This window comes from Coregonus clupeaformis, chromosome 17 (assembly GCF_020615455.1).
Source record: "Coregonus clupeaformis isolate EN_2021a chromosome 17, ASM2061545v1, whole genome shotgun sequence".
Classification (NCBI taxonomy): Eukaryota; Metazoa; Chordata; class Actinopteri; order Salmoniformes; family Salmonidae; genus Coregonus; species Coregonus clupeaformis.
In genome coordinates this window covers 19,816,386-19,931,053 of record NC_059208.1, presented here as the reverse complement: position 1 = coordinate 19,931,053, position 114,668 = coordinate 19,816,386, and the positions used below count along the sequence as shown (strand labels likewise).

General features: G+C 44.7%; 3 protein-coding genes across 10 annotated transcripts; 2 read left to right on the top strand and 1 right to left on the bottom strand.

The window, feature by feature from the left end:
- Nucleotides 1-9,739: 9,739 nt before the first annotated feature.
- LOC121575670 (tyrosine-protein phosphatase non-receptor type 2) lies at nucleotides 9,740-23,405 on the bottom strand. 5 transcript variants are annotated; one of them, XM_045226142.1, is made up of 10 exons: nucleotides 23,317-23,405; nucleotides 23,103-23,180; nucleotides 18,449-18,539; nucleotides 18,219-18,319; nucleotides 17,962-18,060; nucleotides 17,538-17,675; nucleotides 17,245-17,454; nucleotides 15,409-15,570; nucleotides 11,349-11,629; nucleotides 9,740-10,925 (listed from the first exon to the last, which is right to left on the bottom strand). In XM_045226142.1, exons 2-10 carry the CDS (start codon nucleotides 23,157-23,159, stop codon nucleotides 10,736-10,738), a joined length of 1,329 nt encoding a protein of 442 aa, XP_045082077.1. In that variant the 5' UTR covers nucleotides 23,160-23,180; nucleotides 23,317-23,405; the 3' UTR covers nucleotides 9,740-10,735. The 5 variants fall into 5 exon arrangements, with proteins under 5 accessions (XP_045082077.1, XP_045082078.1, XP_045082079.1 ...); XM_045226143.1 differs by having other exon boundaries at nucleotides 23,321-23,405; XM_045226144.1 differs by lacking the exon at nucleotides 23,103-23,180 and having other exon boundaries at nucleotides 23,321-23,405.
- Nucleotides 23,406-23,524: 119 nt separating this feature from the next.
- Nucleotides 23,525-30,201, top strand: LOC121575671 (nucleoporin SEH1). Of its 2 annotated transcripts, none has more exons than XM_041888924.2 (9): nucleotides 23,525-23,917; nucleotides 24,239-24,289; nucleotides 24,466-24,612; nucleotides 24,814-25,025; nucleotides 25,538-25,636; nucleotides 26,391-26,531; nucleotides 26,766-26,920; nucleotides 27,236-27,389; nucleotides 29,443-30,201. In XM_041888924.2, the coding sequence occupies exons 1-9, from the start codon at nucleotides 23,807-23,809 to the stop codon at nucleotides 29,690-29,692; spliced, it is 1,320 nt and encodes a 439-aa protein (XP_041744858.1). In that variant the 5' UTR covers nucleotides 23,525-23,806; the 3' UTR covers nucleotides 29,693-30,201. The 2 variants fall into 2 exon arrangements, with proteins under 2 accessions (XP_041744858.1, XP_041744859.1); XM_041888925.2 differs by lacking the exon at nucleotides 29,443-30,201 and adding an exon at nucleotides 28,523-29,407 and having other exon boundaries at nucleotides 23,529-23,917.
- Nucleotides 30,202-32,265: 2,064 nt separating this feature from the next.
- On the top strand, nucleotides 32,266-93,168 carry cep192 (centrosomal protein 192). Of its 3 annotated transcripts, none has more exons than XM_045226140.1 (46): nucleotides 32,266-32,314; nucleotides 33,009-33,228; nucleotides 33,443-33,550; nucleotides 37,515-37,669; nucleotides 38,005-38,066; nucleotides 38,513-38,654; nucleotides 39,224-39,339; nucleotides 39,461-39,550; nucleotides 46,003-46,158; nucleotides 47,816-47,963; nucleotides 49,466-49,767; nucleotides 50,627-50,782; nucleotides 50,881-51,148; nucleotides 55,238-55,387; nucleotides 56,983-57,272; nucleotides 57,833-57,974; nucleotides 58,110-58,451; nucleotides 58,575-59,507; nucleotides 59,800-59,926; nucleotides 60,058-60,232; nucleotides 61,603-62,479; nucleotides 64,270-64,418; nucleotides 64,627-64,857; nucleotides 65,200-65,325; nucleotides 67,815-67,955; nucleotides 68,054-68,117; nucleotides 69,375-69,514; nucleotides 69,689-69,781; nucleotides 70,006-70,124; nucleotides 70,325-70,525; nucleotides 70,689-70,779; nucleotides 75,662-75,841; nucleotides 76,236-76,496; nucleotides 77,697-77,818; nucleotides 78,043-78,152; nucleotides 80,985-81,156; nucleotides 84,498-84,679; nucleotides 84,895-85,021; nucleotides 85,818-85,923; nucleotides 86,253-86,478; nucleotides 86,931-87,103; nucleotides 87,551-87,670; nucleotides 87,858-87,982; nucleotides 88,205-88,331; nucleotides 88,467-88,525; nucleotides 90,631-93,168. In XM_045226140.1, exons 2-46 carry the CDS (start codon nucleotides 33,062-33,064, stop codon nucleotides 90,761-90,763), a joined length of 8,484 nt encoding a protein of 2,827 aa, XP_045082075.1. In that variant the 5' UTR covers nucleotides 32,266-32,314; nucleotides 33,009-33,061; the 3' UTR covers nucleotides 90,764-93,168. The 3 variants fall into 3 exon arrangements, with proteins under 3 accessions (XP_045082075.1, XP_045082076.1, XP_045082074.1); XM_045226141.1 differs by having other exon boundaries at nucleotides 32,285-32,601; nucleotides 46,012-46,158; XM_045226139.1 differs by having other exon boundaries at nucleotides 32,285-32,601.
- Nucleotides 93,169-114,668: the final 21,500 nt, after the last annotated feature.

Sequence of the window (114,668 nt, the reverse complement as noted above, 5' to 3'; positions counted from 1 at the left end):
ATGCTGGAGGATGTTGCAGGCAGCAGAACGTTCTCCACGGCGTCTCCAGACTTTGTCACGTCTGTCACGTGCTCAGTGTGAACCTGCGTTCATCTGTGAAGAGCACAGGGCGCCAGTGGCGAATTTGCCAATCTTGGTGTTCTCTGGCAAATGCCAAACGTCCTGCACGGTGTTGGGCTGTAAGCACAACCCCCACCTGTGGACGTCGGGCCCTCATACCACCCTCATGGAGTCTGTTTCTGACCGTTTGAGCAGACACATGCACATGTGGCCTGCTGGAGGTCATTTTGCAGGGCTCTGGCAGTGCTCCTCCTGCTCCTCCTTGCACAAAGGCGGAGGTAGCAGTCCTGCTGCTGGGTTGTTGCCCTCCTCTGTAGCTCAGCTGGTAGAGCATGGCGCTTGTAACGCCAAGGTAGTGGGTTCGATCCCCGGGACCACCCATACACAAAAATGTATGCACGCATGACTGTAAGTCGCTTTGGATAAAAGCGTCTGCTAAATGACATATTATTATTATTATTATTACGGCCTCCTCCACGTCTCCTGAAGTACTGGCCTGTCTCCTGGTAGCGCCTCCATGCTCTGGACACTACGCTGACAGACACAGCAAACCTTCTTGCCACAGCTCGCATTGATGTGCCATCCTGGATGAGCTGCACTACCTGAGCCACTTGTGTGGGTTGTAGACTCCGTCTCATGCTACCACTAGAGCGAAAGCACCGCCAGCATTCAAAAGTGACCAAAACATCAGCCAGGAAGCATAGGAACTGAGAAGTGGTCTGTGGTCACCACCTGCAAAACCAGTCCTTTATTGGGGGTGTCTTGCTAATTGCCTATAATTTCCACCTGTTGTCTATTCCATTTGCACAACAGCATGTGAAATTTATTGTCAATCAGTGTTGCTTCCTAAGTGGACAGTTTGATTTCACAGAAGTGTGATTGACTTGGAGTTACATTGTGTTGTTTAAGTGTTCCCTTAATTTTTTTGAGCAGTGTACTTAAGTAAAAATACTTTAAAGTACTACTTAAGTAGTTTTTTGGGGTATCTGTACTTTACTTAACTCTTTATATTTTTGACAACTTTACTTCATTATATTTCTAAAGAAAATAATGTACTTTTTACTCCATACATTTTCCCTGACACCCAAAAGTACTTGTTAGGAAAATGGTCCAATTCATGTACTTATCAAGAGAACACATGGTCATCCCTACTGCCTCTGATCTGGCAGACTCACTAAACACAAATGCATCATTTGTAAATTATGTTGGGGTGTGCTCCTGGCTATCCGCAAATGTTAAAAACAAGAAAATGTTGCCGTCTGCTTTGCTTAATATAAGGAATCTGAAATTATTAGATTTTTTATACTTAAGTATATCTAAAACCAAATACTTTTAGACTTTTACTCAAGTAGAATTTTACTGGGTGACTTTCACTTTTACTTGAGTCCTTTTCTATTAAGGTATCTTTACTTTAATCAAGTATGACAATTAGGGACTTTTTCCACAACTGATCAATATAATGCCAACCAACCTCTTTTGACCTTGAGGGGTTTATTCATTTAATGCATTATACTGCCATTGTACTACAGTAACACACAATTAATAAAGATGGTACCATATGATAATTTTTAGTACCATTTATCATAATTGTGCATTACTATGGTATAATGTATAATGCGGTATAAAACCATGGTATTTCCATGATTCAGATCTATACCATGGTATAAATTATGCAATACCATGGTAATATTTAGGTACAATGGCAGCACCATGGCAGTACCATCATACGTCAAGGCTAAAACCATGGTACATTTCCACGATTCAGACTATACCATGGTATCAGTAAAAGTACCATAGTAGTACCATGGTACATTTTTGTAAGGGGTTCCTGTTTCAGTAATGTCTTTGGTCACATTCACATGGGTCATACAAAAACACCCTAATGATTGGTTGATAACAGATCCTCCTACAATGCAGGCGATGGCTGCAGGATGAAGTTCGTGAAGAGGAACTGTAGAAACCTGCAGTCGACTGCAGTCAAAACTTCATGACCTTTGATCACATGATTTTTGTCAAGTTCATGCAGTTGACATGTAGATGTAAGTCACAAAAGTGATCTGCTTGAACGCACCCAGTGAGAGTCAATTGGGCACGAGCTCAAAAGCCCAACATTAGCATGAATTTCATGAAAAGAAGTACAACATTACAAATCTTTTCCGAGATGTGAGATAATTAACTTATTCTCTATAATATCGTATAGCTTTGGAATAGTGACATTATGTAGGCTACTTTCTATGAAAATAGGCAGGTTTCTATTGCTGCCAGGCCTCAAATTTCCCAGCGGCATTATAATGCCCCCTAATAAATCCATGCCTTTTGCAGCCAAAGTGGCCGTTGTGCCCTTGTGCTGAATATAATAATTATAATTCCCTTCTCCCAGCTGCCAACTGCGTGCTCCGAAGCACTTCTCACTCACATGGCTCTCTCAGATATCTCAATTCTTATTAGTCAATGCCCGTCACGTGATTGGGTCCTTCTAACAGGCGTCTCAGCACCGAAGTAGGCTACAAGTGAAGACCGACACATCGGGGATGCAAACGGCGCGCGTCATTCTTATCGAATTCCGAGGCGCATATTGAAGATGTTAAAATAATTGTCCATATTAACTTTGCGTCAGCCAACAAGATGAGTAGGCCTAACGAACAGCAAAAGCACTAGCCTGTGTGAACCTACCATCCCCCATAGGACAAAAGTTGACCTATTCTATTGGTCTGCTTGTCCTTCTCTGTAATAAATAAATATTCCAAAACATACTCTGGGACAGTTTTGGGAGCAACAGATCACAAATTAATACAACCACTTCAATCAAAAAACCTTTTAAAAGCAATGAGGCTGGTAATAATAATAATAATAATAATAATAATATGCCATTTAGCAGACGCTTTTATCCAAAGCGACTTACAGTCATGTGCGCATACATTTTTACGTATGGGTGGTCCCGGGGATTGAACCCACTACCCTGGCGTTACAAGCGCCATGCTCTACCAATTGAGCTACAGAGGACCAACAGATCAGAATGTTTAGCTTAAAATGTTGACCAACTATTAGGCTATTTCTTCACATTATACAGTGGGGGAAAAAAGTATTTAGTCAGCCACCAATTGTGCAAGTTCTCCCACTTAAAAAGATGAGAGGCCTGTAATTTTCATCATAGGTACACGTCAACTATGACAGACAAAATGAGAAAAAAAAAAATCCAGAAAATCACATTGTAGGATTTTTAATGAATTTATTTGCAAATTATGGTGGAAAATAAGTATTTGGTCAATAAGAAAAGTTTCTCAATACTTTGTTATATACCCTTTGTTGGCAATGACACAGGTCAAACGTTTTCTGTAAGTCTTCACAAGGTTTTCACACACTGTTGCTGGTATTTTGGCCCATTCCTCCATGCAGATCTCCTCTAGAGCAGTGATGTTTTGGGGCTGTCGCTGGGCAACACGGACTTTCAACTCCCTCCAAAGATTTTCTATGGGGTTGAGATCTGGAGACTGGCTAGGCCACTCCAGGACCTTGAAATGCTTTTTATGAAGCCACTCCTTCGTTGCCCGGGCGGTGTGTTTGGGATCATTGTCATGCTGAAAGACCCAGCCACGTTTCATCTTCAATGCCCTTGCTGATGGAAGGAGGTTTTCACTCAAAATCTCACGATATATGGCCCCATTCATTATTTCCTTTACACGGATCAGTCGTCCTGGTCCCTTTGCAGAAAAACAGCCCCAAAGCATGATGTTTCCACCCCCATGCTTCACAGTAGGTATGATGTTCTTTGGATGCAACTCAGCATTCTTTGTCCTCCAAACACGACGAGTTGAGTTTTTACCAAAAAGTTCTATTTTGGTTTCATCTGACCATATGACATTCTCCCAATCCTCTTCTGGATCATCCAAATGCACTCTAGCAAACTTCAGACGGGCCTTGACATGTACTGGCTTAAGCAGGGGGACACGTCTGGCACTGCAGGATTTGAGTCCCTGGCGGCGTAGTGTGTTACTGATGGTAGGCTTTGTTACTTTGGTCCCAGCTCTCTGCAGGTCATTCACTAGGTCCCCCGTGTGGTTCTGGGATTTTTGCTCACCGTTCTTGTGATCATTTTGACCCCACGGGTTGAGATCTTGCGTGGAGCCCCCAGATCAAGGGAGATTATCAGTGGTCTTGCATGTCTTCCATTTCCTAATAATTGCTCCCACAGTTGATTTCTTCAAACCAAGCTGCTTACCTATTGCAGATTCAGTCTTCCCAGCCTGGTGCAGGTCTACAATTTTGTTTCTGGTGTCCTTTGACAGCTCTTTGGTCTTGGCCATAGTGGAGTTTGGAGTGTGACTGTTTGAGGTTGTGGACAGGTGTCTTTTATACTGATAACAAGTTCAAACAGGTGCCATTAATACAGGTAACGAGTGGAGGACAGAGGAGCCTCTTAAAGAATAAGTTACAGGTCAGTGAGAGCCAGAATTCTTGCTTGTTTGTAGGTGACCAAATACTTATTTTCCACCATAATTTGCAAATAAATTCATTAAAAATCCTACAATGTGATTTTCTGGAGAAAAAAAATCTCAATTTGTCTGTCATAGTTGACGTGTACCTATGATGAAAATTACAGGCCTCTCATCTTTTTAAGTGGGAGAACTTGCACAATTGGTGGCTGACTAAATACTTTTTTTCCCCCACTGTAAGCGTAGCAATGCGCACATTGTAGTAGGCAATAAGCACAAGTGTTCCAAAATGCAGTTCGTGGGAAAACACTGTTCTCAAAAGTGCACCGGAAATGCGAGCGGTTTCATATGACAAATTAATATATCCTTCAGAAATTTAGAGAGATCTAAAGAAGCAACAACTAGCATGGTTGTTAATATGACTAGGATTGTCTTTGGATGCTGGACAACAAAATACATTTGAGAACATGAGAGAAATACTGGTTTCACTGGCATATAAGAAAGTGTTAATAAAATAATCCCCTTCACATTCCTATGGTCAGAACATGGTAAGACATGCCTCATAAAATGACAAAAAACCTCCAGGTTTTAAACAATTTTGTTTATGGTTAAATAGTTTCAAAATGTTGACTACCTCTGCTCAGATTGTAAGGTGGGTGATGTTGCAGTGCGGAACAGGCACTGGCCTTTCTCTCCTGTCAGAACGAACAGTATGTCAACAGAATCAAGCCTTTAGATATTAATAATGATCCTACATTATATTTGTCAAACATTACTGGCTTTTAGCCTATATTTATGTAATTAAACGTCTCATTAAAGCTTGGCTACATTTTCAGGCGCCTCCCTCATATCAGCATCGGTCTGAACATGACTGGCTTTAGCGAATACGCATAGGCTATCACGTACACTTTGACATGTAGGCTAATTATTTATGTACATTTACATACACGTTTTTCTGAACAGAATAGCTAGTGTTTTTCGGTTTTCAAATCAATTTAAAATGGGCTGTTTTGGTTAACGGCCTTGGTGCCCTGGCAGATTGGGCACATCTTGAAGGCCAAATGGCCTTGCTACTAAAATCACGAAATTCCAGGCCTGGTTACTGCGGAAATCAGGAAATGTTCGACTTGCTAACTGGTTGAACGCGGCACGTACATAACTACAACCAGTTATCAAGTCGGACATTTTAGAATGTGGCATCATACCCTGACTTTGAAAAGGGACGATATTTTAGCAACCGTGTGACGCAGCTATGCGTTCCGACATTTATTGCCCATTGGGATTCCCATCTTCTTTCTCTAATATCCCTGGTTTTCATCAAGTATTCACACCCTTTTACTTTTTCCACATTTTGTAGTGTTAAAACGTGGGATTCGAAATTGATTTAATTGTCGTTGTTCGTCAACTATCTACACAAAATACTCTAATGTCAAAGAGGAAGAAAAATACTAACATTTGTAAAAATAAAAAAATCACTAATATATCTTGATTGACAAAAAAAACTAAATGTAATCAACAAAACAAAATATGGAAAAAGTCAAGGGGTGTGAAATACTTTCTGAAGTATTATCTACATATCATTGCTTTAAATGTTTCATACTGACATTTAAAACAGTTTCACACTCTCCCAGTCAGGACTCTTATAATAAATCAAATACCACAACTGTTTTTAAAAGATCTATGAACCTCCCCACTGAATCAGTTAATGTTTTCATGCTAATGTTTTAATAAATCATAGTATAAAAAGACAAGCACATTATTGTACCCACAAACCATTTTACAAGAGAAATATGCTGTCCTTTTTAGATGAGAGAACTTTATTTCCCAGAGCCTTATTGCAAATCAAATGACAGCACTTCCCAGATATAATAACCCAGCAGTCCTGCATGGGGCAAATGGATGCTGCTGGCCACGTGGCTGGAGAAAATGAAATTACTGGATGTATGACCAAAGGCCTCTTCTAGAAACACTGAATAAATTCCTGGAATGTGGCGTCAGTGGTCTCTAATTGTACCTGCATTGATTGAGCCCAGTCATTCACATCATAAAGCACAATGAAATCCTGATGACCACCAGAGACCAGACATCAGGGAGAGGCTGAGAGAGGAGCAGCAGACTGGGTGGATGGAATTGTGGCGGCACTTCAACCTTTTGTCAAGCACAGATTAAACAAAACTAGGTCTACTTCCTACATGTAGTCATTCAGGACACAGTCTACAGCAGGGATCATCAACTAGATTCAGCTGCTGGCCCATTTCTTCTGGAGCGGATGGTCGGGGGGCTGGAACATAATTACAAATCATTTGTAGACTGCAAATTGACCTCTTCTCCCTCCTCCACCCTCCCCCCTCCTCTTCTAAATAATGTAAACATAAGATTTCAGTTCCTTCTTCTAAGACCAGCGTATAACCATCACTGATTGAAAACTTAACTCAGTCAAAAGCATGTACTGTTATAAAAAAGACATTTTATTTAACAAGTTCAGGTTGGTTTTTCAAAACATTATCAGTCATGTTGTAACTGCAGCGCCACAGTGTACAAAACTCACCTGAATCTCATGGGAAACAACAAACAAATGGAATGTTATGGTCCAAGCTGTTCTGAGGCCAGTATTACTGAGCCAGTATTACCTGCCTAAACCCTCAACCACATCCAATGGTGGAGGATCGTCCAGTGTCATCACAATGAGGCAGTCCCAAATGGCACCCTTTTCACTATATAGTGCACTACTTTTGACTAGAGCCCTATGCAAAAGTAGTGCACTATAAAGGGAATAGGGCGCCATTTTGAACGAGGCCAATTAATCATTCTATCACAAGGAGTCAGTACCTAGGATGACATAAAGAAGACATCTCATCCTAGGTTAGTCCATGCTAACAACACATTTGGTATGCAACTGTGGGCCATACAACCAACATTCAGACTTTAGTTAGCCACACTGTTTTGATCAACAGTATACAGGACAATGACCATTCAGGGTGTATGAACTCAACTCTGCCACACTGTCCTACTAGCAAACAACATGTTCAATTCCCTATCATGTTACTATGGAAGCTAACCATGGGATTATCTTAAAGGCACATTCAAGTATGGGTTTTAAAGCAACAAACTAAAAGATACATCCACATCATATTGTCACCTAGTTTGCTTTCTTTCTTTCAACAACATATTAATTCATTTACTTAGCACCGACTGGCAGGTGCTTTGACTAAACCTGTGAATTGCACTACTAACATAACACTTTTTTTAAATTGGTCCCTCTGATATATAAGCTGATATGACAGGCTCATTTCTGACATTAACTCACACAGAGGAGTTTCTCTATCCATGCTGCAACAGAGACCAAGACTACTGTTATACATCACTTCTCCTTATTGTCTGCTGGGCATCAGCCAGCCAGCAAGTCAGCCAGCAAGTTAGCCAGCCAGCAAGTCAGCCAGCAAGTCAGCCAGCCAGCAAGTCAGCCAGTCAGTCAGCCAGCCAATCAGTCAGCCAGCAAGTCAGTCAGCCAGCAAGTCAGACAGCCAGTCAGCCAGCAAGTCAGCCAGACAGTCAGTCAGCCAGCCAGCCAGCAAGTCAGTCAGCCAGCAAGTCAGTCAGCAAGTCAGTCAGTCAGCCAGCAAGTCAGTCAGCCAGCCAGTCAGCAAGTCAGTCAGCCAGTCAGCAAGTCAGCCAGCTGCTCTAGACTCAACAGAAAATACATTCTGAATCAGATGAATAAGAACAACTAAATAAAACAACCCCAGGTTACCAAAGCTTGTCATATCAAATATAACCTCATAAGCAGACTTTTCACAAGCTAGCTAAGTGAAAAGTCAAATCAGGAGAGACATCCTTACTATGGATCAGCTGCCAGTAGAACCTAACCCAGCCAGTGGGTTGGTAGATACAGTGCCTTCGGAAAGTATTCAGACCCCTTGACTTTTTCCACTTGGTTACGTTACAGCCTTATTCTAAAATGGATAAAATAAATAAAACATCCTCAGCAGTCTACATACAATACCCCATAATGACAAAGCACAAACAGGTTGTTAGACATTTTTGCAAATTTATTAAAAATAAAAAACAGAAATACCTTATTTAGATAAGTAGTCAGATCCTTTGATATGAGACTTCTAAATTGAGCTCAGGTGCTTCCTGTTTCCATTGATCATCCTTGAGATGTTTCTACAACTTGGAGTCCACCTGTGGTAAATTCAATTGATTGGACATGATTTGAAAAAGGCACACACCTGTCTATATAAAGGTCCCACAGTTGACTGTGCATGTCAGAACAAAGACCAAGCCATGAGGTCGAAGGAATTGTCCGTAGAGCTCCGAGACAGGATTGTGTCAAGGCTCAGATCTGGGGAAGGGTATCAAAAAAATGTCTGCAGCATTGAAGATCCCAAGAACACAGTGGCCTCTATCATTCTTAAATGGAAGAAGTTTGGAACCACCAAGACTCTTCCTAGAGCTGGCCGCCCGGCCAAACTGAGCAATCGGGGGAGAAGGGCCCTGGTCAAGGAAGTGACCAAGAACCCGATGGTCACTCTGACAGAGCTCTATAGTTCCTTTGTGGAGATGGGTGAACCTTCCAGAAGGACAACCATCTCTGCAGCGCTCCACCAATCAGGCCTTTATGGTAGAGTGGCCAGACAGAAGCCACTCCTCAGTAAAAGGCCCATGACAGCCCGCTTGGAGTTTGCCAAAAGGCACCTAAAGACTCTGACCACGAGAAACAAGATTCTCTGGTCTAATGAAACAAGATTGAACTCTTTGGCCTGAATGCCAAGCGTCACGTCTGGAGGAAACCTGGCACCATCCCTACAGTGAAGCATGGTGGTGGCAGCATCATGCTGTGGGGATGTTTTTCAGTGGCAGGGACTGGGAGACTAGTCAGGATCGAGGGAAAGATGAACGGAGCAAAGTAGAGAGAGATCCTTGATGAAAACCTTCTCCAGAGTGCTCAGGACCTCAGACTGGGGCGAAGGTTCACCTTCCAACAGGATAACGACCCTAAGCACACAGCCAAGACAACGCAGGAGTGGCTTCGGGACAAGTCTCCGAATTTCCTTGAGTGGCCCAGCTAGAGCCCGGACTTGAACACAATCGAACATCTCTGGAGACATGAATATAGCTGTGCAGCAACGCTCCCCATCCAATCTGACAGAGCTTGAGGGCATCTGCAGAGAAGAATGGGAGAAACTCCCCAAATACAGGTGTGCCAAGCTTGTAGCTTCATACCCAAGAAGACTCTATGCTGTAATCGCTGCCAAAGGTGCTTGAACAAAAGTACTGAGTAAAGGGTCTGAATACTTATGTAAATGTGATATCCGTTTGTTCTGTACATATTTTAAAGAAAATGTATTAATTGATTCGTGTTTGAACGATCAATAGAGCACTTGACCGAAAGCGTTCAGATCAAACTCTGTCTGGTCCTTGCCCTGCTGACACAGTGGAAGAACCATGTCTGGTCTGGAAAACATCTCAAAGCATGCACCATGAGCATTATGAGGAGCAAAGTATGTTGTTGGTTAGAGAACAGCTCTACTGTTATACCTCTGACCTCTATGTTCCTGTTGCACTGTGAGCTCTATGGGAGGATCAAAAGGTCAAAACACAGCCTTTGAAATGCTTCATGTCAAAATATGTACATCAAATCAATCAATCTGACCTTTAAAATGAAATAAAGAATGGAAGAAAAGTAAATGTGAAGTACTGAGCCTTTAGTATGTCATTTATGCTGCTGCTCCATATGGTTTCCTACAGTACATTCATCAGGTGCTGCTAACTGAAGCACCAAGATCCTGAGAGAACGTCTTACCAGGAAGATCTTTAACATCAATCTAAATATACACTGGGAGGATTCATCTAGCGCTCTGACGTTTTCACCAGGGTTGGGCTCAATTCCATTTAAAATTCCCAGTCAATTCAGAAAGTAAACCAAACTCAAAATGTTCATCATTGAAAAGGTTTGAAGAGAACTGAAATTGGAATTTCAGTGTACTTCCTGAATTGACAGGAATCTAAATGGAATTAACCCCAACCCTGGTTGACCTGTAGAAATAAATATCCCTGTTATGCACAGACAGAACATGAGAATGTCCCTAAAAGAGAGAGAGGGTTCCGTGTCCCAGGTACTGGTGCAACAAAGAAGAGTGAGTCAGTGTGTCAGACAGAGAGAGGGGGAGGGGGTATCACTGGGAGAAGAACCACCATTAGACCCAAGGCCACGGCAGCTCAGACAGAGAGAGGGGGTATCACTGGGAGAAGAACCAAACCACCATTAGACCCAAGGCCACGGCAGCTCCAGCCCCCACGTTGAGCAGGATAGGCCTCCAGTACAGCCAGCGCTCTCTCTGCCTCTCTGTGTCCGTCAGTCTCTGTTTCATTAGGTGCAGCTTCTGGGCCGTGCTGGCGATCCGCTCCTCCCGGTGTCTCCTCCTCAGACTGGAATAACATGAGGGTTTCATTACATGGTTACAGAAGTCTGGAGGGGTCCTAATTGAATGCCATCTAAACATGCCAGTCTGGAGGGGTCCTAATTGAATGCCATCTAAACATGCCAGTCTGGAGGGGTCCTAATTGAATGCCATCTAAACATGCCAGTCTGGAGGGGTCCTAATTGAATGCCATCTAAACATGCCAGTCTGGAGGGGTCCTAATTGAATGCCATCTAAACATACAAGTCTGGATGAGTCTGGATGTGTCCTAATTGAATGCGAGTCTGGAGGGGTCCTAATTGAATGCCATCTAAACAGTCTGCCCAGTACTAAAGGCCTACAGCCAACTTCAGTAGGAGTTAAGCAGACAGAAAGCAGCAACACAATAGAAAGAACCAGTAGAGAGGAATACACCCTGAGGGGAACTGACCTCGTCACCTCCGCCCGGTCCTTCTCTGAGCTGTAGCTGTCTGGATCTGGCCCGTCTCCTGATGTCCCGTCCTCTCTGGACAACGCCACAGCCTCAGGCTCCACACAGGGCAGCGGCTGGCCGTTGGGCTTGTCTGAGGGCCGACTGGGGGACGGGGGGGCAGGGGTGTCTAAAGGCCGTGGTGGGGGTGGAGGGGGGGCGGGGAGACACCTGGGAGGGGGGGCAGGGGGCGACTCACACACTGTCTCTCGGTCCTCTCTGGACAGATCTCTCCACTGGCTCTGTGGAGACAGACAGACAGACCAGTACTTAATGATCAACATGGCTCTGTAGAGACAGACAGACCAGTACATAATTATCAACATGGCTCTGTAGAGACAGACAGACAGACCAGTACATAATGATCAACATGGCTCTGTAGAGACAGACAGACAAACCAGTACATAATGATCAACATGGTTCTGTAGAGACAGACAGACAGACAGACAGACAGACAGACCAGTACATAATGATCAACATGGCTCTGTAGAGACAGACAGACCAGTACTTAATGACCAACAGCTCCTCATACAGACGGACAGACAGACAGACGGACTGAAAGAGGCTGGAATACAGAGGTCTTCATTGATTCTCTTCATGTTACTATAAGGCAGTACAAACCCTCATGTTTGGATACAGTTAGGGAAAAAAGTATTTGATCCCCTGCTGATTTTGTACGTTTGCCCACTGACAAAGACATGATCAGTCTATAATTTTAATGGTAGGTTTATTTGAACAGTGAGAGACAGAATAACAACAAAAAAATCCAGAAAAACGCATGTCAAAAATGTTATAAATTGATTTGCATTTTAAATGAGGGAAATAAGTACAGTGGGGGAAACAAGTATTTAGTTAGCCACCAATTGTGCAAGTTCTCCCACTTAAAAAGATGAGAGAGGCCTGTAATTTTCATCATAGGTACACGTCAACTATGACAGACAAATTGAGAAGAAAAAAAAATCCAGAAAATCACATTGTAGGATTTTTAATGAATTTATTTGCAAATTATGGTGGAAAATAAGTATTTGGTCACCTACAAACAAGCAAGATTTCTGGTTCTCACAGACCTGTAACTTCTTCTTTAAGAGGCTCCTCTGTCCTCCACTCGTTACCTGTATTAATGGCACCTGTTTGAACTTGTTATCAGTATAAAAGACACCTGTCCACAACCTCAAACAGTCACACTCCAAACTCCACTATGGCCAAGACCAAAGAGCTGTCAAAGGACACCAGAAACAAAATTGTAGACCTGCACCAGGCTGGGAAGACTGAATCTGCAATAGGTAAGCAGCTTGGTTTGAAGAAATCAACTGTGGGAGCAATTATTAGGAAATGGAAGACATACAAGACCACTGATAATCTCCCTCGATCTGGGGCTCCACGCAAGATCTCACCATGTGGGGTCAAAATGATCACAAGAACGGTGAGCAAAAATCCCAGAACCACACGGGGGGACCTAGTGAATGACCTGCAGAGAGCTGGGACCAAAGTAACAAAGCCTACCATCAGTAACACACTACGCCGCCAGGGACTCAAATCCTGCAGTGCCAGACGTGTCCCCCCTGCTTAAGCCAGTACATATCCAGGCCCGTCTGAAGTTTGCTAGAGTGCATTTGGATGATCCAGAAGAGGATTGGGAGAATGTCATATGGTCAGATGAAACCAGAATATAACTTTTTGGTAAAAACTCAACTCGTCGTGTTTGGAGGACAAAGAATGCTGAGTTGCATCCAAAGAATACCATACCTACTGTGAAGCATGGGGGTGGAAACATCGTGCTTTGGGGCTGTTTTTCTGCAAAGGGACCAGGACGACTGATCCGTGTAAAGGAAAGAATGAATGGGGCCATGTATCGTGAGATTTTGAGTGAAAACCTCCTTCCATCAGCAAGGGCATTGAAGATGAAACGTGGCTGGGTCTTTCAGCATGACAATGATCCCAAACACACCGCCCGGGCAACGAAGGAGTGGCTTCGTAAGAAGCATTTCAAGGTCCTGGAGTGGCCTAGCCAGTCTCCAGATCTCAACCCCATAGAAAATCTTTGGAGGGAGTTGAAAGTCCGTGTTGCCCAACGACAGCCCCAAAACATCACTGCTCTAGAGGAGATCTGCATGGAGGAATGGGCCAAAATACCAGCAACAGTGTGTGAAAACCTTGTGAAGACTTACAGAAAACGTTTGACCTGTGTCATTGCCAACAAAGGGTATATAACAAAGTATTGAGAAACTTTTCTTATTGACCAAATACTTATTTTCCACCATAATTTGCAAATAAATTCATTAAAAATCCTACAAATGTGATTTTCTGGATTTTTCTTCTCATTTTGTCTGTCATAGTTGACGTGTACCTATGATGAAAATTACAGGCCTCTCATCTTTTTAAGTGGGAGAACTTGCACAATTGGTGGCTGACTAAATACTTTTTTTCCCCACTGTATTTGACCCCTCTGCAAAACATGACTTAGTACTTGGTGGTAAAACCCTTGTTGGCAATCAGAGGTCAGACGTTTCTTGTAGTTGGCCACCAGGTTTGCACACATCTCAGGAGGGATTTTATCCCACTCCTCTTTACAGATCTTCTCCAAGTCATTAAGGTTTCGAGGCTGACGTTTGGCAACTCGAACCTTCAGCTCCCTCCACAGATTTTCTATGGGATTAAGGTCTGGAGACTGGCTAGGCCACTCCAGGACCATAATGTCCTTCTTCTTGAGCCACTCCTTTGTTGCCTTGGCCGTGTGTTTTGGGTCATTGTCATGCTGGAATACCCATCCACGACCCATTTTCAATGCCCTGGCTGAGGGAAGGAGGTTCTCACCCAAGATTTGACGGTACATGGCCCCGTCCATCGTCCCTTTGATGCGGTGAAGTTGTCCTGTCCCCTTAGCAGAAAAACACCCCCAAAGCATAATGTTTCCACCTCCATGTTTGATGGTGGGGATGGTGTTCTTGGGGTCATAGGCAGCATTCCTCCTCCTCCAAACACGGCGAGTTGAGTTGATGCCAAAGAGCTCAATTTTGGTCTCATCTGACCACAACTCTTTCACCCAGTTCTCCTCTGAATCATTCAGATGTTCATTGGCAAACTTCAGACGGCCCTGTATATGTGCTTCCTTGAGCAGGGGGACCTTGCGGGTGCTGCAGGATTTCAGTCCTTCACGGCGTAGTGTGTTACCAATTGTTTTCTTGGTGACTATGGTCCCAGCTGCCTTGAGATCATTGACAAGATCCTCCCGTGTAGTTTTGGGCTGATTCCTCACCGTTCTCATGATCATTGCAACTCCACGAGGTGAGATCTTGCATGGAGCCCCAGGCCGAGGGAGGTTGACAGTTGTTTTGTGTTTCTTCCATTTGCGAATAATCGCACCAACTGTTGTCACCTTCTCACCAAGCTGCTTGGCGATGGTCTTGTAGCCCATTCCAGCCTTGTGTAGGTCTACAATCTTGTCCCTGACATCCTTGGAGAGCTCTTTGGTCTTGGCCATGGTGAAGAGTTTGGAATCTGATTGATTGATTGCTTCTGTGTACAGGTGTCTTTTATACAGGTAACAAGCTGAGATTAGGAGCACTCCCTTTAAGAGTGTGCTCCTAATCTCAGCTCGTTACCTGTACAAAAGACACCTGGGAGCCAGAAACCTTTCTGATTGAGAGGGGGTCAAATACTTATTTCCCTCATTAAAATGCAAATCAATTTATAACATTTTTTACATGCGTTTTTCTGTCTCTCACTGTTCAAATAAACCTACCATTAAAATTTAAGACTGATCATTTCTTTGTCAGTGGCCAAACGTACAAAATCAGCAGGGGATCAAATACTTTTTTCCCCTCACTGTATAGGCGTAGCACATTGTGTGGCAAGGAGTGAGCACATATTGTCCCTCAATGAAGAAAGTCACAGTTCTGCTAATGTCTAATTTCACACTGACAGTACTCTTCCCTCCCATACAGCATGACCCTGTACAGAGGAGTCACAACAGTACTCATCCCTTACACTAGTTACAGTGTGTGCAGAGAAGTCTCCCTACCTGTGCAGAGCAGTCTCCCACGATGCACTTGGCTCCCTCCAGGACTGCCCTGTAGGAGAAGCGTAACTGGTCAGGAGTCTGGATCAGACCCATCCTGTACTCCCTCATGTCCAGCAGAACCCTCTGGATGTCCACCGACGACGGGTCCTTCCTCTTATCCATCTAGACAGGAGAGAGAGAGTTACTGTGAGTGTCCATCTAGCCGAGAGAGAGAGAGAGAGTTACAGTGAGGGTCCATCTAGACGGGAGAGGGAGAAAGAGAGAGTTAAAGTGAATGTCCATCTAGATGGGAGAGAGAGAGAGTTAGTGAGTGTCCATCTAGCCGAGAGAAAGAGAGAGAGAGTTACAGTGAGTGTCCATCTAGATGGGAGAGAGAGAGTTACAGTGAGTGTCCAACTAGACGGGAGAGAGAGAGAGAGAGAGTTACAGTGAGTGTCCATCTAGACAGGAGAGAGAGAGAGAGTTACAGTGAGTGTACATCTCCGTGTACAACAAAAAACACCAAATAATGCATGCAGAGCAGAATTAGGCCGATTACCGCTAATTATCAAAATCCAGAAAAGAGCCGTTAAATTCTATAACCATTTAAAAGGAAGCGATTCCCAAACCTTCCATAACAAAGCCATCACCTACAGAGAGATGAACCTGGAGAAGAGTCCCCTAAGTAAGCTGGTCCTGGGGCTCTGTTCACAAACACAAACAGACCCCACAGAGCCCCAGGACAGCAACACAATTAGACCCAACCAAATCATGAGAAAACAAAAAGATAATTACTTGACACATTGGAAAGAATTAACAAAAAAACAGCGCAAACTAGAATGCTATTTGGCCCTAAACAGAGAGTACACAGTGGCAGAATACCTGACCACTGTGACTGACCCAAACTTAAGGAAAGCTTTGACTATGTAGACTCAGTGAGCATAGCCTTGCTATTGAGAAAGGCCACCGTAGGCAGACCTGGCTCTCAAGAGAAGACCGGCTATGTGCACACTGCCCACAAAATGAGGTGGAAACTGAGCTGCACTTCCTAACCTCCTGCCAAATGTATGACCATATTAGAGACACATATTTCCCTCAGATTACACAGATCCACAAAGAATTTGAAGACAAACCCAATTTTGATAAACTCCCATATCTATTGGGTGAAATACCACAGTGTGCCATCACAGCAGCAAGATTTGTGACCTGTTGCCATGAGAAAATAGCAACCAGTGAAGAAAAAACACCATTGTAAATACAACCTATATTTATGTTTATTTATTTTCCCTTTTTGTACTTTAACTATTTGCACATCATTACAACACTGTATATAGACATAATGACATTTGAAATGTCTTTATTCTTTTGGAACGTCTGAGTGTAATGTTTACTGTTAATTTTTATTGTTTATTTCACTTTTGTTTATTATCTACTTCACTTGCTTTGGCAATGTTAACATACATTTCAAATGCCAATAAAGCCCTTAAATTGAACTGAATTGAGAGAGAGTTACAGTGAGTGTCCATCTAGACAGGAGAAAAAGAGAGTTACAGTGAGTGTCCATCTAGACAGGAGAGAGAGTATGACTTCACCTTCAACATCAGTGACAAGTGAAGACTGCCTGGTCTACATAATGCTGAACAGTGAATTTAGACTGGAGACACAGGTGAGAAATACAGTTTGACCAGGAGCTGATCTTAAATACCAAGTAGCAAGCCTTGTCTGAGACAGAATCTACTGTGTCTGTAGCGTGAGCAAGCTTCATGTCCAAGTACACCCCCTGAACAGGACGCTAGTCTGGTTTCATACCAAGTAGGGCGTTCAATTAGAACGTAAAACAGGAAGTATTGATATTACCAGGATGAGACATGTGTCAACCAATGAGAAGGTCCCCGAGCGTCCAATCCCAGCGCTGCAGTGGACCACGGCGGGCCCATGCTCCGCCCCCAATGAGCCAGACTCCCGCACCTTGACCAGGAAGTTGAGGAAGGACGCCGGGGATTCTGGGACGCCAAAGTCAGGCCAGGTGGTGTAGTGAAAGTGGTATATCTCTCTGGTTCGTCCTGTCTGGAGAAGGAATGTCATTTTAATACAGAGACTGTGCTAACAACAACTTCATCACACAGAGTCAATGGAGAAGCAGTGCTCACCTCTGTATTCCTCAGCTCCAGCACTCGTATGATGTAGTAGGACTTGTCCTCTTCTTTCACCAGCGTCACAACAAACCCTGTGTCAGTGTAACACAACTGGTGTTCCTCAGCTGTGGGCCAGTACTGAGCACACTTCTCCTGTTGGGGGACAATACATTAGTGATTAGCCCAACCTGAACGCCTGATGGGATGGCTAACTAGCTACTGTAGCTACATGGTCTATTTGTGCATGATGATCACAGTACCCTGGACAGAGATACAATGAACAGCGGTGTGTTGGTCCACACTTGGTTGTGTGGCCTAGAGTGTGGTGTAAACCTAATGCATAGGCTTGTCTGTCAGAGAGGGATGCCAATGTACTGTAGTTACAGATGCCTTTTCTAGGATTCTGTTCAGCATTATAACATTTATGTAGGCTACTTACAGATCCCTTCTCTATGATTCTGTTCAGCATTATAACGGCTTTGGAGTTCTGCTCCCAAATCATCAACCAGAAGTGACCACAGGTGTTCCTCAGGGGTCCCTTTGGGAGAAAACACAACACACTGCTTATTCACCAACTTAAAACACAGACCAATCCTCAAATGTAGATCCATAATCATTAGTACATTTTTTGTGAAAGTCTAATTTACATGATCAGTACATAATGAATGAAAGTCTGAGCTACTTGTCTGCACTTACCTGGGATAGAATATAGGTTCTTTGGGCTTCCTCCACCACGACTAAACTAGCATTGATGTAGTCATTTTCAGAATGTTCAAGTTTAACACGACTGTGATCATCTGTAACCAGAGACAAATATATTTAAATGTGTAAATTAAAACTATTGATAATCGTCGAGGTGCAAGTATTCATCACAATGATGACTAGTGTAGGGTACTTCATAAATTATAGTTAGACAAAATACTTACAGGGGCTGACATCTCTATATCGGTTTAGATTCCGATTCTCTGGAAGTTTTGCCATTTTGTATGAATATTCACTGGCTTGGTTTCGGATTTCCTGAGAAAGCATGAGAACAAATACCAGTCAGTGACTGTGAATATGATTATCATTAAACTGTGTACAGATCAACAGCAACTAGCAGCAGACATCTGCAGTTGCAGCACTAACAAACAAGCTATCAACTTCTGAGAAAGGCTTACTCCTGGCTACTGGCTATACACTACCTAACTAATTAGCTAGGTCAGCTTACTACTGGGTATACACTACCTAACTAATTAGCTAGGTCAGCTTACTACTGGCTACTGGGTATACACTACCTAACTAATTAGCTAGGTCAGCTCACTACTGGGTATACACTACCTAACTAATTAGCTAGGTCAGCTTGCTACTGGGTATACACTACCTAACTAATTAGCTAGGTCAGCTTACTACTGGCTATACACTACCTAACTAATTAGCTAGGTCAGCTTACAACTGGCTATACACTACCTAACTAATTAGCTAGGTCAGCTTACTACTGGCTACTGGCTATACACTACCTAACTAATTAGCTAGGTCAGCTTACAACTGGCTATACACTACCTAACTAATTAGCAAGGTCAGCTTACTACTGGCTATACACTACCTAACTAATTAGCTAGGTCAGCTTACTACTGGCTATACACTACTGTTCAAAAGTTTGGGGTCACTTAGAAATGTCCTTATTTTCCATGAAAACATACATGAAATGAGTTTGAATAGGAAATATAGCAAAATGAATAGGAAATGTAGTCATTGACAAGTTTAGAAATAATGACTTTTAATTGAAATAATAATTGTGTCTTTCAAACTTTGCTTTCATCAAAGAATCCTCCATTTGCAGCAATTACAGCCTTGCAGACCTTTGGCATTCTAGTTGTCAATTTGTTGAAGTAATCTGAAGTGATTTCACCCCATGCTTCCTGAAGCACCTCCCACAAGTTGGATTGGCTTGATGGGCACTTATAATAATAATAATAATATAATATGCCATTTAGCAGACGCTTTTATCCAAAGCGACTTACAGTCATGCGTGCATACATTTTTGTGTATGGGTGGTCCCGGGGATCGAACCCACTACCTTGGCGTTACAAGCGCCGTGCTCTACCAGCTGAGCTACAGAGGACCACTTCTTACGTACCATATGGTCAAGCTGCTCCCGCAACAGCTCAATAGGGTTGAGATCCGGTGACTGTGCTGGCCATTCCATTATAGACAGAATACCAGCTGACTGCTTCTTCCCTAAATAGTTATTGCATAGTTTGGAGCTGTGCTTTGGGTCATTGTCCTGTTGTAGGAGGAAATTGGCTCCAATCAAGCGCCGTCCACAGGGTGTGGCATGGCATTGCAAAATGGAGTGATAGCCTTCCTTCTTCAAGATCCCTTTTACCTTGTACAAATCTCCCACTTTACCACCACCAAAGCACCCCCAGACCATCACATTTGAGATGATTGTGGACTACAGGGAAAAAAAGGACTGAGCACGCCCCCATTCTCATCGATGGGGCTGTAGTGGAACAGGTTGAGAGCTTCAAGTTCCTTGGTGTCCACATCACCAACAAACTATCATGGTCCAAACACATCAAGACAGTCGTGAAGAGGGCACGACAAAGCCTATTCCCCCTCAGGAGACTGAAAAGATTTGGCATGGGTCCTCAGATCCTCAAAAAGTTATACAGCTGCACCATCGAGAGCATCCTGACTGGTTGCATCACCGCCTGGTATGGCAACTGCTCGGCCTCCGACCGCAAGGCACTACAGAGGGTAGTGCGTACGGCCCAGTACATCACTGGGGCCAAGCTTCCTGCCATCCAGGACCTCTATACCAGGCGGTGTCAGAGGAAGGCCCTAAAAATTGTTCAAGACTCCAGCCACCCTAGTCATAGACTGTTCTCTCTGCTACCGCACGGCAAGCAGTACCAGAGCGCCAAGTCTAGGTCCAAAAAGCTTCTCAACAGCTTCTACCCCCAAGCCATAAGACTCCTGAACAGCTAATCATGGCTACCCAGACTATTTGCACTGCCCCCCCACCCCACCCCCCTCTTTTACACTGCTGCTACTCTGTTTATTATTTATGCATAGTCACTTGAACTCTACCCACATGTACATATTACCTCAACTAGCCGGTGCCCCCGCAAACTGACTCTGTACCGGTACCCCCCTGTATATAGGCTCCCTACTGTTATTTTACTTCGCTGCTGCTCTTTAGTTATTTGCTTTCATTTTTTTTACTTAACACTTTTATTTTACTATTTATTTTCTAATTTTTAACTGCATTGTTGGTTAAGGGCTTGTAAGTAAGCATTTAACTGTAATGTCTACACCTGTTGTATTCAGTGCATGTGGCAAATTCAAATCAAATCAAATTGTTTGACTCCACCATGCTTGACAGGTGGCATCAAGCACTCCTCCAGCATCTTTTCATTTGGTCTGCATCTCACAAATGTTCTTCTTTGTGATCCGAACACCTCAAACTTCGATTCGTCTGTCCATAACACTTTTTTCCAATCTTCCTCTGTCCAGTGTGTGTTCTTTTGCCCATCTTAATATTTTCTTTTTATTGGCCAGTCTGAGATATGGCTTTTTCTTTGCAACTCTGCCTAGAAGGTCAGCATCCTGGAGTCACCTCTTCACTGTTGACGTTGAGATTGGTGTTTTGCGGGTACTATTTAATGAAGCTGCCAGTTGAGGACCTGTGAGGCGTCTGTTTCTCAAACTAGACACTAATGTATTTGTCCTCTTGCTCAGTTGTGCACCGGGTCCTCCCACTCCTCTTTCTATTCTGGTTAGAGCCAGTTTGCGCTGTTCTGTGAAGAAAGTAGTACACAGCGTTGTACGAGATCTTCAGTTTCTGGCTACACACTACCTAACTAATTAGCTAGGTCAGCTCACCTCTATATCCCTGTCCCTAGCCTAGAACCTCTACTATAACCCTGCATGTAATCTATATCCCTAGCCTAGAACCTCTACTATAACCCTGCATATAATCTATATGCCTGTCCCTAGCCTAGAACCTCTACTATATCCCTGTCCCTAGCCTAGAACCTCTACTATAACCCTGAATATAATCTATATCCCTGTCCCTAGCCTAGAACTACTATAACTGTCTATCCTATGTAGAATACACAACCACATGAGCCAGGTGTGCCAGATATATAATCATGTTCAATTATTCACATAATTGTGGTAAAAATGTGCCCAAAAAGCAGTCTGAATCGCTGATTTCTGAAGATAATGGCAACATTTCATCTTCAAACGTGTAAAATGGATATGTGAATAGTCATGGATGTGAGCGGATTACAATGATATATTATGTTATCCTATTAACTGTTTTCATAAAACAGAAGACTAGAAACTTGCCATATACATTACAATGTAAAATTCCATAGGAATGCCAACACATTTTCACCTGATGATGAGAGCAACAAACCATTACACGTAGTTAGTCTAAATGAAGCTGTATTCCTTTTCTAGCATGATGGAGCACCTTGCCATAAGGCAAAAGTGATAACTAAGTGGCTCGGGGAACAAAACATTGAAATGTCCATGGCCAGGAAACTCCCCAGACCTTAATCCCATTGAGAACTTGTGGTCGATCCTCAAGAGGCAGGTGGACAAACAAAAACCCACAAATTCTGACAAACTCCAAGCATTGATTATGCAAAAATAGGCTGCCATCAGTCAGGATGAGGCCCAGAAGTTAATTGACAGCATGCCAGGGCGGATTGCAGAGGTCTTGAAAAAGAAGGGTCTACACTGCAAATATTGACTCTTTGCATAAACGTAATGTAATTGTCAATAAAAGCCTTTGACACTTATGGAATGCTTGTAATTATACTTCAGTATACCATAGTAACATCTGACAAAAATCTCATTACACTGAAGCAGCGAACTTTGAGGAGACCAATACTTTTGACCACGACTGTAGGTAGAGTTATTAAAGTGACTATGCATAGATAATGGCATGAAACAAACTGTGACTACATACAACTACCATTGCTGCACTGCTAGCACACATTTTTCAACTCTAGGGATATAAACCTTGAAACAAATCACAGACATCGTCGCCCCTAGTGAGCCCGACTGGCTCCCTGGCTCATGGACTACTAGAGTGCATGTAAATGTATGAAAAATAAATAAATCAAACATTAGCTATAACACTCAAAAACCAGAATTAGAAAACAGGACTATGTGTTCCTTGTGGCCGAGTAGGTATATATAGGTTATTAACTAACGTTAGTGTTCTGGACATCCACTTCATTGTAATCCGCCCAGTTTCCTAGATATGGCATTAGCAACACATGCGCACATATTATTTCAGGAAGTCTTTGCGACTTCTCAGAAACAGGCTAGCCAGCTAATGTTGATGCACGTTTTCCGGAAGTCTGAGTCTTTTCCTGTAAAGCGTATCAGTTTATTTTTCAGGATGAACACCAGTTTGACCAACATTATCCATTCAATATACGGTTAAAAGGACATTGTTTGGGCTAGTATGATGGATAATGTGCATAATTGCTAGCTAGTAACCGGCAGATAGCTAGTTAGTCAATTTAGCTACCTAACGTTAGCAACCAAAAAGAACACAATGAATGCCCAACTTACATTGTAAAGGTTTTGCCACTGCCCCGACGAATCTATGTCCTCAAACTGTTGATCCATTTTGGTATTGTGGATGTCTTGCTAAAAAATAGTATTTGAACGTTACCGTTGTCAATGGTAAGTTAGCTGGCTAGCAACCGACTGACAGCCATCTACAGCGGAGAGTCAGCCAACTGTGTGTGTGTGTGTGTGTGTGTGTGGGGGGGGGGGTAGATACCTACGTCATCTAAGCCAGGGGTTACCAAACTTGGTCCTGGGGGGCAGGTTTAGTTTTTTTTGGAGCTAGCGCTACACAGCTTATTCAAGTAATCAAAGATTGGTTATTTGAATCAGCTGTGTGTTGCTAGGGGCAACAACCAAAACGTTCCCCAGGAACGAGTTTGGGGAAAACCTGATCTACGCATGCGCTCTCGCTCAGCCCTTACACAAGAGAAAACTAAATATTTGTACTGATGGAAAGGTCTTTATGGTTTTAAATTAGTACTAAAGACTGGCACCCAGACCCAGTGAAGTTTCTTTCGAACGATACGTTAGTTTCGCGTAGCTACCCTTCTCGTGATTGACTCTAGCAAAAAAAAAATGTTTTTACGGCCCTTTGTGGTCGCCATGTGAAGTGTGTGAACTCTTGTTAGTTACTGGCGCCAAGACCGGGAGCCGCATGACAGCAGCGTCCATTCTGAGGAAGAAAACGGAGCTACTAAATAAACATGTTTGTGGCTCGTAGCATTGCAGCAGATCACAAAGATCTAATCCACGATGTTTCCTATGATTTTCACGGCCGGAGAATGGCAACTTGTTCAAGTGACCAAAGTGTCAAGGTAAAAAACAAGTGAGCTAAGCTAGCTAGCTAGTAGCTTGCTTGCTAACTCTTTACCTTATCGATATTGAAATAAGTAGCTAATTCAGCAACCAAATTAACTGCAGCAAACTAGTTTAATTGATGACTATTACCCACTTTAGAGAAAAGTAATTAACTGACTATTTGCAGTTTAAAACAGCTTGCTAACGTTAACTAAGCCAGCCAACCAGATTGCAAGCCATGTAACTAGCTTGCTATGTTAGCTGGATGTAAACAAAATGCACAGACTGTAACCAGCGCTTGCTTTAGTAAAACATTGTCAATGTTCTTCCTCCTTCAGGTTTGGGACAAGAGTGAAAGTGGGGAGTGGCACTGCACTGCCAGCTGGAAGGCAAGTCTATTTTATTTCTTACATGCCAATATTTAAAAGTATGTTTTAAGTGTCTGCTTTGAATTGTAGCTAGCTACTAGGCCTAACTATCTTCTCTCCCTTTGAAAGGTCTTTGCCTATTAAATTTGGAAATACACTATGTAGAATGAAGGTTTTGTAAGATCTCGTCTTTGCAGACACACAGCGGGTCAGTATGGAGGGTGACATGGGCCCACCCTGAGTTTGGACAGGTGCTGGCCTCCTGCTCCTTTGACCGAACAGCTGCTGTGTGGGAGGAGATAGTTGGGGAGTCAAACGACAAACAGAGGGGGCAGAGCCACTGGGTAAGACTCCTGGACATTCAGCTATGAGCCTGTTCCCACATCTATTTGTACTGTCTCACCAATTCCAATTGTCATGCCAGTTTGGCACATGCCAGTCTTGTACCAGGCTATTAATCAGAAGGTGATTCTCTACCCAAGTGATAGTCAAGGAGACATGCGCCCGGATGTACAGTATCGGTAACAAACTCTCATTCTGTTTAGATAAAGAGGACGACTCTGGTGGACAGCAGGACGTCGGTGACGGATGTGAAGTTTGCTCCTAAACACATGGGTCTGATGCTGACGACGTGCTCAGCAGACGGGGTGGTGAGGATCTACGAGGCTCCAGACGTGATGAACCTCAGCCAGTGGTCCCTGCAGCACGAGATCTCCTGCAAACTCAGCTGCTCCTGTATCTCCTGGAACCCCTCCAGGTCTGCTTCACTGAGTCGGTAGATGTAGGCCTAATTTCAGTCTACGGTCATTTGACTATCGGTTGCGTGAAACCAGTCAGTGATTTAAGATTAATATCACTTTATTCGTCAATTGTACACAATGTCCAATGAACTGAAATTTGACTTCTGCTTTGATGAATCAATGGCAGTGTTGCTGATTGTCCACTGCACACGCTAACAGCCCTGTGTCACGTTCTCTATAGCTGGGGTATTCAACTCTTACCTGACGAGGTCCAGAACCTGCTGGTTTACTGCTCTACCTGATAATTAATTGCACACACCTGGTGTCCCCGGTCTAAACCAGTCCCTGATTAGAGGGGAACAATGAAAAAATGCAGTGGCACTGGCTTCAAGGTCCAGAGTGTTCCACTGCTGTGAAAATGCATTTGGAGCGCTCCGGCAGCTGTAGATACTAATGAGCTATTGTATTGATGACTATTAACAACATGTTACCTAGTTTAATAACTGTCTATTTATAATTTTCTTCTTAGCTCTCGTGCCCACCCGCCCATGATAGCAGTGGGAAGTGATGACAGCAACGTGATGTACGGTGGGAAGGTTCAGATCTACGAGTACAACGAAAACACTAGGTCAGTCCTATTACATGATTAGCACAACAAACACTAGGTCAGTCCTATTACATGATTAGCACAACAAACACTAGGTCAGTCCTATTACATGATTAGCACAACAAACACTAGGTCAGTCCTATTACATGATTAGCACAACAAACACTAGGTCAGTCCTATTACATGATTAGCACAACCAATACTAGGTCAGTCCTATTACATGATTAGCACAACAAACACTAGGTCAGTCCTATTACATGATTAGCACAACAAACACTAGGTCAGTCCTATTACATGATTAGCACAACAAACACTAGGTCAGTCCTATTACATGATTAGCACAACAAACACTAGGTCAGTCCTATTACATGATTAGCACAACAAACACTAGGTCAGTCCTATTACATGATTAGCACAACAAACACTAGGTCAGTCTTACAGATAGATTACATTATTGGGCCCCGTGTAGCTCAGTTGGTAGAGCATGGCACTTGCAACGCCAGCATTGTGGGTTCGATTCCCACGGGGGGCCAGTATGAAAGAAACACACAAAAAAACATGTATGCACTCACTAACTGTAAGTCGCTCTGGATAAGAGCGTCTGCTAAATGACTAAAAATGTATTTAAAAAAATTATGACATTATACAGGTGGAGCTGATGGTTACATGAACCCCACAGTTCCCTTGGGAGAAATAAAGCTATTCTATTTTATTCTACTGTATCATGTTGTTAGACAATTTCGCTCTTAAAATAGAGGAATCTATCTTTGATCAGGAAATATGCCAAAGCTGAGACATTGATGACGGTGACTGACGCGGTGCATGACATAGCCTTCGCCCCTAACCTGGGGCGGTCCTTCCACGTGCTCGCCATAGCAACCAAAGACGTTCGGATCTTTAAGTTGGTACCTTTGCGGTGAGTGTATAAATGTAGATGTTACGCTTTTTTTTTACTAATGTTTTCTGACTATAGGAGAGGCAAAATAGGACTAATGTGTGAAGTACGTATTGAGAGTTTTCTAATAGATATTAGCTGTATCTTTTGGACTTGCTGTATTGTCTAAGTAGTATGTAGATCACAGCAGTTCACAGGCTGTACAGTGTCAATATATTATACTGACCTGTGCTGCATATCTCTCCCATCTGTCAGTAAGGAGAGCAGCTCAACAGGCCCTACTAAGTTTGAGGTTCAGATCGTGGCCCAGTTTGACAACCACAACTCCCAGGTGTGGAGAGTCTCCTGGAACATCACCAGCACCCTGCTGGCCTCCTCAGGAGACGACGGCTGTGTCCGACTCTGGAAAGGTAGAGTATATGTTTAGTGTAGACTGAAAAGGCTGTGTCCCACTCTGGAAAGGTTGTAAAATGAGGCAGAGCTGACGACTGACTGCCTCATATGTAATTCTATGCTGGAACTTGACAATGACCACTAGATTTGGCAAGGCCGCACCAACAGGTTTGGGACCAGGCTAAAAGTCTGTACAATAATTAAAGCCAATGGTTTAGCTGAAATAAAATAAAGTGCCATCTACTAGTGAACTGTGTAAGGTTCCTATTTCATATGTACACCACACATTTACACTATTTCATTAGTTCTCATACCAATCTTCTGGTCCCCAGCCAACTATATGGACAACTGGAAGTGTACAGGCATCCTGAAGGGAGACGGTAGTCCTGTCAACGGGTCGTCAGGACAACCCAGTGCCATGAATACCGTGGTGGGGTCGACTGTCCAGACCTCCCAGAGTGCACTGAACGGCTCTGCTGCAGGAAGGTAGGAGGCTACGCCCACTGTCGGAGCTGACGACTGACTGCCTCACTGCTTTACTCTCTCTGGGCCTGACTGACCCTGCAGCACTGACCCCTCCCTGGGTCAACTGGCACCGTGTGCTGCACTCATGCAAAGAGCTTGGCTTCTGGCAAGGCCTAGCAGGTCAGACCCAGCACATAGGCCTGCTCCCTGTGCTAGGCCTGTCTGCTAGTCATAAAAGGAGTGTTTGGGAGGGGGGTTTGCTACAGTTTAATGTTAGCACAACAGCAGGTTGGTGTTTTATTGTACACTTTTTTTTGGGGGGTGATTGATTGTTTACACAATTTTAGGTTGAGGGAACAAGAATGTTATTTTGAAGAATATAATTTTTACATTTTAGATTAGTTACAATTACAGATGTCTGTCATCATCACATAATGCCCCAGAAATTGAGTTTAAGCTTTTCTCATTTCATGGTCTTTATACCAGGGCCAAACATACAAGCTTGCTAAATGGAATACTTTACTCTTTTGATTTAATCTTCTTATGATAGAATGTAAATAATGTTTGGTGGGCATATTGATAAAAAATAAAAGTTCATATTTTCAATACTTTTTTTTTTTTTTTTTTTTTTTACCAAAAAGTTGCCAAAATCTTTGCATGGTGGAGGAACATCTGGACTATAATCTGGTAATAATCCCTATTAACCTGCTGGTAATCTGTAATTAATCTGAAAGAAATAGTGACTACAGGCCGGTAACCATGCTAGTGCTTAACACACAAAGTTAATATTGCTGCGTTTATATTCAATATTCCACCTTGTACTATACATCAACATTCCGTTTCCAGACATTATACTCTCACCTAGTACTGTACGTTGGTTCATAATAAAAGTCTAATACTCCCTCACTTGTGGTGACTATTCTGCCTTAAAATCCACTCCATTCTGAAAGGCCTCTGCTAACCTGTTACATTGTGACTGCATTGTACAGCGTATTGTTTCTGTTTTAATAATGACAACTTTTTCTGTACTGTCAATCTTGATAAATGCATCTTATTGTGATTTGTTCATGACTGTGTGTATGTCTGAATGAAGTTGTTCAGTCTAATTGGAAATGAAGTAGTTTGCTTGCGTGTTATTATCCCGTTTCAATAAGGACTCGTCCCTGTGTGGTCTATTGGACGTGATGGATGCTGCTTGATGCATGCACACAGGAACGGCAAGAGAACCCCCTTTAGCCCTCGCCTGCGAAGCCTGACTGCCCCCAACACACTCCACCAGCCTGCATACTATTAATCTAAAGCCCATTGACCAGCAAGCACCTCAATTCTCTACAGTGTTTCCATACGTGGACAAGGATGCCACTGCTTCAGGAATACTTGGTTCTAATTGGTGGAGTGGGTGTTTTGATTTATTTGAGATAACAGCACAGATCGGTGAAACATCTAAATGAATACCCTACCACAGTCTTCTGTTTTGTTCATGTGTCTGTTAGTTCTGCTGAATACAGTGTCTTCTGTTTTGTGTTCATCATGCTTCTGCACGTCTTACCCTCCCCTTTTACTGTTCTGTATAGCTGCCATAGCCTGTTCATGATTCCCCTTTTACTGTTCTTTATAGCTGCCATAGCCTGTTCTCGATTCCCCTTTTACTGTTCTGTATAGCTGCCATAGCCTGTTCATGATTCCCCTTTTACTGTTCTGTATAGCTGCCATAGCCTGTTCACGATTCCCCTTTTACTGTTCTGTATAGCTGCCATAGCCTGTTCACGATTCCCCTTTTACTGTTCTGTATAGCTGCCATAGCCTGTTCACGATTCCCCTTTTACTGTTCTGTGTAGCTGCCATAGCCTGTTCTCGATTCCCCTTTTACTGTTCTGTATAGCTGCCATAGCCTGTTCATGATTCCCCTTTTTCCTATTTTAATTCACTTCTCATTTCTCTGTTTTTGTTTATTTATTTGTATCCCATTGTTGTCTGTTCCCTGTCTGTTCCCTGTTCCTGTCTTTCTGGTCCATGTCTGTTTCCTGTTCCTGTCTGGTCCATGTCGGTTCTCTGTCTCTCTGTGTTGTTTCAGGTATTTCTTCCCCACTCTGGACGCCCCCAGGGCAGGGTCCAGGTACGGCCACCTGCTGCCCCCCCCCTCCCTGATAGAGCACTGTGATGCCCAGTCCAGCCCCCCCCTGTCCCCCCACAGCCTGGCTGTACACAGCCAGCTCCCCCAGTCCCCTCTCTCCATCTATGGCCAGCCCCCACACTCCCCTCTGTCTCTGCACAGACTCTACTCACCCTCCAGAGCCCTCAACCCCCTGCCTGAACACGACTGACCCTCCAGAGCCCTCAACCCCCTGCCTGAACACGACTGACCGTCTAGAGCCCTCAACCCCCCTGCCTGAACACGACTGACCCTCTAGAGCCCTCAACCCCCTGCCTGAACATGACTGACCGTTCTAGAGCCCTCAACCCCCTGCCTGAACACGACTGACCCTCCAGAGCCCTCAACCCCCTGCCTGAACACGACTGACCCTCCAGAGCCCTCAACCCCCTGCCTGAACATGACTGACCGTCTAGAGCCCTCAACCCCCTGCCTGAACACGACTGACCCTCCAGAGCCCTCAACCCCCTGCCTGAACACGACTGACCCTCCAGAGCCCTCAACCCCCTGCCTGAACACGACTGACCCTCCAGAGCCCTCAACCCCCTGCCTGAACACGACTGACCGCTCTAGAGCCCCTCAACCCCCTGCCTGAACACGACTGACCCTCCAGAGCCCTCAACCCCCTGCCTGAACACGACTGACCCTCCAGAGCCCTCAACCCCCTGCCTGAACATGACTGACCGTCTAGAGCCCTCAACCCCCTGCCTGAACACGACTGACCCTCCAGAGCCCTCAACCCCCTGCCTGAACACGACTGACCCCCCAGAGCCCTCAACCCCCCTGCCTGAACACGACTGACCGTCTAGAGCCCTCAACCCCCTGCCTGAACACGACTGACCGTCTAGAGCCCTCAACCCCCTGCCTGAACACGACTGACCCTCCAGAGCCCTCAACCCCCTGCCTGAACATGACTGACTGGGATGGTACTCTTATTCTTAGTGACTAATCAAAAGAAGACCATCCCTCTTCCAGAACAGTTTGGTTGGTGCATAAAACTAGTGATTCTTGATAAGCAAAAATGTAATGTTTTCTTAGTAAGACATTTTGTTTATGATAGTCCCTCCCTAATATGAACAGCCCTAGTGCTGACTGACAATTCTCCTCCCTTGCAGTCTTCCTAGATGTAGTTGCCCAGAGTTGTGAGTGACGATTCCCTAAATGTATTTGATCTTTAATAGTTGGAGATCAACGGATGTATTTCTTTCATTAAAAACCAACATGCTGGTTTACTATGGTGCCTGCGGTTCAAACTCACAGCACTGTGTTGGAATGTGTCTTACTTTATAAGACAGTGGCTCTATATGTGTTATTCCTGTGTGTTTATTTAATTTCAAGCCTAATGTAGCATTAAACAAATGGGGGCTAGTCGATGCATATGAGAAATGTATTTCAAATAATAAATGTTCATTCACAATGTCTAGACTGTGTGTGTTGTAGACTGTAGCATCACCACAGTAACATTAAAACCCCAACACTGTTATACAATGTAGCTGTGTATCCAACACACAGTGTCATCCATGAATGACTACCATGTGAATCAGCCGTTACTATAATAGGTAGTGATCCAGAGGTATCACATGGTTTAAGCCTGGATTTGGTCTGAGGGCCCTGAGCTCTTCATATTCTAGCAGTGGGTTTCTCTCAGGAAACTGTATCAGACTGAGGGCCCTGAACACTTTACATTCTAGCAGTGGGTTTCTCTCATGAAACTGTATCAGACTGAGGGCCCTGAACACTTCACATTCTAGCACTGGGTTTCTCTCAGGAAACTGTATCAGACTGAGGGCCCTGAACACTTTACATTCTAGCAGTGGGTTTCTCTCAGGAAACTGTATCAGACTGAGGGCCCTGAACACTTTACATTCTAGCAGTGGGTTTCTCTCAGGAAACTGTATCAGACTGAGGGCCCTGAACACTTCACATTCTAGCACTGGGTTTCTCTCAGGAAACTGTATCAGACTGAGGGCCCTGAACACTTCACATTCTAGCACTGGGTTTCTCTCATGAAACCGTATCAGACTGAGGGCCCTGAACACTTTACATTCTAGCAGTGGGTTTCTCTCATGAAACTGTACCAGACTGAGGGCCCTGAACACTTTACATTCTAGCAGTGGGTTTCTCTCATGAAACTGTACCAGACTGAGGGCCCTGAACACTTTACATTCTAGCAGTGGGTTTCTCTCATGAAACCGTCTATCATTCTCATACTGTACACAAATCACAGCAAGTATCTGAAGTCAACAGAAAGATAGGGGTCAGTAAGAATTGGAATGGTGTGTTTATTTACTGTGCAGCTGTCAGCTAGCCATATGATGGTTGCAGCTGCTGTGGGGAATATATGATACGCCTGCAAGTTCCTGACCACTCCTTAGACTTAGGATTTATGATACAGTATGGATGCTATTGAATCTGCAACAAGTGCTACACATTTTGAATATATATTACATACATTTCAAGAGCAAAATAATATTTCATTTAACTATATGTCACAACAATTAGTTGATGAGAAGCACTTCAATCCAATGCTATAATTTCAGAATGTAAGGACCATAGCGGGAAGGACATTGATCTGAGTAATATATATACTTTTTTTGGCCTCTACAATTGAACTAATATAGTAAAATGACAGGAGCACAATCCAATGGTGATTCAGCCTTTCATAGCGTCAAAGAGGTTAGTCCAATCAAAACGTCTCTTTCTATCTACGTCCCGCCCACAGGGAGTGACGCTAGCGCGGGCTTCCTGTGAATGAACCAACTGGATTCCTTTTTTCTTCGAGAGAAACGCGACGGTTTGTTACTTATCACTATGCAAAACTTATAACTGGGTATGAAAAGCCGTTATCATTTGAACGTTTCGTGGCTTGTGTTATAATTAATCAATTCAACTAAGAAGTGTTGCTACTTTATAAACTATAACGTTACAGTGTGGACTTCATGGTTTCGCGGCCCGGTCTCAAACGTATGCGAGTCGGTTTTCACTCGGGAGAGAAGGCAGAGAGCTTTTTCATTTGTTGGGAAAATTTGAGCGCTGTTTACTTTTGGTATTTTGTGGAAAGTACTGGCCTTAAACTATTCAGTAAGTTAGAAAACGGTTTATTCGTGTGCACAAACCCACTTTGGCTAAAGTGTTTGTAGCTAACTAGCCTTGACAAACTTTCGTCTGTGTCAACACAAGTTTGTTTTGCCAGGCCACAGCGACAGCTGACTGGCTACATTGAGGTAGCTAGGTATCTGTCCATCTAATATTAATATAGTTTTAACAATGTGGCAGTCTTCTTTGTTTAGTAATTTTTTTTGGTTACCTTGTTGCTTGAGTTTGGACTGGAGTCAATTGATTGGATACTAAAGCGTCTTTGGCATTGCCATCATGTGAACATCACAAGAAGAAATCTGCATGGCAGTTTTGTTTTGACTACAATACAAACTTTCCACTATAAACTGAATTGTTTATCAGCAATTGTGATAAATGCTTTCTCCACTCAGTTGATGGTCTGCAGTAGAACCTGAGGCGGCGGGCCAAACCATAGCCCAACATCATGACAGAGAGTTTCCGCAACATCGAGGATGAGGCTTTCCCCAGTTTCCTGTCTACCTCTGTGGGCAGCGGCCGTGCAACCCTGGGGGACGTCACCCTGGCCTCCACCCTGGGGCTGCCCGTAGCTGCCTCCACCGTGGCTAAAATTAGAGCTGGGGCCGACAACAGGTGGGTCAGCAGCACGACTTGGACAGAAGAGTAGAGCCTTTTACCACCGGCCCTCACATCAACAACAATGTTACTGGAACACAGGGCCCTGCAGAGCTATAGAGGTGCAGGGTTTTGTTCTAACTATGTACCCTCTAATACAGTGTTGTGTAGCACTGATCAGTGTTTATAACAATCTGATTTGTAAAAATGAATCTCACTCCTTTCTCTCCAGAGTAAATTCTATCCAGGCGTCGTATGTGGAGAACGGTCGGCTCTCTCTGGCTAACTCGCAGTCTAACGAGGAGCAGGGTAAATTTGCCCTCAGCTTCACAGATGATCTGTGAGTATCAAGAGTTTTAGCAGCAGTAAAAGTCATGTCATTTAGGGCTCTACGCTGACGTGTTTTCCAAGGAGCACGTGCTCCTAAGTTGAAAAATGAAGGAGCAGATAATGAAATTTAGGAGCACAGTGAAAAATATTTGAGATTTTAATGATAAGAATTGTCAACAATGACAAATTACAGGGTTAAGGAGCACCAGAAATTGATTGAACACTTCACATTCTAGCACTGGGTTTCTCTCAGGAAACTGTATCAGACTGAGGGCCCTGAACACTTTACATTCTAGCAGTGGGTTTCTCTCATGAAACTGTATCAGACTGAGGGCCCTGAACACTTCACATTCTAGCACTGGGTTTCTCTCAGGAAACTGTATCAGACTGAGGGCCCTGAACACTTTACATTCTAGCAGTGGGTTTCTCTCAGGAAACTGTATCAGACTGAGGGCCCTGAACACTTTACATTCTAGCAGTGGGTTTCTCTCAGGAAACTGTATCAGACTGAGGGGCCCTGAACACTTCACATTCTAGCACTGGGTTTCTCTCAGGAAACTGTATCAGACTGAGGGCCCTGAACACTTCACATTCTAGCACTGGGTTTCTCTCATGAAACCGTATCAGACTGAGGGCCCTGAACACTTTACATTCTAGCAGTGGGTTTCTCTCATGAAACTGTACCAGACTGAGGGCCCTGAACACTTTACATTCTAGCAGTGGGTTTCTCTCATGAAACTGTACCAGACTGAGGGCCCTGAACACTTTACATTCTAGCAGTGGGTTTCTCTCATGAAACCGTCTATCATTCCTCATACTGTACACAAATCACAGCAAGTATCTGAAGTCAACAGAAAGATAGGGGTCAGTAAGAATTGGAATGGTGTGTTTATTTACTGTGCAGCTGTCAGCTAGCCATATGATGGTTGCAGCTGCTGTGGGGAATATATGATACGCCTGCAAGTTCCTGACCACTCCTTAGACTTAGGATTTATGATACAGTATGGATGCTATTGAATCTGCAACAAGTGCTACACATTTTGAATATATATTACATACATTTCAAGAGCAAATAATATTTCATTTAACTATATGTCACAACAATTAGTTGATGAGAAGCACTTCAATCCAATGCTATAATTTCAGAATGTAAGGACCATAGCGGGAAGGACATTGATCTGAGTAATATATATACTTTTTTTGGCCTCTACAATTGAACTAATATAGTAAAATGACAGGAGCACAATCCAATGGTGATTCAGCCTTTCACAGCGTCAAAGAGGTTAGTCCAATCAAAACGTCTCTTTCTATCTACGTCCCGCCCACAGGGAGTGACGCTAGCGCGGGCTTCCTGTGAATGAACCAACTGGATTCCTTTTTTCTTCGAGAGAAACGCGACGGTTTGTTACTTATCACTGTGCAAAACTTATAACTGGGTATGAAAAGCCGTTATCATTTGAACGTTTCGTGGCTTGTGTTATAATTAATCAATTCAACTAAGAAGTGTTGCTACTTTATAAACTATAACGTTACAGTGTGGACTTCATGGTTTCGCGGCCCGGTCTCAAACGTATGCGAGTCGGTTTTCACTCGGGAGAGAAGGCAGAGAGCTTTTTCATTTGTTGGGAAAATTTGAGCGCTGTTTACTTTTGGTATTTTTTGGAAAGTACTGGCCTTAAACCTATTCAGTAGTTAGAAAACGGTTTATTCGTGTGCACAAACCCACTTTGGCTAAAGTGTTTGTAGCTAACTAGCCTTGACAAACTTTCGTCTGTGTCAACACAAGTTTGTTTTGCCAGGCCACAGCGACAGCTGACTGGCTACATTGAGGTAGCTAGGTATCTGTCCATCTAATATTAATATAGTTTTAACAATGTGGCAGTCTTCTTTGTTTAGTAATTTTTTTTGGTTACCTTGTTGCTTGAGTTTGGACTGGAGTCAATTGATTGGATACTAAAGCGTCTTTGGCATTGCCATCATGTGAACATCACAAGAAGAAATCTGCATGGCAGTTTTGTTTTGACTACAATACAAACTTTCCACTATAAACTGAATTGTTTATCAGCAATTGTGATAAATGCTTTCTCCACTCAGTTGATGGTCTGCAGTAGAACCTGAGGCGGCGGGCCAAACCATAGCCCAACATCATGACAGAGAGTTTCCGCCAACATCGAGGATGAGGCTTTCCCCAGTTTCCTGTCTACCTCTGTGGGCAGCGGCCGTGCAACCCTGGGGACGTCACCTGGCCTCCACCCTGGGGCTGCCCGTAGCTGCCTCCACCGTGGCTAAAATTAGAGCTGGGGCCGACAACAGGTGGGTCAGCAGCACGACTTGGACAGAAGAGTAGAGCCTTTACCACCGGCCCTCACATCAACAACAATGTTACTGGAACACAGGGCCCTGCAGAGCTATAGAGGTGCAGGGTTTTGTTTCTAACTCTGTACCCTCTAATACAGTGTTGTGTAGCACTGATCAGTGTTTATAACAATCTGATTTGTAAAAATGAATCTCACTCCCTTTCTCTCCAGAGTAAATTCTATCCAGGCGTCGTATGTGGAGAACGGTCGGCTCTCTCTGGCTAACTCGCAGTCTAACGAGGAGCAGGGTAAATTTGCCCTCAGCTTCACAGATGATCTGTGAGTATCAAGAGTTTTAGCAGCAGTAAAAGTCATGTCATTTAGGGCTCTACGCTGACGTGTTTTCCAAGGAGCACGTGCTCCTAAGTTGAAAAATGAAGGAGCAGATAATGAAATTTAGGAGCACAGTGAAAAATATTTGAGATTTTAATGATAAGAATTGTCAACAATGACAAATTACAGGGTTAAGGAGCACCAGAAATTGATTTTTAAGCTTGCGTTAAAGCATACATTGGTCTGGTCATGCCTAAGGGGTTTAAAGGTGTATATATTAAAACATAAATAATAATAAATAAAGCCACATGGTATAATGCTTTTCCCAAGGGCTTTACCACACGGTGTAATGCTTTACCACACAGTGTAATGCTTTACTACACAGTGTAATGCTGTTCCCCGGTGCTTTACCACACGGTGTAATGCTTTACCACACAGTGTAATGCTTTACTACACAGTGTAATGCTGTTCCCCGGTGCTTTACCACACGGTGTAATGCTGTTCCCCGGTGCTTTACCACACGGTGTAATGCTGTTCCCCGGTGCTTTACCACACGGTGTAATGCTGTTCCCCGGTGCTTTACCACGGTGTACTGCTGTTCCCCTGTGCTTTACCACACGGCGTAATGGGGCGGCGCACAATTGGCCCAGCGTCGTCCAGGGTAGGGGAGGGAATGGCCGGCAGGGATGTTGGTAGAGCATGGTGTTTGCAACGCCAGGGTTGTGGGTTCGACTCCCGCGGGGGGCCAGTATGAAAAATAAATACAAATATGTATGTACTCACTAACTGTAAGTCGCTCTGGATAAGAGCGTCTGTTAAATGTCTAAAACAATTTTTTTTTAAATGTAATGCTGTTCCCCAGTGCTTTACCGCACAGTGTAATGCTTTACCGCACGGTGTAGTGCTGTTCCCCAGTGCTTTACCGCACAGTGTAATGCCTTACCGCACGGTGTAGTGCTGTTCCCCAGTGCTTTACCGCACAGTGTAATGCTTTACCGCACGGTGTAGTGCTGTTCCCCAGTGCTTTACCACACAGTGTAATGCTGTTCCCCAGTGCTTTACCGCACAGTGTAATGCTGTTCCCCAGTGCTTTACCACACGGTGTAATGTTGTTCCCCAGTGCTTTACCACACGGTGTAATGCTGTTCCCCAGTGCTTTACCACACGGTGTAATGCTGTTCCCCAGTGCTTTACCACACGGTGTAATGCTGTTCCCCAGTGCTTTACCACACGGTATAATGCTGTTCCCCAGTGCTTTAGCATGCGGTTTGGGATGTGAATATACCCCATGTTTGTTTCAGTGAAAGATGTTGCCAACATTGATTCCCTCTATCCACCTCTCAGGGATGATGCAGATGACTTCATAGCAGCGCACCGGTTCTCAGACATGCTGGTGAAGGTGAATCTGGACGAGACAGAGCCCAGGACTAGAGCCTCCTCCCTCGGCCCCAACACACAGACTGGACCTCTCCCTGGAAGACACTCTGAACATGGAGATGGTAACAACTTCCACTGTACCATTACCTTGGGTTGGTTTGCGGTTCTGTATGGCTCAGTTGGTAGAGCATAGTGCATGCAACGCCAGGGTTGTGGGTTCGATTCCCGGGCCACCCATATGTAAAATTGTATGCATGCGTGACTAAGTCACTTTGGATAAAAGCATCTGCTAAATGGCTTTTATTGTTGGGTTGAGAGGTAAACCTAATGTACAATGTGGTCTTGCTTAACTCTCCGTCCTTCAGTAGTTGATAGATCAGTGTGTCCATCAGGCTGATGTGTTATGTTCGCTAACAAACCAGCTAATAGCTGTTCTTTTCTCTGGTCTCCCTATCAGATCTCTCTACGGGGTTGCTGACCTTCACCCACCTGGGAAATGGGGATGTTATGGATCTAAAGGTATAGCCTCCCCTCCGTCCCCCTGTCCAGGCCTTTAGGATCCAGTATGAGTGGTCACCTTCCCTCCTTCCCCCTGTCCAGGCCTTTAGGAGCCAGTATGAGTGATAACCTCCCCTCCGTCCCCTGTCCAGGCCTTTAGGATCCAGTATGAGTGGTCACCTCCCCTCCTTCCCCCTGTCCAGGCCTTTAGGAGCCAGTATGGGTGGTAACCTCCCCTCCTTGCCCCTGTCCAGGCCTTTAGGATCCAGTATGGGTGGTAACCTCCCCTCCTTGCCCCTGTCCAGGCCTTTAGGATCCAGTATGGGTGGTAACCTCCCCTCCTTGCCCCTGTCCAGGCCTTTAGGATCCAGTATGGTTGGTAACCTCCCCTCCTTCCCCCTGTCCAGGCCTTTAGGATCCAGTACATGATACTAGAATGTAGTTGTAATTGTGTCTCTGTGATCCAGGTCCAATCCCTCCAAGGCTCCGTAGAGGACCAGAGTCTGGCCAGTGAGGGAGCCGACAGCGACCACTTCAGTGGGAGTGTCTCCAGCTTCCTGGCCAATGAGAAGCTCATGTCTGTGGACAGCATGAACAGTGATGTCACAGGTGAGGCCCCACCCCTTTCAGTGCACAACATTTATTTTTATTTAACCTTTATTTAACTAGGCAAGTCAGTTAAGAACAAATTCTTATTTACAATGATGGCCTACACCGGCCAAACCCGGACAACGCAGCGCCGCCCTATTGGACTCCCAATCACGGCCGGTTGTGATACAGCCTGGAATCGAACCAGGGGGTCTGTAGTGACGCCTCAAGCTCTGAGATGCAGTGCCTTAGACCGCTGCGCCACTCGGGAGCCCATGAGGCTTATTCAGGAAGATGCAACATTACTGACGATTCAGATTGAAATGTATAGTGCACAGCAGACGTTATACATTTGTCATAAAGGGAATAAGCAATTGTGCCAGCTCTATGCATTTCATTTCTATCTGCTACATTGTGAACATTCACCTTTCTGAACTCACCCCTGCTCTCTGTCTCTGGTGGTGGTTATAGCTGTGTATTGTGTCTGAACTCACCCCTGCTCTCTGTCTCTGGTGGTGGTTATAGCTGTGTATTGTGTTTGACTCGTTCTATTGATTATTGATCTGTGCCCGTGTGTGTTTGATCTCCAGATGACGACATGGACGTGAACGACCTGCAGGATGAAGAACTGGACCTGTACTTTAACAAGCTGGTTAGCCCTGCCATGCAGAGAGGACGGGTGGAGGGACAGGAGATACCTGTTGCTGTAAGACAGCCTCTTCCTCTGCTTTCTTCCCGTCTCCTCTTCTCCTCTTCTGACGCATCCGTTATTTATTTTTTAGATCTGTCTGTTTCTTCATTCATAATAATATTGTATTCATTTTCAGGACCAGCCAGCAAACCAAGACTATTCATCTCAGCCCAGTTCCACAGAACCACAGAAGAACAGATACCAGTTCCTGGATGACTATGATCAGGTAGATACAACTTCTCCATGACACAATTACTTTTATTATGCAACTCTCTATACAGACATGCAGTATTCAGTGTTTTCCATTAGCGTTGGCTAATCAGCTGGTTACAGACTTAATTTCAGCCGGTAACTTTTTCCCCTTCATATTAACTAGGCTACTTTTCATAGAAGTTTAAATCCACTAGTCCGTCGAGCCCTTTCCCGCTAGAATGAACAATATGTATATTCTAGCGATCTATTGATAGGCTAGGTGCCTGTCAGTCACAAAGCGAGCGACGACAGGGAAACACAGTCTGCTGTCTGTCCCGCCTCCCAATTTGTGTACTGTTGTTGTTTGCAGTCAAATTTCTTTACACAGAATTTCCACGTCTAAGTGGTAACGATGAGTTGAAATCCGCCACTTAGCCGATTTATAGTTTTTTTGGCACATTAATTTATTTTCACCTGTTTCTCATAGCCAGCTGCGAGGAGTCGTGGAGCATAGTAGGCTATTTACTGTGCTGTGATTGACAACTGAACAGCAAGTGTTGACTAGTGTATAAAAGGCGTCCAGCTGACTGAATGAAGTCTCCTATGTCCCTTTGCCATTCATAAATCATGCAATGTGGTTATATTTCCATGGTATCGAATCTGGACAAGTAAACCAAAGGGTTTCCTTTCCTAGGGGCTTGTCAGACAGGGACGCTAAAGTGAGTGACTCTCGTCTCGTCAGTCAGTTGTAGCCAATCCCATCGGTGACAGAGCTGTTCATTTGGCCGTCTAATTCTGGTAGGCTACTGCTATGCCTAGTCGTTTTGGTGATTCTGCAGATCAATGACGAAAACATTCTATGAAGATGGTGAATCATCACTGCAGGAACAATATGTAATGGAGAGTCTCATTCTGGTCCAGATATGATCATTAGGGCACTCACGGAATCCACGCATTAAAACTTGTTGACCTAAGTTAACCTAGGAATTAATTAAATGTATTGAAAATGTATTAATTAGCCCAGGTTTATCATTTTTAAATTTGATTTATTAGGATCCCCATTAGCTGACGCAAATGGCGACAGCTAGTCTTACTGGGGTCTGACACATAACGAAAATACATTACTGACAATACTTTACAATTAACATTTTAAAAACATTAACATGTAGTGTGCGTGTGCAGCTATCAGTTACACATACAGTGCCTTGCAAAAGTATTCATCCCCCTTGGCATTTTTCCTTTTTTGTTGCATTACAAGCTGTAATTTAAATGGATTTTTATTTGGATTTCATGTAATGGACATACACAAAATAGTCCGAAATGGAGAAAAAAAACTTGTTAAAAAAAAAACTATAAAAAAATAAAATAAATCACGGAAAAGTGGTGCGTGCATATGTATTCACCCTCTTTGCTATGAAGCCCCTAAATAAGATCTGGTATAACCAATTACCTTCAGAAGTCACATAATTAGTTAAATAAAGTCCACCTGTGTGCAATCTAAGTGTCACATGATCTGTCACATGATCTCAGTGTATATATACACCTGTTCTGAAAGGCCCCAGAGTCTGCAACACCACTAAGCAAGGGGCACCTCCAAGCAAGGGGCACCATGAAGACCAAGGAGCTCTCCAAACAGGTCAGGACAAGGTTGTGGAGAAGTACAGCTCAGGGTCTGGTTATAAAAAAAATATCTGAAACTTTGAACATCCCACAGAGCACCATTAAATCCATTATTAAAAATTGGAAAGAATATGGCACCACAACAAACCTGCCAAGAGAGGGCCGCCCACCAAAACTCACGGACCAGGCAAGGAGGGCATTAATCAGAGAGGCAACAAAGAGACCAAAGATAACCCTGAAGGAGCTGCAAAGCTCCACAGCAGAGATTGGAGTATCTGTCCATAGGACCACTTTAAGCCGTACTCTCCACAGAGCTGGGCTTTACGGAAGAGTGGCCAGAAAAAAGCCATTGCTTAAAGAAAAAAATAAGCAAACGTGTTTGGTGTTCACCAAAAGGAATGTGGGAGACTCCCCAAACATATGGAAGAAGGTACTCTGGTCAGATGAGACTAAAATTGAGCTTTTTGGCCGTCAAGGAAAACGCTATGTCTGGCGCAAACCCAACACCTCTCATCACCCTGAGAACACCATCTCCACAGTGAAGCATGGTGGTGGCAGCATCATGCTGTGGGGATGTTTTTCATCGGCAGGTACTGGGAAACAGGTCAACATTTAAGACATGATGGTGGCATGTCTGGTGGGGTAAGTGTGTGTGTAAGTTGACTATGCAGACAATTTGGAATTTCCAACACATGAATGTTTCTTATAAAAACAACAAGTGACAAGTCTTTCCTCAACTCTTAGACAAGGGACTGGCATGCATAGTATTTATATCAGCTCTCTGATTACAATGAAGAGCAAGACGTGCCGCTCTGTTCTGGGCCAGCTGCAGCTTAACTTGACCAGATGACTGGACAATAATCAAGATAAGATTAAACTAGTGCCTGCAGGCCTTGCCTTGTGGAGTGTCAAAAAAGCAGAGTATCTCTTTATTACGGACAGACCTCTCCCCATATTTACAAACATTGAATCTATATGTTTTGACCATAACAGTTTACAATCTAAGGTAACACCAAGTAATTTAGTCTCCTCAACTTCTTCAACAGCCACACCATTCATTACCAGATTCAGTTGAGGTCTAGAATTTAGGGAATGATTTGTACCAAATACAATGCTCTTAGTTTTAGACGTTCAGGACCAGTTTATTACGGGCCACCCATTCCAAAACTGACTGCAACTCTTTAAGGGTTTCAGTGACTTCATTAGCTGTGGTTGTTGATGCGTATATGGTTGAATCATCAGCAGACATGGACACATGCTTTGTTTAATGCCAGTGACTGCATCTTCAAAGTGGTAGGCATGTTGTGTAAATCAAATTATACAAACCCCCCAAAAATCTATTTTAATTCCAGGTTGTAAGGCAACAAAATAGGAAAAATGCCAATGGGGGGGTGAATACTTTCGCAAGCCACTGTACATGTCAGTACGTGCACACAACAAGTAGGTCACATGGGGGAGAGGCGTTGTGCCGTGAGGTGTTGCTTTATTTGTTTTTTGAAACCAGGTTTGCTGTTTACTTACGCTATATAAGATGGAAGGGAGTTCCATGTACTCATGGCTCTGTATAATACCGTACGTTTCCTTAAATTTGTTCTGGATCTGGGGACTGTGAAAAGACCCCTGGGGGCATGTCTGGTTGGGTAAGTGTGTGTCAGTGCTGTGTGTGTGTAAGTTGACTTAGGAAACAATTGGGAATTTCCTACATTAATATTTCTTATAAAAACAACAAGTGACAACAGTCTTTCCTCAACTCTTAGACAAGCGAGACTGGCAAGCATATTATTAATATTAGCCCTCTGATTACAATGAAGAGCAGGACGTGCCGCTCTGTTCTGTGCCAGCTGCAGCTTAACTAGGTATTTCGTTGCAGCACTTGACCATATGACTGGACAATAATCAAGATAAGGGGCGGCAGGTAGCTTAGTAGTTAAGAGCGTTGTGCCAGTAACCGAAAGGTCGCTGGTTCTAATCCCCGAGCCGACTAGGTGAAAAATCTGTCTGTGCCCTTGAGCAAGGCACTTAACCCTAATTGCTCCTGTAAGTCGCTCTGGATAAGAGCGTCTGCTAAATGACTAAAAATGTTTTTTTTTTAATAATAAAACTAGAGCCTGCAGGACTTGCTTTGTGGAGTGTGGTGTCAAAAAAGCAGAGCATCTCTTTATTATGGACAGACCTCTCCCCATCTTTACAACCATTGAATCTATATGTTTTGACCATGACAGTTTACAATCTAAGGTAACACCAAGTAATTTAGTATCCTCAACTTGTCCAACAGCCACACCATTCATTACCAGCAAGCTGATAGGTCTGCTGTTAGAACCAGAAAAGGCTTCCCTCCAGGCCTGAGGACAAATACTTTCCTCTAGGCTCATATTAAAGATATGATAGATAGGAGTGGCTATAGAGTCAGCTACCATCCTCAGTAGCTTTTCATCTAAGTTGTCAATGCCAGGAGGTTTGTCATTATTGATCGATAACAATTTTTCCACCTCTCCCACACTAACTTTACAAAATTTCAACTTGCAATGCTTTTCTTTCATTATTTGATTTTTAATGCATGAGTACGATGGCTCACTGTTTGTTGTTGGCATTTCCTGCTTAAGTTTGCCCACTTTGCCAATAATCATTAAATCATTAAAATAATTGGCAACGTCAAATGGTTTTGTGATGAATAAGTCATCTGATTCGATGAAAGAGTTGAATTAGTCTTTCTGCTCATAATGTTATTTAAAGTACTCCAATGTTTTTCCCCCCATTCTTTATATCATTGATATTGGCTTCTTAATACAGTTTCTTCTTCTTTGTTGAGTTTAGTCAAATTTCTCAATTTGCAGTAAGTCAGCCAGTCAGATGTGCAGCCAGACTTATTGGCCACTCCTTTTGCCCCATCTCTTTCAACCATACCGTTTTTCAATTCCTCATCAATCCATGGAGCCTTAACAGTTCTAACAGTCAGTTTCCTAACAGGTGCATGTTTATCAATAATTGGAAGAAGCAATTTCATAAATTCATCAAGTGCAGCGTCTGGATGCTCCTTCTTAATCACATCAGACAAACCCAATTTTATGATCTCTTATACACTGTTTTAGGTCAAGCTTTTGGGACTTTGGCTTTTCTGGATATAACCACTGTATTGTGATCACTGCATCCAATGGGTATGGATACAGCTTTAGAACAAAGTTCTACAGTATTAGTAAAAATGTGATCAATACATGTGGATGATCTTGGTAGGTTGATTAATAACCTGAACCAGATTACAGGCACTGGTTACAGTGAGAAACTTCCTCTTGAGCGGACAGCTTGATGAAAACCAGTCAATATTCAGGTCCCCAAGAAAGTAGACCTCTCTGTTTACATCACATACACTATCAAGCATTTCACACATTATATTAGATACTGACTGTTAGCACTTGGCCTATAGCAACACCCCAAAAGAAAAGGCTTTAGATGTGCCAGGTGAGCCTGCAACCATAACACTTGACCTTAGATCTTCTCTAAGCATTACAGGGATATGGCTCTGAATATACAGCAACACCTCCCCCATAAGCGTTCCTGTCGCTTCTATAGATGGTATATCCTTGTATTGCTATTGCTGTATCATCAAATGAATTATCTAAGTGAGTCTCAGAAATGGCTAATATATGAATGTTAGCAAGTTATTGATTTCATGAACCTTATTTCTAAGGCTCCATATATTAATATGGGCGGCCCTTTCTTGTGTAGCTTGTCAGAGATGATAATAATATGGAAAAGAGCAAACCAAAGCATAAGATAATTTGTGATTCCTGCAACTTTCTGAAGATGTGAGGAGAATGCCCCTGTGTGTGCGGCGCGCCCATCTACCACTTTGTGTAGCCGTTAGCGATGATGCGAATGAAAACAGTCTCCTGGTAGATGGAAAGGCTTCCCTATAAACCTTCTCAGTTAAATGTTAACTACAAAGTAGCCTATGCTTACCTGGCAGAATGATATTATGTTTATTTTCATCAGCCCAGTGGGTATTTGTTTTGCAAACTCGAACATCACGTGTGTGTGCTACAAAAACACAGCTTCTTGCTAGGTGCACACTGGAATTAAAGGGAAACTGCACCAAAAATCTAATTTGTACAGATTTTTCCCAGACCTCAAAAGTGATCTAATGATGTGGTTTCCACATTATTGTGGACTTTAGAACATCCAATGTTTTTTTCTTCTTCTGTTAATAGTGTGATTTTTGAGAGCGAAAACCTGAAAAAAATGGGAGAGAACTGAAACCTGGAAAAACAAAACCTTTAATTTATTTTTCAAGATTATTTGTGCTATTTACTCCCATTTTTCTGTTTAATAAAATACATAATTTGAAGCACGAACATCATTGTGGTGATTCATATGTACATTAAAACTGTAAACAAGACCTTTCAAGAGAAGATAAATTAAAGGTTTAATGTTCTTAGTCCTGATCATATATCCAAAACAACAATACACTGAATTCATACATGTTCAGTAATTTAAATTGTAAAGTCATGTCTTTCTACACAATACCACAACAAATTTTTCCAAGCTGGGAGGTGAACTCGATAAAGTATTGAATCATTTTGTGTGTATTTCGGATGGAATCAAGTTAGTAGAATGTACCAGATTACACAAATTCCGACCACCTCAGGGGAGCCTGGTTGGCTGCTCCTCTGTACTGGTGGAAAACACTGGTATATTGATACCTTATTTATAAAGCTGAAGAGCAGCTCTGTCATACACTGGTCAGCCAATGGAGCTTGTTCACAACTGGTAGGCTTTATTCATCTTCCTTTACAAACAACACACTATATTAGTATTCTATTTCAGCCTGAGTTGTTTTCACTAAGATTGGGTTGTTTGTCCTGTTGTGAGGATTTCCAGATGCCTGACGTGCGGCTGGCTGCTACAGGGATGGACTCGTGTCCTGGTAGTGATGAGGAGGATACTGAGGATGAACTGGAGGCAGCTAGGAGACACAGCAGTTCTACCAGACACAGACTACTGCTGCCCAGCACCACCCGACAGCTGGTACGATCTGTTTCTGTCTCTTTCTCTCTGTCCCTGTCGCTCTGTCCCTGTCTCTGTTGCTGTCTCTGTCAGCTCTGTCCCCGTCTCTGTCGCTCTGTCCCCGTCTCTGTTGCTGTCTCTGTCCGCTCTGTCCCCGTCTCTGTTGCTGTCTCTGTCGCTCCGTCCCCGTCTCTGTTGCTGTCTCTGTCCGCTCTGTCCCCGTCTCTGTTGCTGTCTCTGTCGCTCTGTCCCCGTCTCTGTCGCTCTGTCCCCGTCTCTGTTGCTGTCTCTGTCCGCTCTGTCCCTCTGTCTCTGTCGCTCTGTTGCTGTCTCTGTCGCTCTGTCCCCGTCTCTGTTGCTGTCTCTGTCGCTCTGTCCCCGTCTCTGTTGCTGTCTCTGTCCGCTCTGTCCCTCTGTCTCTGTCGCTCTGTCCCCGTCTCTGTTGCTGTCTCTGTCGCTCTGTCCCCGTCTCTGTTGCTGTCTCTGTCGCTCTCTCTGTCTCTGTCGCTCTGTCCCCGTCTCTGTTGCTGTCTCTGTCGCTCTGTCCCCGTCTCTGTTGCTGTCTCTGTCCGCTCTGTCCCTCTGTCTCTGTCGCTCTGTCCCCGTCTCTGTCGCTCCGCTGTCTCTGTCGCTCTGTCCCCCGCTCTCTGTTGCTGTCTCTGTCGCTCTCTCCCCGTCTCTGTTGCTGTCTCTGTCCCCCTCGCTCTGTCCCCGTCTCTGTCGCTCTGTCCCCGTCTCTGTTGCTGTCTCTGTCGCTCTGTCCCCGTCTCTGTTGCTGTCTCTGTCCGCTCTGTCCCCGTCTCTGTTGCTCTGTCCCCGTCTCTGTCGCTCTGTCCCCGTTGCTGTCTGTCAGCTCCGTCCCTCTCTCTGTTGCTGTCTCTGTCCCCGTCTCTGTTGCTGTCTCTGTCGCTCTGTCCCCGTCTCTGTTGCTGTCTCTGTCCGCTCTGTCCCTCTGTCTCTGTCCGCTCTGTCCCTCTGTCTCTGTCGCTCTGTCCCCGTCTCTGTCGCTCTGTCCCCGTTGCTGTCTCTGTCAGCGCCGTCCCTCTCTCTGTTGCTGTCTCTGTCGCTCTCTCCCCGTCTCTGTTGCTGGCTCTGTCCCCGTCTCTGTCGCTCTGTCCCCGTCTCTGTCGCTCTGTCCCCGTCTCTCTGTCCCTGTCTCTTTCTCTCTCACTGCTTCTGTCTGACCTTCGTGGTTTTCAGTAGAAAACACACAAAGTTGAACAACGTTGCAAAACAGAATGTAGAAATCAGTCTCAACCAATCTTAATTGATAAGTTGTTGTGGCATGTGGTTTCAAAATGTTTTCTCCCAAATAATCCTACTGCACACAACCTTGGGTTAGCCTGTCAGACTAGAGGTAATGTGTTATGTCTGTCTGGGTTAGCCTGTCAGACCAGAGGTAATGTGTTATGTCTGTCTGGGTTAGCCTGTCAGACCAGAGGTAATGGGTTATGTCTGTCTGGGTTAGCCTGTCAGACCAGAGGTAATGGGTTATGTCTGTCTGGGTTAGCCTGTCAGACCAGAGGTAATGTGTTATGTCTGTCTGGGTTAGCCTGTCAGACCAGAGGTAATGGGTTATGTCTGTCTGGGTTAGCCTGTCAGACCAGAGGTAATGGGTTATGTCTGTCTGGGTTAGCCTGTCAGACCAGAGGTAATGGGTTATGTCTGTCTGGGTTAGGTGGGAGAGAGCAACCGCCCCAGCTTCAGACCTGGGCTGGAGGGAGGCAGCTCTGACGAAGAAGCTTACTCTGGTCGTAACCCTCCTCCTCTAACTGGGATAGAACACAGACACTCTGCAGAGGGCCAAGTCATCAACACTGTAACAGGTAACATATACTGAACAAAAATAGAAACGTAACATGTAAAGTGTTGGTCCCATGTTTCATGAGCTGAGATAAAAGATCCCAGTTAATATTCCATACGCACAAAAAGCTTATTTCTCTCAAATTTTGTGCCCAAATGTGTTTACGTCCCTGTTCGTGAGCATTGACAAGATAATCCATCCACCTGACAGGTGTGGCATATCAATAAGCTGATTAAACAGCATGATCATTACACAGGTGCACCTTGTGCTGGGGACAATAAAAGGCCACTCTAAAATGTGCAGTTTTGTCTCACAACACAATGCCACAGATGTCTCAAGGTTTGAGGGTGCGTGCAATTGGCATGCTGACTGCAGGAATGTCCACCAGAGCTGTTGACAGAAAATGTATTGTTCATTTCTCTACCATAAGCCACCTCCAACATCGTTTTAGAGAATTTGGCAGTACATCCAACCGGCCTCACAACCGCAGACCCCGTGTATGGCGTTGTGTGGGCGAGCAGTTTGCTGATGTCAACATTGTAAACAGAGTGCCCCATTGTGGCGTTGGGGTTATGGTATGGGCAGGCATAAGCTATGGACAACTAACATAATTGCATTTTATCGATGGCAATTTGAATACACAGAGAAACCGTGACGAGATCCTGAGGCCCATTGTCGTGAGGCTGCCATTCTTGGCCAGGACTGCTGCCTTTCTTGGCCAGATTTCAAATCTTAATGAGCCCTTCCTGGTTAAATAAATAAAAATAAAATAAAAATGGTTGTGCCATTCATCTGCCGCATGTTTCAGCATGATAATGCACGTCACCATGTCGCAAGCATCTCTACACAGTTCCTTGAAGCTGAAAATGTCCCTGTTCTTCCATGGCCTGCATACTCACTAGACATGTCACCCATTGAGCATGTTTGGGATGCTCTGGATCGACATGTATGACAGCATGTTCCAGTTCCTGCCAATGTCCTGCAACTTCGCACAGCCATTGAAGAGGAGTGGGACAACATTCCACAGGCCACAATCAACAGCCTGATCAACTCTATGCGAAGGAGATGTGTCGCGCTGCATGAGGCAAATGGTGGTCATACCAGATACTGACTGGTTTTCTGATCCACAGCTCTACCTTTTTTTTAAGGTATCTGTGACCAACAGATTATCTGTATTCCCAGTCATGTGAAATCCATAGGTTAGGGACTAATGAATTTATTTAAACTGACTGATTTCCTCATCTGAACTGTAAGTCAGTAAAATCTTTGAAAATGTTGCATGTTGTGTTTAAGTCACCTATAACTGGTAATGCTATGTAAAATGCTTTATGGGACAAATCATAATTTGACAGCCATGGGTGTAACTATTATTTAACTCACGTTTGCCTAAGTGTTCCATTCACATCAATGTATAAATTACATAAAGGTTTGTTACACCCACAGTTCTCAAGTTAGGATTTTGGATCCACTAACCTCTCTTGAGTGGGTCCACTAACCTCTGAGTGGATGTGTGTTATTCACCAGGAGGAGGAGGAGGGGGTGATGGGAGCAGTGGGAGTGAGGAGGGAGGGAACGATGGAGTGTCTTCTCTTCCCCTCTCCACCTCCTCGGCCCAGACCACCTACGATGTGCTGCGGGGGCTGGGGATCCTGGGGGGCAGCGTGATGGGAGAGAATGCCCAGGACCCTCACTCTCTACTGGGGCTGAGCCGGGGCAGCCTGATGGGGGACCGTGTGGGGCCGGTGGGGACAGGAGAGAACAGCTCTGGATCCCAGAGGATGTCTCCTGTCAACTGGAGTATGTCCTTAGACAGACAGGAGGCGCTGGTGAGTATTCTATTGGCCTTTTCCCATTACAACACTGGTCTGGACTGAGACTTTGAATGTGGCAGGAGTTGTACCTTGAGCCCAGGAGTTCCTCCAGGTCAGGTCACACTGTCAGGAAAGACTCCTGGCCGACCACTACCCTGTGTTCTGTGCTATTTACTGCAGTAATACTGTTACCTGAAGTGAAGTGATACTGTTACCTGAAGTGAAGTGATACTGTTACCTGAAGTGAAGTGATACAGTTTCCTGAAGTGAAGTGATACGGTTACCTGAAGTGAAGTGATACGGTTACCTGAAGTGAAGTGATACTGTTACCTGAAGTGAAGTGATACTGTTACCTGAAGTGAAGTGATACTGTTACCTGAAGTGAAGTGATACTGTTACCTGAAGTGAAGTGATACTGTTACCTGAAGTGAAGTGATACTGTTACCTGAAGTGAAGTGATACTGTTACCTGAAGTGAAGTGATTCTGTTACCTGAAGTGAAGTGATTCTGTTACCTGAAGTGAAGTGATTCTGTTACCTGAAGTGAAGTGATTCTGTTACCTGAAGTGAAGTGATTCTGTTACCTGAAGTGAAGTGATTCGGTTACCTGAAGTGATACGGTTACCTGAAGTGAAGTGATTCTGTTACCTGAAGTGAAGTGATTCTGTTACCTGAAGTGAAGTGATACTGTTACCTGAAGTGAAGTGATACTGTTACCTGAAGTGAAGTGATACTGTTACCTGAAGTGAAGTGATACTGTTACCTGAAGTGAAGTGATACGGTTACCTGCAACATGGAGACCTGCATAATCTTTCCCCCTCCAATAATATATATATATATATATATATATGTATGTGTATGGTTTGGTTGTGCAGGATGCCATGGACAGTACAGAGTCTGCAGTGGCAGGGGAGGGTCAGGGTGTCTTGGATTCTATATACCTGAGGACTGGTGCTGGACACTGGAGACCCCAGGACATGACCAACACCTCTCACTTCCAGACCACACAGAGCAGCTTCCACCTCTCTCAGGTGCGTATGCACACACACACACACACCAAAACATTAGGACATGCTGCCCTTGGTAAACATCTAATTTGATGTTATTGAGTGCTGACCTTCTATACCAGGTGCTGCCTCCGCATTGTGATGAGGAGGAGGAGGAGGAGGAGGAGGAGGAGGGGAGGCCTGCTGCCTTGGGGCTAAGACGAGGTCCATGTGGGGACTCCTCTGCACCTCCTGGTCCTCCTGGCCTGTCAGACAGGAGTCAGGGTGAGGAGGGTCCTCTCTCCACCTCTCTGGAGGCTAAGTACCTCTCCCAGAGCTTCCACCAGGAGGACTCGTCTCACTCTGACAGCGACTGGAACCACTGCCGTGATAACCTGGAGATCCAATCAGGTACGTCCCAAATGGCACTCCCTATGTAGGTCACAGTGTATTTCATTGCCCATATTACAGGTATTGGTGTGTGGGTTGCATCAGGGTCTTTCTAGAAATAATGAGGCCGATGTGCGACATTGGGGATCGACATTTCAAAATGGTTTGAAACAAAAATAAAAAATATTCTTATGCAGTTCCACATGTGTACATTGGCCCATAACTCCACCTATATAACAACATAGCCCTAGGACTATACATCCTTGAAGCAGGGTTCATACAGACATCAGCAAGTCAAATTCAGGGACTTTCAAGCACTTCATTGTAATTGTTATATAATTGTATAATTTATATCATTGTACATACAGGGCCTAATATACAGCGAGGGGAAAAAGTATTTGATCCCCTGCTGATTTTGTACTTTTGCCCACTGACAAAGACATGATCAGTCTATAATTTTAATGGTAGGTTTATTTGAACAGTGAGAGACAGAATAACAACAAATAAATCCAGAAAAACGCATGTCAAAAATGTTATAAATTGATTTGCATTTTAATGAGGGAAATAAGTATTTAACCCCTCTGCAAAACATGACTTAGTACTTGGTGGCAAAACCCTTGTTGGCAATCACAGAGCTCAGACGTTTCTTGTAGTTGGCCACCAGGTTTGCACACATCTCAGGAGGGATTTTGTTCCACTCCTCTTTGCAGATCTTCTCCAAGTCATTAAGGTTTCGAGGCTGACGTTTGGCAACTCGAACCTTCAGCTCCCTCCACAGATTTTCTATGGGATTAAGGTCTGGAGACTGGCTAGGCCACTCCAGGACCTTAATGTGCTTCTTCTTGAGCCACTCCTTTGTTGCCTTGGCCGTGTGTTTTGGGTCATTGTCATGCTGGAATACCCATCCACGACCCATTTTCAATGCCCTTGCTGAGGGAAGGAGGTTCTCACCCAAGATTTGACGGTACATGGCCCCGTCCATCGTCCCTTTGATGCGGTGAAGTTGTCCTGTCCCCTTAGCAGAAAAACACCCCCAAAGCATAATGTTTCCACCTCCATGTTTTACGGTGGGGATGGTGTTCTTGGGGTCATAGGCAGCATTCCTCCTCCTCCAAACACGGCGAGTTGAGTTGATGCCAAAGAGCTCGATTTTGGTCTCATCTGACCACAACACTTTCAGCCAGTTCTCCTCTGAATCATTCAGATGTTCATTGGTAAACATCAGACGGCCCTGTATATGTGCTTTCTTGAGCAGGGGGACCTTGAGTGCGCTGCAGGATTTCAGTCCTTCACGGCGTAGTGTGTTACCAATTGTTTTCTTGGTGACTATGGGCCCAGCTGCCTTGATCATTGACAAGATCCTCCCGTGTAGTTCTGGGCTGATTCCTCACCGTTCTCATGAGCATTGCAACTCCACGAGGTGAGATCTTGCATGGAGCCCCAGGCCGAGGGAAATTGACAGTTCTTTTGTATTTCTTCCATTTGCAAATAATCGCACCAACTGTTGTCACCTTCTCACCAAGCTGCTTGGCGATGGTCTTGTAGCCCATTCCAGCCTTGTGTAGGTCTATAATCTTGTCCATGACATCCTTGGAGAGCTCTTTGGTCTTGGCCATGGTGGAGAGTTTGGAATCTGATTGATTGCTTCTGTGGACAGGTGTCTTTTATACAGGTAACAAGCTGAGATTAGGAGCACTCCCTTTAAGAGTGTGCTCCTAATCTCAGCTCGTTACCTGTATAAAAGACACCTGGGAGACAGAAATCTTTCTGATTGAGAGGAGGTCAAATACTTATTTCCCTCATTAAAATGCAAATCAATTTATAACATTTTTTACATGCGTTTTCTTGATTTTGTTGTTATTCTGTCTCTTACTGTTCAAATAAACCTACCATTGAAATGATAGACTGATCATTTCTTTGTCAGTGGGCAAACTTACAAAATCAGCAGGGGATCAAATACTTTTTTCCCTCACTGTAGAACCCCCCCCCCCAAAAAAAAAACATGCAAAATGTGTCAAAAAAAGTAGGTCATTACCACTAAGAATTATATATATTTTTGGCCTTGCCAATGCATTGATATTCAAATTATAACATTTGTAAAGAATAATGTGGACCTGCCGGACTGAATATATTGGATGGATGGTGATTTCTCTGTGCCCTGTGTGGCTGACACAGGCATAATAAAGCCATGAATAGTGGTAGCTTTAATCTCAGGCACACATAATAAAGCCATGAATAGTGGTGGCTTTAATCTCAGGCACACATAATAAAGCCATGAATAGTGGTGGCTTTAATCTCAGGCACACATAATAAAGCCATGAATAGTGGTAGCTTTAATCTCACCATTTGAATCTCACCATCGCTGTTTTTATAATGAGAAAGTGACCAAAAACCAGGTTCAGTTTTTAATGGAAGGATTTGTATGGAAAGCCAAATTGAAGCCAACATTAGATCTGTCGTCCTCCATAATAACCTCATTAGATCTGTCGTTCTCCGTAGTAACCTCATTAGATCTGTCGTTCTCCGTAGTAACCTCATTAGATCTGTCGTCCTCCGTAGTAACCTCATTAGATCTGTCGTCCTCCGTAGTAACCACATGGTTTTACCGCCACAGAGTAGCTCAACACCCTTCAATTGAAGCGGCGGGAAACAAACGAAAGTGGCCACATCTCACAAAAACGGATCAAAAATTAATTCACTGGCCGTTATAAGGCAGCAGGAGAACAAATTGGCTACAATAATTACAAGGACATTGAGGAAATGTCAGTTTTTCGAAGTAGGCCTATTCCAGTACTTGAATTTCTGAGCTCCATATTCAAGTTAAAAAAGGCTGCTTCAAGCCCCTTGTATTGTTTAACATTGCTGGTGTAGCATGGAAAACAAAATGTATTTCTTATTTCATTACCAGATCATATTATGAAGAAGCCCACTAGGCTATGTAATTTTTTCATTATTCATAATAGTGTTGGATGTTGCGCGATAGTAGACAGTGTCCAATCTGAGGCACAAAAACACATGAAAACTCAAATCCTTGACGCTTTCTCTGTTAAATCTAAGGAGACCCTGCTGTAATTCAAGCAGACAACCGATGATCAACATCAATTCGCTAGGGATATTAGATCCAACTTGGATCCAGGCACAACTGTCTTCACCGGCGTAACCAATGAGACAACAAAATATTCTGGACATTTCTTGTGAACACCTTTTTTCTGTCACATGGGCTGTTGTTGCATTGCATGCACTATCACAACAGCTGTTAGTCACTTGACTGTCATTCACAAAATTCCTTCCTGGATCAGATGTGTGAAAATATCATGGCGTAACTAAATCAGCTGGACACCAAATGTGCATCCAATAAGTATTATGGGATGGTAGTCCCCTGTAGCTCAGTTGGTAGAGCATGGTGCTTGCAACGCCAGGGTTGTGGGTTCGTTTCCCACGGGGGTCCAGTATGAAAATGTATGCACTCACTAACTGTAAGTCGCTCTGGATAAGAGCGTCTGCTAAATGACTAAAATGTAAAATTATGCATAATCATTGAAGAACCACGATAATGACTGGTAAGGTGATTTTCAGTTAGAAGCATTCGATTTTGCAATCGCATTGATTTTGGGGGATTTGTGTGCCCATGAGAACTGTTTTCACCCCATAACATAAGGAGACACAAAATGTTACGTAGTTAGACTGCATTTCTGAGATCTCTACACAAAAAATGTCTGACCGCTAGAGCCAGGATCCTTACAGGGTTCATGTTTAATATCTAATTTAACTGATTAACGCTTAATATATGATATAACAACTTACACTGCCATAAGTTAATGGACAGAAAAGTAATGTTTTGTCATACTATTTTGGACCAATCTGTCAAGACACCAACCATGAGAAAGGGTTAAACAGGTTTTAAATCAACTTTTGAATGTTATTGAATGTAGCTGTGATCCACCCCTTTTATATCTTAATGTAATGACACGAAAACAATTGTCCGATTATTATCGACGACTTTATCAACAGCCGTACCAAGTTGTCCAGCCTAGTAAATCCTCACTGGTACCCTAGTTTCTAGAACGGGTCAGTGTATCTCATTGCCCTCTGTGTGTGTCTGAGTTCCAGCCTCTCACAGTGGTGTGGTCTACCAGAATGAGGAGGGGAAGTGGGTGACTGATCTGGCTTACTACTCCTCCTTTGAGAAGGAGGTGGATGGAAACCAGCTGTCTGAGGAGGTAGCAGACCTGTTCCAGGGTGAGGACTTTGTTCCAGGCGGTAAGTAGAGAGGTTATTGTCAAACTGTTCTTTTTTTTTTTTTTTTGCTGTACATGTAAAATAGGGATTTGTGTGTTGTTACTACGGTCATGATTACTAGGTGGTGTGTGTGTGTGTGTGTGAAACACCGAAACGTTGGTACAAAATATCCATTGTAAAACTGGTGGTTTGGATGCTGATTGAACGAACAGCGTTCCAAGCTGTGCTGTATTGGCCGTCAGACACGCCTACTGTATGCCTGTTAACAGTTCCATCTGAAAATGATCACTGCGCTTCATAAGATTATCATGTTCATGTTGCTGTCCGAATCATCTCGACTCACACGTTATTTCCCCTTGCTTCCAGCCATGCATTTAGTTTGGTACAGCGGGGGTTAATGATTCTCGCTGTCTGCCTCTTCGACCTCGGAAACATTGTTTCACTTTGGAATTTCGATCTCTTTAGTACCATACATAGAGAGTGAACGGTGCCCAGACGATCTCTTTAGTACCGTACATAGAGAGTGAACGGTGCCCAGACGATCTCTTTAGTACCGTACATAGAGAGTGAACGTGCCCAGACGATCTCTTTAGTACCGTACATAGAGAGTGAACGGTGCCCAGACGATCTCTTTAGTACCGTACATGGAAAGTGAACGGTGCCCAGACGATCTCTTTAGTACCGTACATAGAGAGTGAACGTGCCCAGACGATCTCTTTAGTACCGTACATAGAGAGTGAACGGTGCCCAGACGATCTCTTTAGTACCGTACATGGAGAGTGAACGGTGCCCAGACGATCTCTTTAGTACCGTACATGGAGAGTGAACGGTGCCCAGACGATCTCTTTAGTACCGTACATAGAGAGTGAACGTGCCCAGACGATCTCTTTAGTACCGTACATGGAGAGTGAACGGTGCCCAGACGATCTCTTTAGTACCGTACATGGAGAGTGAACGGTGCCCAGACGATCTCTTTAGTACCGTACATAGAGAGTGAACGGTGCCCAGACGATACAACCTTTTCTGAGCTGGACGAAATCACACATCAACGTCATAATCATGGACTTATCCAAGTAAATGCCAATAGAAAAAAATGCTCAAACTAATGCAGCTAGTGACCTGTCATTCCAGGTTCAATGTTTTGAGTTAGCTGAAGATGGCTGGCTAGCAAGCGACAAGAACGCTATCCAGCCTGCATAGCAACCATTTTGTTTAGAATGGACGACCAGTCCTTTTCCATAGCAATTATGCAAAAATAATTAACGACTTGGTCGCGTCTATTAGTAACATGACCAAAATGACTAACAACCAGATTTTTGTCCGGACTATATCTTCCTGTGGAAGAATGAAATTGTATAAATTGACTTATCAAAATAACTTTTTTATTTGAATATGTTGGTAACAGTTTTATAAAAGCAATAAGGCACGTGAGGCAGTACCATAAATAGTCCCAGGTAAATGGGTTGACTGGCTCTATTTTGACGGGCCGAACGGTGCCATTTACCTGGGACTGTATTCATGATACAGCACTGCCTCGCGTGCCTTAATGCTTCATTAAATGTTGGAAGAATGAAGATCACCAGTGTGCTGGAGTTGTCCTATTTATTGTCCTCCAGGTAACGCCATAGAGAAGATCATAGAAGACCAGAAGGAGTTTGAGAAGGAGAACCAGTTCATGCAGGAGGAGGTGATGGAGCCTGCCTCCACCAGTCCAGGTCTCCTAGCTGACTCCTCCTGGAGACTCCCAGCCAGCAGCCACATCCTAATGAGGGCCAGCCAGGTGTCCCAGGAGCTGGATAGAGGGAATCAGAGCTACCTCCGTCTGTCTCTGGGGACCTTCTTCCAGCAGCGCTCCGAGGCCCTGGGCTGTCTTGGGGACGACAGGGAGGACGATGCAGTCAAACGGGTACGGGACTTCTATGTCCTTCTATTGACTTCCACGGCCAGGCCACCGCTCTACCGCCACTGACTGACCACCGCTCTACCCCCACTGCTCTACCCCCACTGACTGACCACTGCTCTACCCCCACTGCTCTACCCCCACTGACTGACCACCGCTCTACCCCCACTGCTCTACCCCCACTGCTCTACCCCCACTGACTGACCACTGCTCTACCCCCACTGCTCTACCCCCACTGACTGACCACTGCTCTACCCCCACTGACTGACCACTGCTCTACCCTCACTGCTCTACCCCCACTGCTCTACCCCCACTGACTGACCACTGCTCTACCCCCACTGCTCTACCGCCAGGGATTCATCAAATGTTTCTATTCACGTAGTCTCTTAGGGTTTGTGTCCTTCTAGTTCACGAATCCGAGGCTTCATCCCGGTCCGAAACCTGCCCGCAGTGCATATGGCACAGTAGGGAAACTTAGCCCTGTCTGATACTACTACTGAGGGTTTAAGCCTGTGATTTTCCCATCACCCTTCTGACTTGACCAGTTTGTTGTATCTTCTCTCCAGCCGTCGTTTGGTTATGTCATCACCTCTCCAGAGAAGAGGGAACCGTTTCCTCTGATTCGACCATCAGACTTCCTCTCTCAGGACAGCTCAGTCCACAACGACACCCTCCCACTCACTGACCACGACCACACCATGAACACAGGTAGGTACTCTGGACGTCCAAGACACTTATTCCTGATTCCCACTGTAAGGCCGGCCTTGATCACATCTTTATTCCTCATATTTTAAACACAAATCAGTCATAATCAGATTATGACATATGGCGTTGTTTTTGTAGAGGACTTGGACAAGACTTTGGAGGCAGCTCCAGACAGGGTGTCACCTAAAGGAGATGAAGAGCCAGAGCCTTGTGAATCAGCCTCCCCCCTCCCTGAGGCCCTTCCCTCAGCCTCCCCCCTCCCTGAGGCCCTTCCCTCAGCCTCCCCCGGCTGCAGCCATAACAACAGCAGCAGCACAGACCAGTCTAACCTCATGTTGTCTATCAGCACCATTGCCACGGCCATGGCAGACGCCTCCATCTCCTCAGACCCCTCCCAGCTGGCTGCCATGATCATGGCGCTGTCCAAGAGGAGTAGGGTAAAGAGGCAACACCAGAATGGTCTGCCCGGTCCAGCCCCAGGTAACCCATGTTCACTGTCTTTAATTCTGTCTGTGGATTGTGTTTATTGGAAGGTGATGTCAGCACCACAGGTCAAATTCCTGGTACATGGAAATGTAAAGGTGATTTGATTGTCATTCCCAGCCTCTGCCCTGGAAGAACAAACATTCAGCCCTAACCAGGTTCAACTGGACCAGAGCACACTGCTGGAGACACTACAGAGGAGCCAGTGTGCCGGGGACCTAAGTGCCTTCGACGTCGAAAAGTACCTGAAGCAGACAGAGGTATCCACCAGCAGCGACAGCGACCAGTCAGGCTCCTCCCACTGCACCTTTGACCTCCTCAGCTGGGCCGACAGCCTCAACTCCTCCCACAGGAAGTCCCAGGCCGCATCACTTCTTGTCACCGTGGAGAACGGGAGCTCGGGTTATCAACACCAGGCTAGCACCAAGGGCGATATCTCCTCTTCCTCTGGCCTTGCTGCTACTGCTGAGGCCCGTCCAGTCTATGCTGGGATACATCCAGGTTCTGGCCAGAGTGGAGCAGGCCCAGCTCCAGCTAACAAGACAGAGGTGAGGAGGAGTTCCATCCCCCGTCCCAGGGCCAGCTCAATCTCTACAGCCTCTGGTAACCCAGGGAGGAGGTCCATGGGCTCTGGTCAGTTCTCCTCAACCACCTCCTCTACAGCCAAACCAGCTGCTCACAGGAAGGCTGCAGGGAGGAAAAGTGACCCCCAGCCAGCTGGTGTACTGAGCAGGAGCAGCACGGAGAGTGGTGGGGCTGATCTGGGAGCAGTCTGTCCAACACCCAACAACACCCCAGCCCAGAAGGTAGAGGACCGCTCCCCAGCTCCTGCCCCAGGCCCCAAGACCTCCCCTGGCCTGAGGAAGGGGAGCTCAGGGCCGCCCTCCCTCAGAGGCACCACACACGGTACAGGGAGCAGTACAGCCCAGCAGGAGAAACCCAGCGGCCTGGAGAAGGGTCTTGGAGCAGCTCCTCACAGCGCTGTGGCGAAACATGTTGGTTTTACTTCAGCCGGTCACAGCCCCCAGCCTCCTTCTGCACACAGGACATACGGTCAGTCTCTGGTCCAATCATCATTATTCATCTATTCTTCAACTAATTTAAGCGATAAATAAATGTTTTGTTAAGCTTAGCTTAGTTTCTATCCCATTTTCCATGGTCCTTCGAGCCGGATTGAGACATTCTGTTTTTTTATGTTGATTATAGTTTATGTGAGGTGATTTCCTGGTCTTGTATTCTGCAGATAATGACAAAGGATGATTTAGTACATTGGTTAAGGAGTGTATTAATGTCCTGGTCTTGTGGTGTATGCAGGTGATGGATAGTAATGTGTTGTTCTCTGCAGATGTGTCTCCAGGCACTCCTGTGCAGCATGCCGGAGGACCAGAGCAGAGCCAGCTTACCTTCAGACCCTCCACCTCTCCTCTCACCCACTCCTCCCCCTCACAGACCTCCTTCCCCAGCCAAGAAGGGTACACTACTGCGTCAAGTCAATCAATTATTAAATCAATCAGATGTGTCAGGTTGTGCCCTCTAATGTGTAACTCTAGTTGCAGTTCATCCTAAATCTTCTGTTTCTCTCTGGTCTCTGGTGCCTCTACAGGGCTGTGTCGCCCCCCTCCTCCAGGAGACCCCCCAGTGATCTCACTCCCCCCCAGTCTCTGTCCCAGTCTGAGTGGAGCTGTTCCAGTCCAAGCCTCAGCAGACTGACATACGTCTCTCTGAACGACAGCACAGCTCTCAACAGCACCAGCATCCCAACTCCTGACAGACACAAGGTATGGTAGACAGGGACTGAACCTCGTATGGTGTTCTCTTTCAAATACTCGTTTCGATGTCTGTGTCTCACTCTGTGTGCAATAATAGTGTTTAAAATGTATTTTTAATGACTACCTCATCTCTGTACCCTACACATACAATTATCTGTAAGGTCCCTCAGTCGAGCAGTGCATTTCAAACAGTTTCAGACAAAAACAAGGGAGATTTTTCAATGCCTCGCAAAGAAGGGCACCTGTTGGTAGATGGGTAAAAAAAAAAAAAAGCAGATATTGAATATCCCTTTGAGCATGTTGACTTTAAAACAGTTAGAGGGTAATGGCTGTGATAGGAGAAAACTGAGGATGGATCAAAATTGTAGTTACACCACAATACTAACCTAATTGACCGTGAGAAGAGGAAGTACTGTACAGAAAACATGCATCCTGTTTGCAACAAGGCACTTAAGTAATACTGCAAAGTAATTAACTTTTTGTCCTGTATACAAAGTGTTATGTTGGGGCAAATCCAATACAACACATCACTGAGTACCACTCTCCATATTTTAAAGCATATTGGTGGCTGCATCATGTTATGGGTATGCTTGTAATCGTTAAGGACTGGGGAGTTTTTTAGGATTAAAAAAATGTAAGAAATGGAGCTAAGCACAGGCAAATCCTGGAGGAAAACCAGTTTGTCTGTTTTCCACCAGACACTGGGAGATTAATTCACCTTTCAGCAGGACAATAACCAAAAACACAAGGCCAAATCTACACTGGAGTTGCTTACCAAGAAGACAGTGAATGTTCCTGAGTGGCCGACTTACAGTTTGACTTAAATCTGCTTGAAAATCTATGGCAAGACCTGAAAATGGTTGTCTAGCAATGATCAACAACCAATATGACAGAGCTTGAAGAATTTTAAAAAAGAATAATGGGCAATTGTTGCACAATTCAGGTGTGGAATGCTCTTCGATTAACCCAGAAAGACTCACAGCGGTAATCGCTGCCAAAGTGTTGACTCAGGGGGTTGAATACTTATCTAAGCTGATGTATTAGTGTTTTATTTTTCATAAATGTTTTACAAATGTTAGAATTTTTCTTCCACTTAGAGTATTTTGTGGAAAAAGTCAAGGGGTGTGAATACTTTCTGAAGGCACTGTATCTCTCATTATCAGAGAACCGAGGTAAAGTAACCTTGAGTTTTGGGTTCTTGTCTTGATTGTTGATGCACAATTTTAAGTTGAATGACAGTCATCTGCCTGAAAAACCCAGCTAGCTATGTCACGTACTGCTACTGTCTGGAGTTACTACATGAATGAATACTCCACTAATAACGAATTGACTACATGCTATTAATCCCTGCATGATATTAATCTCTCTCCCTTCCCCAGAGTAATGGCACCATGGCGCTGAGCACCACGATCATCAGGGCCAGTCCCACCCCGCCAGTAGAACGGGCCGATACCCAAAGTCATACAGGTCAGGACATACCTCCTCACCGCTCGACAGACGTCCTCTGTCCTCCTAGAGGCCTATCCTCTCCTCACTGTCACCAGTCCAAGAGCCCAGTCTCTCCTCAACACTCTACCAGTCCTCGTAGTTCGGTAGACCTGCGGAGTGGTTCCGGTCTGGGCTGTACATGCAGCCAGAGTGAGTGTAACTTCCGCTGTGGGAACAACAGGGACTACAACCAGCAGAAACGCTACTCCGAACCCAGCTCCCACCACCTCACCAAGGTGGACTCTGGCTACTCCAGCAACCTGAACATCCAGCAGCCAAGCGGGATGGGTTTGGGGGGCCAGGGGAACCAGCAGTGGTCCGGTGTCTTAGCCCAGGGGAGTGAGGTCTATCCTGGGGCCGGGACGGGCTTCGGCCTGCCTTCCTCGGAGGACCTGTGCTACATGCCCATCTCCAGCTTCAAGCCCCAGGGCTCCAGGGTGGACCTGCCTCCAGGGGTCCCCACCCTCCTGACGGGGCGCTCCCTCTTCAACTCCCAGCTGGCGCAGCAGAACCTGGGCTCAGATGGAGCTCTACATCCTGGTCCCTACCGCCACATGGCAGCAGCAGGGAACGGCCCGTATGGTCACGCTGTGTCCTCAGGGTTAGGACCCAATGTTGACCCCTCGGTCAGACACCTCCATAGCTCTGGGGGTTTGTACCCAGGCCAGCTCCACTGCTCCAACCCCCACCACAAACCCTTGGGAGGGAACCCCTACAACCAGCACTGTGTAGCCTCATGGTCTAACGGCAGCCTTCCTGAACTCACAGGTCAGTTTTCAATCAGTTCTTCAGTCAATTCTTCGTTATCTTTCTTGAATCACTCAATATAAGAGCGTGTGCTGCAGTTGGCAGAGTTTGAAGCAGTTAATCTCAATCTTTCTTGAGTGTTAAATACATGTACAGTGAGGGAAAAAAGTATTTGATCCCCTGCTGATTTTGTACGTTTGCCCACTGACAAAGAAATGATCAGTCTATAATTTTAATGGTAGGTTTATTTGAACAGTGAGAGACAGAATAACAACAACAAAATCCAGAAAACGCATGTCAAAAATGTTATAAATTGATTTGCATTTTAATGAGGGAAATAAGTATTTGACCCCCTCTCAATCAGAAAGATTTCTGGCTCCCTGGTGTCTTTTATACAGGTAACGAGCTGAGATTAGGAGCACACTCTTAAAGGGAATGCTCCTAATCTCAGTTTGGTACCTGTATAAAAGACACCTGTCCACAGAAGCAATCAATCAATCAGATTCCAAAATCTCCACCATGGCCAAGACCAAAGAGCTCTCCAAGGATGTCAGGGTCAAGATTGTAGACCTACACAAGGCTGGAATGGGCTACAAGACCATCGCCAAGCAGCTTGGTGAGAAGGTGACAACAGTTGGTGCGATTATTCGCAAATGGAAGAAACACAAAAGAACTGTCAATCTCCCTCGGCCTGGGGCTCCATGCAAGATCTCACATCGTGGAGTTGCAATGATCATGAGAACAGTGAGGAATCAGCCCAGAACTACACGGGAGGATCTTGTCAATGATCTCAAGGCAGCTGGGACCATAGTCACCAAGAAAACAATTGGTAACACACTACGCCGTGAAGGACTGAAATCCTGCAGCGCCCGCAAGGTCCCCCTGCTCAAGAAAGCACATATACAGGCCCGTCTGAAGTTTGCCAGTGAACATCTGAATGATTCAGAGGAGAACTGGGTGAAAGAGTTGTGGTCAGATGAGACCAAAATCGAGCTCTTTGGCATCAACTCAACTCGCCGTGTTTGGAGGAGGAGGAATGCTGCCTATGACCCCAAGAACACCATCCCCACCGTCAAACATGGAGGTGGAAACATTATGCTTTAGGGGTGTTTTTCTGCTAAGGGGACAGGACAACTTCACCGCATCAAAGGGACGATGGACGGGCCATGTACCGTCAAATCTTGAGTGAGAACCTCCTTCCCTCAGCCAGGGCATTGAAAATGGGTCGTGGATGGGTATTCCAGCATGACAATGACCCAAAACACACGGCCAAGGCAACAAAGGAGTGGCTCAAGAAGAAGCACATTAAGGTCCTGGAGTGGCCTAGCCAGTCTCCAGACCTTAATCCCATAGAAAATCTGTGGAGGGAGCTGAAGGTTCGAGTTGCCAAACGTCAGCCTCAACCTTAATGACTTGGAGAAGATCTGCAAAGAGGAGTGGGACAAAATCCCTCCTGAGATGTGTGCAAACCTGGTGGCCAACTACAAGAAACGTCTGACCTCTGATTGCCAACAAGGGCTTTGCCACCAAGTACTAAGTCATGTTTTGCAGAGGGGTCAAATACTTATTTCCCTCATTTTAAAATGCAAATCAATTTATAACATTTTCTCACATGCGTTTTTCTGGATTTTTTTGTTGTTATTCTGTCTCTCATTGTTCAAATAAACCTACCATTAAAATTATAGACTGATCATTTCTTTGTCAGTGGGCAAACGTACAAAATCAGCAGGGGATCAAATACTTTTTTCCCTCAGTGTAATTTTGTAAGCTTTAAGGTAACACTGGACCCCTCTCCCTCTCCAATCCTCCAGCCCAGGTAGTGATGCCTGAGGAGCTGAGGTTCCCCCATGCCTGCTGTGTGGGCATCTCCTCTCAGACCTCCCTGGGCATCTTCAACCCCTCTGAGCGCTGGCAGCAGGTCTCCATCACCGTCACCAGCCTGGCCATCGACGGAGAGAAGGTGAGTCACTTTGTTTCTAATGAAATTGTAAAGAGGAATGATTTATGGTCTGAAATAGTGTGAACAAACATTTGGGTGCTCAAAGCATGTAAAGGCAAAAAAATATTGTAAGCAGATTGAGAGCCAATAAATAGTCCTGGAAATGTAGCCACTCCGAATAATTACTAACTCGTGTTGGACCATAATGCCCATTTCCTGTCCCAACCAGGTTGATTCATTCCCGTACCAGTGGCTGATAGTGAAGAACAAGACTATCATCGGCCCTAAGAGCACGGAGGAGCAGAAGGTGTTGTTCATCCCACCCCAGGCCGGGCTGTACCAGGCTGTCCTCAGTGTGTCCTCCTGGCCTGCCTCCGCTGAGGCTGAGGCTGTCGCCCGCGCAGAGGTGTTCGCCAAGAGGGTGGTCCTCGTCGCCATGGCAGAGGACCCTGCTCTGGAGGTAAGGCGGTGTGGCTGATCGATTGTTGGCTTGTTAGCTTTAATCCCCAGTGGGTGTAACCGATGTCGATCGTTAGCTAGTTAGCTTTGAGTCCATGTCGGGACAGGAAGGACACCTACTACGTGGGCATGCTTCCTGTTTAGTTTGTTTTACAGCTTGTCCCTCTTATATTTCAGTATTTGAAACAACAGTGGAGTACAACCTCAAGGTCTCTGTGTTCTAGTTGGTTGATATCAATGATGTTGATGTTTCTCCACTTGTAATAGATAACACTATGTTCTGAATGGTTTCTCCACTGTAATAGATAACACATTTATGTTCTGAATGGTTTCTCCTCTCCAGGTGGATGTAGGGAAGTGTGGCAGTCTGGACTTTGGAGACCTGGCAGGTGGCAGTGCCAAAGCTCTCCCTCTGAACCTGCTGAACAGGACTCAGGCTACCGTACCTATTAGACTGGTTATCAGTGCTGTAAGACAATGCAATACAATACATTACAATACAGTGCAGTGCGTCCATTGAGACAACGGACACTAACTGTCCTCCCGAGTGGCGCAGTGGTCTAAGGCACTGCATCGCAGTGCTAGCTGTGCCACTAGAGATCCTGGTTCGAATCCAGGCTCTGTCGTAGCCGGCCGTGACCGGGAAACCCATGGGGCGGCGCACAATTGGCCCAGCGTCGTCCAGGGTAGGGGAGGTAATGGCCGGCAGTTGGTAGAGCATGGCGTTTGCAACGCCAGGGTTGTGGGTTCGATTCCAGTATAAAAAAATATATATGTATGTCGCTCTGGATAAGAGGGTCTGCTAAATTACTAAAATGTAAAATGTAACTAATGGTGTGGAGGTCATTACTCTTCTGTTTGAGTTGTGCAGAAGTTTGTCATGCAGGCATCAAATTTCCCGGCGGTATCAACAGCCCTTGTGTGGCCATCTGTAACGCCCCCTAAAATAAATCCATGCCTTGCAGCTAAAGTGGCCGTTGTGACCTTGGGCTAAATATAATAATTATAATTCCCTTCTCCCGGTTGCCAACCGCCGTGCTCCGAAGCACCTCACTCACATGGCTCTGTCAGATATCTAAATTCTTATTAGTCAATGCCCGTCACGTGATCAGGTCCTTCTAACAGGCGTCTCAGCACCGAAGTAGGCTACAAGTGAAGACCGACACATCGGGGATGCAAACGGCGCACATCATTAGACTGGTTATCAGTGCTGTAAGACAATGCAATACAATACATTACAATACAGTGCAGTGCAGTGCAGTACGTCCATTGAGACAACGGACACTAACTGTCCTCCCGAGTGGCGCAGTGGTCTAAGGCACTGCATCGCAGTGCTAGCTGTGTCCAGGCTCTGTCGTAGCCGGCCGTGACCGGGAGACCCATGGGGCGGCGCACAATTGGCCCAGCGTCGTCCAGGGTAGGGGAGGGAATGGCCGGCAGTTGGTAGAGCATGCAAACTGCGCGCGTCATTCTTATCGAATTCCGAGGCGCATATTGAAGATGTTAAAATAATTGTCCACATTAGCTTTTCGTCAGCCAACAAGATGAGTAGGCCTAACGAACAGCAAAAGCACTAGCCTGTGAACCTACCATCCCCCATAGGACAAAAGTTCACCTATTCTATTGGTCAGCTTGTCCTTCTCTGCAATAAATAAATATTCCAAACAGGCTCTGGGACAGTTGTGGGAGTGACAGATCACAAATTAATTCAACCACTGTAGGCTACATTAAAAAATATGTTTTTAAAGCAATGAGGGTGATGCAACAGATCAGAACGTTTAGCTTAAAATGTTGACCAACTATTAGGCTATTTCTTCACATTATAAGCACAGCAATGCGCACATTGTAGTAGGCTATAAGCACAAGTGTTCCAAAATGCAGTTCGTGGGAAAACACAGTTCTCAAAAGTGCACCGGAAATGCGAGCGGTTTCATATGACAGAAATGAATATATCCTTCAGAAATGTAGAAAGATCTAAAGCAACTAGCATGGTTGTTAATATGACTAGGATTGTCTTTGGATGCTGGACAACAAAATATATTTGAGAACATGAGAGAAATACTGGTTTCAATGGCATGTGAGGAAGAGTTAATAAAATAATCCCCTTCACATTCCTATGGTCGGAACATGGTAAGACATGCCTCATAAAATGACAAAAAACCTCCAGGTTTTAAACAATTTCGTTTATGGTTAAATAGTTTCAAAATGTTGACTACCTCTGCTCAGATTGTAAGGTGGGTGATGTTGCAGTGCGGAACAGGCACTGGCCTTTCTCTCCTGTCAGAACGAACAGTATGTCAACAGAATCAAGCCTTTAGATATTAATAATGATCCTACATTATATTTGTCAAACATTACTGGCATTTAGCCTGCTATATTTTCTGGCACCTCCCTCCTGTCAGCATCGGTCAGGACTTGACAGACTGTTGGCTCAATATGCATAGGCTATCAACTACACTTTGACATGTAAGATAATTAATTTACATACGCCTATGTTTTAACAGAAGCGCTAGTGTTTTTCGTTTTTCAAATCAATTTAATTGGCTATTGAGGTTAATGTCCTTTGTGCCCTGGCAGATTGGGCACCTCTTGGAGGCCAAATGGCCTCGGCCCTAAAATTACATTTTAGTCATTTAACAGACACTCTTATCCAGAGCTACTTACAGGAGCAATTAGGGTTAAATGCCTTGCTTAAGGGCACATCGGCAGATTTTTCACCTAGTCGGCTCGGGGATTAGAACCAGCGACCTTTCGGTTACTGGCACAACGCTCTTAACCATTAAGCTACCTGCCGGTGTCATGTTACTGTTACTCAAAAGCACACCTGAATCCTAACTTGATGTCTGCATGAGTAATTCAAGTTTTGAGTCCTTTGTGACAAATGTATTTTGTTAAAATAGTTGGCTATACAAGCACACTTTGATTGGTAATATTGTCTTTGTGATGTCATATTTCTAGAATGCCACGGCTTGGCGCTGCTTCACTTTCTCCAAGAGTCCCGTTGCCATGACAGCTGAGGGCGTGCTGCAGGCGGGGACTGTGACCTCACTGGCCGCTCCGTCCGTCATTAACCATGTGATGCACGCCAGCTACGGAGATGTGAGTAAACCTGGAGGGGACCTAGTCTTAGTGACTTAAATAGTTTAGTAGTTTGAGGGATGTTTTGGAATGAAATATGATTTCCTGTTGCATTTCAGAATCCAGAGAGCTTCATGGTTTGGGTTCACTTCCACGCGCCGCAGAAATACCAGCCCTGTTCAGGTATGGCCCCTGTCCTCGCTTGATGAATATTAATACACAAAGATGCCATTCAGCCACCAGTCATAGCTGATGTTTGTGTCATGTGATGTGTAATGTCATACAGGTGATCTAGGTCCAGCTGAAGGGTACAGTGATGTGTGATGTCATAACAGGTGATCTAGGTCCAGCTGAAGAGTACAGTGATGTGTGATGTCATACAGGTGATCTAGGTCCAGCTGAAGAGTACAGTGATGTGTGATGTTATACAAGTGATCTAGGTCCAGTTGATGAGGACAGTGATGTGTGATGTCATACAGGTGATCTAGGTACAGTGATGTGTGATGTCATACAGGTGATCTAGGTCCAGCTGAAGAGTACAGTGATGTGTGATGTCATACAGGTGATCTAGGTCCAGCTGAAGAGTACAGTGATGTGTGATGTTATACAGGTGATCTAGGTACAGTGATGTGTGATGTCATACAGGTGATCTAGGTCCAGCTGAAGGGTACAGTGATGTGTGATGTCATAACAGGTGATCTAGGTCCAGCTGAAGGGTACAGTGATGTGTGATGTCATAACAGGTGATCTAGGTCCAGCTGAAGAGTACAGTGATGTGTGATGTCATACAGGTGATCTAGGTCCAGCTGAAGAGTACAGTGATGTGTGATGTCATACAGGTGATCTATGTCCAGCTGAAGGGTACAGTGATGTGTGATGTCATAACAGGTGATCTAGGTCCAGCTGAAGAGTACAGTGATGTGTGATGTTATACAGGTGATCTAGGTCCAGTTGATGAGGACAGTGATGTGTGATGTCATACAGGTGATCTAGGTACAGTGATGTGTGATGTCATACAGGTGATCTAGGTCCAGCTGAAGAGTACAGTGATGTGTGATGTCATACAGGTGATATAGGTCCAGCTGAAGAGTACAGTGATGTGTGATGTCATACAGGTGATCTAGGTCCAGCTGAAGAGTACAGTGATGTGTGATGTCATACAGGTGATCTAGGTCCAGCTGAAGAGTACAGTGATGTGTGATGTCATACAGGTGATCTAGGTCCAGCTGAAGAGTACAGTGATGTGTGATGTCATAACAGGTGATCTAGGTCCAGCTGAAGAGTACAGTGATGTGTGATGTCATAACAGGTGATCTAGGTCCAGCTGAAGAGTGCAGTGATGTGTGATGTCATACAGGTGATCTAGGTCCAGCTGAAGAGTGCAGTGATGTGTGATGTCATACAGGTGATCTAGGTACAGTGATGTGTGATGTCATACAGGTGATCTAGGTCCAGCTGATGAGTACAGTGCGCGGGTGGACATCGAGGTGGACTGTCCAGGGCCCAGTCATGTGATCAGGAGCGTCCCCCTCAGAGCCAGGTCTGGAATAGCCAGAGTACACGCCCCCAAAGACCTACAGGTAGGAACTGACGTGTCGCACTGCTTACATGAGACTAGTCTTTATATTCAGGATTTAACTGGGAAACCTTTGTGTTTTATTGCCTTTCTAAGACATCCCATATTAGAGTTGGGGTTGACCTTCGTGATAAATATGTTGATATTTCTGCTATTTTCTGATGTACGTTTTTTGCAGACTGTTAACCTCTCGGCACCGTTTGGTCAGTCCAGCAAGCAGACTCTGCCTCTGAAGAACGCAGGCAACATCGATGTCCAGCTGAAACTCAAAGTATTCTGTCCCTTTTTCTTCCCTGGTTGATCTGTGCTTTGATATTTTGGCATTGTGTTTTGGATGCCATCTGGTGGTGGGATGTGATATTGGTTAGTTCCTATGGCAATGAGAAAGGCTGGTCCTCAGTAAGTATGTTTTGCCCTCAAGGTCCTCACAAGGATAGAACAGTGTGTGTGTGTTGTTGATATTGACATTACCTCCTGGGTGGTGTTTGTCTTCAGAACAGCGGTGGTGATGACTGTTTCTGTGTGAGTCCTGATGAGCTGTGTCTGCGTGCCGGGGAGGAGCAAGGCATTGTGGTCACGTTCACGTCTCAGGGCGACAGGAAGAACAGAGAGAGGTACATCTTCAGAGATCTGAACATCTAGCCTTCTAGAACACCTTCTACATTACTCTGTGTTGTACTTCAGAGTGTAATAGATCTGTTGCTCTAGGATAATTTTACCGGCAGCCTCAGTCTTTTCCCTGGGCTATTGTTATGTGTCCTTGTGTTTTCATGGTACTTCCTGTTCTGAGGTTTCTTCCTGCTTGTCCCTCCAGTGTTCTGACCATCCTGGTGCTGCCCTCTGGTCCTCAGTATGAGGTGGTGCTGAAGGGACAGGTGGTACCAGAGGAGAGGGGTAAACCAGCTGCCCCTGGTCCTGCCTCTGCCCTGGGCATGCTGCCCCCCAGCGAGGTTCCCCCCATCCTCTCCAACAAGCAGTTCATGGCCTGGGGAGGGGTCACCCTGGGCAGGGCTGTGTAAGGAACAATTACTAGGCTCCTCTATGTTAGTCATAATGATCAATCCGTACATAGTTGTATCATGTCTTATGAACATGGATAGAAAGCCAATGACGAGGTTGATTGTTGTAGCCAGGCTGTGGAGGTATTGTGTTCTGAAGGTGTGCTTCTACCTCTACAGACAACAGAAGCTGGTTCTTCGTAATAATTCCCCCAACACAACACACCAACTGCGCCTGCTGATCCGAGGACAAGATCACAACTGTTTCCAGGTAAGAACCAAGCAACTAAACTTGTCCAGCTACATATCCACTTCAACAACCTTTTAGCTATCAATCGGAACAGCTCTGTATCAGTCTGCTTGCCTTGAGACTTGGTTGTAGACTCCTGTGGTGTTTGAAGCCATAAGATTGTACAGTCATGTCTCAGGACAAGGACTGTTATTCATCAGTGATTTATTACTACAGTCAGGTCTCATTAACTCCTGGCTCCCCTTGTCTCACTGTGATCTCCTTTCTCTGTCTCTTTCCATCTCTCTCCCTCTCCGTCTCTGTCCCTCTCTCTCTCAATTCAATTCAGTTCAATTTAAGGGCTTTATTGGCATGGGAAACGTATGTTAACATTGCCAAAGCAAGTGAAATAGATAATAAACAAAAGTGAAATAAACAATAAATATTAACAGTAAACATTACACTCAGAAGTTCCAAAAGAATAAAGACATTTCAAATGTCATATTATGTAGATATACAGTGTTGTAATTATGTGCAAATAGTTAAAGTGCAAATGGGGAAATAAATAAACATTAATATGGGTTGTATTTACAATGGTGTTTGTTCTTCACTGGTTGCCCTTTTCTTGTGGCAACAGGTCACAAATCTTGCAGCTGTGATGGCACACTGTGGTTTTTCACCCAGTAGATAAGGGAGTTTATCAAAATTGGGTTTGTTTTCTAATTCTTTGTGGATCGCTGTAATCTGAGGGGAATATGTGTCTCTAATATGGTCATACATTTGGCAGGAGGTTGTTTTCTCATGATTTGGTTGGGTCTAATTGTGTTGTTGTTGTTGTCCTGGGGCTCTGTGGGGTCTGTTTGTGTTTGTGAACAGAGCCCCAGAACCAGCTTACTTAGGGGACTCTTCTCCAAGTTCATCTCTCTGTAGGTGATGGCTTTGTTATGGAAGGTTTGGGAATCGCTTCCTTTTAAGTGGTTATAGAATTTAACGGCTCTTTTCTGGATTTTGATAATTAGCGGGTATTGGCCTAATTCTGCTCTGCATGCATTATTTAGTGTTTTACGTTGAACACGGAGGATGTCACAAATCTTTCTGCTGTGATTGCACACTGGTATTTCACCCAATAGAAATGGGAGTTTATCAAAATTGGATTTGTTTTCTAATTCTTTGTGGGTCTGTGTAATCTGAGGGAAATATGTGTCTCTAATATGGTCATACATTTGGCAGGAGGTTAGGAAGTGCAGCTCAGTTTCCACCTCATTTTGTGGCGAGTGTGCACATAGCCTGTCTTCTCGAGAGCCAGGTCTGCCTACGGCGGCCTTTCTCAATAGCAAGGCTATGCTCACTGAGTCTGTACATAGTCAAAGCTTTCCTTAAGTGTAGGTCAGTCACAGTGGTCAGGTATTCTGCCACTGTGTACTCTCTGTTTAGGGCCAAATAGCATTCTAGTTTGCTCTGTTTTTTTGTTAATTATTTCCTTTGTGTCAAGTAATTATATTTTAGTTTTCTCATGATTTGGTTGGGTCTAATTGTGTTGCTGTCCTGGGGCTCTGTGGGGTCTGTTTGTGTTTGTGAACAGAGCCCCAGGACCAACTTGCTTAGGGGACTCTTCTCCAGGTTCGTCTCTCTGTAGGTGATGGCTTTGTTATGGAATGTTTGGGAATCGCTTCCTTTTAGGTGGTTGTAGAATTTAACGGCTCTTTTCTGGATTTTGATAATTAGCAGGTATCGGCCTAATTCTGCTCTGCATGCATTATTTGGTGTTTTACGTTGTACACAGAGGATATTTTTGCAGAATTCTGCATGCAGAGTCTCAATTTGGTGTTTGTCCCATTTTGTGAATTATTGGTTGGTGAGCAGACCCCAGACCTCACAACCATAAAGGGCAATGGGTTCTATAACTGATTCAAGTATTTTTTGCCAGATCCTAATTGGTATGTTGAATTTTATGATCCTTTTGATGGCATAGAAGGCCCTTCTTGCCTTGTCTCTCAGATCGTTCACAGCTTTGTGGAAGTTACCTGTGGTGCGGATGTTTAGGCCGAGGTACAGTGGAGAGAACAAGTATTTGATACACTGCCGATTTTGCAGGTTTTCCTACTTACAAAGCATGTAGAGGTCTGTAATTTTTATCATAGGTACACTTCAACTGTGAGAGACGGAATCTAAAACAAAAATCCAGAAAATCACATTGTATGATTTTTAAGTAATTCGTTTGCATTTTATTGCATGACATAAGTATTTGATCACCTACCAACCAGTAAGAATTCCGGCTCTCACAGACCTGTTAGTTTTTCTTTAAGAAGCCCTCCTGTTCTCCACTCATTACCTGTATTAACTGCACCTGTTTGAACTCGTTACCTGTATAAAAGACACCTGTCCACACACTCAATCCAACCTCTCCACAATGGCCAAGATCAGAGAGCTGTGTAAGAACATCAGGGATAAAATTGTAGACCTGCACAAAGCTGGGATGGGCTACAGGACAATAGGCAAGCAGCTTGGTGAGAAGGCAACAACTGTAGGCGCAATTATTAGAAAATGGAAGAAGTTCAAGATGACGGTCAATCACCCTCGGTATGGGGCTCCATGCAAGATCTCACCTCGTGGGGCATCAATGATCATGAGGAAGGTGAGGGATCAGCCCAGAACTACACGGCAGGACCTGGTCAATGACCTGAAGAGAGCTGGGACCACAGTCTCAAAGAAAACCATTAGTAACACACTACGCCGTCATGGATTAAAATCCTGCAGCGCACGCAAGGTCCCCCTGCTCAAGCCAGCGCATGTCCCGTCTGAAGTTTGCCAATGACCATCTGGATGATCCAGAGGAGGAATGGGAGAAGGTCATGTGGTCTGATGAGACAAAAATAGAGCTTTTTCCGTCTAAATTCCACTCGCCGTGTTTGGAGGAAGAAGGATGAGTACAACCTCAAGAACACCATCCCAACCGTGAAGCATGGAGGTGGAAACATCATTCTTTGGGGATTCTTTTCTGCAAAGGGGACAGGACGACTGCACCGTATTGAGGGGAGGATGGATGGGGCCATGTATTGCGAGATCTTGGCCAACAACCTCCTTCCCTCAGTAAGAGCATTGAAGATGGGTCGTGGCTGGGTCTTCCAGCATGACAATGACCCGAAACACACAGCCAGGGCAACTAAGGAGTGGCTCCGTAAGAAGCATCTCAAGGTCCTGGAGTGGCCTAGCCAGTCTCCAGACCTGAACCCAATAGAAAATCTTTGGAGGGAGCTGAAAGTCCGTATTTCCCAGCGACAGCCCCGAAACCTGAAGGATCTGGAGAAGGTCTGTATGGAGGAGTGGGCCAAAATCCCTGCTGCAGTGTGTGCAAACCTGGTCAAGACCTACAGGAAACGTATGATCTTTGTAATTGCAAATAAAGTTTTCTGTACCAAATATTAAGATCTGCTTTGTTGATGTCATGCAATAAAATGCAAATGAATTACTTAAGTCATACAATGTGATTTTTCTGGATTTTGGTTTTAGATTCCGTCTCTCACAGTTGAAGTGTACCTATGATAAAGAATTACAGACCTCTACATGCTTTGTAAGTAGGAAAACCTGCAAAATCGGCAGTGTATCAAATACTTGTTCTCCCCACTGTATGTATAGTTTTTTGTGTGCTCTAGGGCAACGGTGTCTAGATGGAATTTGTATTAGTGGTCCTGGCAACTCGACCTTTTTTGGAACACCATTATTTTTGTCTTACTGAGATTTACTGTCAGGGCCCAGGTCTGACAGAATCTGTGCAGAAGATCTAGGTGCTGCTGTAGGCCCTCCTTGGTTGGGGACAGAAGCACCAGATCATCAGTAGACATTTGACTTCAGATTCTAGTAGGGTGAGGCCGGGTGCTGCAGACTGTTCTAGTGCCCTCGCCAATTCATTGATACAGTATATATGTTGAAGAGGGTGGGGCTTAAACTGCATTCCTCTCTCACCCCACGGCCCTGTGGAAAGAAATGTGTGTTTTTTGCACATTTTAACCACACACTTGTTTGTGTACATGGATTTTATAATGTCGTATGTTTTTCCCCCATCACCACTTTCCATCAATTTGTATAGCAGACCCTCATGCCAAATTGAGTCAAAAGCTTTTTAGAAATCAACAAAGCATGCAAAGACACTGTCTTAATTTTGGTTTGTTTGTTTGGCAATTAGGGTGTGCAGGGTGAATACGGGGTCTGTCCAACGGTAATTTGGTAAAAAGCCAATTTGACATTTGCTCAGTTCACTGTTTTCACTGAGGAAATGTACAACTCTGCTGTTAATGGTAATGCAGAGGATTTTCCCAAGGTTGCTGTTGATGCATATCCCACGGTAGTTATTGCGGTCACATTTGTCTCCACTTTTGTGGATTGGGGTAATCAGTCCTTGGTTCCAAATATTGGGGAAGATGCCAGAGCTAAGGATGATGTTAAATCTTTTAAGTATAGCCAATTGAAATTTGTGGTCTGTATATTTTATAATTTCATGTAGGATACCATCAACACCACAGGCCTTTTTGGGTTGGAGGGATTGTATTTTGTCCTGTAGTTCATTCAATGTAATTGGAGAATCCAGTGGGTTCTGGTAGTCTTCAATAAGTTTGTAATTGATCATGTATATGTTTTTGCTGTTTTGTTCTTTGTTATAGAGCCAAAAAGATTGGATAAGTGGTTTGTCCATACATCTCAGTTTTGGATAGATAACTCTTTGTGTTTGTTTAGTGTGTTCCAATTTTCCCAAAAGTGGTTAGTCTATGGATTCTTCAATTATATTGAGCTGATTTCTGATGTGCTGTTCCTTCTTTTTCCGTAGTGTATTTCTGTATCGTTTTAGCGATTCTCTCTCTCTCCGTCCCTCTCTCTCTCTCTCCTGTCTCTCCCCTTTCTATCTGTTAATGTAATATATCCATCCCAGCTCCAGAGTAGCTTTGGACTAGAGGAAAGGTTGACCCGGCACAGAGAGCTGTCCATCCGGCCCAGGGAGGATGTTGTGGTCCACCTGCTGTTTGCCCCCACCCGGGTGGCCTGCACCCTGGCCAAGCTGGAGATCAAACAGTCTGGAGTACGACCCTCACAACCTGGCATCAAGTTCACTGTGAGGCTCTCTCTACCCTAACATCCTGTAGACCGAAGCTTCTTCATCCTGGTCCTTAGTCATTGCCCGAGCACTCCAATCCTGATTCCGCTAATCAAAGGCTTGATGAGGAGTTGGTTATTTAAGTCAAGTGTGTAGTGCAACAACAGAAATGTGCACATATTTGGGTCCCCAGGACCTAGTTATTCACTGAAGCGACCAGACTGGTTTTCAATGGTGGTTTCTGATCTTAAAGGGACATTACACTTTAAAGTCAAAGTTGTCAGATGTTTTCAGACCTCAAAATGAGTGTGATAATGAATGGGTTATGTAGATCCAGCTATATGCCTCACATCCAAATACACAATCAGGAAGTAAGACAATGCTCATTGTCTCCTCTCTCTCTTCCCCCCAGATCCCACTATCAGGCTATGGAGGGACCAGTAGCATTATTCTGGAAGACACCAGGAAGCGTTCAGATGGCTACGTGGCTATGCTAATGGGTGTTGCAGCAGGCCAGGTGTCCAAGCTGTGTGTGTGTGTGAGGAACACTGGTTCCAGGGCTGCCTTCATTAAGGCTGTTCCCTACTCTGACCTTCAGACACGCTCTGTCATGGACTCATCTGTCATCAGCCTCTCTCCATCTCAGTTAGTACTGAAGGAGAGGACACAGGAGGTAGGACACATGACTTGTTTCAACATTTCTGCATGTGGTCAGAAAGGAGGTTCTGGTTGACACCTTGTCAAGTTGGTTTTATCTGGACTAACTGTCAAAGAGACCTGACTGAATGACACCTTGTCAAGTTGGTTTGAACTGGACTACCTGTCAGAGACCTGACTGAATGACACCTTGTCAAGTTGGTTTGAACTGGACTACCTGTCAGAGACCTGACTGAATGATACCTTGTCAAGTTGGTTTGAACTGGACTACCTGTCAGACCTGACTGAATGACACCTTGTCAAGTTGGTTTGATCTGAACTACCTGCCAGAGACCTGACTGAATGACACCTTGTCAAGTTGGTTTGAACTGGACTACCTGACAGAGACCTGACTGAATGACACCTTGTCAAGTTGGTTTGAACTGGACTACCTGCCAGAGACCTGACTGAATGACACCTTGTCAAGTTGGTTTGAACTGGACTACCTGTCAGAGACCTGACTGAATGACACCTTGTCAAGTTGGTTTGAACTGGACTACCTGTCAGAGACCTGACTGAATGACACCTTGTCAAGTTGGTTTGAACTGGACTACCTGCCAGAGACCTGACTGAATGACACCTTGTCAAGTTGGTTTGAACTGGACTACCTGACAGAGACCTGACTGAATGACACCTTGTCAAGTTGGTTTGAACTGGACTACCTGACAGAGACCTGACTGAATGACACCTTGTCAAGTTGGTTTGAACTGGACTACCTGCCAGAGACCTGACTGAATGACACCTTGTCAAGTTGGTTTGAACTGGACTACCTGCCAGAGACCTGACTGAATGACACCTTGTCAAGTTGGTTTGAACTGGACTACCTGACAGAGACCTGACTGAATGACACCTTGTCAAGTTGGTTTGAACTGGACTACCTGCCAGAGACCTGACTGAATGACACCTTGTCAAGTTGGTTTGAACTGGACTACCTGCCAGAGACCTGACCTGAGAGCTGTAGAGCTGTTTCTAACATTCACATTCTCTGGAATGTTTAGTTAAATATTTTGTATTACCTTGGATACTTCCCTTGGCATCTTTCTGTTTGATGACAACATTACGTTTTCTATTTGAATGCCAGTTGAACCAGGTGTTTGTGGACTGGTAACCTTCCCTAGGCTGTACTGGAGTGACACATACCTGCTAGTTAACCTGTGGCTCCTTTCTTCTTGTCTAGGTGATCACGGTTCTGATGAAGGTGACCCATAGAGAGCAGACTCTGTGTCAGTCAGCTAATGCCCTCCTGGCCACAGTCTGTCTCTTCTGTGGAGACGAGGTCTCACGACAACAGTTCAGGAGGTGAGGACCTGTCCCTCGGTTTCTTACATGGACTAATCTGTCATTAACTTGACTTTAAACAGCAATCTTATGAAGCAATAGCATTAGTGTCTTTTGAAGAGGTTGTTTCAGGCTGTCAGACAGAACAGTCTCTACTGTCCTCCAGGCCCTCTGTTTGATTTACAGCACACACTGTAAGGAGACTCATTTCACTACTCTCTCCATCTCCATCTCCTGTCCCCCAGGTTGCTGCTGTCGAAGCCCGAGGCAGGCAGGAAGATTCTGTCGGAGAACAGTCTGCTGAAAGGACTCAACTTCAACGAGAGGTTCCTGGGGGAGGAGCAGGTCCTGGAGGGTAAGGGTCATGGGTCTTTCTAGAACAGGAGTGGGAAAATGTCAATGTTGCCTTGGTTAGATAGTAGCTGGGAGCTTCCAGAGTCTGATACTTGTGAGATTTGTTTGTCACATTTTGCGGTCTGAATTGATTTTGGCGAGCTGCTCATAGGTGGTCTGGTAGCTACTGGTAGATCAACCTGTTGGAGACCCCTGTTCTAGAAACTAGGGTATCAGTGAGGATTTACTACGCTGGACAACAGCTGTCGATAAGTCATTCATAATAATCAGCAAAAAAATGTTTGTTGTGGAATTACCACCAGGGACACCTGAAGTCAATCTTAAATTAATCATTCTTTATTATCAGCAAGCTGGAGAGGTTCCAACAAACTCAATGCAACGTAGTACACGTCGGTCGGCAGCTCCGCCGGGGCAGTCCCGTTAGTTCTCTTATATACTGCTTACACAGACAAGTTATATTTGCATGATTTACATTATTCATTATTCATAATGAATTCATCATTAACTTTTGGTTCGTGCATGTGACCGACCAATACCTCACAAGGCTTTTTCTCTCCAAGCTGAGACCTTGAAACTGAGAAAGCCCTTTCGATTCTCAAAACAATGTTCTGGGCGGACTGCCAAATTGCTTATACTGATAGTGAGCATTTCACCCAGGCACCATCAATCAGTCACTTGCATGAACCCAGTCGAATTGGTCATTAGAGACGCACAAACATAAAATGTTCCTTCACAGGTTCATGTCATTACATTAAGATATAAGGGGGGAACATGGCTATATTCAAAAATATTCATGAGTTGATTTAAAACCTATGTTTAACACTTTCTCATGGTTGGCTTCTTGATGGATTTGTCCAAAATCATGGGACATAAAACATTACTTTTCTGTCCTTACATTTATAGCAGTGTAAGTTGTCGTTATATCAAATATTAAGCATTAGTCAGTTAAATTAGACATTAAACATGAACCCTGTAAGGATCGTGGATCTAGCTGTCAGACATTTTTTGTGTAGAGATCTCAGAAATGCAGTCTAACTACGTAATATTTTGTGTCTCCTTATGTTACGGGGTGAAAACAGTTCTCATGGGCACACAAATCCCCCAAAATCAATGCGATTGCAAAATCAAATGCTTCTAACTGAAAATCACCTTACCTTGATACTTAAAACCTAAATCAATACTGTCATTAACGTGGTTCTTCAATGATTATGCATAATACTTGTTGGATGCGCATTTGCTGTTGAGCAGTTTATAATATTTTCACACCTGATCCAGGAAGGAATTTTCTGAATGACAGTCAAGTGACTAATAGCTGTTGTGATTGTGCATGTGATGCAACAACAGCCCAAGTGTTGGAATATTTTGGTGTCTCATTCGTTACTCCGGTAAAGACCGTTGTGCCTGGATCAAGGTTGGAGTGTCGGAGAATGGGGTGATGAGGCTTGTGGAACGTTGGCAACGGGAGCAATGTCACCATGGACAATTTATTCACTTCACTGTCATTGGAGAACAAGTTGCCTGCAAAGAGAAGAAGTCTGGCCTGCACCATGAACAATTAAAATGGGAGGATGGCTTATAATAATGGCTGGAACAGAGCGAATGGAATGTCATCAAATACCTGGAAATCATGTGTTTGACTTATTTGACCCATTCCGCTCCAGCCATTACCACGAGCCCGTCCTCCCCTATTAATTGTTCATGGTGCCGGCCAGACTTCTTTCCTTTGCAGGCAACTTGTTCTCCAATGACAGTGAAGTGAATAAATTGTCCATGGTGACATTGCTCCCGTTGCCAACGTTCCACAAGCCTCATCACCCCATTCTCCGACACTCCAACCTTGATCCAGATCCTTCTTACATTTACATTTTCGTCATTTAGCAGACGCTCTTATCCAAAGCGACTTACAAATTGGTGCATTCACCTTTATGATAGCCAGTGTGACAACCACTTTACTATATATATATATATATATATATATATATATTATTATTATTTATTTTTTTCATCACAGTCTCCGACACTCGCCCCTGCTGCCCGATGTGGATATTTTCCCAGATATTGAAATCCGTTCAGCATGTACAATTACACAAGCTATCACTGTGTAGCCTACTCCAAGTAGGCCAGAGTAGACTGATATAGGGTACATACGATGTTAAGATTAGAATTAGAATGGGTCAGTATAATAGAATGTCCCTGTTCTTCATCACAATGTGATTCCATAACTCTGAATCGTTCGCTCCCCGTCGCTCATCAACTGTCCCCGTTCTTCATCACAATGTGATTCCATAACTCTGAATTGTTCGCTCCCCGTCGCTCATCAACTGTCCCTGTTCTTCATCACAATGTGATACCATAACTCTGAATCATTTGCTCCCAGTCGCTCATCAACTGTCCCTTTACTTCATCACAATGTGATTCCATAACTCTGAATCGTTCGCTCCCCGTCACTCATCAACTCTCCCCAGTATACTTTATCTGTTAAATGTCAAATTAGTTTCAGTACAGTTTAGGTTCAGTTTCCAGGCAAATGTCGGTGTGATTATCAGCTGGGCGCTGCACTTTCAACTGTCGGAAGAAGGAGCAGAGCGGGCCTTAGTGTTGGGAGAAGGAGGGGCAACGGGGGGAAACCATTCATAAAAATGACATGCCCTCCTAAAATAAATTAAATATAATAAAATGGTCAAAATGACCAGCGGTTCTGTTATTAAAGGATGTATAGTCCTGTGTCTGTATGTATGTATGTATTCACTTTTATTCCTCCAAGTACACATGTGGAAGTGTAGACTTGACCCCCTATGTTTAGCTCATGGTTTCCAATGCTGTCTGTCTCCAGCCTACGACCTTCCCCAGAGCCCCAACCAGGCCCAGTTGTTCTATGGGAACCTGAGTAAGGTGGTGTTGTCAGTGCTGGGCAGCACAGAGACATTGGACTCTGGAGAGAGTGACCACCAGGTCCACGTTCAGCCCCCCCTAGCTGTCACCAGGAGAGGCTCAGAGGCTGACAGGTACTGGGACTGACGGGGGGAATATCATACCTTAGGAAAGAACATAATCATATGAATGTTTTCATGTAACACCTTCTCATTTGGTTCCTAGTGTGTTTCTTTCTGCTTATAACACACAAGCAGCCCAATTCTGATATTTTGCCACAAATTGTTATTTTGACCAATCACATCTTTTGCCAATAATTTGGCACCCTGAGTAAATGCGGTCATGGGGGCAGTTTCCCAGACACAGGTAAAGCCTAGTGAGTCCTAGACAAGGACATTTGCTGAAAGGAGAATCTCCATTGAAATATATTTTTAGTCCAGGGCTACGCTTCATCTGTGTCTGAGAAACCAGCCCATCATGTCTGAAACAAATCTTATCCTGGTCCTCCAAACACATTCTGTTACTTGAGGTATACTAACAGTATGATGATAAAGGGATACTTCGGAAGTTTGTTGATGAGTCCCTTTATTTACTGCCCCAGAGTCAGATGAACTCATGGATACCATTTTTATGTCTGAGTGGTTTGAAGGAAGTTGCTGACTAGCGCTAGTGCAATTGCTAACTAGCGTTAGCGCAACTGGTAGCATGCTAGCAGATTGGCTTCCGGTCATTATGCTAATGCTACTTAGCAGTTCTGCTAACGCTAGTTAGCAATTGCGCTAGAGCTAGTTAGCAACTTCCTTCAAACCGCTCACAGAGACATTAGTGGTATCCACGAGTTCATCTGAATCTGGGGAAGTAGATACTGTGCCATCAGAAAGTATTCACACCCCTGGACTTTTAACACATTTTGTTCTCTTACAAAGTGGGATTTAATTGTAATTTTTTATCAACACAACATACTCTAATGTCAAAGTGGAAGAAAATTCAAACATTTGTATAAAATTCATAAAAAATAAAACTATCTTGATTTAGATTAGTATTGAACCCCCCCAAGTCAATACATGTCGGCAGCGATTACAGCTGTGAGTCTTTCTGGGTAAGTCTCTAAGAGCTTTCCACACCTGGATTGTGCAACATTTCACATTATTCTTTTCAAAATTCTTCATGTTCTGTCAAGTTGGTTGTTGATCATTGCTAGACAACCATTTTCAGGTCTTGCCATAGATTTTTAAGCAGATTTAATTGAAAACTAACTAGTCACTCAGGAACCATTCACTGTCTTCTTGGGAAGCAACTCCAGTGTAGATTTGGCCTTGTATTTTAGGTTATTGATTGTCCTGCTGAAAGGTGAATTCATCTCCCAGTGTCTAGTGGAAACCAGACTGAAACAGGGTTTCCTCTAGGATTTTGCCTGTGCTTAGCTCCATTCCGTTTCTTTTTTTATCCCCAAAATAACTCCCCAGTCCTTAACGATTACAAGCATACCCATCATAACATGATGCAGCCACCACCATGCTTGAAAATATGGGGAGTGGTACTCAGTAATGTGTTGTACATGGGCCCCGTGTAGCTCAGTTGGTAGAGCATGGCGCTTGCAACGCCAGGGTTGTGGGTTCGATTATGAAAAAAAAAAAAATTATGCACTCAATAACTGCAAGTCGCTCTGGATAAGAGCATCTGCTAAATGACAAAATTGTAAAATGTATTCAGGACAAAAAGTGAATTGCTTTGCCACATTTTTTTGCAGTTGCAAACAGAATATTTTTATTCTGTACAAGCTTCCTTATTTTCACTGTCATTTAGGTTAGTATTGTGGAGTAACTACAATGTTGTTGATCCATCCTCAGTTTTCTCCCATCACAGCCATTAAACTCTCTAACTGTTTTAAAGTCACCATTGGCCTCGTGGTGAAATCCCTGAGCGGTTTCCTTCCTCTCCAGCAACTGAGTTAGGAAGGACGCCTGTATCTTTGTAGTGACTGTGTATTGATACACCATCCAAAGTGTAATTCAAATCAAATTTTATTGATCACATACACGTGTTTAGCAGATGTTATTGCGGGTGTAGTGAAATGCTTGTGCTTCTAGCTCCGACAGTGCAGTAATATCTAACAATTTCACAACATGTACCCAATACACACAAATCTATGTAAGGAATGAATTAAGAATATATACATATATGGACAAGCGATGTTAGAGCGGCATGGACTAAAATACAGTAGAATAGTATAGAATACAGTATATACATATGAGATGAGTAATGCAGATATGTAAACATTATTAAAGTGACTAGTGTTCAATTTTTTAAAGTGGCCAGTGATTTCAACAGGCAGCAGCAGCCTCTAATGTGCTAGAGATGTCTATTTAACAGTCTGATGGCCTTGAGATAGAAGCTGTTTTTCAGTCTCTCGGTTCCAGCTTTGATGCACCTGTACTGACCTCGCCTTCTGGATGATACCGGGGTGAACAGGCAGTGGCTCGGGTGGTTGTCCTTGATGATGTAGCTCAGTTGGTAGAGCATGGCGTTTGCAACGCCAGGGTTGTGGGTTCGATTCCCACGGGGGGCCAGTATGAAAAAAATATATAAATAATGTACTAACTGTAAATTGCTCTGGATGAGAGCGTCTGCTAAAATGACTAAAAGTAAAAAATAAAAATAAAAGATCGTTTTGGCCTTCCTGTGACATCGGGTGCTGTAGGTGTCCTGGAGGGCAGGCAGTGTGCCCCCGGTAATGCGTTCGGCAGACCGCACCACCCTCTGGAGAGCCCTGCGGTTGCGGGTGGTGCAGTTGCCGTACCAGGCGGTGATACAGCCCGACAGGATGCGCTCAATAACTTCACCATGCTCAACAGGATATTCAATATCTGCTTTTTTTTTTTTTTACCCATCTACCAATAGGTGCCCTTCTTTGCGAGACATTGGAAAACCTCCTTTTTGTGGTTGAATCCGTTTTGAAATTCACTGCTCGACTGAGGGACCTTACAGATAATTGTATGTGTGGGGTACAGAGATGAGGTAGTCATTCAACAATCATGTTAAACACTATTATTGCACACATGCAACTTATTATGTGACTTGTTAAGCACATTTTTACTCCTCAACTTATTTAAACTTGCCATGACGAAGGGGTTGAATACTAACTGACTCAAGACATTTCAGCTTTTCATTTTTTTATTAATTTGTAAAAATGTCTAAACATAATTCCACTTTGACATTATGGGGTATTGTTTGTAGGCCAGTGATAAAAAAACGAATAAAAAACGAATTGAGTCCATTTTAAATTCAGGCTGTAACACAACAGCGTGGAAAAGGTCAAGGGGTGTGAATACTTTCTGAAGGCATTGTAAATGGCCTCATTGACAAAATCCCAAAGTATCCCTTTAATGGTTATATAACGTTGTTCTAGTGGTGTTGACTTATACTAACAGTATGATGTTAATGGTTGTATAACGTTGTTATTATCATGTTGTAGTGGTTTTGGCAACTCAGACCGTCACATCAGCAACGTGTCTCTGGATGTACTGCCTGTGAAGGGTCCTCAAGGCCCAGCGTTACCCAGGACAGAGGCCTCTCGGATGGGGACAGAACCAGGGGACCACAGGGACTCCTGGAGCCTCCAGCCTGAACAGCTGGTTCTCACCTCTCCCACTATCAGTCAGTATTATCATGTCAATGTTTGTGACAAACTCTGTGCTCTTTGCAGCCTGTGCAAGGTCTCTTCTGTTTGTGACAAACTCTGTGCTCTTTGCAGCCTGAGCAAGGTCTCTCAGGACAGAAACGTTGCTGCTCCAGGTTTTCTTTTCATAAAAAGTGTGGTTTTTAGCAGAGTAGAATTGTGAACCCTTTCCTTTGGTTGATAATGTGTCCAGACGGAGTCGCCGAAACCAGACACGTCCAGATCCAGAACCACTCATCATCCAGAGAGCTGAGCTTTGAGTTGTCCTGGCCAGCCCACTGTCTCACTGTTACCCCTCAGCATGGAGTCATAGAACCACAGTACGTACACACACACACACACACACACACACACACACACACACACACACACACACACACACACACACGCTTTGAGTTGTCCTGTCCAGCCAACCGTTACAGCTCAGCATGAACTTCTACATAGAACCACAGGATAGGAAGCCTTGCACACACCTTATTCTATTCATAAATCCTGTGTTATCATCCCAGAACTGGGCTTCAAATGGTTTCCTTCTTAGTAGCCAGTCCAATGTTGTACAAACTCTTAAATACTGTATTTTTCCTCAAACTCATGTCTCATGTCAGCTACTTTGTGGTATTATGAGTAGGAGGGTTTCACCATAGTTAGTTGTTGTTTTCCCAGGTGACTATATTAATAGGAATGTTTCACCATAGTTAGTTGTTTTCCCAGGTGACTATATTAATAGGAATGTTTCACCATAGTTAGTTGTTGTTTTCCCAGGTGACTATATTAATAGGAATGTTTCACCATAGTTAGTTGTTGTTTTCCCAGGTGACTATATTAATAGGAATGTTTCACCATAGTTAGTTGTTGTTTTCCCAGGTGACTATATTAATAGGAATGTTTCACCATAGTTAGTTGTTGTTTTCCCAGGTGACTATATTAATAGGAATGTTTCACCATAGTTAGTAGTTGTTTTCCCAGGTGACTATATTAATAGGAATGTTTCACCATAGTTAGTTGTTGTTTTCCCAGGTGACTATATTAATAGGAATGTTTCACCATAGTTAGTTGTTTTCCCAGGTGACTATATTAATAGGAATGTTTCACCATAGTTAGTTGTTGTTTTCCCAGGTGCCACCTCCAGATCCTCATCAGTCCTAATCCGTCCCTAGCAACCAGGTCTTCCACATTGCCATGGAGTGGACAGATCTATGTCCAGTGTGACAGCCAACAGAAGGTAGTGGTCACCTCCTCAATGTCTTGATGTAGTGGTCACCTCCTCAATGTCTTGATGTAGTGGTCACCTCCTCAATGTCTTGATGTAGTGGTCACCTCCTCAATGTGTTGATGTAGTGGTCACCTCCTCAATGTCTTGATGTAGTGGTCACCTCCTCAATGTCTTGATGTAGTGGTCACCTCCTCAATGTCTTGATGTAGTGGTCACCTCACCCTCTTGATGTTCTCTCCATCATACTGTTGTATTGTAACTGCTAACATGATGTACTTTGAATTAGCGTCATCCTAGATTAATGTTAGTTTATTGTTAACATGTTATTTTCTCTCCAGTTCATCAGAATCCAGATCCGTCAGGACCTAGCTCTGGATGTATCAACCGCCCCAGCAGACCGGTCCCTAGCCCCCCTTCCCCCCCAGACTGCTACCCCCATGCCCACCACCATGCTGCCCCCTGCAGGCCGACCCCCCCAGACCCTGACCAGGGCAGCTCCAGCCACGGTGGAGATCAGTAACCGCACCATCATGTTTCCTGCCACGCCCTCAGGAGACACCTCAGGTAGGAGACACTCTCACTCCCAGCGTTACTCAGCATTGGGACATATCTATAATCTGACTCCCAGCGTTACTCAGCGTTGGGACATATCTATCATCTCTGACCCCAGCGTTACTCAGCATTGGGACATATCTATAATCTGACTCCCAGCGTTACTCAGCGTTGGGACATATCTATCATCTCTGACCCCAGCGTTACTCAGCATTGGGACATATCTATAATCTCTGACTCCCAGCGTTACTCAGCATTGGGACATATCTATAATCTCTGACTCCCCAGCGTTACTCAGCATTGGGACATATCTATAATCTCTGTACTTTGCAATTGCCAGTCAAAATAAACACATTTCCCCTCTAGGATAATACAAAATGCTGTGTATGTTTTTGAAGACTGTTCCTGCATGAGTGGGTGGTTTTCCAGTGTTTTGATCTAAAGGCTGTCTCTTCCTTGGTCAGAGTCCTCTGTGGAGGTGGAGAATAGAGGAGAACAGGTGAGGTGGTACCTGTCATCCTTCGCCCCTCCCTATGTAAAGGGGGTGGACAGCAGTGGGGACGTTTACCGGGCCACCTACACAGCCTTCAGATGTCCCAGAGTCTCTGGAACCCTGGGAGCACACGACAAGATGCAGGTGATTACTCCATCTCTACCCCTACCCATACCTATGGCTTTATTAGGGTTACTGACCTCCTAGCTTTACCCAGTCACACCTCTGGCCCCAGAACATACATCAGGGCTATTCAACTGGTGGCCCGCGGGCCAGATCTGGCCAGTTTATCCATTTAGAATGGCCCTTTGATCGATTCTGAACATTAAGCAAAAAAAATTGGGACCACCCAAAGGGAAAAATTTATGCACACATGACTGTAAGTCGCTTTGGATAAAAGCGTCTGCTAAATGGCATATTATATTATAAATCTGGCCCCCGTAAGAATCTAGTTGAATAGCCCTTCCATACATATTACCATTTGGAGGATGACTGGGCATGTCCTATGTGTCTCCGGTCAATAGGATGCCTTGTGGGGCTTAGCCCATGATGGGTGTTGTCCTCCTGTTGATGTCTGTGTCTCCTCTCCAGGTGCCCATCACCTTCCTGCCGAGGGACCGAGGGGACTATGCTCAGTTCTGGGACCTGGAGTGTCACCCTGTGGCCGAGCCTCAGCACAAGACCAGGATACGCTTCCAGCTCTGTGGCACTGTGAGTAGACTGTTATAGGACATCATCATATACTGCAGGGTGACTTCCTGCTTTGCAGAAGTCTTCCCAATGTGAGCAAGTCTCAACTAGCAGAAGGATGAAGAGAGAGTTTTTAAAGTTGGGTCGTTTTGAATAGGGGGGTTGTGGTGGTGGTGATGATGATGATGATGATGATTGTGTGTTTCAGGGTGTTAAGGTTGGTCCAGTGGAGGCTCCTCAGGAAGCAGACTGTTCTTTGGTGAAGACTGATGCCACCTTCAAGACCAGGATGAGACCTGACCCTGTTCTTGCTGCTGCTGGGGGCAGGACTGGGTAAGGACTGGCAGTCATGTCTCACTAGTGTTGACTATAAAAACAAGAGGAGTGTATCACAAAACAGGAGCACTAGTTAGTCAGTCAGCTGGCTATCTGGTAAACATTCAGATATAGCTCTTGATTTGATCTGAAGGATAACTGCTCAGAAGCCCACGGAGGAGGAAGGGCCAGGTGGATGTTAAATGTGTGAGGTTGTGACAGGTGGATGTTGTGTTCCAGTCAGGAAGAGGCTCTTGGTAGGGGTGTTTACGCCCCCCAGGTCCTCTACTCCTTCCCCCCTACCAGGGTGGGGGAGACCAGCACGCTGAAGGTCAACATGAGAAACAACTCCTTTGACACGCATGGGGTGAGCCACACACACACACACACACACACACACACACACACAAGAATCATTGCATGAGCTGTGTGATTGATGTGATAACTACCCAGAATGCTTTGCGTTGCATGGATTTGATGTTGAGCTTGTCTAATGTTGCAGCTGAGGTTCCTAAGCCCTAGAGAGCCTTTCCACATCAAGCATTCCAAATATTCACTAAGGTGAGTCAACACCACATCACGATGGTCGTGTTCCTCTTCTGTTAGCCTGGCCGCAGATCTATACAATGACCATAGAAGTTGACCAAGACGGCCCAGCCAGGTCTGGGACCTGGCTATGATGTACTGAAAGGCTGTGATTGATGCAGTGTGTGTAACCTGAGTGTGACTCCCTGCTCCTAATGCTGTTGAAGGCCACTGAGCGGGATCGGCCTGAGAGCGTCTGGACAGCAGGTTACTGTGTTGGTCAGCTCTGGGCCTGGGGGTGAGGTCAGGGGTCAGCCTGAGAGCGTCTGGACAGCAGGCTACTGTGTTGGTCAGGCTCTGGGCCTGGGGGTGAGGTCAGGGGTCAGCCTGAGAGCGTCTGGACAACAGGCTACTGTGTTGGTCTGGGCCTGAGGTCAGGGGTCAGCCTGAGAGCGTCTGGACAGCAGGCTACTGTGTTGGTCTGGGCCTGAGGTCAGGGGTCAGCCTGAGAACGTCTGGACAGCAGGCTACTGTGTTGGTCTGGGCCTGAGGTCAGGGGTCAGCCTGAGAACGTCTGGACAGCAGGCTACTGTGTTGGTCTGGGCCTGGGGGTGAGGTCAGGGGTCAGCCTGAGAGCGTCTGGACAGCAGGCTACTGTGTTGGTCAGGCTCTGGGGGTGAGGTCAGGGGTCAGCCTGAGAGCGTCTGGACAGCAGGTTACTGTGTTGGTCAGCTCTGGGCCTGGGGGTGAGGTCAGGGGTCAGCCTGAGAGCATCTGGACAGCAGGCTACTGTGTTGGTCTGGGCCTGAGGTCAGGGGTCAGCCTGAGAGCGTCTGGACAGCAGGCTACTGTGTTGGTCTGGGCCTGAGGTAAGGGGTCAGCCTGAGAACGTCTGGACAGCAGGCTACTGTGTTGGTCTGGGCCTGGGGGTGAGGTCAGGGGTCAGCCTGAGAGCGTCTGGACAGCAGGCTACTGTGTTGGTCAGGCTCTGGGGGTGAGGTCAGGGGTCAGCCTGAGAGCGTCTGGACAGCAGGTTACTGTGTTGGTCAGCTCTGGGCCTGGGGGTGAGGTCAGGGGTCAGCCTGACAGCGTCTGGACAGCAGGCTACTGTGTTGGTCAGGCTCTGGGCCTGGGGGTGAGGTCAGGGGTCAGCCTGAGATCGTCTGGACAGCAGGTTACTGTGTTGGTCTGGGCCTGGGGGTGAGGTCAGGTACTAGCTGTGGTGTAATGTATACTGGAGTTGGTGTGGTGTGGAGAATGGCACCTTGCTGCATGTCCTGACTCCTCCCATGATGCATAGGGTTCTCATTCTCACGTCATCGCCATGTGGAATGAACTTCTGTTGCTACATCTTTATCTTTTTTTGTCTTCCCAGTTTGAGTTTGCCAAAGAAACAGTCTATTGTCACTACCTATACAGTATCTGTCAGATGACACTATTCTATTCCAACAGGTCAGGTGTGTAATCATGATCAACACAGTGCAATGTTATTATTTGCATCTGCTCATATCACAGCTCAAAGTGTGTCTCAGTCCATGTTTTGTCTGTCTGTAACTGTCCATGTTTTGTCTGTCTGTAACTGTCCATGTTTTGTCTGTCTGTAACTGTCCATGTTTTGTCTGTCTGTAACTGTCCATGTTTTGTCTGTCTGTAACTGTCCATGTTTTGTCTGTCTGTAACTGTCCATGTTTTGTCTGTCTGTAACTGTCCATGTTTTGTCTGTCTGTAACTGTCCATGTTTTGTCTGTCTGTAACTGTCCATGTTTTGTCTGTCTGTAACTGTCCATGTTTTGTCTGTCTGTAACTGTCCATGTTTTGTCTGTCTGTAACTGTCCATGTTTTGTCTGTCTGTAACTGTCCATGTTTTGTCTGTCTGTAACTGTCCATGTTTTGTCTGTCTGTAACTGTCCATGTTTTGTCTGTCTGTAACTGTCCATGTTTTGTCTGTCTGTAACTGTCCATGTTTTGTCTGTCTGTAACTGTCCATGTTTTGTCTGTCTGTAACAGTCCATGTTTTGTCTGTCTGTAACAGTCCATGTTTTGTCTGTCTGTAACTGTCCATGTTTTGTCTGTGTGTTTCTTTGAACCCGAACATACTTGGTCCATGTATTGATTTCTTACCATTTCTCCCTGCCCTCCAGATCCCAACGCTACATCCACCTCCCAGTCCAGTTCAAACCGGTTGTAACTGGCAACCATTCCAGCCTGCTGTTGGTTCAGATGGATACCAGTGGAAGCCTCACTATCCAGCTAACTGGTGAGGCCCTACCCTGACTGGCCTGAGGACTGCTGGGTCTGAGTGGGTCACTGCATCTGTAGTATGGACTATACTGGATCCCTGCTGAAGGTCATATGGAAGAATGAACTATGAAGCCTTTGTCCAATACGGCACCCTAATCCCATTATGGTGTACTATTTTTGGCCAAAGCCTTAGGAAATAGGGTGCCATTTCAGATGAACCCTAAGTCTTCCTCCTCCTGCCTTATTGACTGTCCATATTGACTGGAGCTGATAAACTGCATCTGACTGAGCTGATGGTGAATACTGCCGACCGACTTACCGCACTTTGTTCTCTCTAACCGCACTTGTACTCACTCACTCACTCACTCACTCACACACACACACACACACAGCTGGCCTGGTCCACAGGTGTCCTGGACTCTGACTGGCAGCTGAACAGTGGCTCTGTTTGTTACCAGCTTGAATCAGTGGTTTAGTCTGGCCGGCCCACAATCAGCCTGTCTCTTCTGGCCTCAGCTCATGATCTGTCTCTTCTGGCCTCAGCTCATGATCGGTCTCTTCTAGCCTCAGCTCATGATCTGTCTCTTCTGGCCTCAGCTCATGATCGGTCTCTTCTGGCCTCAGCTCATGATCTGCCTCTTCTGGCCTCAGCTCATGATCGGTTTCTTCTGGCCTCAGCTCATGATCTGTCTCTTCTGGCCTCAGCTCATGATCGGTCTCTTCTGGCCTCAGCTCATGATCGGTCTCTTCTGGCCTCAGCTCATGATCTGCCTCTTCTGGCCTCAGCTCATGATCTGCCTCTTCTGGCCTCAGCTCATGATCAGTTTCTTCTGGCCTCAGCTCATGATCGGTCTCTTCTGGCGTCAGCTCATGATCTGTAATTTGTCTAATGTTGTTGTCACAAGCAGGCCATTGTTGCCCTGTTATGTAGCAGCGAGCAGCACAGAAACACAAACAGCTGAGAAACGTTAGGGATTACCCTGGTGTAGTTTCACTGGAATGTTTTAGTCTGCTGGGGTTATGGCTGCAGGAACTGTGGTGTGTAAAGTCACTGTTTCTTTGTGCCCATGTCGCAAAAGCCTTAGGAAATAGGCTTGCCTTGAAACAGAACGTTGCCCTTCCAGCACTGAAAATTATCTCTTCAATGTGGGTTGAGAAAATACACGTTCATGAGCTAATTCCTCTAATTAGAATCCAGTGAAATATGTTCCAGTGGTGCCAATGGGTCCTAACCTGAGTGCCAGTCTGTCTGTGTTATCATGCCAACTGTCACTCATTGTCATGACAAACAATGAGCAATGGAGTTGGCAAGAACACAAACAGAACAGATGTGGGACGAAGCTAAATGAGTCATGCTATTTTGTTTTCAGTTAGGTGTCATTTGGGATGCGTCCATGGTAACGCAGCTAGTCAGAACAGTCCCCACCTGGATGGCAGCAGCCTGTCTGCTGTCAGAGACATGTGTTCCATTCCTGGTCCGGGCAACATCCCAACGTCTCATTGTTCTATTCCTGGTCCGGGCAACATCCCAACGTCTCATTGTTCCGTTCCTGGTCCGGGCAACATCCCAACGTCTCATTGTTCCGTTCCTGGTCCGGGCAACATCCCAACGTCTCATTGTTCCGTTCCTGGTCCGGGCAACATCCCAACGTCTCATTTGTTCCAGATGCACTTAATAAAGTGAGGAGGAAGGATGTGATTACATGTTAAACCCTCTCCCAGTGGGAAGCGTAGCGTGGTGGTCTGGGCAGCTTGATGTGGTTACCATGGTGAGGTGGTGGGGTAGATGGGTAATGAGTAACGTTGGTTCCACCAGGCCTGGTCCAGTCAGAGGCTGCATCCCAAATGGCACCCTATATAGTGCACTACATTTGACCAGAGCCACATAGGGAACAGGGTGCCATTTGGGATGTAGCCAGAGACCATTGCAGCTCCATTTCCTCTCCACTGGGGTTCTGCATGGGGCTGGCAGACAGACAACATTTTTGTCATGGCTGATGTCATGTGACAGGGCCGATATGGGGTTTTGGTCAGTTGACCTGTTCATGAACTTTAAAAGTAAGCTCAGTGCTTGGACAGGCGGAAGTGGTTTTCCACGATCAACACAATCATTGTTCCATAAAGTTTGAACTTTGTTTTTGTATTAGAAATTGCACACGCTTTAAAAAGCACATTGTTTATATTTGATCTATGTTTTTTTTTAAATGACCTTGATAAAATAAAGATTTGTCAAACATTTCGCTCTCCCGAAGGAGTGAAGTTTTTAGGTTTTGCAATGTAATATTAAATAACTGGACTAACAAAGATGCATATTTCTATTTAAAATGCATTCTGAGACATTGTGTTTTAGCTAAAATGTCAAACGAAATGCACCTAATCATACATTAACGAAATGCACCCCATCATACATTAACGAAATGCACCCCATCATACATTAACGAAATGGACCTCATCATACATTAACGAAATGGACCTCATCATACATTTACATCATTCAGCAGACACTCTTATCCAGAGTGACTTACAGGAGCAATTAGGCTTAAGTGCCTTGCTCAAGGGCACATCGACAGATTTTTCACCTAGTCGGCTCAGATTCAATCCAACAACCTTCCGGTTGCCCAAAGCTCTTAACCGCCAGGCTACCTGCCGCTCATGGACATCATGGACACTGGATGGATTGATTAGGTCTGCGCCAGACGACCTGCCGCCCCTGGACATCATGGACACTGGATTGATTGATTAGGTCTGCGCCAGGCGACCTGCCGCCCCTGGACATCATGGACACTGGATGGATTGATTAGGTCTGCGCCAGGCGACCTGCCGCCCCTGGACATCATGGACACTGGATTGATTGATTAGGTCTGCGCCAGGCGACCTGCCGCCCCTGGACATCATGGACACTGGATGGATTGATTAGGTCTGCATCTTGTAGTGAACCGACACGCCACTAGGGGGCCTGTTTGCCCACTGTGCTTTGCTTGATTTACACACAGAATCCCAGACAGTGAGTAGGGTTACATGCGCTCAATAATGCGATTTATTGTGGATAGTCAGATTAATATAAATGTTAGATTAAAACATTTATATACTTTGCAATAACTATTTCCCTAATAATCCTGTTTACATAGACACATCTGAAAGCAGGCTGCCTGATGGCACTGATAAATGCAGAAAATCTAAACGTTCTACCACAGAGACCATGTTATTTTTGGGAAGCATATTTGATTGAGTTCGGACATATAAAGTTTGTTTACTTCTAAGGGTGTTTGGTCCCTATCAGACCATGTTTGTGAACTCAGTGCGGTACATTTTTTTTGTTGCAGTGTGAACACCAATAGAAATCAGACCCCTCAAAGGAGCACCCAAAGCGAACCGAACTGAGACCATCTCGAGAGGTTGGTCTGAGTTCGGTTTGCTTGAATTCCGCGGGTTGCTTGTAATTTTTCCCCCACCACACATTACTGCAACACCGTTTTCCCTGCCATAAACCCTCACATTGGTGCCACAAAAGAAAGCTGATGTGCAGGTTCGCAGAAAAAAACGTGTGCCGTTTTTTGGATATTGAGTAGCGGTTGTCAAGGATGCACAGAAATTCCAAAACCTGTGGAGTTTTTAGTTCAGATTATTTGTTTGCAATATGTGATCTATAGGCTAAGAGAGGGTTTATTGATTGTGGGGTTTGAATAGTGTGAGAAGACAATATATTTGGTGAGAATCACACCATGGGGTACAAAATCAATTCTAGCTCTTGAAGGGCCAGTAGCCTACATTGGGTGTACAATTTTCAATTACAGCATTATATAATCTGCAGTTATTCTTCTGCTATTTGTTCTGTTAATATTTACACGTTAATAGTATCTTCTGATTACAATGATTGTCTCATCTTTGAACTAAATGCAATCTATTAGCTTCCAAAATGTAAGTAGTTATTATATCTAGCTGTCCGATGCATTCTGATGGAATGGCTTGTCCTGCACTTTGTAAAAACCCACAGTGCTTTGAGTGAATGTTGGGAAAGGATCTTGGTTCCTTTCTAAACATAGCAATGTGAATGCAAAGAGGACTCGGACCACAAAATAGGTTTAGTGAACTGGCAAGAGTTGAGTCCTCATTTCTAGGAAAACCAAAGTTCCAAAGCCTGGGCCTAATATAGTGTATAAGAGGTCATACAATATGTTTTGTAGTGATTCATATGTTGATGATGTAAATAATATTTGCAGGTCTGTGGTGTGTAATGAGGAGCAACCAGACGATGCACTTGACACATTTATGAAATTGCTTATTCCAGTTACTAATAAGCACACACCCATTTAAGAAAATGACTAAAAACGATTAAATCCCCTTGGATGGATGATGAGGAATTGAAAAATGGTATGGTTGAGAGGGATGAGGCAAAAGGTATGGCAAATAAGTCTGGCAGCCCAACTGATTGGCAAACGTACTGCAAATTTAAGAAATAATATTTTATTTTATTTCACCTTTATTTAACCAGGTAAGCCAGTTGAGAACAAGTTCTCATTTACAACTGCGACCTGGCCAAGATAAAGCAAAGCAGTGCGATTTAAAAACAACAACACAGAGTTACATATGGAATAAACTAAACGTACAGTCAATAACACAATAGAAAATCTATATACATATGACTAAACTAAATAAAAAACGATACTATGAAACAAAGATAAATGATATAAAGAATGATAGTAAAAAGCTTTGGAGCACCTTAAATGACATTTTGGGGAAAAATGCAAACACTGCTCCATTATTCATTGAATCAGATGGCTCATTCAACACAAAACCCACTGACATTGCCAATTACTTTAATGACTTTTGAATTGGCAAGATAAGCAAACTTAGGTATGATATGCCAGCAACAAACGCTGACACCACATCCAAGTATATCTGACCAAATTATGAAAGACAAGGTTTTCACTTTTGAATTCCGTAAAGTCAGTGTGGAAGAGGTGAAACAAATATTATTGTCGATCAACAATGACAAGCCACCGGGGTGGGGGCTGTTTTGTTAGACTTCAGTGCAGCTTTTGACATTTTCGATCATAATCTGCTGCTGGAAAAACATATGTTATGGCTTTACACCCCCCTGCTATATTGTGGATAAAGAGTTACTTGTCTAACAGAACACAGAGGGTGTTCTTTAATGGAAGCCTCTCCAACATAATCCAGGTAGAATCAGGAATTCCCCAGGGCAGCTGTCTAGGCCTCTTAGTTTTTTCAATCTTTACTAATGACATGCCACTGGCTTTGATTTAAAGCCAGTGTGTCTATGTATGCGGATGACTCAACACTATATACACGTCAGCAACTACAGCGACTGCAACACTTAACAAAGAGCTGCAGTTAGTTTCGGAATGGGTAGCAAGGAATAAGTTAGTCCTAAATATTTCCTAAACTAAAAGCATTGTATTTGGGACAAATCATTCACTAAACCTCAACTACATCTCGTAATGAATAATGTGGAAATTGAGCAAGTTGAGGTGACTAAACTGCTTGGAGTAACCCTGGATTGTAAATTGTCATGGTCAAAACATATTGATACAACAGTAGCTAAGATGGGGAGAAGTCTGTCCATAATGAAGCGCTGCTCTACCTTCTTAACAGCACTATCAACAAGGCAGGTCCTACAGGCCCTAGTTTTGTCACACCTGGACTAATGTTCAGTCGTGTGGTCAGGTGCCACAAAGAGGGACTTAGGAAAATTGCAGTTGGCTCAGAACAGGGCAGCACGGCTGGCCCTTGGATGTACGCAGAGAGCTAACATTAATGACATGCATGTCAATCTCTCATGGCTCAAAGTGGAAGAGAGATTGACTTCTTCACTACTTGTTTTTGTAAGAGGTGTTGTGCATGTGCAGATCAAACACACCAACTGGAATGCCGATTGTGTTTAAATGTCCTTACAATTCGAAAGATTGCTCAGAAAACCGGTGTTTTAATCGGTGTATGATTACTTCGATTTAGATCTTACACCGATTAAGATAAGTATGACTATTGCATCATCTGCCTACTGCCATAATCAGTTTAAAATCTAATAAGTACTGCGCATGTAAACGTACTCCATGTAGCCACCACTACTCCTCAGCAGGGGGCGCTATAGCTCCAGTTTATTCACTTGGTCAGTGTTGTGTTCCTCTGATGGTGAAGTGCACCAGACCGACAGTCGCGCATGACGGCAACCAGACTTTTAGACACCGTGCAGGAGCGTACTTACTTTACAGGGTAAGACTGTTGGCTGTATTTTTCCATTAAAATGTGTAAATGACGTTGCTTTGGGCATGTAGCTAGCAAGCTAGATGAGGGTGGTCTCAGCACTGTTGGAAAGTTGCAGGGTGCGTAGCCTTGGCAGCGGATACTAGTGCTCCAGATCTGATCAGCGCACTACCGGCTGCAGGGTGCGTAGCCTTGGCACCGGATACTAGTGATCTGATCAGCGGACTACCGGCTGCCAAGGCTACAGGGGAAGTTGGGAGACGCCTTTGCTTTGCCTCGGTAACGGTTAGCCAGATATACCCTGCCACACACAGGCCGTGTTAAACGACATTTGTCAAGAATGTTTGTTTATAATCGTTTAGCCTGCTACTAGCCGATGTGGTTGATACACCGGGTACCCTTTGCGGAATTGTGTTGAACTACTGTAGCAGGCCGTTGGCAACAGCTACAGCCAGCATGGATGGTGGTAGACTGGGCCAGCCAGCGAGCTAGTGGAAATGTGGGCATATCAATGCGCCATTGAATACATCATTTCACTGTTATCTAGCCTGCTGGCCAGCCCATCAATCACACTATCCATGTCTGTAGGGGCAGTTTGAAAATGTACATACAATTTCTATGAAACTAACTAAATGTTTTATAATTGATCACTTCTTGTGAGTTGAGTACTCCTGTCATGTGAAGTGTTACACTGGATGTTGTATTGCATGTCTGATCCAACCATGAACTTGTCACACTGTCCATCACCTCACCACCTCAGTTGACACACGAGGACCACAGCTATTATATAGGGTCATGTTGAGCGTTACTCATTTCTGTGTTGTGGGAATGTTCAATACAATACTATATGGACCACCACAGTCAGGAGGTACACCCCTGTCATTGGTACATCATTCAGATTGTGATTCAGATTGGTACATTGGTTCAATAGACTGACTCAAACAATCATCATGTCATTTTTCTCTCTGACTATAGCTGTGAATAGTACAGTTAATCTCCAGTCTCCTCCTGTAGTCTAGTCAGCCCAGACTGGCAGGCTGCTTATATTTAATGCAACAGCCAGACATACTGCCACCCCAGGCAGCACTGAGCCCTCTATGGGGAGAGGAGGACCGGCTGTGTCCCTAATGGCACCCTATTCCCTCTATAGGGCACTACTGTTACCTGGGCCCAAAGGGCTTGTCAAAAGTAGTGCACTATATAGGAGATAGGGTGCCATGTGGCATCAGACAGGGACTGAACCGTGTTGGACAGAGCTCCTAGCCTCTGGCTGTCGTGACCAACTCAGACTGCTGCTCCCTGGCCCTGCTCTAAAGCTACCTGAGGTCATGACCTGCCCTGCTCTAAAGCTACCTGAGGTCATGACCTGCCCTTCTCTATAACTACCTGAGGTCATGACCTGCCCTTCTCTATAACTACCTGAGGTCATGACCTGCTCTATAGTTACCTGAGGTCATGACCTGCTCTATAGCTACCTGAGGTCATGACCTGCTCTATAGCTACCTGAGGTCATGACCTGCTCTATAACTACCTGAGGTCATGACCTGCTCTATAACTACCTGAGGTCATGACCTGCTCTATAACTACCTGAGGTCATGACCTGCTCTATAACTACCTGAGGTCATGACCTACATGAGGAGAGGGAGCAGACAGGACTAGTGATATTATTTTTGAAGATGCATCATAGAATTTGTACTATCACATTATAATTTTTGCGCTAGTTGGCTGTACCTGCACCAAAACTCCAGTGCTTTTCCTTCATAGCTTGTTCTCCATCTTCTTTTTAAATAGGGAGTCAATTTGTTTTCAGCACTTTTATTTCCATGACTGATCAAAACTGGTTCTCATGGCTCTCTCTTGTCCCTCTGCAGCAGACATACAGTATGGTGAGCAATATGTTTGGACCATGGAATCAGAAGAAAATCACAGTATTGAATCGCGATACATATCGTATCGGCACCTAAGTATGGTGATAATATTGTGTCACAAGGTCCCTAGTAATTCCCAGCCCTAGACAGAACAGGACCGATGATCTGTATTGTTGCAGCCAGGCACAAGTGAAGCCAACTACATTTGAGTCATTTAGCAGACGCTCTTATCCAGAGCGACTTACAGGAGCAAGTGGGGTTAAGTGCCTTGCTCAAGGGCACATCGACAGATTTTTCATCTAGTTGACTCGGTGATTAGATCTAGTGACCTTTCGGTTACTTGTCTAACGCTCTTAACTGCTAAGCTACCTGCAGCGCAGTCTGCTAGCTACTGCAGTCGTAAAGTTGTTCTCCAGATTGTTCTGTGTCTGTGGACTTTCACCGTTCTCTCGGTTTCCTTGGATGTTCAGCGTTGCCTAGCAACATGGCTCCCTCTAAGCTATCAGAGTTGTTGGAATGTTTCTAAGTCTTAGTGTTGCATTGGCTTTTCTTTATCAATGAATTATTAATATTGTGTATGTATTGTTGATTGGTTGTTCCCCTGTTTGTAAGCAGCTCCACATTCATTACCATTTGAGCACTGTCTCTCTCTGTTCTTTACGCTTTGGCAGATGAAATGTAGAGTATGAAAAGTCTCTCTTCTGCTTGGCTGACTAGGCTGTTACATCACCCCCCCCCCCCGTACCGGGGGACTCTGCTTGTACTGAACACAACACAGTCAGCCATCTTCATCTGAATGAGACTTCCTCGCAAACAATCACAAGCATTGTTTTATAACTCACATATACAAGCATGTGCACACATGGGGTGTGACGGTTTAAAGGGTAGGTAGCATAAACCTATCCACATGTAACATATGGATTTGCATTAGAATATGCATCAAAAGTCCCAATGCAAAGTGGCACCACAATTTTCTATTTTTCGAGTTATTACATAAAACTGATCATAATGCCGAAAAAAACTTTTGCGGGGTGTGACGTAATATGGAGGACCGGTAAGCCAGCCTATTGTTAACTCCATCAAAAATAATATCAAATGTATAACTTCAAATTAAACTAAATTGTTTGCACTCATGACTAATGGTTTCAATTACATTTTCAGCCAACTTATAAGCAAATACTTTATGAATATATGTTTACAAAGTCAGCTTGCAAGGTTGCTAGCCAACTATCCTGCAAACGTTAGCCCTTCATGAGTCAACCAGTTGCTATCAACGCCTAGCTTACAACTACATTAAAGTAAACTAACGTTTTTTAAAATACATAACCACATCGAACCAGTTATCAAAGAATGAGTTTACGTTATCTTAGCCAGCAAACTAGCCAGCCAGTTAATGTTAGCAATTTTAGCCAGCTTGCTAGCCTAGCCAGCTAACATTACAACAATGGAGACCAGTGAGCACAACTAAAACAAAACCCTCCAGCAGATAAAAACAAAAAGATTGCAGAGACTTACCTATTGACTGCTGGGACACATCATGGTAAGGACTGTAGGTAGAGTTGGCAAAAAAAAACAAAGCGAGAGCCAGGGAGAGAGGCACTTCTGACGTGAGAAGTCTAGCTAGCTATTGTAGCCAGCTAACTAGCCTTGCCAGCTAGCGTATCACTGCAGAGGAAACTTCCGCCAGATGTGAAATCTCAAAATGTCAGACAAAAGCAGCGCCTCCGTGCATAGCAGGAACTCTGTTTCCCCTGGGCCTGACCTGATTGGAGAATCTGATGAAGATGAGGTGGTGCTAGAGCAAGCAGCTGAGGCAGGGATCACTGAGACCACCCTGGTGCTGAACTTCCCCCTTTAGATTTGATCCTGAAGCAAGGCACTGAGAGCACCCTGGTGCTGAACTTATAGTGCAGGATATGGCTCGACGTGTGGGGAATGTTGATTGGTAATATGGCTAGCTAGTTTGCTACTGAGAATACGCCCTATGATGTCACTTCCTTCGTAACTAGGTCTGAACCATGTCAGAATAACCTGTTGTAGATTCTCTTGCAGCAGGTGTGTTCCCATGCCGACGGCCATGGAGTCTGTGCGCTGTCAGGAATACCGGCAGACAACGTTCACGATGACAGAGGAAAAAGTGGGTTGTCTAATACTGCGTTCAAGACAACTGGGAACTTGGGGGAAAAAACGAGCTCTGGTCAAAAATTGTTTTGAACGGTCATCCAACTCGGAATTCCAAGTCGGAAACGCTGGCATCTTTCTAGAGCTCAGTCTTTCGACCTGAAGCTCACTGACGTCATGATTTGACATTGTTTTTTCCAGAGTTCCCAGTTGTCTTGAACGCACCACTATGCAACATTCTGTCTTCCTTGCGGTCTGCCTGGATGGCAATGTAATGCGCACGGCCTACAGTACCTACCAGCCGTACCCCCAGGATGCAGACATCCATAGTTAACAGTAGTTAGTTCATCTAGAAATAGAATCCTCACTAATAGAAATGTGAGTTATAGATCTGTCATTATTATTGAAAGCAAGTCGAAGAAGCTGTAGATCTGTTATGTGCGCTATTTCTATGCTTGCCGGTCTTAAATTTAGTTTTTGCGTATTTTTATTTTAGATTTTGTACACGAGCTTCAAACAATATTTTGTGTTATGGAAAATATATTTCACAGCGGTTTAGATGGTACAATGATTCGCTCCACTATACTTGCTTATTTTGTCACACAAACAAAGTAAGCAAACTATTAGAATTCTAGCAACCAGAAAATGGTGGTGCGATTTCTGCGTAGTGCACCTTTTTAAATGAGGTGGTGAAATGCAAACTTTGCAAGGTGGAATTGAGCTACAGTGGCAGTACAGGAGCAATGCTTAAACATCTGAAAGGGAGGCACCTTGAGACCCGTTGCTGGCAGCAATAAGGGACGGAGGGAGAAAATCACAGCGCTGATTACAGAAACGAGTGTAGTTGATATGCAGCCATTGTCAATGGTAGAGGATGTCTGCTTCAATACCCTAATGGCATATATAGTACCAGACTAAAATATGACGTTGAAAAACCGTGACGGCCCGGATGGAGAAATTGTACAATGATTGCTCTGCAAGTACAAAGCACAAGCTCTCAAACATCGTACGTGGTGTTAACAGCTTGTTGGATGTCTATTGAACACAGCACTGCAATGAGCCATCACACTGATGAGCAGTAGGACAGGAAGTCCCATGTACTGACCACTGAGAACATGGAGGACAGGAAGTCCCATGTACTGACCACTGAGAACATGGAGGACAGGAAGTCCCATGTACTGACCACTGAGAACATGGAGGAGAGGAAGTCCCATGTACTGACCACTGAGAACATGGAGGAGAGGCACAAAGCAGAGAACCTAAAAACAGCATTAACTACCATACCGTCGTTCCTGAGTGGATGTGGGACAGCCGTAAGGTGAGCGCCGGCTGGTAGGTAGCCAGGACTGTGGTAAATTGCCCCCTAGTGGTCATACGCAGGACTATATCTGAATTGTGAATTCACATGTCATTTTAGGATAAAAATAATTGGACAAATGTACACATTTTCTTAACACACACCACCACCAATGTCCCCTTTTAAGCTGCGCGAGTGCACAGCTCCCCTCAGACTGCCACGCAGAAGAAATATCAGCCTGCAGAAGAAATATCAGCCTGCACAGAGAAGTGCACCGCTCCCCTCAGACTGCCACGCAGAAGAAATATCAGCCTGCACAGAGAAGCACTAGATTGAACATCATTCAACATTTTAGTTAACTCTGTCAACGTTTCACTCTACTGTGGGAGTTGTGATCGAATCGACGCAATATTAACCACTTTCAATGTAACAAAACTAACTTTGCAAGAGATTTTCTTGTAGGCAGAGCGCATTGGAGTAGGATTCTATTGCATTGACAGGCATGACTCAGGACCTGTGCCATAACCAATCAGAGCCGCATTAGGCCTCGGTGCAAATAGCCATTGCCATATATGGATCTGTGCCGTTCATTTTGAACTGGACTGTGTTTACAATATGAGTGGTCAGTAGATGAGCTTGTTTTGAGATCAAAGCGAGAACTTCATTTAGCCTCGTGTGCACATGTGTTCATATCCTTTGCTAGTTAGTGAGTTATTAGCCCAGTTATAGATCATTGTGTTCATATTCTTTGCTAGTTAGTGAGTTAATAGCCCAGTAAAAGCCGGGTGGATTGTCCGTTCCCAACGTTGACGACCCAGAGGCCTTCCCGGCCCTGGCCTAAGACTTCAGCACCGCCACTAGCCCGCCCCGTCAGCACCTCTGGCCACTCTGAGGCTTGCATGCGTACAACTTCTTCAAGTATATGAGAGAGAAAAAAGAAAACGATTTTAACGACGAAAAGAGGACAGTCATCCATACCATTCACACCTGAGGACTGAAATGTTAACCTGTTTTGAAAGGACTGATAAAAAGACCAAAAAAAAGAGGAAAAATGACTTCTCTTGTTACACTGAAGCAAGTTATTGGTAGAAGTTTTGTATTTAGAGACATGATAGCAGGTATGTTTTCATACATTATTTGTTTTTTTTCAGAGAATATGCGTATATACTTCATGGATGTTTTTTTTGTATTGCTGCTTGAATATATGCATTTCCAAGATAGAGGTTGAAGAGTGAGTGTGTCTATTTCCCCCGTGAGGCTTTGGCTGTCTTTCCTCATTACTTTACCTGAATATTTTGGGGTAATCTTAGACAAGCTTTTATTTTGAAGGGGTGACTTTTAAGTCATTCATTACTCAGATGTTAAACTTACAATACATTTTAGTACCTTTGTACCAAATCTATGAACTGTGTTTTTAAAAGTCTAGTGACTCCTTAAGCTGAATATGTTTCTGCTTGTCATGCAGTGAAAGCTGATGCCTCCGGTTTCCTTTTATTTTCCTATTGATAGCTTGGCTCTTATTTTTCTGGTGGACCAGTGGTTGGTGTGCTTTATCCCTGGTCCAGATGTTACTACCTGTGTCTTTAGGGCAGCCATGGCCCAAATGTGTTTCTAGGCTGGTCCTTGTAGGTCGTACAGGCTATACTATTAGTAACCTTAGGACCACTATGCGAATATATTGTATTTGTGTGTGTGTGTGTGTGTGAGATTGATTGGGTTGAGTGTGAATGTCAATAGTTACTTGAAGTACTCCCCTGCCACGAACTTGACATTCTCCAGGAACTTGACCACAAGTTCAAAGCAGCTCAGTTTGGCCTGAAGTAGTTTTTATTTCTGAGAACATAGTTGTTTCTATCTAGGTAAGATAGTGGAGTGTGGACATATCTTGCACTTGGAGTATTTGATAAATGTAGTATTCGTAGTCCTAGCTTTTAGAGTTTGGAAAGAACATGTTCCTATCAGCACCAGAACTCTGAAGTGAAGCGTGTTAGTTTTTTCCCCTCTTGTGATCATATTTGCTGTTATTTTTGTATTATTTTGTTATTACTACCGCAGCACTACTGCATAATTTGTCTGAAAGAAGTGGGCCGTTCAATGTGGAGCAATCGAGTGCTACAGAATGTATGACTGCTAATCGTGCTTATAGTCATCTGTGTCTTGTATTTCCAGGCAAGGTTTTATTGCCCCAGTAGCTCAGTTGGTAGAGCATGGCGTTTGCAACGCCAGGGTTGTGGGTTCGATTCCCACGGGGGGCCAGTATGAAAAATGTATGCACTCACTAACTGTAAGTCGCTCTGGATAAGAGCGTCTGCTAAATGACTAAAATGTAAAATGTAATTGCGTTCATATCCTTTGCTAGTTAGTGAGTTATTAGCCCAGTTATAGATCATTGTGTTCATATTATTTGCTAGTTAGTGAGTTATTAGCCCAGTTATAGATCATTGTGTTCATATTATTTGCTAGTTAGTGAGTTATTAGCCCAGTTATAGATCATTGTGTTCATATCCTTTGCTAGTTAGTGAGTTATTAGCCCAGTTATAGATCATTGTGTTCATATCCTTTGCTAGTTAGTGAGTTATTAGCCCAGTTATAGATCATTGTGTTCATATCCTTTGCTAGTTAGTGAGTTATTAGCCCAGTTATAGCTAATTTCTTGTCACCAATGGAGGAGTGGTTGCTTCCAACAAGAGCACAAAACGTGTGCATTTCTAGCCATCTTTGTATGGGTGGTCCCGGGTCCTCTGTAGCTCAATTGGTAGAGCATGGCGCTTGTAACGCCAGGGTAGTGGGTTCGATCCCCGGGACCACCCATACGTAAAAATGTATGCATACATGACTAAGTCGCTTTGGATAAAAGCGTCTGCTAAATGGCATATTATATTCTTATTATTATTATCATCTTTGAAAGTGAGTCAGGTAAAGAGCTTTTTGTTGTCTTAAAGGGGCAGTGTTGTATTTTGAGACGTCTTGAATAAGCTAAGTAGCCAATAGGCAGAGGGTAGCATAATTTGTCTGATTCTCTGTAATAATGGTATGGGAATAATAATGCATTTTATTTTGTAAAGTGGTTTCTTGTATCAAACACAACATCCTAAGGACAAGTAGATAAACAGGTTAATGTCAAGCCCTGCATGTTTTTTTTCTAAAGTATCATGGAATACATTGAACACCACACATTGGCTGCTACTGTAGACTGAATGATAGAACTGCTATTTCCATGTTAAAATGTTATGGGATGCATTTTCTCCATAGTTTTTGATGGTAGGCCACTCTGGTAGGCCTACGTTATGATCAAATAGCCACAGTAGCCTACTTGGCCACTGTTAAAACTGTAACTTAAAGTGGGTACAGCCTCAGTGTTCACAGTAAACGCGCACCGAAAGTTACAGTGAATTTTCACAACATTCAAGTTTGCGCTCAGCAGACCTGAAATTTGCTCAGTGCTGAATTATTATTTTTTTAGGTAACATTGCACACCACTACCCTAAGTCTGACACCCTCCAAAAATACATCCTGAAAGTGTAATCTCTCTAGAAGCGGATTGGAATGTTGTCAGGGCCGAAGTGGGGGCCAGACAGACAGACAGACAGACAGACAGCCAGCCAGCCAGTGGTTATTTCTGACAGGATGTTTTCATGCTTTCCCCCACTGTGTCTCAGGGAGAGACAGGGCCAGAGATGGGGCCAGGTTGTACGTGATGCTCAGTGTCTGAATGCATGGCTGAGCTGAGTGGCTAGCTAGTCGTGGTGACTCAGAGCCCATTTCTTTTTGTGTGTCAGTCAGATCGATTCAAGAATAACATTTAGCTATTTAGAACCGGGACAAATTGACGCAACAAAATGCCTGCAGAGGTGAAGAGTTAGGCTACCAGCTGGGAAATAACCATTTTTGTTGATGCTGACTTTGTTTGCACACCTGAAATGAGACAAGTGAACATGTTTCTTCCTGTCTGCCAAGCCACCACATCACCTCATCTCTCCTGGTGTTGTGATAACATCATACAGACAGACAGACAGACAGACAGGCAGACAGGGCAGCTTTTATAGGTAGACCAAACACCTGGTGTTCAGATGGGAATCAGGACTGTTGTACTCTGTTCAATCTGACCCTTCTACATTAGTCTGGTGTCAATTCACTTGGCCCAGGTGTGACGCTTCCTGTTGACAGACAGGCAGACAGACAGACAGGCAGACACTGACAAAGACAGACAGAGAACGGCTAACAGAGTCTTGCCCTCTGCCAATTAGCACTGTTTCACGTCCCTGGGGCGCGAGCCGTGAGGCTGGTCCTCTGTAAGAGGAGAGAGGCTGGTCCTCTGTTAGAGGAGAGAGGCTGGTCCTCTGTTAGAGGAGAGAGGCTGGTCCTCTGTTAGAGGAGAGAGGCTGGTCCTCTGTTAGAGGAGAGAGGCTGGTCCTCTGTTAGAGGAGAGAGGCTGGTCCTCTGTTAGAGGAGAGAGGCTGGTCCTCTGTTAGAGGAGAGAGGCTGTGTGTGTCTGGTAGACTAGAGGCGTCAGAATGCCTGTCTGCCGCCTGGTCAGTGAGCCTGTCTGAACTCCAGCCAGACAGGAATAATACAGGACCTTGTCTCAGCCTGGTGAATGGTCTGCCATGTGACATGATGCTAACATGTGACAGTATTGTGGTGTGAGGGCACCCGCAGAGACAAGTACCAGCACCTGCCTGTCTGTTTGTCTCGGTCTGGCTGCCTTTGTGTGTCTGTCTGTTTGTGTAGTTCTGTCTACAGAGCTCCGAGACAGGATTGTGTCGAGGCACAGATCTGGGGAAGGGTACCAAAAAATGTCTGCAGCATTGAAGGTCCCCAAGAACACAGTGGCCTCCATCATTTTTAAATGGAAGAAGTTTGGAACCACCAAGGCTCTTCCTAGAGGTGGCCGCCCGGCCAAACTGAGCAATCGGGGGAGTAGGGCCTTGGTCAGGGAGGTGACCAAGAACCCGATGGTCACTCTGACAGAGCTCCAGACTTCCTCTGTGGAGATGGGAGAACCTTCCAGAAGGACAACCATCTCTACATTTTTTATTTGTAATAAATGTGCAAAAATGTCTAAACCTGTTTTCGCTTTGTCATTATGGCGTATTGTGTAGATTGATGAGGGGGGAAAAAACGATTTAATCCATTTTAGAATAAGGCTGTAACGTAACATGTGGAAAAAGTCAAGGGGTCTGAATACTTTCTGAATGCACTGTAGTCTAGGAACCTAATTCAGCACTAGACTGACTCTGTGTTGTCTGTCTGACTTGGCTCGTTGCGACAGGTAGGAAGATTATTTAATTGTTTTATTTAACTAGGCAAGTCAGTTAAGAACAAATTCTTATTTACAATGACGGCCTACACCGGCCAAACCCGGACGACGCTGGGCCAATTGTGCGCCACTATGGGACTCCCAATCACGGCCGGTTGTGATGCAGCCTGGAATCGAACCAGGGGGTCTGTAGTGACGCCTCAAGCACTGAGATGCAGTGCCTTAGACCGCTGCGCCACTCGGGAGCCCAGATGGCTCCTGACCGACTGTGACTGGCCTCTCTTGTCCTCTCTCTGGTGGAAGACTGGAGCAGAATGGCTCCTGGTCAACTCTGACAGTTCTCTGGTGGAAGCGTGTAGAGCACTGGGGTTAGAAATATGATACATCTGTCAGAAAGCTGAAAGGAGCTTATCGGGGTCACACACACTTCAGAGATCGACGTGTGCCCTTCCGACGTCAATAGGAGGGTGGTTAGTGGGCAACGTAGGGGGAAAGCTTCCTGCCTCACACAGGGCAGATCAGACGAGGGCAGATCAGAAGACAGCAGGCTGTCTACCTGGCTAAGGATCAGCTGCCCTGGGCGTTTCAGCTGACCCTGGCAGTAGAATATCAGGAGGCTGGCAGCAGTAGAATGTCACTGAGGAGGCTGGCAGCAGTAGAATGTCACTGAGGAGGCTGGCAGCAGTAGAATGTCACTGAGGAGGCTGGCAGCAGTAGAATGTCACTGAGGAGGCTGGCAGCAGTAGAATGTCACTGAGGAGGCTGGCAGCAGTAGAATGTCACTGAGGAGGCTGGCAGCAGTAGAATGTCACTGAGGAGGCTGGGAGCAGGAGAATGTCACTGAGGAGGCTGGCAGCAGTAGAATGTCACTGAGGAGGCTGGCAGCAGTAGAATGTCACTGAGGAGGCTGGCAGCCTGGCATGCTCCAGAAGCTCCCCGCAGCACCGGAAGGCCAGGACAGAAAGGAAGTACCATCCAGGAGCCAGGCCAAGCAGACCCACCTGGGCTGGGCTCAGATCAGAGTAGCTGCATGAGGAGGAGGTGGGTCCATCTGAAAGGTTGTCCATGTGTCTCTCTCCGTGGTGGTTCAGGGATTGGACCTGGAGGTCTGGGGCTGTCAGGCTGCCTGCTGTGCTGTAGCCCAGGGCTGAGCCTCAAGGATGGATTGGATGGAAGGAGGGAGGACTGGCCAGAGACGGACTGACTGGGACATATGGCTGCTACATGCTCCCAGGGAGGACCCAGGGACAGCTGACTCTCCTCTTCTCCTCCCCTCCCCTCTCCTCTCCTGGCCAGGCTCCTCAGCACAGGGACAGATGGAGTCTCTGCTCAGTCGACCAGACTTGTACTGGGCTCTAATCCTGAGGTCTGTCAAGGCCCAAAACGCTGGCCCTGTCCCCTGCTTAGTTACATCTCACTCCCAGAACACTACTGTAGGTTGAGGGAGGATTCTCAGGGGTTTGGAGCTATGAGAGAGACCTTGATTAGACCTGTAATGCATCGTTCAGGGCCTTGGGCTGGGCAGGTAAAGCTCCTTGCTCCTCAATGCTCTATGACCTGTCATGTGGTAAGCGTGTGGTCTGTCTAGCTGGTTATCTGGAGTTAAAGCATGGCGCTGCTCCACTCTGCAGCTGCAGTGAGTCCTGTCTCAGTCTGGTGCAGTGTCCCCCGCTCTCACCCTCCACATTCAAGAGCTACGCTGCAGACAGACAGACAGACAGGCATCGCAGGGCAGCGAAGGTTTCCCTGCCGCTCTGCTCGCTGCTCATTGATTGGTTGGAAGGTGAGCTCAGAAAGCCAGTCTCACACTCCACCATCGCCATGGGAGACGCTAGGCAGAAATGAACAAACAGCCGTGGGGTGGGAGGAGAGGAGGGTGCTGTGAAACTTAAATGTGAGTCTCAGGTGGAAGGTCTGTCTTCCTCCTCACCTTGAAAGATGATGTAGCCTGTCTGAGTACCATTCAGTGTGTCTACAGTCACCTCCTGCCTGTCTGAGTACCATTCAGTCTGTCTAGTCACATCCTGTCTGTCTAGTCACCTCCTGCCTGTCTGAGTACCATTCAGTCTGTCTAGTCACATCCTGTCTGTCTAGTCACATCCTGCCTGTCTGAGTACCATTCAGTGTGTCTACAGTCACATCCTGCCTGTCTGAGTACCATTCAGTCTCTCTGTCTAGTCACATCCTGCCTGTCTGAGTACATTTTACATTTTAGTCATTTAGCAGACGCTCTTATCCAGAGTGACTTACAGGAGCAATTAGGGTTAAGTGCCTTGCTCAAGGGCACATCGACAGAGTTTTCACCTAGTCGGCTCGGGGATTAGAACCAGAGACCTTTCGGTTACTGGCACAACGCTCTTAACCACTAAGCTAACTGCCGTAACCATTCAGTGTGTCTGTCTAGTCACAGCCTGCCTGTATGAGTACCTCTGTCTGTCTAGTCACATCCTGCCTGTCTGAGTACCATTCAGTGTGTCTGTCTAGTCACATCCTGCCTGTCTGAGTACCATTCAGTGTGTCTGTCTAGTCACATCCTGCCTGTATTAGTACCATTCAGTCTGTCTAGTCACATCCTGCCTGTCTGAGTACCATTCAGTCTCTCTGTCTAGTCACAGCCTGCCTGTCTGAGCACCATTCAGTGTGTCTACAGTCACATCCTGCCTGTATTAGTACCATTCAGTCTGTCTAGTCACATCCTGCCTGTCTGAGTACCATTCAGTCTCTCTGTCTAGTCACAGCCTGCCTGTCTGAGCACCATTCAGTGTGTCTACAGTCACATCCTGCCTGTCTGAGTACCATTCAGTGTGTCTGTCTAGTCACATCCTGCCTGTATGAGTACCATTCAGTCTGTCTAGTCACATCCTGCCTGTATGAGTACCTCTGTCTGTCTAGTCACATCCTGCCTGTCTGAGTTCCATTCAGTGTGTCTGTCTAGTCACATCCTGCCTGTATGAGTACCATTCTGTCTGTCTAGTCAAATCCTGCCTGTCTGAGTACCATTCAGTTTGTCTGTCTAGTCACATCCTGCCTGTATGAGTACCATTCAGTCTGTCTAGTCACATCCTGCCTGTCTGAGTACCATTCAGTGTGTCTGTCTAGTCACATCCTGCCTGTCTGAGTACCATTCAGTGTGTCTGTCTAGTCACATCCTTCCTGTCTGAGTACCATTCAGTGTGTCTACAGTCACATCCTGCCTGTCTGAGTACAATTCAGTGTGTCTACAGTCACATCCTGCCTGTCTGAGTACAATTCAGTCTGTCTAGTCACATCCTGCCTGTCTGAGTACCATTCAGTGTGTCTGTCTAGTCACATCCTGCCTGTCTGAGTACCATTCAGTGTGTCTGTCTAGTCACATCCTGCCTGTCTGAGTACCATTCAGTGTGTCTGTCTAGTCACATCCTTCCTGTCTGAGTACCATTCAGTGTGTCTACAGTCACATCCTGCCTGTCTGAGTACAATTCAGTGTGTCTACAGTCACATCCTGCCTGTCTGAGTACAATTCAGTCTGTCTAGTCACATCCTGCCTGTCTGAGTACCATTCAGTGTGTCTGTCTAGTCACATCCTGCCTGTCTGAGTACCATTCAGTGTGTCTACAGTCACATCCTGCCTGTATGAGTACCATTCAGTCTGTCTAGTCACATCCTGCCTGTCTGAGTACCATTCAGTGTGTCTGTCTAGTCACATCCTGCCTGTCTGAGTACCATTCAGTGTGTCTACAGTCACATCCTGCCTGTCTGAGTACCATTGTCTGTCTGTCTAGTCACATCCTGCCTGTTTGAGTACCATTCAGTGGGTCTGTCTATTCACATCCTGCCTGTATGAGTACCATTGTCTGTCTGTCTAGTCACATCCTGCCTGTCTGAGTACCATTCAGTGTGTCTACAGTCACATCCTGCCTGTCTGAGTACCATTGTCTGTCTGTCTAGTCACATCCTGCCTGTCTGAGTACCATTCAGTGTGTCTGTCTAGTCACATCCTGCCTGTCTGAGTACCATTCAGTGTGTCTGTCTAGTCACATCCTGCCTGTATTAGTACCATTCAGTCTGTCTAGTCACATCCTGCCTGTCTGAGTACCATTCAGTGTGTCTGTCTAGTCACATCCTGCCTGTCTGAGTACCATTCAGTGTGTCTGTCTAGTCACATCCTTCCTGTCTGAGTACCATTCAGTGTGTCTACAGTCACATCCTGCCTGTCTGAGTACAATTCAGTGTGTCTACAGTCACATCCTGCCTGTCTGAGTACAATTCAGTCTGTCTAGTCACATCCTGCCTGTCTGAGTACCATTCAGTGTGTCTGTCTAGTCACATCCTGCCTGTCTGAGTACCATTCAGTGTGTCTACAGTCACATCCTGCCTGTCTGAGTACCATTGTCTGTCTGTCTAGTCACATCCTGCCTGTTTGAGTACCATTCAGTGGGTCTGTCTATTCACATCCTGCCTGTATGAGTACCATTGTCTGTCTGTCTAGTCACATCCTGCCTGTCTGAGTACCATTCAGTGTGTCTACAGTCACATCCTGCCTGTCTGAGTACCATTGTCTGTCTGTCTAGTCACATCCTGCCTGTTTGAGTACCATTCAGTCTGTCTGTCTAGTCACATCCTGCCTGTCTATAGGAGGATGAAGGCTTTTAGTGACTCCTCTTCTGTTGCTCTGTAGAGTGGAGCTGCTGCTCTATTGACTGATGCACACAGGAATCCCTCACTTGTTCCCGCTGGTTTGTTACTATTCAAAGTGTCACAGTTGTTTGCAGGTGGCGAAGACGGCCCAGTACATCACTGGGACCTTGCTCCCACCCATCCAGGACATCACTGGGACCTTGCTCCCACCCATCCAGTACATCACTGGGACCTTGCTCCCACCCATCCAGTACATCACTGGGACCTTGCTCCCACCCATCCAGTACATCACTGGGACCTTGCTCCCACCCATCCAGTACATCACTGGGACCTTGCTCCCACCCATCCAGGACATCACTGGGACCTTGCTCCCACCCATCCAGGACATTTTACAGTTTTACATTTTTGTCATTATATGGGTGAGAAAGAAATCTATTTAATCCATTTTGAATTCAGGCTATAACACAACAAAATGTGGAATAAGTGAAGGGGTATGAATACTTTCTGAAGGCTCTGTATGTCCACAACAATGCCTAAACCACATCAGGAGACCACGTTTGAGGTCTGAGAAAAATAGAAGAAATGTAGATTTTTGTGTGTAGTCACCCTTTTTAATGCAAGTCCACACCAACATGAGACCGTTGTTTGGTTAGAGATGTTTCTGTAGTGCCCATGGGATTGCAGAGTTGGCAAAACAAATGGCCACTGGATTGATGCAAATAGTCATGATATCATTCTGCCAGCTAGGCATAGGCTGCTTGTTAGTTAACATTGAGAAGGTTTTTGGGAAGAAGGTTATCATTAGCGTCATCGCTAACGACTACGCAAAGTGTAGACATACCTGCACATTCCACATACAGACAGGGACATTCCTGGGCATTACACATACAGACAGGGACATTCCTGCGCATTACACATACAGACAGGGACATTCCTGCGCAATACACATACAGACAGGGACATTCCTGTGCAATACACATACAGACAGGGACATTCCTGTGCAATACACATACAGACAGGGACATTCCTGCACATTACACATACAGACAGGGACATTCCTGGGCATTACACATACAGACAGGGACATTCCTGCACATTACACATACAGACAGGGACATTCATGTGCAATACACATACAGACAGGGACATTCATGTGCAATACACATACAGACAGGGACATTCCTGTGCAATACACATACAGACAGGGACATTCATGTGCAATACACATACAGACAGGGACATTCCTGCACAATACACATACAGACAGGGACATTCCTGTGCAATACACATACAGACAGGGACATTCCTGTGCAATACACATACAGACAGGGACATACCTGCGCATTACACATACAGACAGGGACATACCTGCACATTACACATACAGACAGGGACATTCCTGTGCCGTGTCAGAAAGTTGCAGGAAAATATGAATCACTGATGCATTTTGTTCATGTCTTATGATTAACTTGGACAAATTAATGCATTTTCTAATAAGTTCAATACATTTAGTTGATTCCTAAGTTCAATAAATGTTTGAATATTGTTGAATTTCATTTTAATGCCTGGATTCCGTGATTCCGTATTTTATAGGGCCCTAAGTATTCTATTATACAGTGAACAGTGCCTATATAACTAAAGGTGAAATAAATCAATAAAAAACAGTTTGATGTTCATTCAATATTTGTATTGAGTAAAAGTTTGAATATCAGTGACAGGTTTTTTGTGTAGCACATTCTAATAACGTTTAGAGAATGGGAACAAGCGTCCGGGGTGAACAGGACGCTAGGCCTCTCTGAATTTTACCCCTGTAGTATCGCGATACTACTTCCAGTATTGAGATACTTGGCCTGGGATCATTAGTAAAAAAATTGTATTGTGACAACACTACTACACACACCCACAAATTGTAATATTTTATTATTGTAGTGTTGTAAAATGTATAGTGTACATTTTACAGGCCGTCCTCTGGGCCGCAGAGACATTATTTTGCTGTTTTAAAGCACATTTCCAGCAATTTTACACATTTTGTCATGGGGCAAAAAAATAGAAAACTCTTAACGCTAATTTCCTGAAATTCTACACCTTTTGCCGTGGGTGAAAATAAACATTTACAGTTTTAAAGCTTGTTTCCTTCAATTCTAAACATTTTGTCATGGGCGGAGAGAATGTGCAGTTTTATAGCTAATTTCTTGCAATTCTAAAAATGTTTTGGTGATTGTTAGTTCTCAAAGATGATCTTTAAAAAATATATATATCTCCATTATCTTTTCTACATACATTATATCTGCATTTAACCGTTTTAAGTTTACACTGAAAATGTTTTACCATCCCCCTCCAAAAATCAACCCACCCCAAAAAAATATATACATTTTATATCTTTGGAAGTGGTGGTATTCATTTAGCCCGCCGCTGCTAAATGAATATAGGGGAAATACTGTGCAGTAATAATATATTGTATGATGTATTGTTTTATTTATGGTGTAGGATATTGTTTTTATTCCTGTATGGACCCCAGGAAGAGTAGCTACCAAGCTAATGGAGATCCGA

Coding starts and splice junctions, on each gene's coding strand:
- LOC121575671 (XM_041888924.2), top strand. CDS start 23,807: ATGTTTGTGGCTCGTAGCATTGCAGCAGATCACAAAGATCTAATCCAC. Junction 23,918..24,238: donor CAAGTGACCAAAGTGTCAAG/GTAAAAAACAAG, acceptor TTCCTCCTTCAG/GTTTGGGACAAGAGTGAAAG. Junction 25,026..25,537: donor ATCTCCTGGAACCCCTCCAG/GTCTGCTTCACT, acceptor TTTTCTTCTTAG/CTCTCGTGCCCACCCGCCCA.
- cep192 (XM_045226140.1), top strand. CDS start 33,062: ATGACAGAGAGTTTCCGCAACATCGAGGATGAGGCTTTCCCCAGTTTC. Junction 39,340..39,460: donor GACAGGAGATACCTGTTGCT/GTAAGACAGCCT, acceptor ATTCATTTTCAG/GACCAGCCAGCAAACCAAGA. Junction 70,526..70,688: donor GTCACCCTGGGCAGGGCTGT/GTAAGGAACAAT, acceptor CTACCTCTACAG/ACAACAGAAGCTGGTTCTTC.
- LOC121575670 (XM_045226142.1), bottom strand. CDS start 23,159: ATGGATCAACAGTTTGAGGACATAGATTCGTCGGGGCAGTGGCAAAAC. Junction 18,320..18,448: donor ATATAGAGATGTCAGCCCCT/GTAAGTATTTTG, acceptor CTCTGGTTACAG/ATGATCACAGTCGTGTTAAA. Junction 15,571..17,244: donor TTGACACATGTCTCATCCTG/GTAATATCAATA, acceptor TCTCCTGTCTAG/ATGGATAAGAGGAAGGACCC.